The sequence below is a fragment of the Sparus aurata genome, chromosome 10 (assembly GCF_900880675.1).
Source record: "Sparus aurata chromosome 10, fSpaAur1.1, whole genome shotgun sequence".
Lineage (NCBI taxonomy): Eukaryota > Metazoa > Chordata > Actinopteri > Spariformes > Sparidae > Sparus > Sparus aurata.
This window is the reverse complement of record NC_044196.1, coordinates 15,014,737-15,147,754: the sequence shown is the minus strand read 5'-3', so window position 1 is coordinate 15,147,754 and position 133,018 is coordinate 15,014,737. Positions and strand designations below refer to the sequence as shown.

The 133,018-nt window shown below is 40.6% G+C and overlaps 4 protein-coding genes across 4 annotated transcripts; all 4 read left to right on the top strand.

The window, feature by feature from the left end:
- Nucleotides 1-18,758: 18,758 nt before the first annotated feature.
- Nucleotides 18,759-65,997, top strand: pea15 (proliferation and apoptosis adaptor protein 15). The gene is made up of 4 exons (XM_030430586.1): nt 18,759-19,211; nt 64,109-64,283; nt 64,402-64,557; nt 65,793-65,997. The coding sequence occupies exons 2-4, from the start codon at nt 64,112-64,114 to the stop codon at nt 65,855-65,857; spliced, it is 393 nt and encodes a 130-aa protein (XP_030286446.1). The 5' UTR covers nt 18,759-19,211; nt 64,109-64,111; the 3' UTR covers nt 65,858-65,997.
- Nucleotides 65,998-75,829: 9,832 nt separating this feature from the next.
- LOC115589528 (sterile alpha motif domain-containing protein 9-like) lies at nt 75,830-82,279 on the top strand. The gene is made up of 8 exons (XM_030430467.1): nt 75,830-75,836; nt 76,647-79,362; nt 79,470-79,513; nt 79,626-79,690; nt 80,057-80,265; nt 80,388-80,690; nt 80,979-81,003; nt 81,166-82,279. The coding sequence occupies exons 2-7, from the start codon at nt 76,662-76,664 to the stop codon at nt 80,990-80,992; spliced, it is 3,336 nt and encodes a 1,111-aa protein (XP_030286327.1). The 5' UTR covers nt 75,830-75,836; nt 76,647-76,661; the 3' UTR covers nt 80,993-81,003; nt 81,166-82,279.
- A 6,538-nt stretch (nt 82,280-88,817) lies between these two features.
- LOC115589524 (sterile alpha motif domain-containing protein 9-like) lies at nt 88,818-97,775 on the top strand. Its single transcript, XM_030430453.1, has 10 exons — nt 88,818-88,896; nt 89,576-92,300; nt 93,048-93,101; nt 93,189-93,232; nt 93,382-93,437; nt 94,043-94,257; nt 94,358-94,620; nt 95,536-95,658; nt 95,832-95,955; nt 97,023-97,775. The coding sequence occupies exons 2-10, from the start codon at nt 89,591-89,593 to the stop codon at nt 97,040-97,042; spliced, it is 3,609 nt and encodes a 1,202-aa protein (XP_030286313.1). The 5' UTR covers nt 88,818-88,896; nt 89,576-89,590; the 3' UTR covers nt 97,043-97,775.
- Nucleotides 97,776-115,046: 17,271 nt separating this feature from the next.
- Nucleotides 115,047-124,008, top strand: LOC115589381 (sterile alpha motif domain-containing protein 9-like). The gene is made up of 10 exons (XM_030430224.1): nt 115,047-117,723; nt 118,217-118,267; nt 118,355-118,398; nt 118,563-118,618; nt 119,257-119,471; nt 119,572-119,834; nt 120,730-120,852; nt 121,026-121,149; nt 122,218-122,253; nt 122,387-124,008. The coding sequence occupies exons 1-10, from the start codon at nt 115,047-115,049 to the stop codon at nt 122,464-122,466; spliced, it is 3,669 nt and encodes a 1,222-aa protein (XP_030286084.1). The 3' UTR covers nt 122,467-124,008.
- The last annotated feature ends 9,010 nt before the right edge of the window (nt 124,009-133,018 follow it).

The window sequence follows — 133,018 nt, the reverse complement described above, 5'->3', positions numbered from 1 at the left end:
CAAGCAGGATGAGTAATAACAAGCATCTGTGCCGAGTCACTAAACTCTGTGTGTGCGTGTGTGCGTTGTTGCTACGGCGACTGGGAGGTTGACTCAAACAGCCTGTTTTATCAGATGAGAGAGCACAGAGCGTCCTGCTGCAAATATGTCTCAAGCACTTGATGAACTGAAATTGCAAAAAATGTGCGAATGAAGTCCATCATCAGTCTGAATAAATACAAAATAGTTTTTTGCTATACTTTTTTTTATGGAATTTCTCTTTCAGGCATAAAGAACAAGTTATCAATCAGAAAATAAAAAATACAAACTGAGTTGTGTTACAAAGTACATTTTGGACAAACACGAAATATTTTAAAGATTTTATTCTATCAGCAAAGAGGCTAATGATGAGTTTTATCATAATCATGATAATAATAATAATAATAATAATAATAATAATAATAGAAATAAGACAATCTTCATACAGCTTCTTTTTAAAAAAAGTTTTACTGGACAAAATTTTGTTTGTTTTTTTTCATGAGTAAGAAAAAAAATCCTAATTCTCTCACAACATTTTTTTCACTTGGTTTCACATTTGGCGGAAAATAAAACAACTTTTTTTTTTCTCCTTGCAAAAGAAAAATTAAACATTTCATTTCACAGATGAAAAAATAATTTGGGAACTTCAAAACAAAAAAAATTGGCAAAACCTTTTATCACCATTCATAATCACAGCAGAGAAAATTGGTTACGGAAAAAAACATCCCTCACTTGCTCCTCACAGCTTCCATAACAAACTGTATCATGGCGTAAATCAAACTCTCACTGAAGCCGTTCGGGAGAAGAGAGAGAACGACTTTCCTGTCTTCTCCATCTGCACCTTTTCGTCTTTTTTCTTCATCACATCACTGGCATCAGGTCAGGCAATGCAAGTTATTGTGTGCTTCTTAACCTAGTCTGCAAAACTATATTATATTGGTGGAACATCTTTGTTTCATTCTGATGCAAATCAGCAGATGGATTTAATAACCCCAAACCCCTCAACAAAATAAAGAAGAAAGAACGATGAGCCACAAACCCTGTGAAGCACACTTGTATATATTTTTACGAGGGATTTAAAGAATAATAAGATAAGTAAGACTCTGGTCTGATCTCCTCAGGGAACTTGTTCCAGACAGTAGAAGGGTTCTTTAGGTTCTTTATTGCTTTGTCCCTTTACAGTAATGATCGAATTGGTTCAGGTTGGAGACCAGTGACCTGTAGCGCGTCTCCGCAGGCCAATGAAAGGCGTCCATGTTAAACGCCAACCTCCTCCGCCATGGCAGAAGGGTGAGAATGTGACATGTCTGTGTCGGGGCGCTAATGAGATCTAAAGGCTGCATCGCGGGGAGAGGGAGTCAGCGAGAGCGGGAAAGGTGTGATGGGAAAAGAGAAAATTAGGCGATAGAGCAAAGGATGGAGAAGTGAGGGTAGGGAAGAAGAAATGAGGGTACAACGGCACACAATGGAGATGGGGAGAGAAATTAACAAGAGGTGTGGGAGAGGGGAAAATGTGCCAGCATGTGTGACTAATAACTAGGCAGTAATTAATGTGTGTAATAAGTGAAGGGTAATCACTCTCACTGGAGATGATAGGGCCAAGCCGTAAGTACACGAACATCTGACATACACTTGCAAAAAACTGATGAAAGTACTGTATTTCATTTGCAATATCTCAAATCTGCTCTCATTTTAAAGATGACTGTAATTTAAAAAAGCTGCAGATCAGCAGCATGGCCAGCAATATCAATTTAAGTGGGCCTGTGGGATTAAAGTGAAAAGTGATATTAGGTTCAACCCCAACAGTTTTTTCACTTTTTATTTTTAGATCTCATTAAAACATTATGCCTACTGATAGCAGGGTGCTGGATTTGTTTACGGTTGCTTGGCAACATGTGACAGTTGCGAGAAATAAGGTAGCGGAGATGAGCTGAGATTTTATTTCTTCAGTCATTGCTGCAATACATTCCCAAATAACAATTTAGAGTTGTAGCAACAGCAATGATTTACCCATTTAACATCTGCAAGTCCGTCTATTGCTGGAAAATCCTAACAATAACAGGTAGAACGACATCGAATCCAGGGTCTGAATTGGTTGGTTTTGCTTTATAGGCACTAGAGGAGGATAAAGGCACGTCCCGGATGTTGGTTTTCCCCCCAGATGGCTCTTTCTTATGTTCCTCTTTCATGATGTATGGCCTTGCATTTTTAAGTAATGTCCTCTGGAGAATTTACTCCATCCTGTCAAGTTTATGGCTTCAACTCTTCAATTTGCTGCTCTAACGTGCCATGATATTTTCTGCAGTGACATTACTACACACATGGACATGTTTAAAATGACAGCAGCCTCTGTAATCATTAGAGTGTGTACCCTTTGTGAACCCACCTATGTAGGTGCATGTTTTACTATGTACACACAAACAATCTCGGTTCATGCAGTGACACAGGAGTGAAGCAGCTGTCCTCCTGACAAATTCTGAGCTCCATCAGAGCTGTCTAAAAATATCTAATTCAGAAGCTAAAAGTTTAATTCTGTTTCTTCTGGAGTGTTTACTCTGTCCTGTTGAAGTTTATAGTTATTTTTTTCAGTTTTGCTGCTATAGTAAAGTTTGGAGTGAAGCCATCCTGACAAATCCTGAGCTCCATCAGAGCTGTCTAAAAAATATTCAAATTAGACTTTCCTCTGGCCTGTCTGAATAATAAATCCAATGCACCACTGACTTTAGACCATGATTAAGGGTCAGTCACTTTTGCCATGAATGCACTGAACCACATCTAATTTTAAGACCAAACACGTCCATAGGCGAAAGTTCATTAGCCTCCTACCACTGATGGGCAGTAACGCGTTAGAAGTAACGCGTTACTGTAATCTGATTACTTTTTCAAGTAACGAGTAAAGTAAGGGATTACAATTGCAAAAACAGTAATTAGATTACTGTTACTTTCCCGCAAGCAGGCTGCGTTACTGCATTACTTAACCGTGATTTTTTTGTGAGACTCTCGTGAGTGACAATGATGTATGCAGGGCTGATTGCATTCCGTCGCCGGGTTTGCCCACAGTTCTCCGGATCTAACAGAGGCGCAACTTTCACTCAATCACACTAACGATAGGTCTACTAGCCAATCAGAAATACGGTGGGGGCGGGCCTTGGCCAAACAGATTGATCCAGAAAGCAGTCGCTGTTGAATCTGGATTTTCCATACTGGCAACACAGTATGGAAAACCAGTATCGATTCAGAAAATCCTTTGAATAGATTCAGGCAAGCAGCGGCCCCCAACCACCGTGGTCCCTCGCCGGACGCCTCTTGGTCCTCGCCTCCAGCAGCTGGAAGCGTCGCCCGCGACCTGGCTCGAGGGTCGGAGGGTGATGCGCCGCGGAAACACCGTTGGAGCTGCGGAGGTGGGTAGCCGATGTCTGACGCACCGTTCTTTTGGAGACTGTAAACTCCCAGCGCAGCCGGCCCTGGCCGCCACACCCGGGTAGCACTCTCCTCCGGGGCGAGAGGGGGGGTCAGTGTCAATGTTTTACCCCCTTGCGTCTAGCCGGAGGGTGGAGGGACCGCGGTTATTTCTCTTTATGTCAGACAAAAGTGTATCATGCAGTCCCAGAAACAATTGCACTTTGTCAGCTTAACTATGGTTGCACTTTTTTATAACTTAACACATCGTGTGCCTTTGTTTACATTTCAACTAGAGCTTCCTAGAGGAAAGATTTATAATTTAAGATTACTTTTTTGAATTTGAAAATTATCAACAGGTACTCTAATGAATTAGGCCTATTTGTTTATTACTGCTTATTACTGAATCGATATCGAAGCATTTAAATCAATATTGAATCGAAGCGATATTGAATCGAATTGCGACCTGAAGAATCAAAATCGAATCGTGTTCTTAACAATACCCAGCCCTGCTAGAAGAGGTGGGTAGTGATACAAAGCCCTTTGGGAGCTGGTGCTACTGTAATATTGGCTCACACTGGGTTTGTTTATCTCATGTGTGACTGTTGTCCATTTATTTTCCACAGCCACAAAAGGTCTTTTGCTTTATAGCGTATTCAGGTTGTGCATCATGTTTTTGAAAAGTAACTTAGTAAAGTAACTAGTAAAGTAACTAATTACTTTTGAAAATAAGTAATCAGTAATCAGTAAATAATTACTATTTCCAAGTAACTTGACCAACACTGCCCCCTACAGAACATGCAGTAGGTGCTTCCCGTAAAATGACGACTACATTTGCACCAGACGATAGAGCTCAAAGACTTGTGATTTGAAAACTAATGACTCAAATGACTTGTCTGTGTTCAGTTAATGTTTTCAGTTTAGTACCTTGACTTGACATGCCCAAGAAAAAATGACTTGGGACTTGGACCAGATTACATGAGTCACAGCCTGGCAGTGGGCGTATAAAATCCAACTGTTGCAGTCGTGTTGTTGTCTCTCTTCTGAATCACATCAACACACTGCGGCTGACCAGATTTATAATGTTTAATAAAAGATATGCTTGACTATTAATTCATCAGATATGAGTAATCTCCCAAATCAGACCCAAGTCACAACCCTACACACATACACACACTCATACACACACACACACACACACACAAACACACACACCACCACCACCACCTCCCACTAGGACCGGTCTGGCCCTGATGCCCGCTCCCTCTTTGTCCCACACCCACGGTCCGTATGCTGGCATAAATGTTGCTAAGCGTCTCCACATGCTACCAACACTCTCTCCTGCTATGACACACACACACACACACACTAAGGTATCTGAAAGTTTATAAGAATCACAGATTCAGATGCATGTAACGAGTCAGACTCAGACTGTACAGAAGTAGCTGATATTAAGATGCACAGATTACCGTGAAAATATACTTCAAGAGTGCATTCGTATGTCTCTCTTTTGGTAAAGTGGTGGGTTGGCACTCAGCGTGAAAACACAGGCCAGGCTTTCAGAACTGGTGTCCAAGCAACCAGAGAGGGCAGAAAAGAGTGTACGCTCCCTCACACACACACACACTCAACTGCACACAGAACAGCAGGAACAGATATAAATGGAGATTCGTTGACATGCAGTTTTATATTATTAGCATTTAAGGCCTTGACATTTCCAGAAGAATGGGGGAAATGGGTGTGTGCAGCGGCTGTGAGTGAGCCAAATTTCTTACAGTTCAGAAGTCCCAGTCTTTCAGGTGAGGCACTCACTCTGGATGGCTGTCAGACTTCAGCTGTCTTCCAGGATGGCACTCAGCTGTGAATGAAAGGGCAGCGCAGTTTGACTTTATGCAAGATTCAGTACTTCACTGTTGTGTCGAGTAGGACGCCAAGCTTGAATTTGCCTCAGTGCAGTTCAAAAACAGACGTAGGAGACTGCTACAGAGTGAGAGGTAACTTTAAAGCAACTTTATGGAGGTTTATAGCGAATTGAATCTCGTTATGCAGTTGTCCGAGCTACAGCTTTACTGTTTTAGTCCAGGTTCAGAGTTGTTCTCTCTAAAACACAGTGTATACCACCTGCTCAGCACAGAATAGCAGCTAAAGAGCCAGATATTTTACCAGAGACCAAAACCAGAGTGAGTTAAAACAGAGTGATTACTTGACTGCAAATGGTTGAAAATGTTGCGTGTTACCTACTCAGTATGTAAATAAGCTAGCCTGCTGTTTGTTCCAAAGTTCATAATGTTAACTGAGAAGTGATGATATCTCAGTATTGTGTTTAATATCAGCTGTTATTTATGACGTATATTATTCATCATCATACAAAAGTTTAATTGACCTTTTTTGCTTTTTAAGAATACTATGTTTTTGCATTATAACCTGAAACATTGACCTGCAAGCGTACATTGATGCAGATGAAATGTTGCCATAATCAACTAGCTAGTTTAGGAGCAAAATAGCATAGCTAGTGTAATCAAATTACAAGATTAGCCAAATTCTAGCTGGCTAGGCTACTTTACTTCTCAGCGAAGTAACTTTAGCTTGCCAGCTAATGTTTTGAGGTTAAACTGTTGCCACACTGAACTAGCTAGTGTAGCAACTTAATGGGTACCATTAGTGTGCCAGCAAACGTAGGCCTAGCTGTGGATGCCATAAGTGTTGCCATAATGAATTAGCTAGCTTAGTAGCTAAGTAGCATAACTTATCTGTGAACACGTCAAAGACAAATTTCCACTGCTTTTTGCAGGGGACAATAAAGTATTTCTGATTCTGATTCTGATTCTGATGGGCTTTCATACTTGAAACTTTGATCATCTGATTTAGTAAATGCCAAGTAAAACAACACAAAAAATGAACATATGCTTATAGAGAATTCAGCCAATTATTTACTGCAAAACTAAGAGGATTAGATTATATAACTGTTAAGGAACAAGATTTGTTTTATTTTCACCCCATTATGTTATGGAATTTGACTTTCAATTACATCAATTTTGGTTCCATTTCCTGTCTTTGTTTTCCTGTCATTTTTAATTAGTTTTTTTAGCGTTCACTCCTAAGTGAGTGTCCTTAAATAATCTGTGTTTGCACTTCGGATATTTCAGAATAGGTTTACACAATCAATTAAAGCCAGTCAACAAAACGTTAGCAAGACATGGCAGACACCTTTTTCCCAAGAATTATACTTAACTAGGGTAATAACCTTCTTTTTCTTTTCGCATTTTGTGCTTGATCGCTGCTTTATTAAAAATAAATAAAAATATATTAAGAAAAAAATAAGAAACTGCTGAGATATTTGGCCGCAAGATATCATGTTTATTGTTGGCTTGTATTTTGTTGACGCAGTGGTTTTAGCACACTACTGCTGGTTGTGTTCTGCCAACACTTCCAACTGCTTCAGGCTGCGCACTTGGTTTTTTCCTACCACTTTATTTTTTCTCACCCAGGATGCACTGGAGAGAAACCCCAGTCACACATCACCCACGTTGGCCCACGAGGGACAACTTCTTTGCATCCAGGATGAATATTTGGCAAGTCGGTGAAATGAAGAATAAAATGGGAACATAGAGAAATGCCAAGCCAGCGCATACCTAATCCAGAAGCCTTTGAGGCCTTTGCTGCTCATTTCTCTGAACGTTTTTGGGCATCGGCGCCTGGAGCAGAAGTTAATTTCTGTCTCCGACGTCTACGCTCATGCCAGTACTGTGAGACCATTTAGTCCCTGTCAAGAAATGTCAAAACAAAGAGACTCTTTGACAGTTGGCTGATGACAGGAGGACGAGACGTTGCTTAGTAACTGAAAACATGACAGACTGTCTGATCGAGCCTCAGACCGAACAGTTGGCGTGTGTAGGATGAGTGTATGTGCTGTAGTAAGAGTGTGTGTGTGTGTGTGTATGTGTGTGTGAGAGCTGTGTAAATCTGTGACAATCTGAGACAGCGAGGGAAAACGATGTTTTAAGAAGGGTCAAAGGGTTTAACCTGTTTACAAACCGGGTGCTTGCAATCGTGAGACTGGTGCAGATGGTTATCCAATCACAAGCAGCCTTTCACCTTCATTGAGAATCGATGTGTGTGAGTCACCAGTGACATCAGCACATGACAAGATCGAAATAATGGTATGTAAAAATCTAGGAAACATATACAGCAGCCATAAATTGATATTGTCTGAATAAATAATGAATAAGCAAAAACAAACATCGTCTTCGAGCAAAATGTTGGCTGCAATCGTTCAATATCAACATTTTGTCCGCTTCATGTAAACTAAATCGGTATATGAAGCAACACCCACCAACACAACGGTTTACAGCTACCATTCTTTGGTCCAAACAAACACACAAATTAGCAACCTGCCTCAGCTGCTTTCCCACGTTCCACCAATGGCATGCTGGGAAGAGCTCCAGCCTGAGGAATACGCACCAAGCTGTTGCGACAGAGTGGCTGCGATCCCAAAACTGTTACGTTCCACAAGTGCTCCAAATAAAAACATGTTAGAGATCACAGCCGAAAAATAAACCCATCTTGATGTGACAATGGGATGGTTAGGGGTTTGGTTAGGTTTAAGGAACCATTAGGTGTTGAGGATAGGGGACATTCATCGTCATGGTTACATGGTTAATAATAAGTATGGTTGGAAAAAAAGGGGAAAAAAACAGCTACAACATAATCTTTATTGTCATAATCCCAGAAAAAACACGATTCACTTTCATTGTAAGGTGGCGAACTCTGGTGGCCATAGCAGTTGCAATTAGCAAAAGGAGCAAAGGAGGAAGTCAGATGATGTGGCTTCAAGAGGGGCATGAGGTTTGGGGTGGATGAATTGCCCAACAGTGCTGAATGTGGGCAGTGCATGAAGGTTTGTAGTCAGTTTCTGGGCCTTGACCATACACACCTCTTCGCTATAGGTTGTAGCTGCGGCTTTGCCAGTCAACGGCCATCGAGGTTGAGCGCCACATGAACATTTGCATCTGGTCGCGAGGCCAAGATGCAGATTTGTTTCCTGCCACCGGATGCAAATGTTTTTTCCTGGCCCCTTCGCATAGAATGGAAATTAATTCTGTTTATATGCTGGCTCCTTTTTGTATGAGTATGAAAGCATGTATGGAGAATGCGTCATGGCGCTGGGTTTGTCCAAACTTTGCCTGCACACTTGTGCACTTCATATCGAAAAATGCATCCAGTTTTTTTTCGAGCTACTGAAGAACAGGCTCATTTTTCTAATCCCGAGCCATCTCCCACGCTCAACTACACAATGCAGCGGCCATTTTGGGTCATGATTAATGAGCTGTAATCAATCGCTCGGCAGGTTTCTGAGCAACACCTAATGTGACAACCCTTTTAGGCTGTCGTTGCAAACTGTAATTGTGCCCCGGCTAACAGGCCTTGTGGGGATGGTGTAATTAGGAGACTGCTGGTAATGAAGACCAGTTATCGTTGTATGGATGTCTACCCCAGACCCGACCTAATGCAGCTGCATCTGACAGCAGAGTAACAAATCATAAAGACTATAATGATTCAACAAGAAGAGAGAGCGTTTGGAGAAATGACGTGAATGCACATGTCAGAAGAATTCGTCATTGAGTCTGACGTCCATTGTCTCTATTTTTGACTTTTTTGTACATGTTTTAGGCTCTTTTATGACGTGTTTGACAATATCGAACAGCCAGAGTGCGAAACACAAAGACATAGGGTGAGTAAAGGTCCCAGGAGCTTCCTTCCATCTGGAGGATGATTCGGCCAAAATCTGCCTGAATTGTTATTTTCATGTTAACAAAATGTGTCATACATTAAAATATAAAAACCCTTGAAAAGAAACCTTCTGTTAGTTTGATCATTACTCATCACAGCACTAGTCAACGTCACAGGGGTTGCAATTAACAGACCACGCTGAGGAGTCACGACCGTATGACACATTTAGACGAGGCTGGAGTATTTCAGGAGAGGGCAGAAAACAGCCCTGAGTGACTCAAGTCAGCCTGAGGGGTTCTGGATCTTGATTAGTTTTATCTCAAAATTAAATAAGGCTTCATCAGATCAAAGATACCACTTACGTGTGTTATATTAAACTGTATATTGAAGGTATAAATTAGAGAATTCCCTTTTTTTTCCAACAAGCTGTCAACACAGCTGAGAAAATGTGGTGAAATATCCTTTAGGGCCCCTGCCCCTCAAACATTAGTCTGCCATCAATTGTTGATACTTCAAAATTGGGAATTGGACAAGTATGATAGATACATACCTTTATTGTAAAGGAAGGGACAGTTTTCTCTAAGTTTTTGGCAACAACATTTTGTTTTCTATGTTTTTGTAATTCTTGTATTTTAAGGAGACCTGGGCAGTGACATAAGCACAGCATTGTGGGAAAAAAAAGAGAAATACAAAATTTAACCTAAATAAACAGTTTTCACCAAAAAGGGACATCCTTCTTTGTGGTTTTCCAGAAACATACTTAGCTAACGTTTATTCTGGCTTTGGGTTTGTTCTGGATACGCTTCTATTTAAAGCTCTTGCGGTTAAAATTTGTTGCCGACACTGATGGTGTGGAAAGCACGAGCAATCAAACCGAGCTAATGGTTTACCCACATTACCTGAAAAGCTTTATTTGGATGTTAAACCAAATGAGGGCCCAGGAATGCTGTGCCAACAACTACAGAACTGCTTCGACATTTCAAAGGTAAACCACGGAAATGGTTTGTAAACTGTCACTCAATGTAATACTTGAGTATAATGTCATTAAGTGCCTCGATTGATGCCTAACAACTTGAAACAACGACAAATCTAAAGAACAGGCATGAGTGAACATCAATTATCCCTTAATTGAAGGCCACATTTCAGGGCTCAGATCACACCTGTTGATTGTCAGCAGCAATTGCGACAATTTGAAGGCCCTAATAACCACTATTATTTTTTACATTGTTCACAGAGTGCTTTTAGTTTTAATATTTAATCACAGAAGCAAGCACAGCCGAAAAGCATCAAACGGTGTCATGGTTTAACGCAGCAGGGCAGGCTTGGCTCCGTGTTACCGAGTGGCTGCTGCGCGTGGTTTGTCATTACCGCTCTGAGCCTACTGTTTTTATAATGGGGTCTGATGCCCTGAGCTGCTGGCCTGCACTTAGCGCTGTCGGTGATTAGAGCTCGGCCTTTAATTTCTGCAGCGGAGTCGGTGTCATCGTGTGGAAGGGCGAGGAGAGGGGGAAGTGAGAGGGGGCTGGGGGGGTGGGGATGAGACCAGGAAAGATGCTGAACAGAGATGAGATAAATTACACCGTCCTTCAAAGTTTGAGTGTGTGATGGAAAAAATGTCCATAAGGGAGGATTTCAAAAAAAAAAGAAAAAGGCAGAGGCAGGCAGCGAGTGATGACTGCAGGCAGGTGAGCCGACAGAATGATGGATGACAAAAGATGAGGGGGATGAAAGATGCACTCTGTACTCTGTGACAGAATGACTCCCAAACTGACGGCATTGCATGTTTTATCCCAGAAACAAACCATGTTTCATTTCATTCACTCTTCTATGTTTTCTTAAAGGTGAATTACACCAATTTCACACATGAGAGTCTGTTTATTCTCTACCTGCACAATGCGATGTGACTGAATTACACATCTGTTTACTTCCTGTCAACACCATTCTTCCTGGGCTAGCACAGTTAGTTTTGTACATATATATTTGTTGTTTTTAAATGTGGTCTAGAATTAACTTGATACAATATTTTGAACAGTAATTATCATGTGTTTTGAATTTTTATGTTTAGCATTTTTTATCAATTTTGATAATCACCCGACGTTAGCTGGTCAGCTAGCCTAACTGGCTACTAAAATAAAGAACACCACCATCAAGTTTATGAGCAATGAGGTTAGGGCTTAACTGCTAAACCTCACAGAACAGTGTGCATCAGTTCATTTAGTTTCTGGCAGCTCTTCCGAGCACTGAGCGCACAAAAGAGTCATAGCTACATAACGTTGGCTAAGCTATGAAAATCAGGCTAATGTTGGTGCTAAACCGAGTTACTAGCTGAGGATTGTTTATGGTTGTATAAGACACTGAGGCTTGTATCAACATTTAAAAAAAACACTCCTATGAAAACAAAGAGAAAATTTCTAATGAGTTCAGGCTAATCAGGCTAAGTTGTTGCTACATCGAGCGAGTTTGCTAGCGGTTATCTATGATATTTTGGATATTATCAAAATTTGCAAAAACATTCATGAAAACGAACCGTGAATACTAATGATTTCAACGTAATCAGGCTAATGCTGGTGCAACACTGATTAACTATAGCTGACAACTGCAAATGGCTAGCCTATCTAAGACACTGACGTAATTAAGAAAATGATCAAAAACACTTATATGAAAACGAAGAGTAAATACTACTCATGTGTTCAGGCTATTTAGGCTGCTGTTGGCGCAACAACAAGCGAGTTTGCTAACAGTTATCTAATACATGAGGATATCAACATTATCAAAAACACGCTAATGTTGGTGCTGTACTGAGTGACTTAAGCTGTTGATTGCTAATGGTTAGCCTATCTAAGACACTGAGGTTTTTATCAAAATAAGAAAAAAACAAAAACTCATATGAAACCACAACAACAACCTTTGTATGAAAAACGAAGAGTTAATACCACTAATGTATTCAGGCTAATCAGGCCAACGTCGGTGCTACATCGAGCAATTTGCTAACGGTTGTCTAAGAAATTTTGGTTATTATGAAAATAATCCAAAACACTCATGAAACGAAAAGCAAATACTACTAAGAATATGCACAAAGCTAATGTAAAAAGCAAAGTAACTCACTAAGGTTGGAGGGGAGGTTAACGTTGCTATGGGGTTGACAGGAAGTAAACCGATGCAGTTTGTAACATGGACATTGAGGCTAGCCTACATTAGCCGCTATTAGCATGGAGATGTCATCTCCAAGTGAACTGTCTGAAGTTGAGTTGCATTGTGGGTAATACATAGCAGCAGAAGAATAGAATACAACAAGTGCTACCTCTCAGACTGATTTTGATCCTTTCTTTTTGAACTGTCCATTGGAGTGCAACAATGCTACGGGAGAAATATTAATATTTGATTTAGTCCGACATATCCACCTGAGCCAGATCAGGAAGCAGGAAGATTTTAACTCCTGGCAACTTTTAAGTAATCAACAGAGTCCTATCAAAAATGTGACAATATAAAATCCACATGGCAAACCTGAAAAGCTGAAATGTGAATGAAGCCTTTATCCAAACCGAGGTAGGGAGAGTAAGAGCAGCGGAGATGTGAATGAAAGGGGCGCAGTGACTCTGCATTTTCATTGTTTCTCTTTCCACTGACTCATCCCTTTCAATAAGCACATTCACATACAGTGACACAACACTCCCTCTCTCTCTCTCTCTCTCTCTTTCTCTCACTCTGCCGATCTTTCTTTCCATCATCCCTCCATCCTTTCAGTTCTTTCCCCCCCTCATTGTCTCTGTTTCTCATTTGTATCTTCCTGTCTCCTTCGTCCTTCCTTCCTTCCGTCCCTCCTTGCTTCCTCTCTCTCTCTCCAGCTGAAGCCTCGCACTTGTTTTGTTTGGGAGAACTTCCTCTCTGTGGCTCTTTCTTCTCCCCCATTTTTAATGAACGAGCCGGGTCTTGTGATGGGAAACAAGAACTTCCCTATTTTAGTCCGCCCCGGGGAAAGCACACACACACACACACACAATTGACATGTTCACATTCAGCCTGTTTTTACTCTACAGAGACATAAACATGTGCTTTCCATATTGAAATGTGGTTCAACCCAAACTCAGATTTACACGTATGTATATGTGTGTGTGAGTGAGGGGAGGGCGAGGCGGATAGTGCTCGGCTTTGTATTCGTTTCTGGTTCCCGTCCGGCCACTTCCACATCCCCACAGGATGCAAACACACTCACACACTCTCTCTCTCACGCACACACACACACACACATACACATAATCTCTGTCAAAATGTGTGACAGCGCAGAACATAGGCAAATAGTTTCACGGTAGTGGCTTTAGAATTGTGAGATTTTTTTGGTGTCTCTTCTTTTCTGTTGTCCTGCGTCCTTGTCGCAGCTGGTTGGAAAACTGGAAAAGAAGACATTTGCGGATGAATGCAAGACCTTAAAGCCAATTTCAGCTCTAACATGGACGTTTTTTATTGTTAGAGTATCGTCAAACTGGCACATAACGTAACACAAATAACATAAAAGCTCAGATGGTTACGCGACGCAAAGACGATGATTAAAATGTGTCCAAAATGTTGCATTTTGACTGTTTATTGGAAAATTCTTTGTAATAACGGCCAAATTTAAGATTATGAAAATCAAAGAAACATGTCTCCTAGAATTATCAGCAAAATATGGCGTTATCTCAAAGTGTGCATGTGCGATGCCTTCATGTCTCATTGAAAAGAACACTTATGACTGATGATAGTGTGGAGACCTAATTTACCTGTAAAAGTCAAAGACAGCTTGAGTTTAGCCAGAACTAGCAGATAGCGCAACACAAACAAGACTTTTTTATTCGGTCCTTTGTGTAATTCTTTGTGTGAGCCACTAATGGATTAATGCTCCATACTGTGTTTTTGTTTTGTTTTTTTACAATAACTAAATCAGACCACCGTTGATGTTGAAGATATTCAGTACCGTGTTCCATCACGTCTCTCTGTGGCAGAGGCGAAGTTGGTGAGCCCTTGTCTGTCAGTACCGTTGAGAGCATTTCCATAAATCCCAGCATGCTAATCAACATATGGCCCCCCAGGCGACCGAAGATCATCAACTGACTCATACATCACCCGCCGGGCGCTGTTTGAATATCCGACAAGTGAAGTTAGAAAAACAGATTGTTGTTTTCTTTGCATCATTTTTAGTTTGGTAAGTAACAATGCAATCTGCCAAATTTTACAAATTTCTTTATAAAAGAAATAAGACCACATAACCTTAAAGATGTAAAGAATTGTACTTAAACAAGAGTACTTGGGTAAGTTTAGTGTATCTGTGTCATTCAAAGAACGTTTTCTGTTGCTCCAATGCAAATGACCGTGTGCTTATTTGCATACATTAACAACAATATGCCTATTGTTTCAGTGAAACCAGCCGGTGAAGGGACTCCAGTTCATCGAGCTGCTCACAGGTGGAGAAAGATTTAGGCTGTGTGAGGACCTTGTTTGAACAGCTGCATCGATCATTGTGTTTAGCAACGGTCACAATGTTGAATTTAACAAGTGTATTAGCTTTCTCTTCTAAATGTCCACAAATGTCTCATGTTTTCTTGTTTTTTCAGGTACGTCATGATTTTGCTTCTATCCATACACCAACTTTTGCAACTCAGATAATAGTTTTTGGGCTTTTCCACTGTGATTTTTTTGAAGCAAATTTTCAAAGTGGTAGATGGAAATACACTTAAAATGCGTTAAAGATCATTAAGACAGTAGTCTTCTCTTCTGTAATGAGACAAGGAGACAATGACTGTGAAATGTATTTGCCTTCGGATGTAGTTCTCTTTGATTTCTTGAGTATTTCATTTTCTGATTGTTATTATGGTATATGAAGAGGCTCTCTCTTTTATTTATTTATTTGGACTTTTATCCAGTTGCCGAGTTGGACCCCTAGAGTGGGTCAACGGGTGACTTTTTCAGCGACAAGTATTGTAATGGTTGGCTCAATCATTCATGCTCATTGATGCGATATGTAAAGATGATTCTGTCTAGTTTCAGTCTGTTTTTTTTTTTTATGCATTTATTTATTTATTTCTAATTTCCCCATTTTGTGTATCTTTGTGTGAGACTTCTGACAGTTGGCTCCAGCTTCTATCATATATATATATCATATAACATATATTGCTGCTGGCATCATGTGGTATCTGTGTTGCGTCAGGTAGTTGCCAGTTTGTGCAATATAAAAAGTAAAAATCCAACCAGCATACTAACGTTAGCTAGCGTTAGCAACATTACCATTAGCTAGGTAGCATAAGCGATGTTAACACTGGGTAGTTTTTTAGAAACATTAAGGTTAACCAGCAACGTTAGTGTTTGCTACCTATCGTTAACAATGTGAACGTTTGCCAACTAGTGTTAGCAACATCAACATTAGCCAGCTACCATAAGCGATGTTAATGCTGGCTAGGTGTAGAAACGTTCAGGTAAACCAGCTAGAGGTTGCGACGTTAGAGCTCTTTAACAACGTGAATGTTTGCTAGCTAGTGCTAGTAATGTTAGCAATGTAGCAAATTTAACAAATGTTATCAAAAAGACCTTTTAAAACACAATGCAGCAGATCTTAAGTGTGGTGGTGGGGCTGTCAACGACTGAAATCTATTGCGTTGTAGTTACCTACGTGTTCATCGGCTGTACGATCAAGTATTTACAGGATCTTCAAACTGAATGGACTGAAAGGGTTGGATACTCCCCCAGAGCATGTTGTTGATGCTGGAGGAAGCCATGTGTTACTGTTTGTGCATTTGTCTCAAAAAGGGGAATTCATCTGTACCTCGTGGTCACAAACCTCACAACAAAAGTCTAATTCATGCTTAAAGATTTTTTAGCGTTGGCCTTATCATGAGTTACAGACCAGAATTACAACATCTTTTTCCAGTCAACAAAAATAGTTTCTCAGAGTGACTTATTTCTAAACCGTGCGCTGCTGCACATCCAAACTGAAAGGGAAAAAATATTAGAAGAGGTCAAAAAGAATTCAGCATTGCTGTTTTTAAGAATCATCTGACCTCAGCGGCAGTTTATACACTCTACTTACAAATGGATGAAAACCACACACGCTGACACACACCTGAAGCATGTGAAACCATTAGAAGCCATTAGCCCCCATTAGCCCCTGTGTAGCTGGGAGCAGGATCATTTTCTCTCAGTGGCTTCATGTGTGGCTGTGGCCTCTTTGGTCTCCAACACCTGTGAACGCTCTGGGTTTCAGTTACACTCAAAGAGCCTAACCAGCTACACCCACGTATCAGCGTTTTTGAGAATTTTCGTGGATAACATCAAAGAAGAAATTAGCCTTTCCAGGAAAATCTGCTAAAGAACAAATCAAGATAATTCCAGGATCTTCACTGCATTCAGCTACGGGGCTGACTTTATGAATACTTTACATTCAAAGACGGTTTGTCTGCCAAAATCTCGCCTCATATTGATACAGTAACTAATGCTGCAACTGGCAACACATTTTTGCAAACTGAAACATGGTTGGTTAGGTTTAGGTACCTAAACCACTCGGTGAGGTTTAGGATACATTTTAAGTTACATCATGTTATGTTATGTTACGTTACATCGCCTTATACTATGCTGTTACATCATGTCACCTTACGTAATGGCGCCTTACTTGACATAACATCATGGCACGCAACGTTACCTTACGTTAAGTTACCTTATGTTTGGCCCCCTTATGTTACATCGTGTCACATTACATGATGTTGCCTTACGTTACATCTTTTCACGTTATGTCACCTTACATTGTGTCACCTTACGTTATGTTACATAATGTCACATTACGTTACATCCCCTTATATCATCTTACGTCATGGCCCCTAACCTTACGTCACGTCATGCCGCGTTACATTAAGTCGCCTTATGTTACGTTGCCTCACGTTACATTACGTCTCATCACCTTAAGTTATGTCGCTTCATGCAACATCACCTCACGTTACATCACTTGATGTTATGTCACCTTATATTCACGTGTTACGTTACATTGCAAAAAGTTACGTGCATGTGTTACATAGGTAAAATACTCAAAGTTGACTTTTAGTTTAAAACAGCAGCCTCCTGGGTGGGACTGTCATGTTTGTTTCACCTCTAACTTACCTTCTCCCCGAGCTCTTTATACTACCTTACCTGACTTCCTCCCTTGCCCCTGTCATGATTACTACATCCACTGGAGGTCGCTGCCAATTTATGGAAATTTGGGTCGCACTAAGCTTCTTGAACATCAGCACAGAAAGGCTGAAGACAATCTTTTGACTGAAGTTCCTCTTGAAATCTGAGGCAGTCATATAGAAGATTTTAAACTCCATTTCTAAATGAGCATGGTCCTGTTTTGCAACTTGTGTGCATTTTAATTGTACTATGGGCCAGTTTGTTTTATGGAGGACAGAGAAGAGAAAACCGGTGAATGACGTAACTTAATTTGTGGGACCAACACCCAGCGGCACAGCTCCTGTTGGCCCGCTGTCACTTTTTAAAAGAATGGAGCTGGGGTTGGAGGGAGGAGAGGGTGGCGGTGGTGTTTTGGATCATGTTGTGATGGAGAGAAAGAAACAGGAGGAGGGATTTGCGGACCGGATAGCACGGTGACATCAGCTTTGAAAAATGTGTGTGTGTGCTGGAGTCTGAGTGTGTATCAGTGTCTGAGAAAAAAAAAGTGGAATCAGAAGGGAGGAGGATGGACAGAGCTCTCACTCCACTCTGTTTTTGAGGACCAAAGTTCAATTCATATAAAACACGTTTTTAGGTCAGTTGGTAACAGTGGAGCACATTTTGCTGTTTGTTTCTTTATTAATCCCTTATTTTAATAGCACACATAGTAATTCAAACAGGAAATTGACTTGAATTACGATACTCCAAACAGCTTAACTGCTTAATTATGTGATTTTTAATCACTTTGGCTTCTTCATTAAGCTTTATTCGTGTCTGTGTGTTGTCCCGTGTTTTCTCACTGGACCAATTGGTTCCTGATAACTGAAACCTAGGCTACCTCACTATCATGTTATGTTATGTTATGTTGTGATATTTTATGTTACATCTTGTTACGTGACGTCACATTACATTGCATTACTTTGCCTTATGTTACATTGCGTAACGTTACGCTGCGTAACGTTACCTTAAGCTAAGTTACCTTAAGCTAAGTTACCGTATGTTTGGTCCCCTTGTGTCATGTTACATCATGTCACGTTACATTATGTTGCCTTATGTTACTTTTTCTCGCGTTACTTTTCTTTGTCATCATATCTTGACTTTAACAAACTCCACCGCCAGACAGTCGGAGCAAAAAGGAACAACTAGAATGTTACGAGAATACTTTTCAGGATATTTACAAGCGAGAATTGTATCCTTTAAATCAACATATTATTTGTCCCTCTCCATGTACATAGTTTTTTTTTTTTTTCCTGAAATAAGGTCCAGTGGGTGGTGGGTGTTTTTTTTTTTTCAAAATCGGCCTAATTTCCATGCATCTGTTCATCCATTCCTTCATTCATTGAGTGGTTTATTGTTATTGGTAGAGAGTGAGTCGTTGTATCCAATAGACGATCTCTGGATGAATCAGACAGCGTGCTTAACCGTGACCGAGAGAGAGAGAGAGGGGGGAGAGAGAGAGAGGGAGGAAAAGGCGTTTCCACGTTGAGCAGCCGGTGACAGAGCAGCGGACAGCCGAGCGGACGGACCGAGAGCGGAACCATCCTCCAGAACAGAACCGTTTCTCTGTCGTTAACCTCCGAACTGTTACTGACAGCTCGTCCCGCACCGTGTGTCCCCTTCACGGCCGCGTCCTCCTACACAACACGCCGGTGAACCGGACTCTCATCCATCACTGAACGACTCGGAAGCCGCCAAAAAAAAAAAAAAAAAGTGAAACCGAACCTTTTTTCCGAGACCGACGGAGGAGCGGACCCGCAGTTTTTCCTCCCGTCACACACACAAGAGCTGCTGCTTTGTTTTTTTACTGTGACAACCCAGAGGAGATTTTATCTTCCCCGCACACTCCCGCATCTCTCACCCCGTCTGTAGCTGACTCATCCCTGCTGCTGCTGCTCGGGGTGAGTACGTCTCCGGGTCGGACTGTGTCTTTTCAGGCCGAACCTCTTCAAGGGTGTGTAGTTCTGTTTTGTTTGGACCATTCGTGGATATGTCTCTTCTCACATACCGTTACGTGACTACTGTGTGTGTGTGTGTGTGTGTGTGTCGTCTACTTCACAGTCTGCCTGGAAAATTAAGTTTTCCGGCTTGTTTGGGGCATCAAACGGGACGGTGGCACAGAAATGGGGCGTTCACGGTCCTGGAGTTTTGTTTTGTTTTTTTACCTATAAATATACATTTACTCTGACTGTAAGAGTGGACGCATATTTTGGGGATTTTTCTGTCAAATGTGCCAAAAAAAAAAAAGACCCAAATAGTCAAAATGACAACGTTAAATGTGCATTTCATTGTTGAGTCAGTCATGAACTTGACTGTTAAAGTGGCAGGTTCGCAGATTTTCCCATTCCCAGGAGGGCATTTAACACACCATTGATTAAACTAATTGGATTGGGTTTAGTGTCGCTGTTGGCCTTCACCTATCCCATCATGTCCTGTTCTCTCAGCCAGATAACCTCCAAAGAGACCTGATCCACCGATATATTATTAAGTTTCCTCCTATTAAATCGTTTTAATTTCCCAAATGAATTGTCGTGATGGTTTAATGTGTGTGTCTGTGAGGACTGGAGCGGATTATCTACCTCTGAACCCACACAAAGTTCAGTCAGGAGCCACAGTAAACAACCTTGAACCACCTGTGACCGTCCAGGATGAATGAGTGTGTGTGTGAGCGGATGGGGAAAGGGTGGGTCTTTTATGAATGAGTGTGCGTTTGTGTGTGTGTGTGTGTGTGTGTGTGTGTGTGTGTGTGTGTGTTGGAGGGGTGGGGATGACTTGTACTCCTCTGGTTGGCCAGTAGCTGGTTTATATCACCAAATATCTGCTTTTAATGGCCTGATTACTTCACAAAAGCATTGTCATAATATTTTTGATGGTCCTTTTTGGTCGGACTCGAGGTGGAATCTGTTAAAGAAGAATACCGGCCACTTTTTTAAGGTTAAAACACTCTCTTTACAGGTAAAAATAAGTCAAATAACTGTGTTAAGTGTCAATAACTCCTTTTGGGACACTAAACAGTAAATTTAAAGCAGTAAAAGCCACTGTGATTGTGATTATTTTCATATATTTTCCTTTATTTTGCAATGGAGGACCTCTATTTGTCTCTGTTTTTCTCTTATTTTGAAGGGGCACCATGTAGTTTTGGGGACGAACTTTCAATCGGAACAATAAATGAACTTTATTTGTTTTCATGACTGTACAAACAAACTGAGCTTAAAGGGCAGCGCAGTTTCATCCAGTTTCACTTTGTTTGTGTGTGGCGGACCCTGCCACCTCTCTAGCTTCAGACCTTATTTTCCTCTGAGAACATTTTGTTAATTCAGTTTTTGTTAGAGAGAAATAGTTCTGTGGTTGTATTCTTACCTCATTAATATTGTAAATATTAAAGGTAGAGTTTGAATTTCCTGTCCAAAAACTACGTAAAGCCTCTTTAAGTCAGGCTTCTTTTAGTATTTATTGATAGAGAAAATGATAACACCAGAGCCGATATTGACGACAATCTTGATATTACATAATAACATAAGATCATCCTTTATTTAGTCCCACAATGGGTAAATTTCCAATATTACTGCAGGAAAAGGAAAGCACAAATAGAGAAGCATCAATTAAAAAAGATAATGAATTAGTATGAAAATAAGTTTAAAAACACCAAGATATGTACCAGAGAAAAGATAAAGTAGTATAAACAATATAAATAAGAAAAAAACTCAACAGATAGTCACAATAGGTGGCAATAATGTGCCACAACGGGAAGAAAGAAGACGACAATGGCAACGCAACTAGCTAGCTTCTGCCACACAAGCACATAGTGGCCAAACTGTGTAATTACATTGTGAAGTGACACACAGTGGCCCAAAAAAGACTTTTTCCCATAAGCTTACATTGTGAAAGAAGCGTCTTTTATTTATTTTTTTGCGCCACAACCGCCACAAAACAAACTCCTTTCACCATCATAATTTGAGGTATTCGGTTTGATAACATCTGGAAAGTCTAGAAGAGCCGCAAGATGTAATCATTGTATCTCTACTCGAGTCAGTCAGGCATTAAAGGGGAAGTTAGCTGAGGTCCCGCGATGCGGAAGATCCGGAGATATGGGGCTTTTTGGCGTCACGCGCTATTGAGCAGAGTATGTAACTTCTACTGTCGCACATAATCAAATCATAGGAGGTGGCAGACAAGAGCGAGACACTCTACCTGAAGTAGTTGTCAGTGGCAGTCGTTTAGTAGTGAAAACCAGAGCACAAGGTCTCGTCAAGAAATTGTTTCCTTTTAGGGGTTGTTTTAGCTTTGTGACATTTGGTGTCGGGGGAGGAAGGACAGGAAAGAAAAATAAGAACTTTATTTGACAAGTAGTACTTGGATGAACGAGAGTACTGTGCTTGTGTAGTGAGGTTTAAATGATCAATATCAAGTATTGTAAATGTATCTAAAGGCGGATGATTCGCTGTCGTACTCAACTAGAACTCCAGTATAGGAAAGAGAATGCTTGACAAAGAAAATCACAACTAAAATGTTTAAAAAGGGCACTTTTTTCATGTTTTTGCTTAAAAACTGCCCCAAAATAAGGATTATCTTTTTGTTCATCCAGCCGCTGTTTCCATTCAGACTTTAAATGTTTCACATGCCGCACACGTGTGATCAACGCCCTTCTCTTGCGCATCCCGACCCTGTGTGACACACATATACAGTACATACTGTACGTCCACGTCCTCTACACAAACCTCTTCGTAGTGTGCGACACTCGCGTACAGCAAGACAGCTGTCAGTCCACTTCCTGTGTGGCCGCATTCCAGTCATGTCATCCGCTCCACAGTGTGCAACTTTCACGAGCTTCTAAACAATCCCAGAACAACAGAATAGACTAATCCACTTCATGATACTGAAGCCTTCGACCGAGACGTTCATGAAGTGCCTGCAATGTGAAGCGTCCCCGTAATGCATGTATGTGTGATTTCGTGCAGGTTTATAAGGACCTATTTTAAAAGTGGGGACATTTTGACTTCCTCAAAAGATTAGGATGTGGTTTTAGGAACGAGATTAGATTTAGTTTTAGGTTAAAATTGGGGGATGGATTTTTATTGTGTGTACAAGAGTGTGTGTGTGTGTGTGTGTGTGTGTGTGTGTGTGTGTGTGTGTCCCTTGACTCAGCTTTTTGGGAGCCGGCCTCCTCTCCTCTCTGATACATATCGATCTGTCTTCTCGGACGGAGGATAAAAAAGAAAACTGGGCAGCGCAGCAGAAATGTGCTTCCTCTCTTGGGTTCACTTCCTCTGTGTGTGTGTGTGTGTGTGTGTCGGTGGTGTCGGTTGTCTTCCCCGACGCCGCCAGGGGAATGTTTGTGGTTGAGTGTTTGCAGGCGCTGAGTCAAACACAGTTTTTTTTCTGGGAAGATCAGTGATAAACTGGTGGAACTTGGAACCATCAAAACAAACGACGGAACATGCCAGTTCTTTTGTTTTTGCCTCGACTTTCACGGCTGTGTTGTCAGCAAGCTGTTCGCTGTCACACATTCCAAACAACAGACAACAGGATAGAATAAGCTTCATCACTTCGCCACAACTACTGTTTTCAGCCTGAAAAAAAAAAACAAATCTGGGATAAAGGATGTGTCAGTTTTTTGTATGCACCGCAAACTGGAAGTCATACATTCACTCAAGTTTGCCCAAAAAGAAAGTCCGCTGTTGAGTACAGTCACTCCTGCAACCACAGGAAAAAATGAGGAATTGAGACTTTTGGTCAGGCGAAGCTGGACTCGCCTACATCTGATTTATTTCCTCTCGCCTTCCTCTCAGTTACATTTAATACAATATATAGAAACGGGCAAAATCAGGCACCGAAATTAATGTGAGAGGAGTTATTTTGTTTGCTCCTTCCGTAACAAAAGGCTTCCAACGACAGTCAGCAAACTTTTAAAACTTTTGTGTTCGCTTTTGCTTTTGTGTGCTTTTTCAACTTCTTGGCATAAATGCAGCCGCCTCACTAACTATTCACTGTTTGTTTCAAAATATATTTTTATCATTGTTACTGTTTCTCATCATGAGACCCAGGCGGGCCTCCATTGCATCAGTTTCCGCAGACAGAGCAACGTTTGATAAAGCCCAGTATTAGCCTGAACTAAGAAACACACGCCAATGACGCAGACTGGGCAATTAAATCACTTCACTCTGAAAAACCAACACAAATGCGTGTGGTCTCAGCGTGGAGACTTGAATGTCATGAGAACAAGCCGCGTTTTACTCAGCGGAGCTGCCTCGCCGCCGCACAGAGCGGATCGTTTCCTGCAGCCGCGGATCCTCTGACAGGCAGAGAGAACAGATATGTCACTGTCAGAGCGTCCCTGCCTTTTGTTTCCCATCTCTCCCCCTGCTGCGCGTTTGTTTACTTTCACCATGTGTGCGCCGGGCTCTCAGGAAGCTATGAGTTACAGCGGGGCTGCTGCCATTGGAGCCGAGTTCCATCACTGCCTGTAATCTGCGCTACGGGCTTCTCGATTATATCGTCCTCTGCTGCTGCTGCTGCCCACTTCTCTCAGCTTTGTTCTCGGTGTCCGTTTACAGATTAACCTGCTGGAATGAGATGCTGCTTCCTAACTCAACAAGAAAACGTTTGTTAAACACCCAAGTTGAGGCCGTGCAGCGAGGATAACAACGTCAGGTTTTCCAACTAAATCTGCATTGTAATCCTGCAGCCATGAACGGATGCAGTGATTCAGAGATCGATAACGTTATGGAATGTTCCTCTGACTACAAATATTCAGGCCTGTAGTATATCGGGCAGTAAAAGCATCAGTCCAAAACTGTATACTATTCAGTTATTTCCTGTATTTTCATCGAATCTGTTTGCAAGGTTTGCTGTAAAGAGATACAAGTAGTCAAATTCATTCATCTAGTCTGATAAATGTACTGAATGTTTCTACAAAAGTGGTTCCCATTGACTGTTACTCCATCTGAAAAGGCTGCCACAGAATCTAAAACCAATTAATGGAAATGGTGAAGGGTAATTAAAAGACAATGCAGAGCAGTGCCAATTGTTTCTGTTAGTTAAATCACTTATCAGTTAAATAACTTTTGAACGAGATGTTGGTACAAGCCAGGGTTTCCATTATCCAGCAATTACTGTTTTGTTTTTACCGGTAGAATTTGTTGAAATACAACATATTTAAATCCCTCTAAGCACAATATGAATTGTATTAAAAAGAGGGGGGGCCTATCACCAGAGTAACTGCTAACTGCTGCTAACTGTAGCTGCCGTTAGCTTGTTAGCCCAGTTAGCAGTGCAGTTAGTAGTTAAGAATTTGAAGTCAGTGCCCTATGAGAGTCAATTTTGAATGTTTTCAACCAAAATTAATTTTGTTAAAGCTCCGGGCGGTTATGAAGTTGTTTTTTGTTTTTTTTCGTCCTACTTCCAACTTCTCAAATACTGGCGCTTTTAGATTGCTAGCTGTGTCGGTTGCCATCAGAAAGTGTCTTTGACAAGTTGGGAATGAGACTAAAAAGTCAAATATAGGAGCTTTAAGTTTTATAGTAGACCCTAGAACTAAAACTAGAATTTTTCCTATTTGTTTGGCGATTGTCCCAGAGAAGGACGCCATCCACATTGATGCTTTACAGAGTGACTCTCTCTGCTAGTCCCTCCTGTAAACACAACAACTGTACTGCCACCTCTCCTACGTGCCATTGTTTTGTACCATCTTGCATTTGGTTGTTGCGATGTCATTCGTTGCAAGGTGGTTTCGATCCCCACCCTGCGTCCATTTCCGCCCAAAACAAGTCCCCGACCGGCGCTATTTCGCAGGGGCGCTGTCGCTACATCCTGGGCTTTGCGCCACCCAAGACAGTGGTGATTTATTTATGGAAATGCAAATAAGCTAGCACATGTTTTTTTTTCCCCGGATAGCAGAATCATAATATCTCCAGCGCTGACACACACAGTGCTGCAGAGATATGTCTGTCCATGAGAGACTAGGTACTTCCCGAACACTCACAACTGCATATCAGGTGCAAAGGCAGGAAACTCTGAGTCATTGGGGTCACAGAAAGTGATACTGAGAACAGGACAGAGTTGGACTGGACCGAGAGTGAAACCAGCACCCGGAGCAAAGTTTACCAGCCCCACTGCTTTTCGAAAAAGTCTTGAACAAACAGTGTTGATGCTCTGCTCTTTGGCAAACAGGAAGTGATGCCTTACAGGGGAAGGGTGCATTTCAAGTTATATATTGTACCTTTGGAGGTATATACATTACAGATGGTCCTCCACCCACTAACCAGCAGTATATGAATATGTAACAGGTCAATGTATCGAGTGAGATGATGATGATGTCGTGGCTTACTTGGAACTTAGCATCCAAAACCTTGTATAGATTTCTTGGAGGAGGAAATGAGCAGCCAGTCGCCATTTATTAACCTGAAGGAGAGCTTTGCCTTGATTTTTTTGTATTTTTGAAGCATGTGCAATGATTTATAACAAATTCCCAAATGCCACAAAGGTTAAGCTTTTCACTCTCAGGCTGCAGTCACACACACACACACACACACACACACACACACACACACAAAACACAGATTTAATCCCTCCAGCAACTGCTTGGTTGCGTGGACGGTCAGTTGCTGCGCTACAAGTGACGCCTACACCGGCAGAAAGCTACTTTATAATGCTGTAATGTCTTCCCTGTGAAATACAGCATTCTGCAGAGTGTTCAGATTTCCTCTTTTCCGGTCGGAGCAGCAAACGCATCGGCAGGATCGTGAGGATGTTAAAAAAAAAAAAGCTAAGACTCGAGCGTTCTGTGGGTTCTCCGGGCGGAGGTGAAACAGAGGGGTGTCGCCTGCCTTAACACAGCTGTGGAAGTGTTTCATAAGCCCGATCTGTGCGACCGGCAGCGTCTCACAGCAGCCAGAATAACAGATGAAACGGATGAAGTGCACCTAAGCCTACACAGACGGGCAGAGCCACATAAACGGCGACAGTGCAGATGGGCTGAAGTGCACACATGCACAAACACGTGGACACACACACACACACACGCTTGCTTGCTTGACGTGCACTCACACACACACACACACTGATTTGATCCATTCCCCTTTCATCCGCGCGCATAATCTACTCCGCCGCTCGACTCCAAATGAAACGCCTCAGTGGGTCTGATTGGATTTGATACGAGTTGATTCGATTGAAGCAGGAGGGGAGGTGAATACACTTCTGCTATGTGTGTGTGTGTGTGTGTGTGTGTTACAATTTGCAGGATTTTCCACATCAAACCTTTTTTTTTTACATTAGCTGATCACTCCAAACTCTCGTGCCACTTCCGGACCGCCGTCGCACTGATTCATCAAAGTTGCAGCTGACTAGGAAGCATCACGACGCCGGGTGTAGCGCTGTCAGCTGCTCGGCGGATCCCCTCGAGCCCATCTCAGTGCTGACGAGCTGATGCATCTCACATGTTCTTCTCATCACACTCATGTTCACACACACACAGAAGTCGTGATTGCTTTACCATTTAGGTCAGTTTTTCCTTACAGTAAGCTCGACGCAGCTGTTCACTTCCAGTATTTTCGCCGAGCAGAGAACCGATGTGGTGCATTCAGGGGCTTGCGGGAAAGTCCACTATCTGAGTTTAAAAGGATTTGTCCAACAAAATCCCAAAACATGCAGTATTTTAACATGCAGAGCCGCCTACTTTGACATGCAGCTGACGTGGCTGCTGACCATTTTTACACAAAATACATAAATATGCAGAATCAACTGCATTACTCCTCCAGTTTCAGCTTGACTTTAAAGGAATAATTTGGGAATAACTGGCTTGCTTTGATGAGAACATTGATACCACTGTCGGAATACGAAGGATTATCTAGGAGGTGATTAGCTTAGTTTAGCATAAAGACTGGTCACAGGCAGTAGCAGCTAACGTGGGTCAAGCTGCATTTATTGTTTTGTATTTGGATGAAACATGTGAACTAGTTTACAAGAATTGTAAAGGCGGATTCTGTGACGGTTAGAGAAAAAGCAAGTGATGCTGTTTTCCAACTTTTGAGCTAAGCTAAGCTAATCACACATGTGAGTGGTCTTCCCATCCAGCTCGTAGTAAGAAAAGTGTTTCCCAAAATGTACACTATATTTCAAATGTATAACTGACAAAAGACTAGAAATACCTCAGATAACTCCTGAGCTGGATCGACCCCGGTGTGTTCATGTGACTCAGTTAACTTTTTGGCCAGTTTTTGTGTTCGCCATGCGACAGACGAGGACTCAGCCTGCGGCGCTGTGAAGAAGCTGGCTCCTGCCTGTCGGGTGGTCTGGCGTGTTTACGCGTCTTCATCTGCTCTTTGAATGATGAAGGATATTTGTGTGCGATCAAGACTCCGGTGGCGTGGGCGGAAAGCACGGCTCTATCACAGTTGCTTTGACGAGCCGTGAGCCGCTTGACGAGACACTTTGCATTGCTGAGGTGATTCAGATCAGCCGTTTCATTTTAACGATGACTTTAATTAGACCAAATTTTGTTTTTATCTACTTCACGAGGATTGTTTGAGCATGATCGATAGGAGATTTTTGGGAGAACAAACTAGTGGAATGCATGTTTTACCATTAAATGTTTCTGTTAGAGGTGACTCTCTGGCATTTCCTGATGTTTGTGCACACACGTCTTCTGCCGCGAAGAGGAAGTTTGCTTCCTGACCTCATCAGCCAAAACCCAGAACGTGTCTTTGCTTCCCTTAATGTTATTACCTCCATCCCTTCCTGTAGTCTGGCTTGTATGTATGTTCACGGTACTGTATGTGTGGTTAAAGAAAGCCTCGGGAATCAGGTTAACCTCCTCGCCACAGAGATGAAAAATTCACAAAGTACACACACACACACACACACACACACACACACACACACACACACACACACACACGTGTACCTTCAAACTGATAAAAAGTGATGCAGGCGTCAAACTTGCTTGTGTGTGTTTGTTTATGTAACCCTCCGGGGACATGTGTACCCACCTAGTGCCTCGAGGTGTTGCACTAATGCATTGTATCACAGCACAAAGGCCCGACCACAAGCTTTCATGTAATACCTTTTTGCAGGGTTTTTTTTTTTTTTGGAGAAGCTAAGCCCACCGTGAACAGCGAGCAGCCCACAAGCCACATCCGCCCTTGTCATTGTTTCAATTCCCATAGTCGTAGCACTTAGTACTCAACATTTAGAACATCTCCTCGGTAATGAGTTGAATTACATTGGGTTAATTCATGTTGAAATTGGCCCCAAAAAACAGCTTCACCATGACGTAATCTCTGCCAATATTGAATAGGTGAATACTCTTCAGCTTGTTAGTCCTTTGTCATGAAAACAGAGAAGTGCTTGTCTTTGTGTGGGTTTAAAATAACGCACACTAATTTGTATCTACCTTTTAACATCAACCTTTTACATGTGATTACATGTACAAACTTGTATTAACATCTTTCTACGCGCTCATCTAGTAAATAAGTGAGGATCTTCTCTTTCTGTCATCTGTAGTTGAAGTTTGATGTTCAGATTTATGAAAAGGTCACCACCATAGAGCTTGACTGTTTGCCCTATTTCCAATGACTTACCTGAAATGTTAAGTCAAACACAAAGTTTAAGGACATAAATACTATATTTATGCACATATCTGGTGGCATTTTGGCACGACCATTGGAAAAAATGTGCAGTTATGTAATATATTGGACAACATGTATGCAATAGCAAATATATCTGCAACAGGCCTTTATCAGCCAGCATAACACATCTTTCTTTAACCATCTGACTTCAGAACAGTTTGTTGTTGTTATGTGGCCTTTCCAATATTACCTAATTTTGCTGAGTGTGTACTCCATGTTTCCCCAAAATGGCACACAATCAGTCACAGAGTATGGACAGAAGGGAAACTATTGAGCAGGAAGCCAATTTTACCTCATGTTGCCTTTGTTAAAGACCTCACACAGCATCTAGTCTCGCATTATGAGGACAACAAGGGTGTTTGATGGAGCAAATGGATCTTTAACGGCAGTGTTACATAAGCAGTAATTGGATCCGAGCAATCTCGGTGATGAAAGTTACATTTCAGCCGTACTAATAATTGTTGCACGAAAGACGGGCCTGTGAGCTTGTAATCGCCGAGCCAATTAGCAATTTTTCACAATGATATCCCTCCGCTGCGACATCTCGTCATAACACCGAGTCAGTTCACATGTGGTGCTTATGACACGGTGCAAGAGCAGTAATATCCTTGAGGTTGTTCTCCTCTAATTGCGGGTTGTGATGGCTGCATAGCCGCTCTTTATGGAACATTACAAGGCCTGTGCGCCATGTACATATCTGAGGGATGTTTTCTTTAACAATGATGTATGTAATTATCACTCGTGGTGCCCAGAGAGGATTATTCCCCATGACTTTAGTGATCCACTGACTTTTCCTGTAATGCCACCAGCAGGCTAATCTTTTTGTTTTTAGGTGGAATTTCAGCAGCTTTTACAGGCATTGATAGACATTCATGTTTTCCAGCTTATGTTTCCCACTGATTTCTCCTGGTACAGGGTGACAGTAGTGTAGCTGCAGTTATGATTGAGATGTCTCAACAACAGCTGGATAGAATTGTATGTTCCTTTCAATAGGGCGATGGACCGTCTAGCTACATTTTAAGGTCCACATTTTAAAGTACCTGGAAACTAACTCCCATCCGTCACAGTTGTCCTCTGTGTTCAGTGCTCATTAGCATTAACATGTTTGCATGCTAACAGGAGCACTGAAAACATACCAAAATATGCATGCGATACCATCACGCTTGAGGCTGAGACCATAAACGCATCAAGAAAAGTGTTTACTGAGGTAATAAATCAATTGAGAAGTAGGGTCATTTCCTCATAAGTTTACATATAATCAGACATCTTTTTGAAACCAGTGGAGTTGCCCCCTGCTGGCCGTTAGAAACAATGCAGATTTAAGGCACATGAGCGTCTTTTATAGGCTGCACAATACATTCATCGCACCAGACAAATCTGATTGAATCTATCTTTTCTCAGGATGGAGGCTGCTAGTGATGCGCAGGTTGACAGCCTACAGCCATGTAAGCATCACCATTCAGCTCACACACTGGCGTCTGAACTCACCAAGCCACGTGTATGGCTGCATATTCTTTATCTTGTTCAACAGAACGAGGTGCAACTTTTGCTGTTTGCAGTCAACAGGTTCAGAGCGCAACATGGCCATAAATATCCCCTGAAAGTCTGGCTCTGGCAACAGGGACGCTCACTTAACCGTGAGTTATTACCTCAATAATGTGGAGGAGAAATAGCAGGACCGCACATCGAGCCCTGCAGTGAATTCATCTACCGTTGTGTTATTATAGAAATCCATAATGGAGCTGTAATGTGAAGAGGCGATGAAGGCCGGCAGGTAAAGTGCGCCGGTTAGATGTCTAACATTCCCCTCGATGCTCTGTGATCGACCGAGTTTCATTTCCTCTGAATTACACCCATCTTCCTCCCTGGTAGAGGCGTGCTTAATCCCCTAGTGGAACAATAGAGAAGACTGAGCGATGGAAAGAGAGACATAGGGAAAGCAATGGAGAAGGAGCCGAAGTGAAAGAGGGGAGAGGCGGGGAGGAGGCAGACGAGCCGGCACAGTTGATCTGAAATTTTGAGTCACGCCCGGAGTCTGAAACTGACAGAACAACTTGTTTAATCTCTAATGGACTGTTTGGTGGTGTGTGTGTGTGTGTGTGTGTGTGTGAGGGGTCAATGGCTCTAATATAGACAGCCATTCCCAACAGTCCCTGACCATTTGACTCCATGTCCCCGTTAGTGAAAGAGAAGGGGAGGCTGCCATTAAAGATTGCCTCTCTCCTGTGTGTGTGTGTGTGTGTGCATCTTGTCTCTTCTCCCCCCTTCGGCTCAGATGATGGCTGTAACTGACGATGACTCAGACTGCACCCCGTCCCTCCTTCCCCTTCCTTTTTCCTCATCCTCCTCTCCGTCCTCTCTTTCCTCTCACCTCCTTCCTTCCCTCACCCCTCACGTTTCCTCCCTCCTCTTGTGTTTCTGGCGGCACTTACCGTAGATTAAGGCTCAGGGCGTAGATGTTCTCCCCGCTTTCGTCCTTTCATCTTTTTCTAAAAATGCTGATGATTCAAGCTCAGGAGGAGTAATTACTCATTCTCTAATTGAAACATGTTTTACAGGCTGATGCAAGACTTTCTTAATCAGCAAAATAAACATTTTTCATTTCATGTAAAGACATTTAAAGATTATTTTTGTGCCAACATTGTAACACTTTTGCTCATTTAGCCACTTGTTAGCAATCGCCATTTTTGAGACATGTAAACACTATAATTCAACGTAAAGAGGATTTACTCTGAAATCTATTAAATGTTGTGTTATCCACAGACTTTGTCCAAAAACCCATCTAAAAAAACCCCAAACATTTCCCTTCAAGACGAGGGAACCGGAAGTGCTACAACACTATCCCATCTTTACGTTTTGCAGTATTAATTGGTTGTACTCTTCACTTCAGACGCTAATAACTTGTCATACATTTAAACTTACAATTATTTGAGTCAAGCTTTCCCAGCTGTCTTTCTGGTAGCAACTTTACCGCTAATAACGCTGTTGTTTAGCTCCACGCCACTCATTTCCGTGATCTATCTTAGCCTAGCTGCTACCGCTTCTTGCTTCTCTTTCTCCATCTCCTGCTTTCTCTTGCTCAGTGCGTCAGACGTATAGCTACTCCGCGGCTGCTTTTAGCAATAAAGGTCACTTATTTGTTGTGTAAAAGTTGATATAATTTTACAGCTTTCGAGTTTAATAGCAATGAAAAGATGATGCGCAGCAAAATTAAAATACGTGTTTCAGTTGCCATGATCGTGGATGGGGATGGCCCAACTTCCCATGAAAAAAGTCCTGTTTTGGTCGCCACAAAAACAGCCGGAAATTTCTGCGAGTTTTCTCAGAGACTTTCAAGTTTTAGGAGCCTCGTTGGCTGTTATAACCTCACCTCTAACTCTTGATGTGAATGGTAATGTGTATGTGATGTACCGCATGAAAAATGTCAGCCTTGGACTGTGACTCTGTGATTTCCAGAAATGTTAACTGCTAACGTACGACTGTGCTGTGTCAGTTTGCTTTAGTTCCAGACCTGCGGACTAAAGAGGACAAAGACGAGAGATAAAATGATTGTGTATAAGTATTAGAATAATAGTATTCATACTGAAATTCAGCTCAGCCTCACAGTATCAGGAGGTATGTTGACTATGTGGCAGTGCAATATCCTGTTAAATAAGGAGCTGGTTACAGCAAATAAAGGCAGAATGCAAGTTCCACTGTCTAAAAATACAAGTTATCCCTGTGCCTGGTACTGTTGAGTCCTGCAGAAAATGAGACAAAGGGGCACAGAGTTGTTATTATGTAACCCAAGGTCTCAGATGTGGGCTTGTGTGTTAATGCCTTTTTAGTGTTCCTGCAAGGTGTGTTTATGAGTCGACACTAAAACCCATCAGAGGAGTACAAGAATGAGCAGCAGAGGATTACAACGCGTCAAAACATTATGCAGCGGTTTAGTAAAGATCCTGTTCGGAGTAACATTATGTGGCTCTGTGGAGGCAGAGCATGCACACACTACCACTTGGCTTTTATTGTTAAATTTGATTTTCCGTAAATTAATTAGTACCGGTCCTTCTCAAGAGCCCAACTTAATTGTTTAATTGTTGTGTAATAACAAAAAATGTTTTTCCTCGGGATCTCGAGTTCAGAGAACTAATGTGATGCTCTCGTAATGAGTGCAGCTGCTATTATTACCTCTGTTATTAAAAAAATCATGATTTAGTGCTTTAATTATTTAAAACTTAATCCAAAGGTCTGTATGTATGCGTGTGTCTGTCAGTTACTTTGACCATTTTACTTCACTAGGGTGTGATCATCATCACATGATTCATCATGTAATTGCGTGGCAAAGTTTATTAAGTGAGAAAATCAAGATATTATATAATAATAGTTAAGACAATAAGAAACTGAGACCAGTCCTGTGTAGCCGGTTGCCGCAGTGTTTGTTGAATAATTTCTGGGTTCAAGATGCCGGCAGCGAGGACTACTGTGGAAAGAAATTTACAAGGCTAACTCCTTAAAAGCAAACTATTATGTGTTAGCTAGATTGTTGCTTACATTAGCTATCTTAACATCAGAGGCCGCAGTGTGAATATGGTCTTTCGATGTGAATACAATGTTAACCATCTCAATTTAGGTTGTAATATGCTAACATTAGCTAACTAGCCCTGAAAATAATGTACAACCAATGGATTAAAAATTATTGTCAACAGAATGTGACATTTTTGAAAATTTGGCATTATGATGTGTGTTGCAGATATAATTAATGAAGTTAGCATGTTAACCCAGCCTGTCTTGGTGCAAAGCTCCTGTGCTAGCAGTATAAGCACCAACACCATGTCCGTGAAGGCCCCCACACACCGCCCAGACGTCCAACTGCCTTATCCGACCACTCTCCGACCACTCTGTTGCCTCTCGTCTGACCCGTTCGGCACAAAAGTTGCATTGAACACACCGCTTCGACGTGCTGCCTACTCCACAGTAGCGTGTACATTCTGCTCTTGCGCGAGATGCAATAAGCCGGTGGCTCTCGTGTTAAAGACGCTGGACTAGAGGTTTATGCATGCAACTCTCTTTACTTTCGATCAAAACGATACTTAACTATTTCAGACAAAAACAGCTGCATACTAAACATGCAGTAAAGAATTACGCAACGAACACAGATTAATTCGTCCTAAACAGACATAATAACAGCTAGTCTCATGCAAGTATTCCAAAACATGAAAACAAGAAATTATGGAACGGAGTGCGTAGAAAACCAATGCGCACACATTATTCCGCCCCTCCCACACACCGCCCTGATTCGCTAGCACACCGCCAATCAGAGAATCCAATGGCTCAGACGTCCGACGGCCCTCCTCCTCAGACTTCACATGCTCAGTCGGATCCGACAACGTCCGCGCTGCACCGAAAGCTTCCGACGCACCTGAACACACCAAACATATTTGTTCCCGACCTCATCCAAGTCTCTCCAAACGCTTCAGACATCCAACGGTTGGGCCGGTGTGTGGGGGCCTTTAGCTCCCAGTCCAGCTGGCTGCACAGCTAATTGAGCTAACTAGTTGAGGGCAGCTACAGTCAGCAGCAGTTAGCGGATACTCTGATGATATGCTGCCCTCTACATATTGCACCTTTTTAAGGGGTCACCAAAAGTAATAAAATCCATCCTTGGGTATGAGCACTGAATATCATACTTTAAACCACAAACGCCAAACTCATGGTGCTGCAAGCGGAAGAGTCGGGGGATCACCAAAGTCGTAATGATGTATTATCTGAAAAGGAAGAATATCTGCAGCAGATTTCACGGGAATTCATCCAAGGTTGTTGAAACTTGCTGGTGAGTACCCACAACTCAGATCACTATAAAGCCGTACTGCTAGCGTGGCTAATGCCATTTTCTCTTGCATCACAGAAACAGCTGAAGGAATGATCTGAGTAACAACACTGTAATTTGAAAAAGTATCTAATTACCAATAAGAACATTTGAAACGCCAACACTTCTCATGCTGTCTGCATCTTGTTTGCGACCTCTATTTCCCCCCCTGCTGTGCTTCTGAGGGAGTAAACTAGCTCTGCTGCAGAACTGCAAAGAAGAGGCTTTTCGGCTTCCTCGTCTAAACAGGTCAGAACGGGGCGGAATAACATTATTACTTTTCAGCGACAAATCCTCTCACACATCGCGGCTCCTCTCTGCCTTTCTTGTCGCACAGAGCCTGAAAATACAACAAAAGGCAGTTTCTCCTCCTCCCACTCCTCCGCCACTTCCAACCACCACCACTACCACCTTTACTTTCTGGAGCTGCATGATTACAGCCAGCACTCTTTCTGAGGTGTAGCGTTTGTAAGGCCGTGTGTAAATTTGCAAGTCAGTGTGTTTTTTTTCTTATGACGAATGTCGAAGCCACTTTGCATGAAACTGAACACGAGCACGCCCATGTCGATGTTTCAGGAAAACATGCACAGCAGATATGTCGAGTGCGTCTGCTTTTCTGGAGATGCAAGCATTCATGTGGGCTGTTGCAGGCGTGGGTGCTCTGGCCTGTTTATCCTTGTGTGTGTGTGTGTGTTTGTGAGTGTGTGTGTCTGCAGCTGTGGCTCTTGTCCACTGTGTGAGGCGAGGTTATGGCATCCTGTTCCTTTTCCTCGCTGCCTCTCCATCTGGAGCAGAGCCAGCCTCAGTGAACTGTGCATTACAGTGGGATACAGCCCCATTATCACTGTGGAGAATGCCGGCATCCGGACTAAGGCCTGCTTTGCAACTGTGTGTGTGTGTGTGTGTGTGTGTGTGTGTGTGTGTGTGTTCATGTTTTGTGTGCAAGTTCTTAACTCTGAATGATCCTTTGTTTACTTAAAATATTCTCAAAAGAAATTAGGTTTTCCAAAATACCCAAAACATGTCTATGTGCATGTTGCTATGAGAGGTTGTGGACAGTGGTGACTAGAGTTGAAGTAACCAATTAATGGTTTCAGCAATCGAGAAAAAATACAACATATTTTCTTCTCTGTTGTGAAAATTTGTTTCGTTTCTTATTAATATGATAATACGCTGCATATCTTATTGAATCGGTTAGGCTTACTGATGGTCATCTGACTGCAGTCAGTGAGATTGTAATGGGCATTTTTGACTATTTTCTGACATTTTACAGACAAAATGATGAATTTAAGTGGTGCCCAAAAATGTCTGTATGTATTGTTGAAATAGCAACATGGCCAAGTGCAATATCCAAATTGCAGAAGCTGCAATTTTTGGATAAAAGTCAAATGCTGCTGTTCTGTGTGTGGCAATGCTGTCCTTTTATAATGTTGCTTTCCTTTATGGTGTTGCTGTCCTTTGAAACATTGCTGTCTTTTGAGCAGTGACACCCCCAAAGAGGGGAAACTTAACTGTCCGTCCCATCGCGAGTGCCGCCTCCTGCCCATTCGCAAGCCATCCTGAGATTTTCAGTTCCCCCCCTGTAAAATGTATATGATGGTGAAGCTGCCATACAGACTTACGTACATATCTCTAAAAAGTCGAGCTCTGTTATGATATATTTAACAGATAATCCAAGAGGGTTTTTAAGTAGGTGAATCTTCTCAACACATACAGCAATTCCAATCAAACTAAAATTGCAATCTGAAAAGGAAGAAAGTCGTTGAGTACAGGTAGAAAGTTGCATAAAATGGAAATACTCAAGTAAAAGTACCTCCGGTTTGTACTTCAGTAAATGTTACATTCCACTGCTGCCTTTTTTCCATCTCCTCCCTGACAGGCCCTACAGCAGCTGCTGTAATGACACAGGCAGGCTGAACAAAACCAGGCTAACACTCCCGCATATGCTTCACACTCTTAAATACCAACAGGCCAACAATAGGGGAGAAAAACATGTTGTCGAAGGCTCAATGTTCACACATTGAAAACAGCTAGGAAAAAGTGAGAATGTGGGTTTGTGCAGGTGTCTGTCGAATTGAAAACACACAAATACACCTACATGCAGGGGATGAAGAGAAGGAGGCAGCTGGAGAAAACCTGCATGTCTGTATCTTATTGAGAATACCGTGCTGTTTTTGTTGTGTCCCAATCACAAGAGAAAAACCTCCAGCAATGCATCAGCTCACTGGCATGAGCTGCAAACACGTGAGCAAAGAGTTTTTCCTTTCCCGTCTTGTCCAAATGCTCCAGCAGCATTTTTCCACCAAGCCACTTCTCCATCTGGGATCAGGCAGGAGCCAAAACAGGAAGTCGTTTTTTGTTTTTTTGTGTGATCTTTTTGTTTGGGTTCAGTCATCCGCTTGAAGTTATTCATGCAAAGGTGCAAAGAAAAGTGAGTGGGAAACGAATCCTGCACCATCAAAGTCAGAGTGTGCCTTTTATCAGCATCACTTTGCATGTCTGCGTAAGTGATTCTGACTTGGTGTGTGTGTGTGTGTGTTTGTGTGTGTCAGTTGGCCTCTGTGCTTGTTTCTTTGTTTGCATATTGCTGAGAGAGACAAAGAGAAAGAGAGAGGGAGTCTACTGTATGTGTGGTGGAGGTGGTGGTGGTGTTGTTTTCATGGTCGAAAAAGCAACGTCACGACCCAGACTGTCCTTTACTTTATTATCCGCGCCGGTCTTCTGTTTTTTTTTTACCATTTTGTTGTTTAAATGAATCTATCTAATTTCTCAGCAGATATAAGTGGACATTTCTGGCACAACCAGCTTCATAGGACAGGACAGTTGATATTTAACTGCCACATAATTGACTAACAATGACAAATAATTGAATTTGAATGGTCACTGCTCCCAGACAAAAAATAGTTCCACTCATTACCCCCACAATAAACTACAACCTGTTGTTTATACACTTTGACGTTTTACAGATCAAGTAAACTAAGCTTTAACTAGTTCATATGTTACCAGTTGACGGACCCAGACCAGCTGTTTCCCCTTAATTTTCACTCTTCATGCTAAGCTAAACGAACTGGCCGACTGCCTAATGCCGTATTTACGGTACAGACATAGTGGTATTGAAAACCTAACTTCCTGCAAGAAAACCAAAAAAAAATCATCAATCCCAAAATGTGTAACTTATTCCTTTTAAAGTTTGTAAATATAGCAATTACAGTCATTGAAATCTAAGCTTTGTTGGGTATGAACAATAAAAAATAGCTTAGCTTAGCATAAAGAGTGGAAACTAAAGCTCACAAACTAACAGGCCATTGTATTATGTTAAAGATAAAATATGTAACATTTTGGTACGTAAATGTCAACGAAATTGAGTAGACCTTTGTTGAGCTGAGCTGCAGCGATTAGTCAGTCGAAAGAAGATTAATTGCTAGCTTTTTTGATTCATTGTCAACCTGAATTATATATTTCCAACATTGTTCAAACCTTGAGAAATCTGTAATTTAATTCAACGGTGTTTTTCGATAACACAGAGTATTCAGGCTGTAGCTCAGTGGGTAGAGCTGAGGACTAGTGACTGGAAGGTCGCTGGTTCGAATCCCTGGCTCCCCAGGGCGGGACTGAGTTACAAGCCGAAGCATCCTTGAGCAAGATACTGAACCCCAAATTGCTCCTGATGTGCAGTTGGCACCTTCATGAGTAAGGCGATGAGCTGGCGACTCATCCAGGGAGTACCCTGGCCTTCGCCCATAGAGTCACTGGATTTGGCCCCAGTACCTCGCTCCACCTTGAAAAAAGTTGGTATAAAAGCGGTAACATCACCCGCGACCTGCATGGATAAAGCGGAAGAAAACGAAACGAAACGAAAAAAAAAACAGAGTAACACCAGAGATACATCAGAAAGAGCAGAAGTTAGAGAATGGGACAAAACTTAACATGAATTAAACATCATCTTGTCCATTATTAATGGTTGTTTGACAATGAAGACAATCGACTCCCATCATCGAACTACATTGTTGGTTGTCATTGTAAGCCGCAGAAACTACATATACGCAAGTACATATGTTGGAAGTTTACTGGTTTCTTACTCTCATCAAGAAAGCAAATTTCCCAAAATGTTGGACTGTGTCTATGTATACAGTAAAGATTAGGGCAAAGTTGTAAAAGTCTGCCGATCCCAGTGATGGAGTGTGGGAAGAAATGTTTCCGGAGAGGTTCAAGTTTGGTAGCAAAGTCCCCAGTGATTGTTGGCACGGAACAGGAAGTCGGTCTGTTCTGTACAAACACAACAAATGAGTGGCCAAAGCATCTTTTCATGGCTGGAAACATACAAAAGGAAACATAGATGCCCAAATTTTGAAAATTAGCTAATGCTTTCTGCTCACATCTGGGGGAGCAGGGGAGAATAATTCTTTAGCTGAAGCATATAAGAAATATGATTGTGAGGGTTGAAAACATCCAGGTTGCTCCCACATCTGGACCAAAATAGCAGTGAGATCCTTTCAAAGAGTTTTTTTTTTTTTTTTTTGCTTGATTGACATGATTTTGTTTTCCAGAGTGTGACGTGTGTCAGAGAGAGATTAAAACAAAGATAACAAGATCAACAGGGCAGAAGAGCTGCTTCGCACACAACAGATTGTAGGATGTTTGAAGAGCCTCTGAAAGAGAAACAGGGAAAAAAATAGAAAGTGTGAGATTATGTGAGCAGCACGACGGGGAGAAAGAGAAATGTGATAATGGGAGCGAACGAGAGGTGGTGGAAGAAGAGATGTTCTGGAGGAAGAAAAGCGGGAAGATAAAGAAAAGAATAGGTGTTAGGGAGTGTGAGGATGATGAGTATAGAAAATGAGACATGTGTCTGACGTCAGCTGAAGTGCTACAGGTCTGTCCTCAGTGACAGAAAGAAACAGACGGCTGAAAGACCTTCACGCTTTTAATGGTCTTGTGTGAAAGTCGACTTTGTTGCTGAGGAGTTCGACGGAAAGATTTATATCACTCTCATGTCTGTACGTTAAATGTGAAGCCACAACCGGCAGCTGGTTAGCTTAGCGTAAAGACTGGAAACAGGTGGAGACAGCTAGCCTGGCTCTGCACACAGGAAACACGATTCGCCAACTAGCATCTAGTTGCTTTTATGGAGAGTTAAGGGTTGGACTATTTCAGACGCAATCGGTCAAACTTCCTGGATTTGTGTCTTCTCCACAAGTGGTGAGGCAGGCTATCGTGTTGCTAGCATGTTTGGCTGTGTCCACCATCTTGGACAGCTAAGAGCAACAACACCACACACAGAATAGCAGAAATTTAAACAGGAATAGGTTTAAAATTAGATTAGATTAGTATTTTTCAACATTTTCGGAGAGTTGGAATACTCACAAACAATAGCACACATGTTGGAAGTGCCGAAAATGTACATCCGATGTAGGTCTAGGTCATGAGTTTGGCAGAACGGCTCAACAGTACCCTCTATAAAATGTAAACAAAGTATAGCATCGTGGTACATTTCACCTTAATCTATGAAATTTGGACGCCACATGCATCATTCAAGACTTTATTGAAAAGTCTCTTTGTGCCATGACCTTATCCCAACAGGAAGTCAGCCAACAAAATCCTCAGAGGAAGTTATTCCAGTCCAACACAAACTTGGTCAGTTTATATAGAAAAAGAAAAAGAAGGAGCTTTACAAGTTAACAAAACAGGTGCCACCTGCTGCCTGATGTCATCATAATTTTAACTAAACTTAACAAAATTCCGTTTTTACAGTAGTTCTGTGTGTGATTTGTCCAAGCATCAGCTTAGATTGTGGAGTGACAACTGTTTCCCGCAGCCTTTATGCTAAAGTGATCTAAGGTAAGCCAACTAGCTCATGTCAAGAAATCAAACAAGAGAATGTGAACAAAATCACGCACTTTAGTTTGTAAGTTAGCTCACATATCGTTCATCAAACCCTCTGTGTGTAAGCAGCAGTCGTGCTGCCTTCATGCGCGCCTCGTAAATGCGTCTTTACAGCCTCAGAGGTTGTAATTAGGCTTGCTTTGGCATCATTCAGCCGGAAGCAAGCAAGATGGAGATGTTTAGTTGCTGTTGAACTTTGAGAACGGTTGGGGAAAGAGCCACTGCATCATCACATTAAACATTATTGAATACATGTTTTAACCTCAAGAAGAAGCAGATGGTTCACTGCCGGTAATGAAAGGCACAGGATTTAGCTGATTTTCCGTCCTTTCGCATGACATCATCATTAATTTGGTGTATTAATTTGGAGATTATAAATTCAGCGTAGCTACTTTTCTTCACCTTGTCTGCTCCTGCTTCATTTAGGCTGCTCTACTAAATTTAGGATTGAGGCAGCTTTAAACCTCATAATCAGTCTTAGGTGAAAATGAATGTCCCTGCGCTGCTTCCTGTCCGCCGAGTGTCCCTTCTATTTCACCTCTTTCCTCTTCAAATGATGAATTTGCTCTGTGAACTTCGACGCCCTTTGAGGAAACGAGTTGCCATTAGAGTGACTGCTCTGCCATCTGGCTCTCATCTTCACATCAGGAGACGGGTTGTAAAAGCATCTCAAACACGCGTAACGTACAACAGGCTGAGCGTCTCAGCGCCGCCTCACCCCTCCTTCACACCCTCCTCCTCGTCCCTCTCTTTCTTCCTCCTCTCCCTAGGGCCTTTTTCTCTGCTTGTCTTTTTAATTCTGCGCTCATACGAACGGTGACACGCACGACCAGGCACGTCATCAGCCGTTCGTCAGAAACCAGCCAAGACTCCTGTCTGATTTTCTTGATTATTGGACAGCCGATCAAAACATCTGACAGCGTCTCCCCCGCAGGCCGACCGTCTCTTAACGCTTTCTGGCTCTTTAATTTGTTTCCCCTCTCGGCTACCTGGACACCTGTCTGTCTAAAACAAAGACAAGTCTTGATTCCTTCCTGCGTTGATTATGTTTTGCAGTCTTGGGCTGCCTGAGCCGGGTTTAATGTCCCCGAGGTGAGGTCTTGGTGGTTGTATCCGTACATTGCCGGTTCCTCTGCACAGCCCACGTCTGAAACAGTCCAGCACCTCCGCGCCCTTTTGCTCGCTTCGTTTTCGAGCTCCCGGCTCAACTGCCAATTTCAGACTCGACAGCTAGTTGTTAAGAACCTGTCGCTACACCATCATTTCCGAGCAGGTCATGGCGGAAAACAAATGGATGTAAAATGAGTGCAATTTACTGTAATGGTGCTCAATTTAGTCGTTCGCTCAGTGTAAGGACGGGTCAGGGAGGTGCGACGGCCGCGTGGTCTGCCGCTATTTGTAGTGAAACGCCTGAAACGCAGAGACGAGATATGAAATGTATGTCGGAATGTAAATGTTTTGGAAGACGCTCTCCCACAGTTTTGAGTTCTCAACGCACGTTTTCACGCGCCGCCAAACACATGCTAACGAAAGCCCGCAGTGTGGTTTTCTAATGAAGGAGGAAGCGAGGGAAGAGCTGCAGAGATGAGGAGGGGAGGTATTTTTGACTCCGCAGCAGGACGTCTGGAGAGGCTGACGTCGGCTCGCGCATCGCACCTTTTTGTCACATTTCGCCGAGGAAGTTTTTTCTTTTTTTTTTTCGCAGTCGTGCTCGTGCACGGAAAAATCCATCCAGGGAGGGGAGAAGAAGAAAAAAAACTCTCGCATCCTGTTTTTTTTTCGTCTGCACACACACCCCTCCCCTCCTCATCCTCTCTCTCTCTCTCTTTCTCCTCCCAGAGGCACAAAGATATTTTTATCCTCCATAAAGCTCGAACGCTAATGAAGCATCGACGACACAAATACATTTCCATGATTTTTTTTTTTCCTTTTTTTCCCTCTTTCAAATCTGGCTCCTACCGCCGCTGCCGTGACACACTTCAGCGTCTCCGTCTGCTGCTGTGAACACAAACTGTCAGAGTACATGAGAGTCAAGATTACGCCGAGCGTTTCAGTGAATGTTACACATTTAAAAATCGTGTAAACCTCATTAAGGTGAGGGAGGCGGCGAGGGGAGACGATTCCCACTTATTTCCAGTCCATTTACTTGTTTCAGGCAGCGGCATAAAACGAGAGCCACAGCTCGTCGGCCACGTTATGACACATTTATTCAAGGGAAATTACTCCAAAATTGATTTATTTGCATTGGAAATGAGCAGAAGTCGTTTACAAAAATGCCCGATTTTAACCAAACAAGACATTAAAATTAAAGCTAAATCATGCGAGTGGATGAGGGGGTTTATTTATTTACTGTGTGAGCGAGATCTCAATCTTTACCTGTACGCAATCAGGAGATTCAGAGTGAGACGTACAAACGTGGACTCACCCAAACTCAGAGATCATGTCATGCTATCGAGGGATGTGCTTTCAGTCTGAGTGATGCAACAGACTGTCATCGAGCCCGACGTTTAAATCTCCAGCAGCCCGTTGGCCAAAACCGCGCCGGGCCACAGACAAACATGATATCACTCCTCTTCGGCGCTATCGGATCACTGCTGAGGTGATGTGATATACCGGCTCTCTGGTTATTCATCATCCGGATTTATGTCCGTTTTAATCCTCCTGCAAACACATACAAGTGTGTGTGACGCGGCGCCTCACGGCGATTAAATCGAGTTGTTGTGCAGGCGCCGGATCCGTCGGTACAGTCACTCTGATCGGCCGACGACTCCTCAAGGGATCCGCCTCCCTCCTTCTCGTGCACACCTAGACACGTGCAGCTCTGTCGCGAGAAACTTTGAACACGACTGTAAGAGACGAATGAAGGTTCGCCATCTTTATTCCCATTGTGTTTCGACCGACGACATCACAGAATGTGACATTGTCGTCGGATTTTAAAGGAAAGGATTGTGACAGATAAAATGCCACATTATTGTTATATTTAAAGGTCCGGTGTGCAAGATTTAGCAGGATTAAAGGTCATATTGATGATGTCTACATGATCCACTGAATAGCTGTATAAAAATTAAAGGCTGCATGTGCTTCTGCGTGAGCAAGAGCTGCCTTCTGCTTCATCTAAATTCTAACGCTTTCATCGTGGCTGCAGGAAAAGACCAGATGGTTGTGACTAAAACCAGACAGAGAGTGAGAGAGACGGCCCAGATGTGGCGTGTAGAGACGCAGGAAGAGGTACCGGCTGCATGAAAGCAAGAGGAGTAAAGAAAGAGTGAGCAGGAGATGAGTTGGAGCGTGTGCAGGAATACCAGGAGTGAGTTATTGAACACACAGATGCACAGTCTTTTGTGCTTCCTCTAATCAAAGCAAAGCCCGGTTTATTATGGGACCGACCTCGTGACCCCGCAATGACAGCGGTCAGGCCCGACGAGGCGACGACAGCCACGCAACCGCACTCCCCCGACGCCGAACCACCATGGAGGTTTAAATTCTCTAATCCATTAAAATCCTGCTTCAGTGCGGCTGAGCTACCGTGAGCAAGTCAAAAAACCTCCCGCACCTGATAAGAAGGCGCAGTCAACAGGCTTTACAAGCCGTTTAAGGTAGTTGTAAGCTGCCGGTGTTAACATAAGTGGTGCCATTTCCTTTTGTTTTGACGATGCAGGTGTTGTTGATCAAAGCTGGTAGAGACATTTTACTCAGCTTAGCTCCTGTGCCTCTGAGCTGTAATGAGTTCTGTAGAAAAACCTTTTGTTTTAGGAGTTTGAACGGAAAAAAATGGTTCTGGCTTCCCAAATGTGGAGATTTGAAGCTTGATTTCTATGTTAGAAGGCTGAATAATGGAAAAAAAAAAAACATGCGTAAAATGGCTCCATCCAGCTCATCCAACATTATCCAAGTCTCCTGGAGCCCTGACATCCCATATTGATTTGAAAATGTGTTACTTACTCTCTTATTTAGTTTTAAAAGCTGCTTTGCTTCAAAGCATTTCTGTAGACTTGTAGTGATGAACCTGCAGAGAATTACCACCTGACTCGGCAGTTTCCTCTCAGCTCTCCGGAGCCTTTCAGCATTTCTCAGCATTTTATTTTGGTTCCTTGTCTCCACTCACATCAACCTTGTTTCTAGCATCATGAATCTACTGTATGCTACCTGCCTAGCACCAAACAGTTGATGAACTAAGTTAGCAACTAGCTAGCCAATGGAGCATGTAGGCTAAGGGCTAAAACACAAAAAAATACATATTTCCCTCTGGTGGAGACCAAAACAGATCTAAAAAAATGTATCGGAAAAAGATCCAAATAAATGCTAATGTTGCTCGATGTCTGTCAAGAGTGCTGAATGCTAACGTGTTAAAATGGTAATAAAGCATGTACGCAAACAGCTAAAAAACAAAGAGAAACATATTTCCCTCTGGCGGAGACCACAACAGAGCTAAAATGGACTAAGATGTTTTGAAAATGGATCCAAATTGATGCTAATTTTGCTCGGTAACTGTTGAATGTGTACAGAATGCCAACATGTTTGTGTTTACAGCTTGTTGAAGTCACAGTAAGAGCTGGAATACAAAAAAATGTCATCAATACTTCTTACATAACCTTAGTTTATGTCATCAGTGAGTCCTCTAATCGGATTAATTATGCTAATACGTTGTGTTGTCAACAAAGCTGCTAAATATCTTGCTGCGGATGTGTTTGGAGCATCTTCTGTGCATGTTTTTGGAGAAAATGGTTTGAGAAATAAGAGCCAGTGTCTGCAAAATGTGTCTCCATAAAGCCCCGAGGGGGAAAGAGTTAGCGAGAAGAGGAAGAGGGTCGTGTTGAACAATGCAGAAGGGATTAGCTCCAGTTTTAATTCCGAGTCCAGCTGCTGTTTTTTTTTTTTTTTTTCCTCCCCTCTCCTCTTTCTCCCTCCATCCTCTCTAGCTCTCCCTTTCTCTCCCTTGGCGGCTGCTGTTTTTTCCGCTGCCTTAAACCCGGAGCCAGGAAGTGTGTCCATGGTGACGGCAGGAAGTAAAGCCTCGGCTGGTCAGTTGCAGCCAGGTCTCCGCGGCACGCAGCACGCTGTCTGCAGCTCCTTGATATATCTTGTTTTTCTCTTTCATCCCAGCCCTCAGGTCTCAGATGTTGCATCTCTTAGAGTTTTAATGTTTTTTTTTGTGTTAATTTCGGTTCCGAAGCCGCAACAAAATCAAAGTCGTTTTTCGTGTAATAGGTGAAGATGCACTCAGGCTTTCTTTTAATGGGAGTTTGGAAAAGACAGCACCTGGGTCCACTAATGAATTCGTCCCCGCCTTTACAAGATGGCACATTTTGCTCCGTCTCCTCCGGTACCGAACAACAAACCCAGGACCCTTTTTTTCATTCTCGAACGTGCGTTCACTCCCAGCATTTTAATGATTTGTGCATCCTCGTGCTCACTCGGCGAAACCTTTTGATTTAGCTGCCGAAAGTCTCCTGTGGTGTTTTTCTCCCTCTCTCTCGGTGACCTTTCCCCTCTGGCTTTACGCTAGCTTGTGCCAAAAACAAAAAAAAAAAAAGAAAAAAAAAGGGGGGTATCTGTATGCAGGACACATCCACACAGTGCCCACAGTGTGTGTTTGTGTGTGTTGTTTTGCTGGGTTTGTGTGTCACTTGGGAGGATTGATTGTTGGCTCTGCCTACACAAACTCCTCACTGTTGTTCTTCTATAGCTCAGAGAAAAATGAGAGGGAGGAAAATACTAACATACATGTGGATGCATAAATACACACAAGTGGTTGTAATTACCTTCCGTGAATACATTATGTAAAAGAGAGATTGTTAAGATTGTGAATAAAAACAATATGTGCAGCCGGAAGTATAATTCTCCATTCACCCAAGAATGATTTTTTTTTTTTTCATCATCATTTTAACGAGACTTATTTCACATTAATCTGGATCGTCTCAGTTAATTTGCGTTTTACACGGCTTGTTCATTAATAGGCACAGACGGAAATGCCTTTAGATGCAATTGGATCAACTCGGGCACTACATCGATATTTCAGGGCATATTGGTATATCTTCCTAGATTCTGGGTGTCTTTATAACGGCTTAAGTGTTGCCTTTTCCTTCTTTCCTTTTAAAGGCTGAAGTACAGTAATGGGGAAAATGATTATGAATAGAGATGTTTTAGTTACCTTTTGGGAAACAGATCTCAAAGATGAATATCTTGAAACCTTTGCCAATAAAGCTAAAACCATCATTAAATACCACTAGATTTAATGTCCAATTCGAAGAGAATGGATCTTTGAGTCTCAATCCCATTTTCTCAAATATAGATAGTTTGGGTCGGTAGGTCAGGCCGTCCAAGGAGACGTCTGTCCACATTTCTGCATGTTTTCTGACAGCGTATGGTTGTGGAAGAAATGGAGCATCACCACCGCAAATCGTGGGTGTCAGTGTAGCATATAGTTCAAGCGAGATGACGAAGAAGTTTGAACAGTGGTGCACATCTGACGTTCAGCGTCAATTTCTCTCATGTGTGTAGAGACAGAATTCTCTGTTCACATCATCTCTGTCTTAACAGGTGCATTATCAAAACCTCCTCCACCGTCGCCATGTTTGTTGTTAGTAGAAGCTCTTGACTCCGAGCTGCCCTCTAGTAGATGTGTTGCCAAAGGTTTATCCTAACGTGAAGGAAGCATGAAAGTATGTGGGCAGTTACATTTGCATTGTTTGAGATGGATGTGTTTGTTTTCATACGTAAAGGAGCATAAACGAGCCTTTAGATCTGCAGTAAGCTCCATCAAAAGTAAATCAGATATATTTCCTTAGTTCTGCTACTTACTGTAAAATGTGAACTGAACCCTAGAACCTTTTATGTAAAAGGGTGTAAAATGAGCCATCATCATGTTCATTCAGGCTGAATAGGGGATCGTATGAAGGTTTGATTGACTAAATCGACGTGATGAAAGGAGTGAAATGAAATGTATTCTGTAGCTCTTGAATAAACTCCATGTTGACTTTCACTCAGTATAAAATACAGCTGACTGAAAGTCGAGGCCAGTTGCATAGTAACGGTATCTGCCGAGGATTTAAAGGCTGGCGTTATTCCACATTTTTGACAAAAACAATCCAACCGCGAGGGCCGCTGAGTACTTATCAATCGTATAACAGGATCTTCCACAGCAGATGGAGATACCCAGTTGTCATGGAGATATCCAAGTTTTAATATTTTTTCCTGAGCAAGTTGAGATGTGTTTTCAACAAATTCCATCAAAACACCAAAACCTTGCATGGTAAAATGATCCTGTCGTTTCATTGCTAAGGAAGATTAAACCTTTGGAAGTGGTCACAGGCATGAAGGCCTAGTTTATTTTTTAAGGGCTAATATCCTGAAACAGCAGGGGGCTGTAGTTTGTGAGCAAAAATCCCTCAAACGGGGGTAAAATGTGCATTTGTCTGAGATTATTTTAAGCAATGGATTAATACACATCTGGTGCTTTTGGACAACAATTGACATCCAGCTGTATCAGGCTGTGGCCACATAGACATAACTCATTAGCATGTTTGTTGTTTTTAGTAATTTAGAAAATGTATAGAATATCGTCAGCTTCAACGTTGGCAATGTGAGCATCTCAGTTGGTTCATACTAGCACCACCAGGCCACAATTTCACTGTCTCCAATACTTGGGTTCGTTAGTAAATGCTTTTGAAACAAAGGGCATTCCCTTCAGCCTTAGCTTCACTTTCAGATTAATACTAATTAGCAAGGCGTTAGCATGCTAACACACTACACTGAGATGGTGAATGGGGTAAAAAATTTACATTATCACATTAACATAACATTATCTGCCTCACAGCTTCACTGTATAAAGCTGCAGCCTCACAAATCCTCTCCGTGTCTGTAACCTTGATTTCTCTGTTGCTAAAGTTCCATTTTCTTCCTTTTTGTCTTTGGTCTCTTTGTGTTGGCAGCTGTTACCACTCATGCTAACTCCTCAATTTTCAGCAAACAAACCAGCATGTGTGCGGTGCATCATCACATTTTTCCAGGTAAAGATCAGCCACAAAGTCGCATGCAGGAAAAGAGGAGTCACACTAGAAGACAGACTTATTTATTTGAAAATACCACAGTGAAAGCTGAAATCAATGCACTGGGTTTGGGGAAAAAGGTAGTTTCAAAAAAATTAGAAACAATCTGATAGATTGTTAAAAAAGGATGAAGATATTTGAATCAACGGGACTATTTTTACACACAGCAAATCTTCTTTTCTCCTCAATGAAAAATGGGCCAGTGGCCTATATTCTCCGGCGCTTCACTGCCTCTCCCCAGATTAGCGCTTCCTCCTCTCCTCCATATCTCTCCCTCCCTCCCTCCCTCCTCCCTCCTGCTCTCCCTCGCTCTGGGCTTTTGAACTGATAAGTGCTGGCAGTGCTCGCCGCCTCATTGGACACCAGGCCGCCTGTAAGGAAACGAGCCGAGCTTCCTTCTCTCTCTCTCTCTCTCTCTCTCTCCCCGCTCCCGTCATCGAGCCTCCTCTTTTTTTCCCTCCCTCATCCCATAATCCCGTTCACAATATCGCTCCCTCTGCTCTCCCTCTTCACTTCTGCACCCTTTCTTTTCGCCGCCCGTGCCTGTTGTGTGAACGGGAAGGGTAGCGGTGATGCAAGTTGACCGACCGGGCGAGGGGTTAATCCGGTGGGTTGTGGGCAGGGAAGTCTCTTCCAAAGCGTTCAAAAAACAAAACTGGGCGTCCAGAAGAGAATCAGCAGGATTAAGAGGACGAGGGTGTTTTAGTTGGTGATTGTACATAGGCGATGAGGGCTCAAAGTCAGATTAATGGTCAGAAATCAATTCTAATTGACGGCAAAGGTAAACGAGCTGGTTGAAAATTATGTGGATGAGTAGAGGGGGGCGGATGGCACAACCCTTAGAGAGTTGTGTTTGACCTTTTCATGGCAGGATCGTGTTTCAGTTTTGGATGTCGGCGCGTGAATGCACGTACCAGATGGCAGCGCTACGCCCAGCCGTGAAAAAAAAACCCGACATACTGTACAAGCGCCGTAAATGTCATCTACGTTTAAAATCCAGCTCCCTCAAACTCGCATTTTGCGAAATACAGAACATCTGCTATAAAGAGCCAGAAGTCCTCCTGAGTGATTCACCGTCAGTGGACCAACTTAAGTGTTGGCTCATTGCTGTTATGAATAAATCATAATATGTCCATTACATTACAGATTATTATAAATCGTGTCAGCAGATTTAGTATATTTACTGGCCATGCGGTACCAGAGATGTAGACCCAATCACCTCAGATTTGTACTTGAGTATTTCCATTTCATGCCGCTTTATGCTCCTAGTCCGCCATATTATTCAACAGTTGATGTTGCGTATGCAGTATGCGAGGTCTTTGCAGCCTTCTTTTACAGAAATGTGTTTTTAAATTAAACTACCTGAATACAGAAAAATGACTCTAGCTGGCTTCCACTTATGGGTCTTGATCAGCCTGTCAGCATTTACAACTGCCGGATGTTGCATTGTAACTTAATCTAGCTGACTGCAGCCTGGAGATGTTAATGTACCCACAAACTTAGATAAAATTTGAAGTTTCACAGTGAAAAATTTAACACACTATCCGAAAGATTAAAAGCACTGCACGCCTAGCCAGTAAAATAATATTTTCTGCAAGACGTAAACTTTGCAGATGATGTACATATGTTCATGTTCAATGAAACCTTGGCATCAGGGATCCATCGGAGTTGTATACCTCCACAACCCAATCACCAGAATAAAAGTTAGCTAAGTACGTTTCTGCACAACCACACATGGGTTAAAACTGGACTTTTCTTTATGTTGCAACTTCACTAAAATGGTCTATTTCTTGTCTCTCTTGCTTTGACTTAAAATCTTGTTTTGGTTGCACATTCAGGGATGGAGATGATCTGACTTCCTGTGGAAAAATAGCTTGTTTTGCTCGCCACAGGAATAAAAAGAATCGACATTTCACCTGGCTTAGATTGACCCACCTATCTTTCACTGGCCTTCGCTGCCTGACTTGTCTTATAGGTCGGTTTACCCTCGAGATTGAGGTCACCGAAAGACCACAGATACAGTTGGTTAAAGCTTTTTGCCAGGGCTCGTAGAAACAAACCGAGGAGCTGAGATATCCGGAGGGAGCTCGGAGTACACTGCTGCTGCTTCTTATTGGAAGGGGCCAGTTGAGGTCAGCTCGTTGCACCTGGGTACATCTCTGTACCCTTCAAGACGAGCTGGAGTATCTGAAGGGAAGGGTGTCTGGGTTTCTTTTTTTGGCTTGCTGCCACGTCGACTTTGACTCAGATTAGCAACTAAAACGGACTGATGGGATCTTATCATGTGAATCTTTTTCCTTCAAGCTGTGGTTTTTCCGATCCATTTCAATCACTAACAATAAAGATAGATTCCAACTGAAAAGGTTCAGTAGTAGGTCTCTGATAAACACTTAAAAGCTGTCAGAGTCACACCTGCAGCCTCATGAATCAAATAACACTTTGCGCTATGTAGCAAGTAGCACACCACAAGGACGAATGGTCGAGCATCAGGTGGTACTCTTCACTTGAACCCTGGCAAGAATGTCATCTTCCTGCAGTTGTGACTGTCGAGAAAATATTAGAATGGCGTATAGAATTTCAGGAATCCAGACCCAAAAAACATTTACAGAAGTTTGTCTTTGTGTGTGCTTTTATTGTGGTATTTCAAACATTTCCTCATTGTTTGTGGGATTGTCTACACTGCCAGAAAACCGAACAGAAACCATAAAAATAAGCACAGGCAGAGAATGAAAAAAACTCAAACTGCCCCCCAACCACCTCCAGTAGAAATGAAAACGGAGACACAGCTGGCCGCTAACAGCATGGTGTCATTCTGTGGCCCAGCAGGACACCGCCGCTACACGGCGGTGGATAAAGCTATTACGTGGCGATGTGCGACGAGGGGCTTGTTGAACCCCGCAGTGACCGGACAGGGATTCCTCCTCCTCGGTCGCCATCTGCAGGGGGCGTCTGTTTGTTGTTTGCTATCGGAAAAGGAACCCGCGGAGAGGCAGGTTGGATCGCTTCGGCGCCTGTGGCATGGAGCGCCGATCAATGTGTGGCCGCTGCGTGAGAGCCGGTCAAACCCTGCAGTGGTTCACACACATGTGTACAAACAAGATGCAGGAAATGAGAAAAAGTCGATGTCTGTTTTTCAAAGTTTAAGGTGATGTCTCTAAATGTCTTGTTTACTGCATTTACTCAAGTACTGTACCTCAGCAAAGTTTTGAGGTACTTGTTCTTTACCTGGACTTCACTTCACTACGTTATTGAGGCAAATATTGTACTTTTATCATCACATTTATTAGATAATTTCAGTTTCATGTTACTTAGCAGATTACATCCTGCATGTAACACATTTTTACAATAATTAATTGTAAGCAATCACTTTTGAAAAAACGAAACAGATAATCAGTCGACCCAAAGTACACAGAATGAAAGTACATGTATTTATCGTATTGTAATTTTGATATTTAAGTAAATTTATTATCAGATAGTGTAAGACTTTTGACGCTGTCCGTTTATCACAAACATTCAGCATAAGAACTTACTTGTTCAGTTTTCTATCAGCTGTCTCCTCTGATGTAATGTAACTAAGTTCATTTACTCGAGTCCTGTACCAAAGTACAACTTTAAGGTGGTTTTACTTTAAGTTTTCTGCTACTTCATACTTCTACTCCACTACAATCCAGATTACATACTGTATCTGATTCGAATTAGATAATGTGCTTTTACTTGTTGTTTTGCTATCTTGATTACAATTGATTTTCACTCGACTTTCACTTTTACCAAAGTAATGTTTTAACGCAGTATCTTTACTTTTACTCGAGTACATTGAGTACTTTTACAACACTGTATAATACAGAGGCAGGAATTCGTCATATTTGAGAGGCTGAAAACAGCATTCTTTAGCAAATGTTTTCATAAAAATTGATTTTATAGAGTAACGGCGGTGTAGCCAGGTCATGATTTCTGGAAAGAGACGTTTGCTGTTGAGTTCAAATGTGTTTTTTATTTCTTTTTTGCTTTTTGAAGAAGTCTGAGGCACTTAAGGGGGCGATGAGTTAAAAAGCCTTTAATATCTCATGGCTATTGAATCATAACAACAGTTAAAGCATGCCTACGCGTTTCAGCCACCGAGGCCTTCATCAGGGCAAGTACAAAATTGTATTTTTATTTTGTATTTTTTTTCAGCTTGTTTTTATCACTACCAGCTGAGTCCCTTTATATTGTAGAGAAAGCAGGCGTCTCTCAATATCTCAAAACTCGGCAGCTCGCACCAAAGCACTCTCGATGAATAAACGGCACCACAAGAGAAGAATAGAAAGTGTGAAACTTTCAGAACAAGAGCGTCTTCCACCTGTTTTATGCTTACAATGAATCAAACAACTCTCCCTCTTAAACTTAAAGTGGCATCAGACCATAAACAGCACAAATAAACGAGGTAAAGCCGATTAAATACCCCACAACTTCTCTACCTCCTTATTCTTTCTGCCCTGTCGCTTCATGTTTTACTCTTGGAGGTAGCGTCAGTCTCTATCTCCTTCATTAAATCTCTCATTAAATAAACCCTGACACTTCAGAACCTCCTATCTTCTGTTTCTCTCCCTCTGTATATTTTTCTCTTTCACTCACACGGACCGAGAGGCAGGAGTGTAGGAGTCCCGCCCACTCTCCCATCTTTAAAATCTCCCATGAAACTCACCTCGACTTCACGAACAAAAAAAAAAATCTGTCCGGCTCTCAAACGAACAGCACAGGCTCTTGTCCCAAAAAGAAAATGCAACAAAATATTATGTAATTACCTCATGCGGCTCTGGCAAATAACCGCAGTTTTAAGGAACGTTTGCATCTATAAACCGTCTCCTTCTCTCTCAGAATATATCCTCAGTTTTGCAGGAGGTGAGGGATTAGAGAGTGGGAGGCAGAAGAGCTCGCAGTTGCAGGTCAGAGCAAATGTCCGCCTCCGAAAATCTACCTCTCAGGTCAGAAGTCTCTCCCACCCATCCACCAATATAATTTTCACATCTCTGAGCGTGCAGCTAATTGCTTTTTCTTTTGAGCGTTTGACCGCAACCCACATGCTCCTCTTTGCTCAATGGGTATGAAAAAGGGGCGCTATGTAGTTTTGTAGACGAAATTCAAACTCAGATGTTTTTATATTTACATAATGAAGTAATGATAAAAACATATATATTTATTTTGTCCATAATTGAATACACAAGCTGTTGTCAGAGGAAAACAAACCATTAATCAATGCAGATCAATGTCTTTTCCAAAACTACGTATTACACCTTTAAGACAATTCTGAATCTTCAAAGAGACTCAGAAGCTCTTTCGGGTGACAAGTTTAGCTTAGATTTATGCCTGTCCTCATTTTTCCATTGCTGTTGGAGTTTATTTATGAGGTGACTTTTTTCACAAGGAGATAACCTTGAAAGAAAATATACTGGAATCTGCAGGCGCTATTAATAAGTGTATCAAACCTTGTGTGCTGTGAGAGACATTTTCTTTTAAAATTTTAATCAAGCTGCGACCTCCCTGGCAGAGAATTGAAGCTGACGCAGAAATATAAAAAAACTGCAGTAACTCTCAACGTTTGAAATAAAGTTATGCATAATTAAGGGCATGGCTGTTCTAAGGTAGTCACTTCACCTCAGATGATTCTAGTTACTTAACTTGATGTCTTGGTCGTGTCGTGATCTTTCTATGTGGCTAATTGGACAAACAGACGGGAGGGGAGAGACAGACGCATGTATTTTTTATCAACAAACCACCCTTTTAGCCGCCGGAGCCGGTTGGCAGAGCCTGGCGCGTCTTGGAGGAGTAAACACCCAGAGTAGTTTGTTTTTGTTTTTTCAAACTTTTTGGATTAAAAACTTTAGTTTGACGGAACACAAACACACTTTCTTGTGACTAATGTACAGGAAGGTATTCTGGCTCTTTGCGATCAAACCGATTGTCTTGTTAGCTAGCTTGGTGGCCTTGTTTAACTAACTAGCTTTGCTTCATCTCCACCCACACTCCACCTCTTTGCCCATATTTCATTAGCCAGGAGTTAGGCGGAGTCAGGACCAAGATCCAAAGATGGCGGCGGTCAGTACCACCCACTCTGAGCTTCATTTTGGCTCTTTAGAAACATAAGGGTGACGTTATACAGCCACTGATTTTAATACAAGCATTTACAGCAGCACACATTACACAATGTTTTATCTACAGTAAATAACACCTGACTGCTGGCTTGTATCTTTTGTGCTTCCAATTTGATCAATACCTCTTATGTAGTTTTGCTTTTGAACTTAATGAGTTATAAACCAAAAAAAACTAGAAAGAGCTGGCAGAAACAAACGAGCGACACAAAGAAGTCTGGATATATTTATTGAAAACAGTACAACAGTCTACTTCTCTTCCCAGAATCTCTGTCGCAGAGATGTTTGAGCTGCTATCCCGGTGGTTTGGTTGCCATGGTAAAATCTAAAGGCTTGTCTCCATGCTGAAGTCCAGCACAGTTGGCAAGGGCGCTGTGTGTGTGTGTGTGTGTGTGTGCGTGTGTGTGTGTGTAGGCTTTGATAAAGAAAAGAGTGAGAGGAGTCGTGGTTGCAGGGCGAGCGAGCATGTGTATTAATCATATGACTGTCACGATGTCAAGAGATCAGCTCCCTCATGTTGTGTTTCTGTGCTCACTCATTTATGTTTGCAGTGTTTTCTGACACATTGTTGTGTGTTGCATTACCGTGTTAGCCACTGTGAACCAAAACTGTTGTTTGTTAATAATGAAATGTCAGATTTCAGTTTTGCAAATAGACTCAAATGCTACAATAATTAACGGAGACACTACAGAGGGAAAAACATGAAACTCTTCCCGTTGATTATGTGCATTGAGGCGATCATTTTATCTGAGATTGTATGTTTGATTTTGTAAATAAGTTCATTATCTCATCAGTATGTATTTAAATCTGTGATGATTTACATACATTTCCACTCCACAAATCAAAATTCTTATTAGTTTTCTTGCTACTTAAATACTGTCAACAACTATTGGAAAAAAAAACTACTTTTAGCTTTTTCAAGGGTCATTTTTGCCTCTTTTTTTGTCGTTCTTGTGGGTTTTTTGGCTTTTTTGTGTTCTATTTTATGCTTTCAGGCTTTTTTTCTTTTTTTTCTTTTTTTATTTCCATGTTTTCTTGGCTTTTCTTGCTTTTGGGGGGTCTTTTTTTGGTGCATGAAGAAATGTAAACACCTGACTTTACTCAAGCTGCGTACCTTTCCAATGTGTACATCAGTGATCCCTTATGGGAAAGCGCTTTTATTCTGAAAGGGTCAGGGAGGGTGCGAGGTGAAGTGAGGAAGGAAGGGGAGTATGGTCTCTGCCCTGTCGCTAGGTAACAGCCTGCAGGCCTAAAGGCAAAGCCAGGCCTGGTCTCCATGGCAACGTCATTGGTGTGGAGGGTGAATGGAGTTTAGGTACATATGTATGTATGTCTGTAAATGTGTGTGTGTGTGTGTGTGTGTGTGTGTGTGTGTGTGTGTGTGTGTGAGATCTCCCGCCCTCAGCACTCAGCAGGTTGAGTATTGGAGCACTTGACAATGTAAAGAGAATAGAGACAGTGTTGTGAAATATGAGGCAGATAATGGAAAAGAAAAATAATAGATTTTATCTGTAACTGCAAAAGAACTCGGCATCGATGCGTCAACTCGGACGCATCGATCGCCTGCTGCTGTGCTTACTGACATGTGTGCCTTCACGTCGGTGCTTGCATGCTGTTGCGCATTTGTGAAACCCCCATTGTGATCAGACATGGAGATAAAGGCGCGAGAGAGAGGATGGAAGAGGAAGAGAGACGCGAGGGAAAAATAACGTGGACGTAGACGAGCTGGAGAGTGTGAACAGTGGGTCTCGTCTGGATGGACAATGGCCTGATTGCACAATGTAAAGCAGACTATAGTGGAAGTTGCGGTGGGGGGGTGAAGAGTTTAGTCACGGAGAAGATAAAGACTGCTTGGAATCCATTTACACCATGAGAGCTGTGGAAGTCCATTAATGATGAAACTGAATGAGCACTTAAATAATTCAACCCTTGATTCACATTGAAAACTAAAAAACAACATTAACACTTACTAACACACTAATCATCAGAAGTTCATCGGAAATGTATAACAGAGTTAAATAAACTTGTACTAATTCTAATTATGAAGTGTGTCCAAAACTACACGTCTCAGCTTGTTTAAAAATTAACCATATCCTTATGTTTCCCTAAGTGTTTATTACATTACATATTAAAACAAAATAAACTTTAGTGATTGGTTGAATGCTCTGCTTCACACTATGCTCAATTTTAAAGAACGGACGTTGTTAACGAAATGAAATGTTTTAGTTTTAAGCAAGTAGACTAAAATTCAATGATAATTCATTCTAAGAGAAGAAAATCTCATGACTTTTTAGGAAACTGCACACCTTAAATTTCTGTGTTCAGAATCATCATGTTAATCATCCTTATTAGGTCTTTTATTCTGAAAGGGTGCACACTGCGCTGCCTTCAGCATGCAGGTTAGGTTTATTCATCCAAATCCTAATACTCTCATTTTGGTACAGAAGATGCTAAACTAGATCTAGGACACGATTAGCTAAGCTTAGTTTAATTTAGCTTAGCTTAACTTAGCATAAAAACTGGAAACAGGAAAATGAGTGCAATGACTTCCTGGAATCCAAGTGAGATTTAAATGCAGAGGTTGGAGGAGTCACGCTAGCCAATTCCCCCTTGTTTACAGTTTTTATGCTAAGCTAAGCTAGCCATACTTTCACCCACTCAGAGGGACTTCATGGTGCATTCAGGTGCCCGTCTTAAACTCTTAAATCTAAAGAGCTTCCTATGACAACGGTGCGCCAACAGGGAGGTTGCGGTGCGTTCAAGCCACCTCATAAACTCAGAGATTGAGACCCAAATGGCCACGAAGGTTGTTTAAAGTGGGTAAGTTCTTATGTTCCTTAGTGTAAAAATCACATTAGTAATACATTTGTTAGAATTTTGATCTGTTAAAGATAACAGTACTACACTGTTGACACCTGTGTGCCAAAAACTTGACAGTACACTCCGTCAAATTCTTTAAAACTGTTGGAGAAAACCGTGAGAAACTTTGAGATTTGAAACTGAGTATGAACCACAAGCGTAAATCCTTTGTTATTCATTTGATTGATTTTTAAAAAAGCGGCAGAAACACAACAAGAAAAGAAAAACAGACAATCGTGCAGGAGAGATCTTTTTAAAAAAGAGGCTTGTAGAATGAATCTCAACTCAATATGAATACAGAAGTTATGTAATTCACAAAATTAAGCAAACAAGCAATGGCAGGATCAAAAAGGTGGCATAAAGGCTTTAATTAATTTCCCAACACACACAGCATTAATGGTCAGAGTCTCCCGTTATAGCTGAATTTTGCAACGTTAATTTCATGATCACTCTTACTCACCATCTCTTACGAATTTAAAGACACTCACACACACACACACACACATAAATGTCAATATTGCTAACAGGGCACTACATTTCTCCACTATCTAAGAAGGGACCTGGATAGTAGAGTATAATATAAAATAGAAAGGCATCTTTCACCATAATATTGCTCGAAATATGCTCTTTTAATGCCAAGATGGGACTTGCAACCTTCAGCTTTGTCTACCTATCAAAGAGGGGACACACAAATGCGTGCACACACACACACACACATACATGTCAACATAGCTAATAGGACCCTACATTTCTCCACTTCTAAGAGGGGACGTCTTTCTGGTCATTTTGAAATAAAAACAAAAATAAAACAGAAAAACCTTTTAAGGTCTTTCACCATAATATTGCTTCAAATGTGTTCTTTTAATATTCTTTTATGAAATTGCCAACAGGGGACTTGCATCCTTCAGCAACATCTACCTATCAAAGAGGGGACACACAAATAAAAATGCACACACACACACACACACACACACACACACACACACACAGGCAGCATCAGAGACAGAGGAACGAGCAGACAAAAGCATGTTTGTGTTCATGAGAATGTGAAGCACAGTGGCTCTCTATGTATGGAGGCAGTGTCAGGCTCGTCCCAGAGAGACTGCGGGGGGGCGAGGGGTGTTAGTTAGAGTAGAGGGGGATTTCACAAACTCTTACTCAGAGTGTGACTACAATATGACACAGGAATATAAAGATGAATATCTAGCTTTCAGTTTCAGCCTCAAAAGGAGCTTAACTAACTTTCTGTGATCGTTTATGGTCAGTTTTTTCTGTCTTTTGTCGTCAGGCAACTTGTAAATCATAGATATGCTGATTTGGGGTCTATTACAATTGCCAAGGAATTGCTGTTACACTTGGTTGAGAGGCAGTGATGATGACCCATGAACACTGAGACGTTTAGGAGCAGCATAAATGTGTTTTTAAAGCGGCACTACGTAGTTTTGGAGAAAAAATCCAACCTCAGAATTTCAATATTTATCGATTCAATGGAGATTCTAGCTTGTTTATTCACTTGTTTATTTCCAAGTGAATAAACAATCTGTCCTCAGAGGAACATACACTGTTTGAGGCTAAAAGGTGGCAGGGTCTGCCACATATAAACACAGTTAAACAGCATGAAACGGTCTTGTCCTTTAAGATGCAACTCCAAATTGCAAAATTGCAAAACATGTCTACAGAAAGCAAGTACTTGGGCAAGGTTTCATGAGTTTGATGTTAAAGCCCTGTAAAAATGTCTTTTAATTTAGGGAAAGAAAGAAAAAGACAGACAGACAAAAAAAGACAACTTAAATTGTGTAATGTGTTCCAATCTGTGCAAAGTTTAATGACTTTTTGAGCACATTTAGACCCTCACAGACATGATTTACTTCAGGGGATAGAATGAGAGAGAAAGACAGAAATGAAAGAAAAAGAAAATACTTCAGACAAAACTTCAATTTTATAACACATTTAAATTTCACAACTGTTTGAGCATGTTTAGAAAATAAATTACATGTTTTAATTTAGGAAAAGAAATAGCTTCTGTGCATTTCAAGAGAAAGAATAATAATTCCTGATTTGATGAAATTTAAAAAGCATGAATAGCGTTTTTGAAGCACGGCTTGTGTTGACTATTTCAATAGAAACATCTTTTAATTTGTGGTGCAGAAAGAGTTAAAAGGCGGCGTGGAGATGGAGCGGCGTGATGGAGGTGGTGGGAGACGAACACTAAATGTAGCCACTCCATCCATTGTTGTTCTGTTTTTTTTTTTTTTCTTTTCTCCTCTAAAAGTACACAAAAGCAGCGCCAGTCCATTGTGGTGCAAAACAGAGAGCAGGCCGGGCGACCTGGGTCGAGAGTGGAGGCGACACACACATACACACACACACACACACACACATTCATTCTTTCAGTCTGTCTCCCCTCCGTCTCTCTCTCTCACACACACACACAATTCACAAGCTCGTGAGTCCTTTAAAAACACATTCATACACACACACACACACACACACTCTTCACGAACTTGCATTTCAAGGCAGCACACACACACACACACACTCTTCACGAACTTGCATTTCAAGGCAGCACACACACACACACACACACACACACACACACACATTCATTCTTTCAGTCTGTCTCCCCTCCGTCTCTCTCTCACACACACACACACACAATTCACAAGCTCGTGAGTCGTTTAAAAACACATTCACACACACACACACACACTCTCTTCACGAACTTGCATTTCAAGGCAGCACACACACACACACACACACACACACACACACAGAAACACAGTAAGCATTCAGACTCTGGTTGTATTCACTGGGAGTTAAGGTGCATATCCCTGCTCTCTCCCACGCAGCGCTTTGTGTTGATTGAGCAAGTTGCTCTGGTTAGAGGGGAGATGAATGTGACATTTAAGACTGAAGAAACACACACACACACACACACACACACACACACACACGATGCACAGTAAAAAGCGCTCTGTCATCATTGCGCTCTCGCCCCGAGGCTGAGCTCGTGGATCAGACGGACCAAAACCAAATGCCACCATTAGCCATTAGAGAGCGGACAAACAAATCTGACCTTAAATCAGCCCGATGGGACGGGTCGCAGTCGGCGTCACCCTGCTGCAACATTTTCACCATTTGTCAGTGCAGCATGTAGACCTGTTTAATGCAGATTTGTGATTTCTGGTGGATTTAAAATGAAAGTCTACCTGTATTTTTGAATGAAACTGTGGCCTTGAATTATCGTTTATTTTGTCTTATGTCAGAATTAAGTCAAGCTTCGGTTCTGCTGCTCGGCTATAAACCATCAGCTCCTTTTCACATGTCCGTCTGAGCACGCCAGAGACGATTAAGTAAGGCATTGTTCCGCCATAAGATTCTCAAACAACCAAAGCGGCTGCTACAGTATCTAAAGGGCGCCCTCTGCTGGCGGCCGCCACTAACAGCAGCCCTCTTATATAGGTCACACCACTCATCACGCAGCTCTTCTGGGCTTTCTGTACGCCATGCTTATCTGCGATGAGACTGAGGGGATCAGAGGCAGACAGAGCTACGTGCCAGTGCCCCATGATGCACTGCACCGAGCCAGATGCATGGATGCCAATGACTTGGGGAGGGGGGGAAGGGTTGGGGCTGCTGATGTGTGTGACACCGACAGAGGTGTATGATACATGTTTATGTTGGGGATGGATGGATGGATGGATGGGAGGGAAATAGTCCTGCTGCGACTGGTGTCGCTTCACAAAGTTGCCAAAGTGTCCCTGAGCAAGACACTCGATACCGTTCAGCTCAACCACAGCTGCTTTCAGGTGACCTTAATCATTTCCACACAGCTCAACTGGAGGCAGGGGGAACATCTCGACTAAAAACTGGGATATCAAGTCCTTTTGGAAATCCTGAGGCAGCTGTTTGATTGGATGTGAGCAGGGGCGAATACGCTGTAGCAGCCTTTTCTAGAAAGCTTCACATATGGATCTTTTTTTAACACCTCTGACCAAAAATAAGGAATCTAAACGTGAAATGGCCCAGAAGCTAATCTTAGTTAGATAAAGAAGACATTTGCCCTTTTGATTATGATTTACTGTTTTGTTTAAGCATGTGGCATATGATGTCATGACAGTCCTTGTATCACAGATAATTCCGTTTTGACGCATATTTTTTTTCTGTTGATCAACTCAACAGAAAAATGCAAATATTCACCAGATGTTGAAGCAAAAACAGTGAAATATTCTCTGATTCCAGCTCATCTAATGAGACAATTTGCAGCACCTCTATTCACCCTCTGTCTGAATGCTCCTGTCTCTTTAAGGCCTGATTACTCCAAAGACCACTCCGCTCTGATTGGTCAGCTCTCACAGACCTGAGCAGGCATGGTGACTGTTTCACTGCTGGTGTTTTTGCAGCCTCGGCCATGGCGGGGGGGCGGAGTCTGAACAGTTGTGACCTCACAACGTTACAGAAGTCCCGACGGCTTGTTTGAAGGCACAGTTCCTGAATCGGGGATGTACGCACTTCTCCATGGATTGAGCATTTTGATACGTAAACAGTATTTACAAAGCATCCCCTGCTTGATAAACAAAAAGAAAAATAAATCTAACTTTCTATAATATGGCACCTTTTAAATTATTGAGTAGTTATCAGTATCAAATGAGCATTTTACGTAAGAACTCCAGATGTTTATATTCTTCAGATTGTGCTAATGACCGTGATAACAACACCTCTACGCAGGAACGTTTGCGTTCGTCTGAACATGAAGACGCTACATGAATAGCTTGACCCAAATATGCAAATAACCGAGATCTGCAGCCTGAGACTCAACGCTTTCCTCTTGATCCATTTGTCCTTCGCTTCTCCTGAACCAGACGCAGCTGAGCGGAGCAGACGGCCTCACAACATGTCTGAATCACTGTCTGTTTTTCTGTTTTTCTTTCTCTTGCCGGCTGCCCGCTTTCTGAACGACTCACATGCCAACACACACACTCCTACACACACACACACAGGCAGCCAATCTTCCCATATCTTTTTGTGAGGATAACCTAAACCCTGCGATCTTGACAGCACTCATTCCTTAACACCGGGCTGAACCGTAACCACTGCATGCCTTCGTGCTGAATCCTTTTACCCACTGTTCCCGTTTGAGGTTTGGATGTAAAAACAAGCCAGCGGAAATCAATTAAAACCGTTTCATGTGGCAGACCGTGATCCTGAAACTATAGCTTGTGTGAGAAATGCTCCCAAATTGTATGAGTCAGAAACTCTGAGGGAAGAGAGCAACGTTTAAGAGCAAAGTGTTGGGAAATGAGGACCACCCTTACCATCTTGCATGCAAACTGAGGTAGCAGGAACGTAGGGAAGCACCTGTCTGACTGTTTTACTTTCGATACTTAAATTTAGGGCACCTGCACAGACAGAATACGAATCCTGTACATCATCTTTTTCTCAAATGTAAAAGTCTGCATATGTCCAGACTTGAAATACTTTTAATGTGAGGTAATACAGACAAAATGTAATGTAACACAGAAGAAGCCAATTTGATTTGGTTCTGTTGCTCTACAGGAACATATGCATGTTTTCCATGGGTCAGTCCACCAGAGGGAGGCAGAGAGCCACAGAAATCTTCTTTAGAGTTGACTTGATGTGAAAAAAGCAAACAAATAACTCCCGTCACCGTCTTGGCACATGATATGTGTGGGTAAAAGTACATTTTTAGGGAACTTGTTAATAGTTTAAGGGTTGCAGAGTGTAAAAGAAACTACAGATGTTAGTCTATAGTTTCCATTTTTACAGTTTTACAGTAGTTTTAGTTTTTTGACTCCAGGGCTGTTTTTTCTTGACTCGAATCTTTTCTGAACGCCTTTCGGTGAAAAAAACAACGTAAATTACCAAAAAATGACGGCGTTATCAGTTCGTCGTTGTTTTTTGTCGGCACCAGACTGATCCGTTCATCGGATAGATCAGTTTGAGTCGTGTCAGTTTAAGTGGATAACCTCGCGATGGAAAACAAAAAAAGCTGAACACTGACTCACGTCCTTCACTGAGGGCTTAGATTCCCACCTTTGGAACTCTTTTTAATTTCAGTGCAAGACTTTTGTTTCGGTCTTTTCAGTCGATCTCCTCTTTCAGCTGCTCGCAAACGATCTCACAAAGAGAGACGATCAACCCGTTTGATGTGTTCTGTTCTGTCCTTTTTCCAACCCACTCTGACAGTATGTTATTGTCATTAGCTAACGCGTCAGAACTGTTTTCCACTCGGCAAGTCTGGGAAGTAGGTGGGCTGTGAGCAGTTTAACAACATTATTATGTTTTTTCAGCCGCCGTTCTTTGTGTCTTTCTCCCTCTTCAGTTTCTGTCGCCTCGCTCTTCTATCCAGTGTATGTAACCGTCTCTCCTCTGTCCTCCCTCCTCCAGACCATGGCGGAGTACAGCTCTCTGCTCAGCGACCTGTCTGAAAACATCACCAACGAAGACTTGGAGCAGCTCAAGTCGGCCTGCAAGGAGGACATCCCCGAGGACCAGAGCAACAACATCACCTCCTCCAAGGAGTGGTTCAGCTACCTGGAGAAGAACGACAAGCTGGCCCAAGGTGAGGCATCAGATCGCCAAGTCAGTCCGCCTGTCGCAGTCTAACCTGAGTCTTTAGCATGACACGTCTGATGTAAAACTCCCTGTGAACAACGCCGCTAACGACACCTCTCGCGCAGATAACCTGTCGTACATCGAGCACATCTTCGAGATCTCGCGGCGACCGGACCTGCTGACGAGGGTGATCGAGTACCGCACCACTGTGCTGAAGATCTCCGAGGACGACGAGATCGACACCAAGCTCACGCGCATCCCCTCAGCCAAGAAATACAAAGGTAACAACACTCAGCAGAACATGTAGACAAAGTGTTTAATGAATGTGTCAGTTTCCTAGAAGATCAAGTTAATTTTACCCTGGTTCTGATTGGCTTCCTGGTCTGACAAAACCGGTCAAGTGCTGCCATCTAGTGGCCGAACAGAAAACTGCGTTAACATCCTGTTATTCTGTAGGAGTTTAAGGGTGATTGCGGTGGAGGAGAGACTTTTCTTTTGTGAGTTACTGGATGATTTAACTTGTGTGACAAAAATAACAACCTTCGAGGGTTAAAACAGGTCACAGACGTTGAAAAGAAAACAAGTGTAAAAATGAAAACAGTATTTTGGCCGATTGCATTCATCCTTTGTTCCTCTGTTCTCATTCTGCCTCTGTCCTTTCTCATGACGTGTGTTTTTAAAACCTGAATCTTCACTTAATCTCACATTTAGTCTGGTTAAATGATGTATTTGATATCATTTTAAAAGCGAAATAATCAGAATGTCATGAGGCAGGTGTCATGTTGCAGTGAATAGCTCTTCTTCCCTCTTCTTCTCTCCGGCTGTTTGCTGCCGTTATTAACCTCATTTCTTTTTTGGAGCTCGGCTCAGTTCACAGGGGAAATTCAGCTCGCAGCTAGGTCGAGTCAAAACAACATTAAAACACGGGTGCAGTGGCCAATAAAAAAAAAAAACATGAATTCCTCTACTATTAAAAATGATTAAATGTTTGTTTGGCTCCATTCTGTTCGGGAGGCATCATCTTTATGACTTTTCATTTTCATGCTTTGTTGTCTCTTGCTTTATTTATCTCCTGCTACCGTTTTACCTTTTGTTTTATCATCTTAAATTGATTCTTAATCCAAAGGTCAAAAATTGAAAGCACACCACATCAGAAGATTCTGACTTCTAGTCATTTTATTGTCAATGATATGCTCACAGCCTTAATATTTGAAATTTTGGTTTAAAATGAATGTACAGTAGATTTTTCACGCAGAAAGAATGTTATTTATCAAATTTCATCCATACAAATAGTCTCAAAGTCTGAAAATGCTTTAAACATTTCAGTTCAAATAAAACGTGATAATTAATAGAAATAATGATGATGATATTGCAGTGTCTGTATTATTACCTCATTAATATTGTAAATACCAGAATTCTGAGTTTGAGCCAAAGATGCTAAAGTTGGTGTGATGCCATTCTCCTTACGTTTTCTCTCTGTCTTTCTCTTTTTCCAACCCCTCCCCCCTTCTACAAGACATCATCCGCCAGCCCTCTGAAGATGAGATCATCAAGTTGGCCCCTCCCCCTAAAAAAGTGTGAGGTCACGACCCCGGGCCCTGATATTTGCATCTTGATTTCTCCACTCCCGGCACTCCAATCAACCGACCAACCTTTTCCGACCGACCCCATCACTCGCCCACCTCCCCCCATCCCCACCCACCGTACACACACACACAACCAGCCACGCCACCCTCCGTGACACAGCGCCGCGCCAGGCCGGCCACCTTTACAGAGCAACCAATCAGATCGTAGCGATGCAGAGATGGGGGGAATTAAACAAAAAAGACATTAGAAGAAGAAATCTGGAGGCGGACGGGCGGAGTCAGAGAGCCAAAGTCTACCCTCCATTCAAACGCTGAGTGGGTCAGTTCAGAACAAGTATAATCTGTAAACACTGTTCAATCTGTGATGCTGTGTTTATGCAACCGTGTGTGTGTCTGTGCGTGTGTCAGTTCAATTTATTACAGTTAAATCATCAACACCCAGTGAGACAACGACGAACCCAAGCCTTCAGAAGTCAACAACACAGTGAAATAGCAAAGTTTGTGAGAAGTTAAATGTCAGAGAGCCGATAGTAAACCAGAGAAACAATGAAGCTGTGTACATATCGTATGTACAGTGATACATAACTTTAGCTAACATGATTCAAAAGTTTAAATATGCAAAATGTCAAAATTGATCGACTTAAGGCTTCAATCTTGAACTAAAAACATGTCAATACAAAAGTTAACGGGATCAAAAATAAAGATTTTAAAAAGAAACCCGCAGTTTAACATGATGCTTAGACGCTAAAAACTTCAGATTCTGTGGTTCAGATGTGTTCAGTCGTACTTCACCATTTTGGAAACGACACACCTTTTGCCGTGATGTAAAGATCAATACCACATTCATGTCTGTCTTTGACCTGTGAGGCCACTGGGAAGTTAGCTTAGCTTAGCATGAAGTCCAGAAGCATGGAGAAGCAGCTAGCTTAGCTTATTAATTTTGTTACATTAGGACAGAGCCAGGCCAGCAGTTTCACCAAATTTCCAGTCTTTGTCCTAAGCTAAGCTAAGCTAACCACTTCATATTTACCATACAAACATGAGATTGGTGTCGATCTTCTCACCTAATTTTCAGCAAAAAGGCTAATTGAAGTATCTCCAAAATTGTCAGACTGTTTCTGTACAGTTCATTTAACAACAAACACAGTTATAATGTTAGCATCCCTTTGCCTCTTTTGGCTACATTGTCACAGGGTTGCTGTATTTTAAAAGGAAACTTGAAGTCAAACTTGAAGGATTAGACAGCTTGAGGTTCTGTATGCATTCCCTTTACTCCTACGCCGGAAATCGTGTCACGTTTTATGAGCAGGAAAGAATAACAAGTCGAATATTTTAGAAGATATTTAAAGTTGATTTTCATAGGAAAAGCCAGTATTTGCCTTTAGCTAAAGAGTCATAGCAAGAGTTATTTAGAAAAAATATCTTGATGGGAAAGTTAAAGCAATTATTTCTATTTCTATACAATCGATGTTCCCTGTCCGTGCGTTCTCTTTTCATCAGGGGAACCAGTTAGCATGAAAGTCTGTCGTGTCAGCTGGCTAGAGATGTAAATATACAAATAATATATTCCAAGAAGATATAGCAGAAATAATATATTGACCCACAGTGTGTAGTCCTCAGAGGAGGACGCTGTGGCTCTAGCAGCAAAAAATGTCCACCCAAAACGTTCAGTTTCACCACGTCTGGTTTTGTGACTTTCACCTTAATTTTACCAAATCGGAAACGTTACGTGTCTTAATGAGCACTGAAAGTACATCTGCCTTGGAGTCGAAACATATCGGATATTGTATTTACTGTGAGGCAAACGCTAAATTTTCTTTCACCCCTCGTTGTTGCCATATTATTTGTCGCACCCATAATAAACTGACCAGCTTGTGATTTGTCTGAAAGAGGACACACTAAGGCCTCTGGAAATACAAAAAATACATGTAGAGATGGAAGTGAAAGAAAGGAAACTTAAGGAAAGAAATACATGGCATGTGATAATGAAACATGTCCTTTTAATACACTGTACATAAAGTCGATTGTTACAAAGATCTCTAATGAACACGACGGCTCATAACCCGCTGACTATGCCATTCCCGCCATGCACACACATAATAGCTAGCAAGACTGTTGAAACTAAACTATAATAACTGCTCTTTCGAACACTGTGTCTCTTTTTCTCCCCGCGTTGAAGCCTTAGCGGACTCTTTGTGTTCACCCCCAAAGTGTTTTTTTCAGAACTGTGAGGGATTGTGTGTTAATCAAACAAACGGCTCTCGCTTTTTCAAGAGAGCAACGCTACTTTTATTCTGAAAATTTGCTAAGGACTTCAGCCGTTGGTGTATACAGAATGTCTGTGGGTCTATTCCTGCCCCCTCCCCCTCCATCTTTGTTGTTTTTTTACAGCTGTAGGATAACAAAAACAAAAAAAAGACGAACCAACGTCATAAAAAATCTATCAGTGTATGACTAGTCTTTTCTCCCTCCCTCACCGCCTCACCCCAAACCCTGTGCCAACGACCAAGACTTTTATTTTTCGATCACAGTTCCTGTGATCCTGTGATAGATCTTTTTTTTTTTCTTTTTTATTGCTCGCCGTATATTATAGTGTTGGACTGATTTGTATCCTATGCATTAATGTCTGTAGGAAAACTCTGCACTGTAACATATCCTCCCAACACACCACTCGATCTAAACAACTGAACTCTTTAATCGCAACATGTCGAGGCTGTTTGATAAGATCCCCGAGAGGAATTACAAAAGCGTGCATTGTCGGGAAAGAAAAAACAAATGCTTGTTATTCAATATTTATTGTTAGACCAACTATACTGTTTAATTCTCAGTCTACTACTTTGCAGGAAACGTCTTAAAGTAACATTCAATAGTCCTTTAATGCCTCTGTTTGTATAGCGAGGTTTGATACTTTACAGACACTGGACATGTGTCTTTGCATTCAACATCCAGTTAATCTGGGCCAGATATAGTATTGTGTAAGGAATAATCCACCTGTAAACACTTTGACACTGATACATGCTTTATTTTGATTTGAACCTTTTGGCAGTTTACCACTGGGAATGTTAATGTCGGTTAATTCGGTACACTCAGGATGAAATATAATCAAGTTGTTGCTTCCCCCTACATTTCATCTGATAGTTCAAAACGTTACATTTTTTAAGAACAAAGAGGCCTCCCTGCAATGCCTATGACAGCCTCAACAACTGTTAGCATGCTAACACACTAAACATGGTAAAAATAACGCGATGATTCTAGACATTAGCATTTTATCATAGTCATTGTGAGAATTTTAGCATGCTGACGTTAGCTAACAAGCTAAGATAAGAGGATGAACATGCCAAACAATACACTATGACACATGTGCATTTTAGCATTGTCACTGTGAGAATGTTAGCATGCTGACATTTGCTAATATTTTAATCTAAGAGGATGAACATGCTAAACAATTCACCATGATTCCAAACATCAGCATGCTAGCATTGTCAGAGAGAACGTTAGCATGCTGACGCTAGCATTTAGCTCAAAGCAGAGATAAGTAATATTTTTGTTTTTTTTCTTGCACAAGATCAATCGTCAAGTTTTTTGCTTAGGGACTGATAATATTTAATAGTGTCAGAGTCCAGACTAGCCCTCACTAGGCCTGACCCCAAGTGAAGCGGTAGCTGCCCTCCTTTAGCTTGAGTCTGGTGAACACAGAGTGGGACCACTGTATTTGTCACAGAGCTGAATTGATAGCCTTTTGTCAGGCAGAGGAAGGCAGTTGTACTTACTGCTATGACCTGTGGGAAACGGTCTCTCCTAGTGTTAAAATGGATGTGATTATTGGCTGTAAATGTTTGATTGCCTTGCAGCATTTTCAGTGAAGAGCTCTTGTGATTTTTCAAACCAAAAGGACGTTTTTTTTCTTTCCAGATCTAAGCATGTGTTTCCATTATTGTACAAAACTATCAAGCAAGGGAGGTTTCGGGCCAATGTGTTTTATTTTAAATTTTTCTTATCATTTTATTTGAAGTGCTTTTGGAATAGCAACTTGTGAATTTAGATGTGACCAAGTGACTTTTTTTTTTCTCTTGCTCTCAGAATTTCAGTAGGCAATGGATTTATGTTAGCAACTGTGTGGTAGTTTGTCAGTAGTTTGTCCATGCAATATCCGTAAACATCAAAAAAGAAAAAAATCCAATGATGTGATGCTATAGATGCTCCCGCAGCAGTTTCCTGTTGAAGTTCAGTCACTGGAGCGTTAAAATCTCTGTCAGTGTCAAAATGTGGCTGTGCCGCAACATTCCCTATTTTTCTATTATTTTTTTCACACCCACTTCCTGTTTCCTACTCATCAAAAGTCAAGCCCCATTCATGACATAATGGTTAGCGTGGCACAGCCCTCCTGAGTTCATCACCAGGCAGATTATATGTTCGGCATTGCTTAGCTTTCTCCATCGGTAGCCAATCGGCACATAATATATCAACATATCAGTCACAGATGATGTCAGATTTGGTTTTTCCATGTACCAAGTACATATCAACATAAAGTAAATGCTGCAAAAGTATAAACCTACTAAAGTATATTTGTATTTATAACCAATACATGAGTATAAATGAAGTAGGAGAAAAAAGAGGCTGATATTGTGTGAAGGTATTCAGCATGTATTGCTAATAGTCAATTAAAAATCAAACAAGAGTATCATTTTCCCTTAAGGATAAGACTGTATTTTGTTGTTTTTTTTCTTCTTGTTTTTGCATTTTATTAGGTTGTAAATATGTATTTTGAATGTGTATCACTGTGTTTGTTTTGAAATTGATTAATTTATTTAATGCCTATATATTGTTGTTTTTAAGTATCTGGGTTTTTGTTTTACTAACTGGAAACAAATCAAGGGGATGAAAAACGTGTTGCGTATCTAATGTTAAGCAGACCATGCATCAAAACTTTTCTAATTCATGTTATTCTCTTCATTTACGTTTTGCTGTTTCAGCTTTGGGTGATGATTTTACGGGGGGGGGGGGAAGTGATATTCATTTCATTGTATTTACTGATATGTAACATATTATGTTTTACTGTGTTGTATTTGATCAGATGTGTCGTGGTCACTGCTTGTAAACTGATTTTCATTCAGAGAGTTTCCAAATCATGACAAAAGACAAAAGCAGTCACAAAGTCATAATCTGCCATTTTGTTCGTATGAGACATGTTGTCATTTGCGCATTGCACCAAGGGCAGGAAACTTTAAAAAGTATGGCATCTTAAATTGTTGTGCTAGGCGCATGTAGAAAGTTCAAGAAATGTTGACGACTGATTTGTAGATTGTAGTTTAATTACAATAATTGAAAAAAATATAGGATTTAGTTTCTCATTTCATTTTTTCTTTAGTACCACCAGTGTTTTCAAGAAAATTATTTTAAAAAGATAATCCATTAGTTGCTAATAAAACCCGCATTTGACAACCGTCATCTGAACAATGAGCAGTCACTCTAGTTTTGTATGGTTTTGTAATGGTGTTCAATATTAAATAAATAAGTAATTATGAATTAGTTACATTAATAAATTGTGTAAAATATTTGATTACACAACTAGCTAACTGGCTAAATGTGGTAGCAGTTGTTTGGCTTGCTAGTTTAAGAAATAGAAATTAACTCAATGATCATATCAAAATAAAACTGAAGAAATTACATGCAATAATCATGAAGTTGTGTGAAGAAAAAAAATCACTCAAATAATTATTGTTAAGGAAACAAGCTCAGCTACTGCTACCAAATTTAGTTAACACATTAACACTGTAAATAACCTTTTATTTAGCTTAACAAGGCTGCAAATGCTTCCTACCTTACCAGGTGGCGAGCTAGAAGAGTGGGTACTCTAGCCAGCAGGTGGTAGCTAATAATGCTTAACAACACAGCATAGTTAGTTAGCCAGCTAGCTAGGTAGCCTGTGTTGCCCTGTTTAGCTAACTAAAAGAAGAGGCTAGTTACTGTGTCTGCACTGTGTTTATCAACAGCAATGGCATCTAGTTAGTTGAATCAGGATTACCGCAGCAATGCTTTTGTTTAAGCTAACATGAGCTACCTGGCTTAATGTGGTACCAGTTGTTGAGCCTGTGTGGTACCCTAACCCTAACCCTGTAAGAAAGTAGAAATAGCTTGTTAATGTGACGAAAAGATTGATGAAATAAGATTTAATCATGAATTTGTGGAAAATAATCAGTTGCCTTACAACAACTGAACAATTGTTGTTAAGCAAACAAGCCTGCACTGCAAGAGTGGTCAGTCTAGCCAGTAGGCGCTAGGTAATACTGCTAAGTGACTTAGCATAGTTAGTTAGCCAACTAGCTAGATAGACTGTGTGGCCTTGTAAAGCTAACTAACAGAGGGTTTGTTACTGTTTACTTTGTTTATTTACAGCTACACCTTTTAGCTTTTTGTGTTGCTTTTTGTTCTAGCTAACATGAGCTACTTGACTAAATGTGGCAGCAGCTGTCGAGCTTGCTAGCTGAGGAGGCATGTGATCATGAAAGAGAAATGGACTTAAAGAAGAAAAGAAGCTAATATTTATATAATAACAATGAGGTTGAATTTTGAATTAATTCGTAACAATTTATTGGTTAATTTATATTTTACACAACGTAGGCCTATTCTTGACCAGGCTATATTTAATAATGTAGGCCTACGGTTTATCTATTCAATACTGAACACTTGAGGCTCCATAGTTATGCTAGTTTCATATTTAAAGTAAGGTATTGGCGAATGGTTAAAGGGCGCATGAATGAAGTGATATCAGTGCTGGATAGACTAGTGTAAGTAGTAAGGAATAGTTTTGGGGGTTGTAGCTGTTAATGATGAGATGTAGAGGTGTGAGCCGAGAGAGATGAGTCGGGAAAACATCTCTGACATGTCTGGAAAAGACGTCACACCTCTGCATTGAGTTTGTGTCCTTTTGAATGTGGCAGGTATTGCACAAGAATGCTGTACAATGGTGTGATGTAGTTAATGGTGATTAAGGTGACTATGTGAGGAATGCTGAATGTCTGGTCAGTGACGTCGGATGAAGTTGTGCAGCAGTGTTTTTATTGTTTCCTTTGCACCTTTTTCAACCGTCACAAGAGGAGTGTGTCACATTAAGTTCCTGAATAAATGTGCACAAGCTTTTTAACCACACCTACTGACAAACATACAAAAGTTTGTGTCTTTTTTTCTTTTGATGAATAAAGTTTACATTTGATGCACACAAAAATTTGCATGGTAGGTAAAAAAGACAAAAAAGAAGTGCCAACTTGATTCGGTTGAAAGCTGCTGGGCTTGACGTTTACGACGATTCTTGATGTTAGTGAACAATCTTTCATTTTTAAATGGTCACATTAATGTTTGTGGCTTGATCAGATATTTTCTGAAGCTGTGCGTTGTGCAGTAGAGGACAATAGAGGACATTTTGAGGCATTGTGTTTTCAATACTAATCCGATCATTATAACTGGAGGTTTAACTATAGGGTGAAAACATTCCTGAGGTGTGGTTTAGGTCTTAATTATCTAACAATGTGACTCATCGTGAAGGAGTTGTAGGGTTAGAGGAGGTTAGCAGCTGCAAACCTGACTTATGACAGTTATGTTCCATGAGTGCAGATGGGCAGCATTCAGAACCAACTTGCAGAATATCAGCAAACGCAAACATTTAACTATGAGTTTGAATATTTTTATTTCAGCAACATTGCCAAGTTTGATTCGTAAGCACTGAGAGTTACCTTGTGTGTCACTGCCTCGAGAGCGAGACAGTGGGATGTGATTTTGTAATGTGCTGTATTATGGTGTCGCAAGTGACAGGTGTGTTTGTTGTCATGGAGTCAATCCAGTCTCTCATATTAGTCAAGACTTATCGCTCTTAAAAATGTGATTATTAGTTGATGTGCACACAGTTGAATTTGGTCCAGAATAATGAAATGATCCAGCTCTCTCCCAGCGACAGTAAAACTGACACGGTTTTGGAGGGTGTGACACTGTGCTTAACAATGCAGAGAAGAGTGTCATCAATCCATCTTCACATTATCACGAACCGCTCTTAACACAACCCTGTTGGATCCAATAGGCTCAATGCTGTTAGAAACCTTTGCTAAGGTTTTTTCCGCTCATGGGGCAAGAAGTACTTCAGGATTTATTTTGCAATTACTGCAACAAAATATGATATGAGGTATTATTCAAACAAATATGAAGGTGTGGCTCTTTGTCATGATTTAAATGAGACTGAACTGAAATTATGCCATTTTGTCATTGTGCTAAAATGAATATAAATATTATATATTAAAATATATTTGCTAACCTAGACTGTGTTTCCTGGTTTTGCTTTTTTTCAGAGATGCATGAGAGATTACAAAAACCATAGATGACATATGCTGTTCATTAGAACATGTGAATCGTACCTGAGTGACTTGTCGTCCTGTATTGTACTGACAAATTTGAGATACTTGTACTTCACCTTCAGTTTTTAAAGCCATAAACTTTTTTAAATTATGCAATTTTATATAATTTAATGTGTTTTGCTTTTTGGATAAGCTGTTGTTGTGAGATGTTAGTCAGACTCTACCTCTCTTTCAGACAAGGGAGGAGGCCGAATAAAGTCATCTGCATACCTATGGTAGGATAAAAGCTGTATGAGTGCATAACAGAGCCAAGTGGCTTTGTGTAAAGAGAAAAGAGGATGGGACCAAGAATACGACCCTGAGGGACCCCTCAGCATACAGATTCTCTCTAAATGTCCCTATAAGTGTGGCATTTTGGGGTTCATTCTAATTAATTTGAGAGTCTTAGGAAACTTTTTCAAAGAGTTATTGATGAAAGAAAAGAGGTCAAGTGCAATGGACAGAAACGGGTGAGAGGGGATAGGGTCAAGAGGTCAGATGGTAGGGTGATGGGAGGTCAAAAGTGTGAGTACCTCATTGGGAGAGAGGGGTGAAAAGAATGTTAGCATCTGAGATAAAGAGTTGGGTAAAGGACAGGTTGTGTCAGCAGGCTTGCAGGGACATGAGGTGAGCATGTCATCTATCTTTTTCACAGCAGTGGTAAAAGTCGTGTGGCAGGAGGGAGGAGGGAGTTAGCGGTGGGGCATCAAGGAATGTAGAGAAGGTAGAAAAGAGGGTAAGAGGTCTCAGGGCTCTTTTTTACTGCACATTTCATCCATTACACTTAGATACATTTATTAAGAGAGGTTTTCAATGCAAGACTTTACTTGAAATGGAAGTGTTTTTGCAATGAGGGTCTAAATATTTACTTTGTCAAACTGTCACTCAAGTATCCACACGATGTCCTGCATCACAACAGAGATTTAATCCAACTCCGGTGAAACCTGATGAGCAGGTTTCAAGTAACCATGCAAATCAACTCATAGCCCATTGTGTTTACTCGGAAAGGATTAAGGAAGAACGATATGTTTATGGTTTGATGCGGAAACTGGTTTGTTTTATGACATCATGAGGCATATTTGGTGTTTCTCTCTGCCATTTGAAGGATGTCTTTGAAAGTATTTGCAGTGAATTTCTACTGTTCCAAGAAAATAACACAACAATACAAAAAGCCCATTTTACCATTCTCAAGTTTGCAACATTTTTCTCTCTATACTGAGTCAATCTAATCACATCAGTCAAGCCTGACTAGATCATTTGGATTTATGGCTGAGATAATGAACTGACATGTCTTTGGAGGGTGTAACACTGTTCTGTGCAGCGGGGAGGAATGAGGAGGACGTGTCTCCTTAGGTTTTGTCTTGAGGATAAACGAAACTGAAAATGCACTCAACCCCTCTGCATATCCAGTAAAACAAAACTACTGCAACATCGAATCATAACCTCATTTGGCAATCACAGTATCTTCCTGTGAAAACACCCACATACCTTGGGTGCGGAACGAAGGTATATTAACTCCTGTGCTTCTCAGGTTAAAGCACACACTGAATTCACACATCACAAGACTTCAGGGACTTCATCATATGGAAAAAGGTAAGAGAAATGTAATATCCTTGAATGGCTCTGCAAGTGGGCAAGTTTTAGTAAGACTAATAAAACTGAAAATATACATTCTATTGTAATTAATTGTAATTATATGCCTTGTGTCAGGATATATATGTACATAAATTATTTATTAGCAGCAGTGTTTTATATCAGTGTTTTACATAGGTGGAAAGAGTAGCTAAAAACTGGACTCCAGCAAAAATACTATTACTTTTCAAAAGCAACAACTCAAGTTTAAGTAAAATTTGTATATTTATGTTTATATTTATTATATTTATATTTTATATTTATTAGTAATACATATTTGAGCTAGAATACAAAAGTATACACTGAAAAAGTTTCTTGAGGAGTAAGTAACTTAACTTACTGCCTTTTCTGAGCTGGATCTGACTCTAATTGTTTCAACCACAGATGGTCTTCCTTCAGTTAATTAAAGATGTGAATATACACTCGATTTATTCATGATGAAATGACAAGTCGTCATCTCTTGATAAGATGATCTCCCCACACACACTAATCATTTTGAGATGCATCAAATGCTTGTTGTCTTCTACATTATATGAAGATTTGTCAAATAAATCTTAAAATCAGATGTGGTCAGGCACAAGAGCAGAAAGGGTTTTTCCTGCTTTCCAAATGGGGCAAAATATAGATTTGTGATTGACAAAGCAATAAGCTGGTTAGCTTTGTATGCAAAATCATAATCTGCATACATTCTGGTTTTAAATCTATGTTTACTATTGTTTCGTACAGAGGAAAGAATTCTCTTTGTTGATTGTATTTTTTATTAAGTTACAGAAAACTGAAAGTGTGATGGCAAGTGGATTACCACTGTCCACTGCTCAAAGTGGGGATCATGAAGTCAGATATTCGCTCTCTCTGTTGGATGTTCTCAATCCAAATCAGTTCGAAGGAAAGTCTTTAGATGCAAGTCTTTGTCAGCAGACAGAAGAAAACTTCTACAGAGGGGCCCCACCCCAATGGTTAAACTTTTACATAAGTGAACAGTTGGAGTCAGATGGCATAGGAACTCCTTTTATCCAACGGGATGGATACCGTAAACTTGTGGAAGATATTAGCCAGAGACAAAAACACCCTCTGATATCCACGGTTAAACTGTACCACCAGACAGGATGTGGGGGAACCACACTGGCTATGCAGGTGTTGTGGGACATGAGGAAAACCTTCAGGTGTGCCGTTTTAACAGGGTCATCCTCAGACATCACAAATATAGCGAAGGAGGTGGTGCACCTTTTCACAGATGGTGGTCAAGGCCACCAGAACACTGTGCTGCTGTTACTGAATGATGATCAGATTTTGGAAAACCTGCAACACAGCATTATGATGGAGATTACTGAACAAGGCATAGACACCTTAATGCCTGTGGTGATTTTCTTCAGCTGCATTAGAAAGGAAGCAGTTCTACAGGGCGACCATGTCATCCTAAAACCAGCACTTTCTGACAAAGAGAAGCCAAAATTCAATGAGAAGAAGGAGGAGCTCCACAGAAGGTTCGGTAGTAAATGCAAACAATTCCACGGCTTCAACATATTGCAAACTAATTTCTCTCAAGATTACGTCAAACAAGCGTGCAAAGTAATCTGTCCTGTCCCAAGAGCAAAAAGACCAAAGAGGATCCAGCTTGTTGGCTTCTTATCCCTGCTGATTGCCTATGTACCAGGCTCATATCTCCTGGAGAATCAGTGCCTGGACCTGTTCAAACATAAAGACTACAGATTTGGGGAACTTCCACTGGAGGACAGAATGAAGCCCTTTAGTCATCTCATCATCACCTTCCAGCAAGATACAAGATCAGAAATTAGAGTCCGCATGGCCCACCCAATGATAGCACAGTGTTGTACTGAACTGATGGCTGAGGCAGGTGTGACCAGAAGTGACACAGCAAGAAACTTCTTGACCCATTTGTGCAGAGATGAAGTTCCTCCATTTTTGCTTGGTTTTATCAAAGACATGCTGACCAAAAGAGAAATGACCATAAAGGAAAATAAAAATACCACAGAAGAGCATCACTGGGGACCAAAGAGAACAGAAGAGGAACAAGAGAAGTTTTCTAGACTGATTCTAGATATTCAAAAGAAGGAGGGCAAAAATGAGAGTGCATCAGTATTAAAGCTGGCCTCAAATACATTTGATCAAAATCCATTTTTTCCACAAGCACTTGCACGTTTTTACTGCATGGAACTAAAAGACTACAATCAAGCAGAATTGTGGGCAAGCAGAGCAAAGAAAAGAGATCCCCAAAATTCATTCATTGCTGATACACTGGGCCAAGTCCATAAGAGCCACTTGAAATACACAGAGTCTCATGTCGATCCAAAAAAAATTTTGCAACTGGCCACAAAGGCCATCAACGCTTTCAAAGATGAAGAACAACTTGCTGAAAATGAACAGGGGACAGACATGAAAGAAGATGGCAAGACCAAAGTCACTCGTAATTTTAACACCAGTGGACAGTTTGGTTACCTGCAGGTTTGCAACCTCGTGTATGACCTACTTGTCAGTCAGAACGAAACCTGGAGAAAAGTTCTCACAAAGGCTGTTCCTATTAACTCTGTCCTGGAATTACTCGGAGACAAGAAACTCTTAAGATTTAATGATCTGATAAACAGCCTCAGAGATGAGGTTGCAAAGAAGTGTGACTTTTTGGATAAATATCTGAGTTACTCAAAGCGGGACATGAATAAAGATGATCCATCATACCGTTACGAAGACCTAGCAGAATGCTACAGGAAGTATGTCAGAAAAGAAAAAGGGGCTGATGTCATCCGGAAGCTTGAACAAAACGTGGTTGACACCTCTTCTGGACGACTCGCTTGTATTGACAGAGAATACAGCGAATCAGCGCTTAAAGAAATTATCACACAGTGGGAAGAAATCTGTCTTCGCAAAGATTCGGTAACAGCTCTGGTCAACTACATCTTTGCTCATGTCATGTTAATGAACAGAAGGGCAGTACTTCCCCATGAATGCAAGTCTTTAATGGCATTTAAAAAGAAAATGCCCCTGAGCGCTGACGATTCACCCGAGTGCCACATGTTAGCCCTCCTCTTGTACTGGCCTACAAACGATGAGGGCAACTATGCTTCAGTTAGTCAACTAATTGAGTGTATGCGCCTCTCTTATGAACAAGCATACAAGAAACACCTTCGATCAAGACACCTCTGCCCTCTGTTTTTCATTGGAAAAGCTCAAGGTCTGAACAGAATTGTCCACAGAAAGATCCTCGAGGGATTGTTTGAAAGAAATAACGACACAATTCAAGATTGGAGTAGGGAGAACATTTTCAAAGATCCCATGGTCCAAGATCGCCTTCTTAAAGTTGATGGGGTGGTGCGAAACTACAGACTTTATGCAACTGTTGGTGACACAGTGATTCAGGTGGATGCGAACAGGCGAAACAGCCTGTGGAAACATCGGCAAGTTTCCTTTTACCTGGGATTCACCATCAGAGGTCCTGTGGCTTTTGGCATCCAGACAAAAACTGCAGAAAAAGGTAACATACTATAACACACCTAAGGGTAAGTACAGTAAGAATGAAAATATGTTTTACACAATGTGGGTGTACCAGGCATTTAAATTTTACCAATGTGCTTTATCGAGGCCCGTCTGGTAGTTTGAAGCTTGGAGCATGCAGTCTGGAAATGGTAAGTATTTGTTGGTTGGCTTGTTTTGTTATGTTTTGGAGTTTTGTTTCTATAGTTTGCTTGTATTTTATACGGATTTTTGCTTGTTGATGGATGTTGTCTTCTGTGTCAGGACTCCAGTGATTGGACAAAACTTGAACCTAAAGTCAACACAGTGGATGAGGTTCATATCTACAGGTAAAGGTTACTTCTAAAGTAAATAGAAGCCAAGGCCCAACAGTCCCCTTTTGTTCTTAGTCAAAGATACCAGCCACCCAAATATGTCTGATTTTTTTCATTAAGATCCATGTATTGTCTTCTGATAGTTTAACAAAAGAAAAACATAATAATTCTGGATTCATCCCATTATCTGGATCCACATGTTAATTTATTCTGGGCTAAGACCCATCCTCCACCCAAGTTTTGTGTGAGTGCATTCTGTGGTGTGTTGTGTGTCGTCGTGATGCAGATTGTTCCAATTCAAAACAAGACATTCTGTGTTAGTTCAGAATTTACTGTAAATCTTTCTAATGTAGTCATTTGTTTCCACTTTCACAAAATAAGCCTCCAGTCTGAAGCAGGTCACTTTGAGTGCAGCGTCTCTTCCCTGCGCTGGGTTTGTAAGAAGAAGGTCAGCTTCAAATACCACTTCAGCTCATGGGATGAACACAGGGAGAAGCCTTCATGTGTGGATTACATGCCAGCAGGACCACTACTGGACATCACAGTCACAAGTGGAAAGATGGAGGAAGTGCATCTGCCACACTGGATAGGTAAGTGGACATACAAGTATGATGAATATTGTTTCTATGAATGAATAAAGAAATCAATAAAATATTTTTTTCTCACTAAACACTGTAAGATTAATTTTGTTTTTGTTCTGTCTTTTCTTCAGATCACAACTCCACAATATCGGACATGTTTGCAGTCCTACATGTGGATACTTCTGGAGATTTTGTGAAAAAAGCGCCTCAAGTGACATCATCCCACGTCAAGTTATGCCAGCCGACTTTCTTTCCAGCAGGGGTCATGATCCGGGTGAAACTGGGCTTCCCAGTCAAGGTTCACTATGAGGCGTTGATACATTACTTTGAGGTGTTCCTCAGAAATGCAGACGGTGACTATAACCTGAGACTTGACAGTGAGGGAAAGAAAAAAAGCAGAAGGGACACAGTCTGGACCTGCACTATAAGAAAAGGTGAGTGTTTTCACAGCAGTTTTCAATTAATTCATGTGCACACACCTTTTGTTTTTTGTAAAAACTACTGTTACTTCATATATTTTTATTACATTTAGTTTATTTTTATAATGAAAATAAAGATTATAAGAAAATAAAAAATCTTCCAAATTGCACATTTACGCTAAATGGTTACTATTTAACAAAGCAGAGACGTTCCACATAGAGAATTTAATGCAAAAAATCTATAAGCTGTATCCATTAACTAATCAGCATTGTGACCTGTGTTTTATTTCATGGGACTACAAGAATCAACGCTCTGATCATGAACAAGGTAAGAAAAGAGATTTATTATGCAAAAATAAATAATAGGATTGACACTTACTTCATTTTTTAAAATTCTGGCTATGTCCTACACAATGCTCAGTGTAACATACAGTATGATAACTTCCTACAGTTTACTGTGTGTTTGCTCTATTTTCATCTGTCACAACAGCCTCAGGTCAGCATTTCACCGATCGTCGTCGGACAGAACTGATTGACAGTGAGCCACACAGGAGCCAGGAAGCGAGCCAGGCAAAGATGCTCTCTATGAAATCCTTCAAAGGATGAGGAGTGTGAGGCCTCTAATCTCTGAGCTTGAGGAATCTGGATAACGGAGCAAATCATTATAGTAAAAAACTGTTGATTTGAACACATCATGAACATTTGACGCAGAGATGAGAGGACAGCAGGAAGCTGACTGTATATTCTGACATTTTATTTGATCTGTAACTCTATAGAGGCTCCATCGAACATCTAATTTTGAACCTAGTAAAAAGGTTTGGATTCGCATGAATGTACTGTACTGGATTTTCAGTTTGACTTCTTTTGAATATATTTTTTACTACTTTTATGCTTTATTTTTTACTGTCTTATCATTCAGAGTTGGAGGTGGAGCAGAAGATGCTGGATGGAGTAAATGTCCAGCATCTTGAATGTACTGCTCCATCAGCAGAGCACTTTTAGTAATGAACTCGCTGCTGTCAGCTGATCCGACATCAGCCGCCTCAAATGAAAACAGTGATATCTGGAAGGAAATGAAGCTCCTAAAACTTTTGTCTTTCCCATCATTTATATTTTCAGGATTTTGTTTATGGATGTTTGAAGTGTTGACAGTTCAACAGCTCCTTAACCTACTAAAGCAGTGTATTCAGAGGAGAATTATTACAGTTTTTCTTTTTGTTTTCTTTCATGTAAATATTCATAGGTTTATATTAAGAGAGATGTGTCAAGCAAACACAATGAAATCATAAAGGACACACTTGGATACATTTTTTTATTTTTTGTTTTGTTTTTTAAATTCATGAACACATGACCTTGGATGTTTTATACTCGATTCAAAGCCTTGATATGTAAGTTAGGGAGGTCACTTTTGAGCTAGTTACCCTGTTAAAAATAATATTTGACTATCTACTTACTTGTAACTTTTTACATTTGATACACACATATTGTGTTTTCATATTATTACTATTTTTAGGTTTAACTTTTTTTTAACACTCTACAGATCTGTATGATGAACATGGTTTTGAAATAAATTGGGTGCATTTTGATCCAGCGCCACTTGTTTACATGAGGAATATTTCTTCAATCTGATCGACATCATTCCGATTGGAGGTTTGTATGAGACGAGATTATCAGGGTCTGGTGTTAATATGCAACAATGAATTTGACCAGAACCTTTGTCTTTGCGGGAATGGATTTGGATACCAGTTCCAGGTAACCATTTATTATCTGCACAAATAATATTTAAATAATTAACTTGCATATCAAGGAAGAAAAATCTGAAACAACTCACAAACTCGCCTTACACACCAATTCCCTCCCAGGTGCCAGGTCTACAAAATCTGCTGTAAAAAGCAGATAAGGCCCCACCTTGGCCCACAGGATCTCCCCCATGCACCTCCATATATGTCTGAGTGCTAGAAATGAAAAAGAATACAGTAATTTCAAAGCATATCTAGCGTTATTATACTATGTGACATTACTGAACAGGATGTGCCATTGTGGATTGGTCAGCTCTCTGGTAACCTGGCTGCTTAAGGGGTCACAGGTCACTTTGATGATTGTAAAGCTGCAAATGCTTCAATAAAGAGCAGCCTTTCACCACATTTAGCAACAAACCCCATTAAAAAAACAGATGTAATTTTTTTATGCTTCTTCGGACCAGATTTACAGCAATAATTGTGAACTTTGTGATATTTACTTCTTTTGTAAAAAAAATACAATGTCAAAGTTAAATCTAAATCAAAAATCAAAATGTTAAATCTAAATGTGAAACTTAAATATAAAAGTTAAATCTAAATCTAAATGTAAAATATAAATATAAATGTTAAATATGAATACAAATGTTAAACTTAAATCGAAATGCTAATTGTGAAATCAAATGTCACGGGTGAAGCTAAATATTTATCTAATATGCAAATGTACACTGCCTGTCACCGGAAATACCTAAATTAAAGCTCATCGATGCGAACAAGCACTATCTGCAGTCTTCCTTGGGTACGGAGTGATTGCGCTGCACTCACGTCTCCTCACCGTGCGCTCATGTTGCCTGCCTCTATGTCCAGCGACTTAGCTGGAAACATTGGTAGGGCCATTTTTGCGGCAATACAGAGGTTTAGCAATGCGTCTGTAACGACAGCGACAGTAGCCCTTTTGACTGAGGCCACATTATTGCCGCAGCAGCAGTTCGCCAATTCTCCACCGTTGTTTCTTCACACAGAGACAAGCAGCTTGATGTTTGATGGGTCAGGAACCCAATCCTGACACATTATAACAGCATCCATATGATTATAAACTGTCAGCAGGTTCATGTTTAGATTAACAGGAGGACACCTGGGGAAACACCTTGAAAAACACACATCATCATCATCGTCAACATCATGACGTGTACCGTCATGCCTCTTTAGGATCCGCAGGGCTGGCTTTCTGTGTGAACACAGCAGTTCGTCTTTACAGCGGAGCTGCTTGGCTCTGTGTTAACAAACAATGCTGCGGTGATAATGCGGCAACTCTGAAAAGGGCTAGCAGCAGCTACAGCATCCACCACAGTGGAGCCACCACAGCACTCGGCAGCTTTTGTTTTGGTTCTTCCGGTGACAGGCAGCGTGAATTTGCATATTACCTAAATTTTTAGTGTTACCTGTGACATTTAGATGTAACATTTAGATTTATATTTAACATTTGGCATTTATATTTAAATTTAACATTTATATTTATATCTAACATTTATATTTATATTTAACTTACATATTTAACATTTAGATTTATATTCAATATAGAAGATCACTACCAAGAAAGCCCACACATAAGGAGGCCGAGCTCAAGATGACTCAAAAAAACTAGAAGTGTTTAAGAAAGGAAGAGGATATAAAATAATGATTTGTAAAACAAGTATAAAAATGATCAGTTCCTTAAAACATACAATCTATGACCAGATATATGAACACAAAATATTTCCTCCATATGTGATTGCTTACAAAACCCATCAAAAAGACAATGGGGCGCCAACTGAAGTTGAACAAACGCCATTAAAAAAAAAAAACAGATTTTTTTTTTTTTATATGTTACTTTTGACCAGATCTACAGCAATATTTGTGAATTTTGTGATATTTACTTCTCTTGAAAAATATGATGTCAATGTTGAATCTAAATAAAAAATCAAAATCTAAAGGCAGGAACACACCGGCCCAACCGTTGGCGACTGAAGCGTTTGGAGAGACTCGGACGAGGTCGGGAACATATGTGTTTGGTGTGTTTAGCTGCGTCGGAAGCTTTCGGAGTCGCGCGGATGTTGTCGGATCTGACTGAGCATGCAAAGTCTGAGGAGGAGGGCCGTTGGACGTCTGAGCCATTGGATTCTCTGATTGGTTGTGTACCAGCTGAAAGGTCGTTCTGATTGGCAGTGTGCTAGCGAATCAGTGCGGTGTGTGGGAGGGACGGAATACTCTGTGCGCTTTGTTTTTCTATGCACTCCGTTCCGTCATTCCCCGTTTTCATGTTTTGCAGTGCTGGCACCAGACTAGTTGTTATGCCCGTTCAGGACAAATTAATTTGTGTTAGTTTGGTAATTCTTTACTGCATGTTTAGTATGCAGCTGTTTTTATCGGAAATAGTTAAGTTTCGTTTTGATCGAAAGTAAAGAGAGTTGCGTGCACAAGCCTCTCGTTTACAACTCACAACACAAGCGCCACCCGCTTACTGCATCTCGCGCAAGCGCAGAACATACACGCTACTGTGGAGTAGGCATCACGTCGAAGCGGTGTGTTTCAATGCAACTTTTCTGCCGAACGGGTCAGACAAGAGGCAACGGAGTGGTCGGAGAGTGGTCGGATAAGGCAGTTGGACGTCTGGGCGGTGTGTAGGGGGCTTAAATGTTTAACGTTAAATCTAAATCTAAATGTTAAATCTAAATTTTAAATACTAATCTAAATGTTAAATCTAAATCTAAATGTTAAATGTTAAAGACAAAAAAATGCTTGAATGTTGGAAAATAACTGGGGCTATTTTCATTGATTTTGGTATTGTCCAATTGCTGCATCCTTTGGGCAGCATGATTTATTTTGCAGTTACCACTCCTAGATTATAACCAACCCTGTCCTTTGTACCTGTTTAAATATCTTTGAATCGTCACATTAATGTTTGTGGCTTGATCAGAGATTTTCTGAAGCGTGTGCGTTGTGCAGTTGAGGACAATAGAGGATATTTTGAGGCGTTGTGTTTTCAATACTAATCTGATGATTATAACTGAAGGTTTAACTACAGGCTGTAAACGTTCCTGAGGTTTATGTTTTATAGGCAATTATCTAACAATATGACTCATCGTGAAGGAGTTGTAGGGTTAGAGGAGATTAGCAGCTGCAAACCTGACTTATTACAGTGTATGCTCCATTAGTGCAGATGGGCAGCATTCAGAACAAGATTGCAGAAGATCAGCTAACGTAAACATTTAACTATGACTTTAAAAATTTTTATTTAAGCAACATTGCCTCGAGAGAGAGACAGTGGCATATGATTTTGTAATGTGCTGTATTATGGTGTCGCAAGTGACAGGTGTGTTTGTTGTCACAGAGTCAATCCAGTCTCTCATAGTAGTCAAGACTTATTGCTCTTAAAAAATGTGATTATTAGTTAATGTGCTCACAGTTGAATTTGGTCCAGGATAATGAAATGATCCAGCTCTCTACCAGCGACAGTAAAACTGACCTGGTAAGTAAGTAAGTAAGCTTTATTTGTACAGCGCCTTTCACAGACCAGGGTCAAAAAGCACTTTAACAACAAAAACAATACACAGTTAAAAAAGTACATACACATTTAAAACTTAAAAAGCCAAGACAACTCAGTGGCAATCATAGCAGCCCCAAGACAATTAAGCAAAAGCCTGCACAAATAAATAAGTCTTAAGTTGCCTTTTGAAGGAGTCAGCACACTCCATCGAACGCAGACAGAGCGGAAGATCGTTCCAAAGCCTGGGAGCAACAGCCTGGAAGGATCGGTCTCCTCTGGTCCGGAAACGAGTGCGAGGAACCATCAGCAGATTCTGATCCACAGACCTCAGAGCTTTAAGAATAGGGGATATGTGTGTCCTCTTATTAGAGCAGGTCAGAATTCTTGCTGCACAGTTTTGCAATAACTGCAGGCGAGAGAGCTCCTTCTTGTTCAGACATGAAAACAAACTTACAACTATTACAATAGTCTAAACGCGAAGACACAAATGCATGAACGATCAGCTCTAAATCATTTTGTGACACCATTTTCCTTAGTTTAGAGATTTTCCTCAGTTGGAAAAAACAGTTTTGAGTCAGTTGCTTGCAGTGTTGCACTAATGACATGTCTTTGTCCAATACAACACCCAGGTTTCTTAGGCTCGGTTTAACAGACTGGCCTAAGTCACCCAAGTACTGGCTCAACCCTGGAATTGAGTCATCAGGGGCAATAACCAGAGTTTCTGTTTTGTCCACATTTAGCTGCAAGGTGTTATCACTTAGCCATTGTTTAATCTCCATCAAGCAATGAACTGAGGAATTTAGGTTTTGGAGGGTGTGATACTGTGCTTAACAATGCAGAGAAGAGTGTCATCAATCCATCTTCACATTATCGCGTACAGCTCTTAACACAGCCCTGTTGGATCCAATGGGCTCAATGCTGTTAGAAACTTTTGCTAAGGTTTTTTGCAATGGCTGCAACAAAATATGATATGAGGTATATGAGGTATTATTCTTTCAAATATGAAGGTGTGACTTTTTGTCATGATTTAAATTAGACTGAACTGAAATTATGCCATTTGTCATTGTGCTAAAATACTATATATTAAAATATATTTGCTAACCTAGACTGTGTTTCCTGGTGTTGCTTTTTTCAGAGATGCATGAGAGGTTACAAAAACCCCAAATGACATATGCTGGTAATTTGGACACATGAATTGTACCTGTGTGACTTGTCGTCCTGTAATTTACTGACAAGTTTGAGATACTTGTACTTAACCTGATAATTTTCTTTTGCAGTGGAAAACATTATACTCAATACTACAATACAGTTTCTTATTACATTAGTCCAACACTTACTTGAGAGATGCTTTGGTCCAATAAGTGCCTGAACATTTTCTGAATCGCCGGGAGATTCTAAGATAGCATATTTCTTAAATGACAGCTCATTTGAGCAGATAGAAGCTGCTATGCCCACCCTAGAGCCCACACCAGCCAATGAGTGAATGTGTATAGAAAAGTGACCCATTCTCTCTTCTTTCTCTGGAGCAACTTAAATACCAGCATCTGGACTATTGATGCATCATACAGCCAATAAGAAAATTTAAATCCATCAATATTTTTATCAGTTTTTAAAGCCTTAAAGTTTTTTGAATTATGCAATTTTATATCATTTAATGTGTTTTGCTTTTTGCTGTCATTGAGAGATGTTAGTCAGATTGAGCCTCTCTTTCAGACAAGGGAGGAGGCCGAATAAAGTCATCTGCATACTTGTGGTAGGACAAAAGCTGTATGAGTGCATAACAGAGCCAAGGGACTGTATGTAAAGAGAAAAGAGGACGGGACAGAGAACACAACCCTGAGGGACCCCTCAGGATACAGAAGTTGTGAAAAGAAAGTTAGAATCTGAGATAGAGTTGGGTAAACGACAGGTGGTGTCAGCAGGTGTGTAGCAACATGAGGTAAGCATGTCATCTATCTTTTCACATTAGTGGTTAAAGTCGTGTTGTAGAAGGGAGGAGTAGGTAGCGGTGGGCCATCAAGGAACATAGAGAAGGTAAAAAAAACAGGGTAAGAGGTCTCAGAGGTCCTTTTTACAGCGCTTTCCTCTATTACACTTGGGTACATTTATTAATAGAGGTTTTCAACGCAAGACTTTTACTTGAAATGCGAGTATTTTCAAAATAAGTATCTAAATATATCCTTTGTCAGACTGTTGACACAATACATCACATGTCCATTTGTTCAACTGTCACTCAAGTATCTAAGAAAAGTTCTGAATCGACCACAGAGATTTAATCCAACTCTGGTGAAACCTGATGAACAGGTTTTAAATAACCATACTCTTCCACTCAAAGCCCTTTATGTTTCCTCGGGAAGGGATTAAGGAAGAACAATATGTTCATGTTTTGTTGTGGAAACGGGTTTGTTTGTTGACATATTATGAGTCATATTTGGCATTTCACTATGCCATTTAAAGGATGTCTTTGAAAGTATTTGCAGTGAAATTCTACTCTTGCAAGAAAATAACACAACAATACCAAAAGCCCATTTTACCATTGTCAAGTCTGCAAAATTTTTCTCTTTATATCTTTTATTCACTGAGTCAGTGTAATCCATCACATCGGCCAAGGCTGACTTGATCATTTAGATTTATGGCTGAGATAATTAACTGAGTTTTTTTTTTGTGGGTGTGACACTGTTCTGTGCCGCAGGGAAGAATGAGGAGGAAATGTATCCTTAGGTTTCGTCGTGAGGATAAAACGAAACTGAAAATGCACTCACCCCCCCTGCATTTCCAGTGAAACAAAACTACTGCAACATCAAATCATAACCTCATTTGGCAATCACAGTATCTCCCTCTGATAATACCCACATACCATGGGTGGGGAATGAAGGTATATTAACTCCTGTGCTTCTCGGGTTAAAGCACACACTGAATTCACCCATCACAAGACTTCAGGGACTTCATATGGAAAAAGGTAAGAAAATGTAATATCCCTGAATGGATCTGCAATTGTGGGGAAGTTTTAGCAAGACTAATAAGACTAAAATATACATTTTATTGTAATGAATTGTAATTATATGCCTTGTGCCGAGATATATATTTACATTAATTATGTCATGTTGAAGTAGAGCTAGTATACTTATTTTTATTATATTTATATTTTATATTTATTGGTAATACAAATTTGAGTCAGAAAAAGTTACTTGAGGAGTAAGTGACTTAACTTACTGCCTTTTCTGAACTGGAATTATTGCAACAGCAGATGGTCTTCCTTCGGTTAAGTTAAAGAAGTGAACATACACCTGTATTTATTCATGATGTAATGACAAGTCATCATCTCCTGATTAGATGATCTGCCCACATACACATTAATCATTTTCAATTGCATCAAATCCTTGTTGTCTTCTGCATTATGTTACGATTTGTCAAATAAGTCTTAAAATCAGATGTGGTCAGGCACAAGAGCAGAAAGGGTTTTTCCTGCTTTCCAAATGGGGCAAAATATAGATTTTTAATTGACAAAGCAATAAGATGGTCGGTTTTGTATGCAAAATCATAATCTGCAAACATTCTGATTTTAAATCTATGTTTACTATTGTTTCACACTGACCAAAGAATTCTCATTGTAAATTATATTTTTCATTGAGTTACAGAAAACTGAAAGTGTGATGGCAAGTGGATTACCACTGTCCACTGCTCAAAGTGGGGATCATGAAGTCAGACATTTGCTCTCTCTGTTGGATGTTCTCAATCCAAATCAGTTCGAAGGAAAGTCTTTAGATGCAAATCTTTGTCAGCAGACAGAAGAAAACTTTTACAGAGGAGCCCCACCCCAATGGTTAAACTTTTACATAAGTGAACAGTTGGAGTCAGATGGCATAGGAACTCCTTTTATCAAACGGGATGGATACAGTGAACTTGTGGAACAAATTCGCCAATGGAGGAAACACCCTGGAATATCCACGGTTAAACTGTACCACCAGACAGGATGTGGGGGAACCACACTGGCTATGCAGGTGTTGTGGGACATGAGGAAAACCTTCAGGTGTGCCGTTTTAACAGGGTCATCCTCAGACATCACAAATATAGCAAAAGAGGTGGTGCACCTTTTCACAGCCGGTGGCCAAGGCCTCCAGAAGACGGTGCTGCTGTTACTGAATGATGATCAGATTTTGGAAAACCTGCAAGACAGCATTATGATGGAGATTGCTGAACAGGGTATAGACACCTTTAAGCCTGTGGTGATTTTCTTCAGCTGCGTTAGAAAGAATGCAGTTCTACAGAGTGACCATGTCGTCCTCGAGGCAGCACTTTCTGAAAGAGAGAAGCAAAACTTCAATGAAAAGAAAGAGGAGCTCCGTAGAAGGTTTGGAAGCAAACAATGCGAACAGTTCCATGGCTTCAACGTATTACAAACTAATTTCTCTCAAGATTATGTCAAACAGGCATGCAAAGTAATCTGTTCTGTCCCAAGAGCAAAAAGAAGAAAGACGATCCAGCTTGTTGGCTTCCTATCCCTGCTGAATGCCTATGTACCAGGCTCATATCTCATGGAGAATCAGTGCCTGGACTTATTCAAACATAAAGAATACAAATTTGGAGACCTTACTTTGGAGGACAGAATGAAGCCCTTTAGTCATCTCATCATCACCTTCGAACAAGATACAGGAAAAAGAGTCCGCATGGCTCACCCAATGATAGCACAGTGTTGTACTGAACTGATGGCTGAGGCAGATGTGACCAGAAGTGACACAGCAAGAAACTTCTTGACCCATTTGTGCAGAGATGAGGTTCCTCCATTTTTGCTTGGTTTTGTCAAAGACATGCTGACCAAAAGAGAAATGAAAATAAGAGAGAACCCATTCAACAGTACAGAGATCACAGAAGAACCAGAAAGATTTTCTAGACTGATTCTAGATATGCAAAAGAAGGAGGGTGAAACTGAGAGTGCATCAGTATTAAAGCTGGCGTCAAATACTTTTGACAAAAATCCATATTTTCCACAAGCACTTGCACGATTTTACTACATAGAACTAAAAGACTACAATCAAGCAGAATTGTGGGCAAACAGAGCAAAGCAAAGAGATCCGCAAAATTCATTCATTGCTGATACACTGGGCCAAGTCCATAAGAACCACTTGAAGAACAAAAAGTCTGATGCCAAACCAAGAGAAATTTTGCAACTGGCCACAAAGGCCATCGATGCTTTCAAAGATGAAGAACGACTTGCTGAAAACGAACAGGGGACAGACATGAAAGAAGATGGCAAGACCAAAGTCTCTCGTATTTTTAACAGCAGAGGGCAGTTTGGTTACCTGCAGGTTTGCAACCTCGTGTATGACCAACTAGTCAGTCAGAACGAAACCTGGAGAGGAGTTCTCACAAAGGCTGTGCCCATGGGCTCTGTCCTGGGCTTACTCGGAGACTACCAACTTTTTGGATTTAATGATCTGATAAACAGCCTCAGAGATGAGGTTGAAAAAAAGTGTGCATTTTTTGATAAATATCTGAGTTACTCAAAGCGAGACATGAAGAAAGATGATCCATCTTACCTTTACGAAGACATAGCAGAATGCTACAGGAAGTATGTCATAAACTCTCCACCAGAACATGTCAAAGAAAACGGGGCTGATTTCATCCGTAAGCTTGAGCAAAACGTGGTTGACACCTCTTCTGGACGACTCTCTTGTCTTGACAGAGAATACAGCGAATCAGAGCTTAAAGAAATTATCACACGATGGGAAGAAATCTGTCTTTGCAAAGATTCGGTAACAGCTCTGGTCAATTACATCTTTGCTCATGTCATGTTAATGAACAGGGGGGAGGTACTACCCCATGAATGCAAGTCTTTAATGGCATTTAGAAAGAAAATGCCCCTGAGCGCTGACGAATCACCCGAGAGCCACATGTTAGCCCTCCTCTTGGACTGGCCTACAAACGATGAGGGCAAATGTTCTGCCGTTAGTCAACTAATCGAGTGTATGCGCCTCTCTTATAAACAAGCATACGAGAAATACCTTCGATCAAGACACCTCTGCCCTCTGTTTTTCATTGGAAAAGCTCAAGGTCTGAACAGAATTGTCCACAGAAAGATCCTCGAGGGATTGTTTGAGCGAAATAACAACACAATTCAAGATTGGAGCAACAACTGGAGTAGTGAGAAGATTTTCAAAGATCGTATGGTCCAAGAACGCCTTCCAAAAGTAGATGGGATAGTGAGAAACTACAGACTTTTTGCAACTGTTGGTGGCACAGTGATTCCGGTGGATGCGAACATGCGAAACAGCCTGTGGAGACCACGGCAAGTTTCCTTTTACCTTGGATTCACCATCAGAGGTCCTGTGGCTTTTGGCATCCAGACAAAACCTGCAGAAAGGGGTAAGAAGGGTAGCATAGTATAAGTTAAGCATAATTAAATATGTATGTGGAAGATGATCTGAAAATAGTTCCAAACAAAGGTACAGTTTGGATTCTGGAGAAAGACAGCTGATTGTTGAGTAGGGCTTGAGGGTGGTGTAAGATTGGTTGTTAGAGCTCACATTGAACACCAACAACCAATCATTGAGTCTCATTTCAAGGGCCATATATGAGTCACAGAGGCTCAGGGGTTAACCGTTAAAGTTTCTGGTAGGTGGCTCAATAACATTGCAGCCTTGAGAACGCATTCTCACTCCCAACTCATCAAATTTGGCAGCAGGGTCAGTGCCCTTGAACTTCAAACTCTGGTGCTCTACCTACTTCTCTAGCATCAGTTTTAGACAAAGAGGACTCCACAGTCAATGTAGCAATAACAGGTAATATATGTTAGACTTTCAAAATAAAGCCTGCTCTCAAACAGTTCACATGGTATGTCATTTGAGCAACTTTTGGAGTGTTATGATGGGAGCAACCATTATTTAGGTGTAGGTTACTGCTAACTAACTGCCAGAAGGGGGAGACAAACGTCCCATACTCCATCCTTAAACACTGTAAAGGAAAATGAAAGGCTGTTATCAGGAAAGGTTTGGTGGTGGAACCAGTTTACCTGAGGCATTGTTTTAGGAGAGTCACATTTCTGTTTATAAATGTTATTTCTTATTGTGTGCACCACTAATGGAATCCAATCCCATTGGTACTGTGTGGCAGCAGAGGACTCAGAGACAGAATCAGAACTGTCTACATGCGAAGACACCACTACAGGTAAGTACAGTAAAAATCAAAATATGTTTTATGTTATTTTGGCATACCAGCCCTTTTAAACTTGTGTTTTGAATGTGTTTCTAAAAGAACCTGCTGGGAGGATGAAGTTTGGAGCAAGCTGCAGTAAAATGGTATGTTTTTTTTTGTTTGTTTTTTCTCTCTTTATTTTATTTTATGTTAATTTAGAAAAACAACTGCTCATGAAATATATATATATATATATATATATATATATATATATATGTATATATATATATATATATATTGTCTTCTGAAACAGGACTCCATCGATTTGACCAAGCTTCAACCTGAAGTCGATGACGTTCATACCTATAGGTAAAGAATTATTATTATTAATGCAGAGACATTAATTGAAAAGCAGTGTTCTAAAAGTAAAGTTTATGACATATCAACACATTACATGTTTTAATAGCTTAAAGTTGGCAATCTTGAAGATTTAACTTGAGTTACTGTAGGCAATGGCAAACTAACTTACTGCAAATCCCAGAATTATGGGTTCTGCAACCATGATTAATTAACTGTTATGCTGCATGTGGCACAATATTGCAAGAAGCACACAGTTGAAGGAGTTGTTTACCTCACTGACAAGTTGAAGGTGTGCAGGCTGTCACCTGCAGCTCTTCATCTAACAGCCTGCTCCTTTTTCCATCCCCTTCGCAGACTGTATAAAACTGCTCCCTGAAATGTTTTAAGCTGATGAGCTGTAGACAAATTTAATTTTAATAAACACACATTGCATTTCCTATCACTACTTCATAATATGAGTTAAAGGAACAGTTCACCTAAAAATGAAAATTAAGACATCATCTCTCATCCGCATGCTGATGGAGAGTTGGGTGAAGTTTCGTAGTCCACAAAACAATACTGGAGATATCTGCCCCTCTAATGCAGTCATTTGTTTCCCTTTTCATAAAAATTAGCTTCCAGTCTGAAGCAGGTCAGTATGAATGCAGTGTGTCTGCCCTGCGCTGGGTTTGTAAGGAAAAGGTCAGCTTCACATACCAGTTTTGCTCGTGGGAGGAACATATGAAGAGGCCACTGTGCAAGGATTACATGCAGGCTGGACCTCTACTGGACATCAGTGTCACATCTGGAAACATAGAGGAGCTGCATCTGCCACACTGGATCAGCATAGGTGAGTAGTCATGTAATTATACCTATGAATAGAAAACAGGAACACACATTCATTTTCATTTTCTTGTCATTAAAATTGTACATGTTTTGAACTTTAACAGATCGAAACATCACCATGTCAGACATGTTTGCAGTTCTACATGTGGACGCCAGTGGCAATGCTGTTGGCAATGTTGTGGAACCAGTGCCTGTAGTGACAACATCCCACATCATGTTCTCCCAGCCCACTTTGTCGCCGAAAGGGGTCATGATCAAAAAGAAACCGGGCATTCCGATTTACTGCGATGTGTTGATATACAAGAGAAGCAAAGAATTCCTCACATTGGATGTTTACCTGGTGCCACGTGATCCCGCTCTAAAACAGGTGTCTATTTAATTTGCAATTGTAGTTTATTCAAATTATTAACAGATAACAGCAACAACGACAGAAAACAGTATATCTTATTACCAAGGGAAAGCACCACAACCATAGCAATGTAAAGGCCATCTCCTTCTGGTGGAGCACCATGGGACCAAATTTCAGAAAAAAAACTATGTATACTATTTTGATCCTTTCTCACCACTTTAAAAGCAAATTTTTCAATTTGAGAAAGTTGCATTGTGGTAAAAACCTGTTGATTTGCAAGACTGTTAAAATAACTTAAGTTAGCATGCTAACCAGCTAGCTCCTGTGCTAGCATTGGAGATCACTCATACTCAAGTAAGCTAACAAGACCACTATTGCATGCTGACTGAGCTAACTCGGTAGCAGCACCTACAGTGAGCAGCAGTGAGCAGTTACTGTGGTGCTTTACGGCCCCCTGTCTGTTTGGAGTAAGAACTTAGGTGGTTCTTACATATTTCACCGTTTAACAAGCAGCAAAACCCACAACAAAAACCTTGCAGAGCCGGTCCTGTACATTAACTAGCACATAACATTGACTAACACACCTTTCGCCTAACTGAAGCTCTCAGTATGGCCAGACTTGTTGAAATTTTCTCCTTGTTTAATAGATTTTCCATGCTGAGGTGACGGCCATGTTGGTGACATTGGTGTTAGAGATGATACAGTTGACTGATCTTTTAAATTAACAAACAGCCCCAATTCAAACAAGATCAAAAACGCATTTGTCACTCACCATTAAGCACTATATATATTTTTTTCCGAAATATCTAGTAGTAATATCTAGTATCTAGTGAGGGAAACCAGTAGGGCAGTGACTTCGCCCCTCTATGGTGGCAGTACTTCTGAAAATGTGAGTTTGAGGAGGCTTCACTTTTTTATTCTTTTTTTTCACAGGAAGTGGAACAAAACTCTTGTGGATCAGTAATAATCCCAAAACCAGGCCCAGACAAGTCTCTTCAAATGGGAGATAATTTCCTCCTCACAACAGACCAGGCGGATGTGAACATTCAACCGAGCGTATGTTTTAACAGTTTTAACTTTGCTAACACATTTTCATTTAATTATTAAAAACAGAATCATTGGGAAAGTATCCATTTAAAGATCCTTGCTCATAATGACTGGGAAAAAATTAATTAATTAAACATTAAAAAATTTAAATTTAAAAAATGTATTTATTATGTTTTCCGCAGACACGAGACCTCAGATATGATAGTAGAAATGTCTTTGAGGTGTTCATCAGAAATGCAGACAGCGACTTCATCCTCAAGCTTGAAAGTGAGCAGGAAACTGTCTGGACATGTACTATTCATAAAGGTCAGTGGTTTTAAAATAATTTCAACAAATTCGTTTGCATCTCCTGAACCACATTAGGCTAAATGTGCAACAGCTCGATAAACAAATGACGTGTATATTGAAAATGTTTCAGTAGAAAGCAAAAAAACATTTAATCAGTTTCCAGTAACAAATGAAGCTCTGAGGGACAAAAGAAGAATTTTGTTTTCTTCTGGTGATCCATTCTCAGTGTCTGGTTTAACTTGTTTATAAATAGATTATATATATATATATATATATACATATATTTTCATTTGTGAAACCAACTGGGGAAAAGTTTTCGCACAGGTATAACAACTTCCCCTGAAAGTAAAATGTCACTTATTTTCACACACAAGTGAAGAGTGTTTTTCTGGTGATCCATTTTCCATTTTTCTTTTTCATGTGTGAAACCAAGTGAAAAGGAAAAAAAAATCATGATATTTTAAGTTCCTTAATCTGTGATAACATTTTGGGGGAAAAAAAACTTTTTTCTTGTGTGAAACCATTTTGTCTCTTCAGAAAAATAATTATCTTTTTCATGAGTGAGTTTTTCAGGAGAGTTTGACTTTTTTTTGCATTTGTGAAACCGAGTTGAAAAAAGAGTTTACACATATGAAAAGAAAAATTCTCCTTCAATAAAATTTCCCTCCGTTTGACTGGTGTAAAGATAAGTTTTTTTTTTTCTTTTTATTTCTATCAGTGATATAGTCTTCAGGACAATTTTTACACACAAAGTTTACACACAAAAAAAATCACTTTGAAACTTTCTTTTTCCACATTTTAATTTTTTTTATTATTTTGACAGGAATTATTCTTTTTTTCATAAGTGAAACTGAGTGAAGAAAAAAAACTTGCATAAAAAAAATAATATTTCCCCTGAAATAAAGAAATTAACTTGCTTTCACACATGAAAATAAATTGTCACAAAATTAAGGAACTTAAAACCATTATCCTGGCAAAACTTTATATTCCATCAGTCATAAACGCAGGAGAGAAAATAAGAAAAAGGATGACCCGAGGGCTTCTGTAGGTAACTAATCAGCACTGTTCATGTGTTCTTGTTCCAGGAGACTATCAACACATTTGATATACAAAAATCAAAATTGGGATCAAGCGTGGCTTCAAACACCATTCATCCCCTCTGCTTAACTTCTGGTAGTCGCTGTTTGTTCACTGCTCTTATCTTCTGTGACACCTCAGGTCAGCATTCCGGTCAGGCAGCTGCAATTACCAGCGCAAATGATACAGGAGCTCAAGGAGAGAAGACTCATCTCAAATGAGAACTGTGAACTGTGAGCTTTAAAATCCTAAGATCAAGTTTGTGATGAAAGCTGGCACAAGAGGCAGAGACGCTCTCTATGAATCCTTCAAAAAAATCCTTCCTCATACCTCATCTCTGAGCTTGAGGGATCTGGATAACAGTGAATCATAAATGTAAAAAACTGTTGATTTGAACACAACATGAACATTTGGCACTGAGATGAGAGGACAGCAGGAAGCCCTCTGTATGTTCTAACATTTTATTTGATCTGTAACTCTAAAGAAGCTCCATTCAATATAAACAAATGTAGTCTAATCACCACAGAACGATAAGCAGTACACTGAGGGGAGTGGAGGGTAAACATTCCTTCATCCACCTGGATTTGCATGAATGTACTTTTTCTTCAGGATCTTTTGTTTGACTTCTTTTTAAGATATTTTTTTGCATCTTTTATACTTTATTTTTTATTACCTCATCATTAGGAGTTGGAGGTGGAGCAGAAGATGCTGGACCCAGTAGATGTCCAGCGTCCTGAATGTACTGCTGCTTTTAGTAATGAACTCACTTCTGTCAGCTGACCCGACATCAGCCACCTCAAGTGAGAAGAGAGATATGTTCAAGTAAAAACTTTTGTCTTTTGCATCATATGTATTTCAGTATTGTATTACTTTTGAACTACTACCATGCAAGTGTGACACCCACTAATGTGTGGTCTAGTTATTTCTTTATGTATGCTTTTTATGTGTTTATTTTGGGGAAAATTAGCCTTATTGTGGTAATTTGATGAATAATTAAGTTGGTAGCTGTTTCCTCTGTCATGTCACAAGAGAGCATCGCCTCCTCAGGGAGACCGGCTCGGTGCAGCATTGACAGAAGCGAGAGAAGGAAACACTTCACCTGTTGCCTGTCTCATCATTTATCTCTCCTTTACAGGTCAAGAATTTAGCAAAAAATACACACATGGACGCTAAAATGTGTATTTATGTTGTTAATACTAGCAATATAATGTGCTTTGTTCGTCAGGACATCTGAGAGTTTTAAAAGAAGTAGTAAGCAGAGCTAGCTTAAATGCTATGTATGCTCTGTATGTTGGACTAAATGTTATTAGGTTTCATTTTTAAGGCTCATAGCTGCAGTTGGTTAGGCTTTAAATACTATACTATACTAACTGGTTTCTAAAGGACAATTTCATGTGTTTATTTCATGTTTCTTGATTTAAAAATGCTCGTTGGCTCTGTCACTTTCTCATGGTATTTGCCATTGTATTTTGCTAGCAGGATGCTAAGTATTAAACAAGCTGCCAGTCGGTCTAACTGGATATTTATTGGTATATGTGAATACATTTATTGAAGCTAAAAGCTTGAGGCAAAAAGGCATATGGAGAAACTTTATGTGTTTTTAATTTCATTTATATATAAAACATAACGAAAAACATGGACTGTAAGAAATATGTTTATTGCGGAGAAAAAGTTTGTTAGGTTGAAGTGTGGAAATTGTGACCTGGGATTAGGTTTAGGGGAAAAATGTGTGAAATGGATATATGTTAAAAATTAAAGAACTACATAAGCGGAGGGAGGAAACGCATCACCTGTTGCCTGTCTCATAATTTCTCAACATTATAATCTGCTTATTGTTGTCAGAGAAAAGGTATTCATTTTTTTTCCCATACATTCTTGAAAAATTATTCCTTGGATGTAAATATCATGTAAATATTCAGTCTTTAACATTAAGCAAGATGGGTTTGGCAAACCCAATGAAATTATAATGGACGCCCCACATTAAAATCCATGTTTAAAGACACATACAGTACATCTTCTTTGCACAGTTGTTGTAATTGTATTTGGTAAGTAAATTTTCCTTATATTCCTTCCTGGAATAAGAATAGAGCTCCAGCTAGGGTATTAAAAATGTAATTTAAGGAAGAACACATGACCTTTGATGATTTGCTGTCACTGAAGGCTTTGAAAATGTTTTGTGAAAAGAGATTTGAGTTTTGTCCTGTTTTATTTGTACAATCAAAACCCTAGGGGTCCACTCACCGAGTCAAGAATAATGTCACATGGAATAATCCAAGCATATCAAGAGTTTCGAAAGAGATGTATTATCATAATCCTGTGTCATTGATTTTCTTTCCTATTTTATCTACTTTTCATTTTTTGTGTATGTCTTTACTATTTTCTCATGAGCTAAAAGAGGAAAAAACATCTTAAAATTGCAGGTTTAAAAAAAAGCTTTATTTCTGTTATGATAAATCCACTCCTTCACCAAGGAGACTGGGGTCAACGTCCTGTGTAAAACCTAGCGTCAACTATCTTTTTCTTAAACTTAACAAAACAATCTCTCCCTAATCCAATTAGTTATTGTTCCTAAACTTAATCAAATTGGCCTTTCTGACAGGAAGGTGTTGCATGCAGCACACAGACACTGAAGGGAACCTTGTTTTTCTGTATAAGATAATAGTGTCCGACCGATAGGGATTTTTTGGCCCGATAACGATAGCCGATATTAGAGGGGGTGCAATCATCGATAGCCGATATGCAACCGATATAGTGAGTTTTTGAGCTGGAAAGAAAACAGGCCTTGTATTGTGCATAGATTTTGCATCGATATGATTATGCAATAGTACAGTCACAGTGACAGTAGTACAGACGGATGCTTTCTTAAACCAATGTCTTTATTCAAGACTTTTAACATTTAACAGACTTTTTTAAATGACATTTAACATTTGAACTTGTTCAGTCAAGCTGAGAAAAAGTGCAGATTGGCACACAAACAAAAATGAAATAAATAATGTAGCCGAACTTTCAATAAATAAATAAAAATAAATAAACAACATGCTGTCAGTCAGTGTCTACTGATACTTCTAGACAGTGAGTGGCAGGTTGTAATACAGGAAGCATAGCTTCTCTGCATTTGCACCCAACAGGTTGCTTCTCTTGTCCTCATATATGTTGCCTATTGTGCTAAAAACCCTCTCACTGGGGAAAGATGTGGGAGGAGGAGTAAGGAACCGCCGGGCCAATGGAGACAGCTGCAAAAAGCCTGTGTGGCGCTGGCAGCGGCCACAAATAAGAGACACCAGCGTTGATGAGGAAGTGATGCGGCACACTCTTAGCTTTGATGTTAAATATGCCTGACGTTACTTAGTTTATTGTGTTATCGAACATACATAGCCAACGTTTCGACCTGGAGGTCTTCATCAGGGCAAAAGAACAAAGCAAAGTGACAGAGTTTAAATAGATGCGGGTGTCGAGTCAATGCGGTGGTTGTGTCTACACACCCGGGTTGGTTTAGGTGACTAAAGGGGACATTTCAGCGTAGGAGGGAGCGGAGCGTGGATGCGATCTCTTTCAACCACGCACGGAAAAGGGGAATGATGGGAAAGGTTTTTCGAATTTATTGAGAAACAATGCCCAGGTCAGCAATGCATGCCAAAGAACATGTCGTTCATTCGTCCCCTCCATAAACCAACCCAGCTGTGGACACACACAATCAAACCAAGCCAAAATGACGACGATAAAATAAAAGTGATCCCGCGTTGTGTCGGGGAGACTAGTGCTTTCTTGGTTCAATCCTTTTAGCTTTTTTGCTAACTTTTAATAATGTATTCAATCAATCAAAAGTTACTATAGCAAGCGTGTAGTGGGGAGCGTTCCGCATTGTCTCACAAACATGGGGAAATGAACACAGGACAATCCAGTCCACAATTATACAGCAATGGCATGTCATGTGTTGGGCTGTTTTTACTGTTTTGCTGCTCAAACATGTACTGTGCCCTTCATTATGCTAACGTCACTCATGTAGGCTAATGCTACTACTGAACATCTGCAATGATATGGGAAAGTTGCCTCGCAGTTATTAATTACACGGGAGATCTTGGCCGGGGACACTTTTGAAAGGGGCAATGAAATGTGGCCTACAATTGTTGTTCCATGATGTTTTCATGTTTACAGTTACTTATTTCATGAACTAACTTACCGTGGCTTGTGGAAAAGGGGGAAAAGTCCGCTGGTTGATCGGCTGACTGGTCAGGTGGTCGGGAGGTTTCGTGGTGTAGAGTGGGGGAGGGACTTCACTGAAATGTGAGCTGAGCCAAAGTCTCTGGCTGATGTCAGCGCGCCCCACTGGACAAAATAAATCAGTACACCAGCGCATGCTTTTGTCATTGTCACACTTTTTTTTTCTATCGGCGCAACATTTCACCGATACGATAGAACCCCCGATAGAAATTGGGCAGTTCTATCGGGCCCCGATATATCGGTGGCCGATAATCGGTCGGTCACTATAGTACAATAACAATGTCTAGAAAATTTTACAAGAAAGACAAATGCCCCAAAAAACTCATTAACTCCTAAAATAAGTGACCCTGTGCTTTTCTTTATTATCTTGGGGTTTTGTAGTTGATCAAAACAAGACATTTAAAGACACATTTAATTGAACTGACCTGAATTCAAACCATTTTAAGATATTCACTGTAGCATCTGAGCTAAAAGTGTTAGTATGCACCCCGCCGAAAATGGATGCATGAGTTAAGGGTGTAGCCTTCATTGTCTTCCCCAAAAATGTGGGATTTCAGATCTTCCAAAGACTTGGATTACGCTCAAGGCCCCCTTAACCTAATGTTAGGCCCCGGGGCTGAGAGGTTTTGTAGGCCCTCCATCCCCTCGATTTATAGAGTCTCATTTTAAAAAAGTGTAATATCTAGGTAATCTACATCACAAAATGCATTAGTTTCTTTCGAGACATACAACAGTGAGTTTTCCCTCTTTGAGCCAGAAAACACCATTATATTGTTATTAACATATCACTGAGCCCACTTGAGCATAAACACAATACAATTTATTTAAAGGGATAGTTCAACATTTGTGAATATTGGCCCATTGCCATGATCCCTCTAGTCATAGCAGCAGGTTCGTTACCTTTAATTGTCGGTCCAAGCTGCTTTTAGATCGGCAGAGCCGAGTACCGAGCAGCGCAGCTACGCTACGGAGGCTAATGGAATTTCTTGGTTTCCCTCATCAAACTCAGCAAATACACAACCAAAAAACTTCAAAACGCTGTGGTGGAAGAGTTGTGACCTGCACATTCACCACGCTATGAGATAATAACGGAACGTTATGAAGCGTGAAGCAAATACTCGGAACTACTTTCTTCAGTAAACCACTGGTCGGAGTGACACAGTGTGCGCACCTCAGGCAGTGCCGTAGTTACCTGGGCTCGACTGGATTATCATCGCGGGACGTATTAGAAACTTTTGAAAATTCTTCAGAATGTTGTGCATCATCCAATCATGGTTTACACATGTATTGTAAAATGTTGTATGTAATGTATGTAAAAAATGGAGCAGCGTGAAGTTTCACCACATACCAACCACAGATGAGGACAGGGTGAAACAATGGCTGTCAGTGCTGGACATCGATCCCAACACTCCAGTAGAAGTGGTCGGGAAAATATTTGTGTGCTCCGACAACTTTTTACCAGAGGACTACGGGAAGCCACCCAGAGGAATGCCTGGAGTGCACTTGAGCAATACTTCCATACCATCCGTCAACATTACAGAGAAAGTAGACGTGGTAAGTGACTACTGTGTTTTTCACTTCTTCACAAGTTTTGTTGACGGAAGTATCTGCAGTAAACATGCGCTTTTGAAATCACTCTGCCGAGCAGCCATGTCTGAAGTGTAAAGTCCGACTTTACCTCTAAAACAACTCCGTCTCGTAACGTTCCGTTATTATCTCATAGCGTGGTGAATGTGCAGGTCACAACTTGTCCACCACAGCGTTTTGGAGTTTTTTGGTTGTGTATTTGCTGAGTTTGATGAGGGAAACCAAGAACTTCCATTAGCCTCCGTAGCGTAGCTGCGCCGCTTGGTACTCGGCTCCGCCGATCTAAAAGCAGCTTGGACCGACAATTAAAGGTAACGAACCTACTGCTATGACTAGAGGGATCATGGCAATGGGCCAATTTTCAAAAATGTTGAACTATCCCTTTAACAACCACACACAGCAACTTATGGTGAATATAAAACCAAAATGTGTGAAAGTATAATTTCAAACGATATTATGAAAAACATCACCTGTCTGCACAAACATTGATGATAACTTATAACAGCATAAGCAAAGAACAGCAACAGATCAAAGTAGAAGCCGTTTGTCTGGCCTCAGCGGGCCCTGTGAACCAATCACATGCACCTGCACCTGCACAGACACACAAACACACTCCATTCAGCACCATGGATAGCCACTCTCTGGGCACACACTCTCCGTTACTGAGTTTGCATTTGAAATGCATTTTGGAGAAAAATCTTCTCTGCTGTTTATATTGGTGTCCTGATGTCCACGGGCCATAGGCTATGGGGCCACGTGGGTCACTCCTAATTTGGATCAATCAGCAGCCATGTAACGTGCGATTAGAGTGATTGACAGAAAACCTGACAAGTTACAAAACAATATGATCTTTCAGCTCATCATGAACCTGAACTTGGGAGACCCCTGGGCTTCAGCCCAGATAAGCCCCTGGGTGCTGAGTGGCTTTCCGGCAGTTTAGCACGGAAAAAGTTTGAGAAGATGAGTAATCCACTTATGCAGAACGGGTAAACTGAGGGATACGGACATTTTTGGCTAGTAACCAGGGGTTGGCCAAACTTCAACGCACACTGTGGGGATGGACTACACCTCTCACTCTGGTGAGTAGCTGCGCGCCGGTTTGATTTTAACTCGGCATGGGGTACTTTTCATGTCTCTCAAAATGTGTCCACTTTTTCCCTCACTTGCCTCCTTTCTTTGCGTCTTGCGCCCCGCGTCCCACCACTGACTCGTGGAGAGATGCAAGGAAACCACAGGAGGAGAGAAGACCGACGAAATCTGTTTCAGGACAAATAAGAGGTCCTCTCCTCTGCAGTATCACGTGAAGCGACTGTCAGTCGGCTTCAACAGCTGTAGGGACGTCAGATGAATTTATGCCAAAAAATGCCATTATGTATATGTACATTTTAATGATTTTATTTATTTTGCAGTTACCACACATTATTTCAGCTGCAGTCTGTGTCCCTACGTTATGACCAACCTCCTCTGTGATTTGCGGCCTGTTACCTATTTAACAAACAAACAGCTGCGCATTAAAAACAAGCTGTAGTCTGTATTTATACTGTGTACTGTGTATTTGTAGTGCTCTCTGCAACATAAATAGAGAATTTTGGGTTAAATTTGGCTGTCAGTAATAAGTTATGATTATCAGGGATAATTATTATTAATTAGTCATTGATTCATTATTAATATTCTGATTGTGAAAACATCACTTAGTAACCTAAAATGAGATTATGGTGTCTTTTGAGCACAGGAAGCTGTCTGTAGGCTAAATGTTTCAGGGAAAACTGAAATGATGTAACATGTGAAACCTGATGCTCAAGAATGAATCAGCCTCAAACTTTTAAAACAGACCATGATAAGAAAAATGTTTTGAATAAATGTCTCAGTAAACAAACAATATATACAAGTTTACGGTGACGCACTTGGGTTTAATCCATTATCTGTCTTCACTCTGGTATGACGCTCCAGTCATGTTGTGATGTATCAGATCAGTCTGATACGCTGCAGTGTCTAATCAATAACTAAGGAGGTGTGTCGGCAGGTAAAAGACTTCACTGAAGGCAGTTCACTTGTGTCCTTCCTTGCTCCTCAGAGATCGATCCTCCTTAAAAAAAGAGACATTTTTACTTATGAGGACATTTTGCCTGGTCCTTACAAAGAAAATGCTAGGATGAGCTGTGTGTGTGTGTGTGTGTCTGTCTGTCTGTCTGTCTGCCGCTACAATATATCCTCATACTAAAAGTGAAGTTAATTCGATATTCAGTCTGGCTTTCATGGCTGAATCACTAATTTTGCTACTTTTCTCTAGTTAACAAGTTGTGAGTATCATTTTAAGGCTCATTTGACATCATCTGTAAGGTCTAATATCAAAACCAATTATCAACAAAACTCATCATTGTCCAGATACCATTGAAAGACCTCTTGCTGAAATGTGTTTATCAAATGAGATGAAGACAGAACAAGTATTAACTCATCTTGGGCGTGATGTATCATCGCCTGGAGGGCACTGTTGTTTTTCCAGAGAACAAAGAATGTGACAGACCTGCTGTGTTGCCATCATCAGGCATCATTATATAAAAGACAGTTGCTTGCACATCCATGACCAAGTCAGGCCCGGACTGGCCATAGGGAGAATTGGGAGCAGAGGCGCCGATTTATGTTTTTGCCCGTGGGTGCGCAACTTTTTTTTTTTTTTTTTTGGTGCTCAAATTAAATGAATCCCACCAAGGTAATGATTGTCACTGACTTTTATTTAGAGCTGTCCCAAACGATTATTTTTCAACCGATTAATCTAGGGTTTATTTTTTCGATTCGTCGACTAATCTAACGATTAATTTAACGTTACATGACCAAACAAAAGTAACATAGCAACTGTAACTGTCGTTGGTAACTTAGGCTATATGAGGAAAAAAATACCGCAGTTGTAGGCGGAGCAGCGTCCGTCCTCCAGCCTGTCCTACCAACTCTTCTTCACATTTCTGCCCGAAAAACAACGTCTGTCACCGGCAAAAACCTTTCGCTCACTCAGGTGGTTGTGTTGATAGAAATCACCGCGATGGTCAGCCCTCCCGACAGAGACCTCAGTGAACTTTCCCCCAGAAAACAGCCTCCGTCCCCGCAAGTGACAGAGTCACGCAGCGACCTGTTTACTGATGGCGATTATGTAATAATGTAATTTAGCACGAAAAACGTAACTCTTTCACCTTCCAGGATGTTTAGGGGGCCGGGTTCTCAATCACTACACATAATAAACGGTCCGCGGGTTTAGAGTGACAGGGGGGACACCTGGGAAACACCCCGACGTCATCATAATGACGTGTACCGTCACGTCTCTTTAGGAGCGGCAGCGCAGCTTTCTGTGTGAATTACATGGCGGTTCGTCTTTATTCCAGCGGTGCTTCGCACTGTGTGAATGACCAACGGCGGAGAATTGACGAACCGCCGCTGCGGCGTTAATGCAGCGTTAATGAGAGGGGCTATTCTCAGCCTCTGCAGGTAGGCTACTCTTTTTTTTTTTTTTTGATCGGCCATCCCGATTGGCCAGTGGGTCCTCAACGTTGTCAGTGGGTGTTCGAGCACCGGAGCACCCACGGGATCGGCGCCTATGATCGGGAATATTCCCGAAGCGCCGGCCTATGATTGGCCTGCTGGCCTTATGCTAGTTTCATGTTTAAAGTAGGTATCGGCGAATGGTTAAAGGGCGCATGAATGAAGTGATATCAGTGCTGGATAGACTAGTGTAAGTAGTAAGGAATAGTTTGGGGGGTTGTAGCTGTTAAAGATGAGAAGTAGAGGTGTGAGCCGAGAGAGAAGAGTCGGGAGAACATCTCCGGAAAAGACGTCACACCTCTGCATAGAGTTTGTGTCCTTTTGAATGTGGCAGGTATTGCACAAGAATGCTGTACAATGGTGTGATGTAGTTAATGGTGATTAAGGTGACTGTGAGGAATGCTGAATGTCTGGTCAGTGACGTCGGATGAAGTTGTGCAGCAGTGTTTTTATTGTTTCCTCTGCACCTTTTTCAGCCGTCGCAAGAGGAGTGTGTCGCATTAAGTTCCTGAATAAATGTGCACAAGCTTTTTAACCACACCTACTGACAAACATAAAAAAGTTTGTGTTTTTTTTTTCTTTTGATGAATAAAGTTTACATTTGATGCACACAAAAATTTGCATGGTGGGTAAAAAAGACAAAAAAGAAGTGCCAACTTGATTCGGTTGAAAGCTGCTGGGCTTGACGTTTACGACGATTCTTGATGTTAGTGAACAATCTTTCATTTTTAAATGGTCACATTAATGACCTGAAGCGTGTGCGTTGTGCAGTAGAGGACAATAGAAGACATTTTGAGGCATTGTGTTTTCAATACTAATCCGATCATTATAACTGGAGGTTTAACTATAGGGTGAAAACATTCCTGAGGTGTGGTTTAGGTCTTAATTATCTAACAATGTGACTCATCGTGAGGGAGTTGTAGGGTTAGAGTAGGTTAGCAGCTGCAAACCTGACTTATGACAGTTATGTTCCATGAGTGCAGAAGGACAGCATTCAGAACCAACTTGCAGAATATCAACAAATGTCAACCTTTAACTATGAGTTTAAATATTTTTATTTCAGCAACATTGCCAAGTTTAATTCGCAAGCACTGAGAGTTACCTTGTGTGTCACTGCCTCGAGAGCGAGACAGTGGGATGTGATTTTGTAATGTGCTGTATTAAGGTGTCGCAAGTGACAGGTGTGTTTGTTGTCATGGAGTCAATCCAGTCACTCATATTAGTCAAGACTTATCGCTCTTAAAAATGTGATTATTTGTTAATGTGCACACAGTTGAATTTGGTCCAGAATAATGAATTAATAATAATAATGCATTTTATTTGAAGGCACCTTTCAAAGCACTCAAGGACACCGCACATAAGAACAACAGTACAACAAAAGACAGTATAAGTACAGGACAATTTAGTACAAATAAATAGATAAGTAAGAGGATGCAATTACATGGTGCCGTCACAGAATTTAGACTCTGTAGTCTAGCAGGAAGTCAACCGGGCCGGGTTATGCAGGGCTGAGCTTCCGGGGTGTGAATAGTGATGAAATGAAATGATCCAGCTCTCTCCCAGCGACAATAAAACTGACACGGTTTTGGAGGGTGTGACACTGTGCTTAACAATGCAAAGAAGAGTGTCATCAATCCATCTTCACATTATCGCGTACAGCTCTTAACACAACCCTGTTGGATCCAATGGGCTCAATGCTGTTAGAAACTTTTGCTAAGGTTTTTGCCTCTCATGGGGCAAGAAGTACTTCAGGATTTATTTTGCAATGACTGCAACAAAATATGATATGAGGTATTATTCAAACAAATATGAAGGTGTGGCTTTTTGTCATGATTTAAATGAGACTGAACTGAAATTATGCCATTTTGTCATCGTGCTAAAATGAATATAAATATTATATATTAAAATATATTTGCTAACCTAGACTGTGTTTCCTGGTGTTGTTTTCTAACAGAGATGCATGAGAGGTTTCAAAAACCATAGATGAGATATGCTGTTCATTTGGACACATCAATTGTACCTAAGTGCCTTTACTCAAGTACTGTAGTAACAAGTTTGAGATACTTGTACTTCACCTGATCATTTTCTTTTGCAGAGGGAAACATTTCATTCAATACTACACTACAGTTTCTTATCATATTATTACGACATTTACTTGACAGATGCTTTGGTCCCATAAGCGCCTGAACATTTTCCGAATCACCAGGAGATTCTGAGATAGCAGATTTTTTTAATGATAGCTCATTTGAGCAGATAGGAGCTTCTATGCCCACCCTAGAGCCTACAACAGCCAATGAGTGATTGTCTAGAAAAGTGACCCATTCTGTCTTCTTTCTCTTGAGCAACTTAAATACCAGCGTCTGGATGATTGATGCATCATACAGCAAATTACATTTTAAATTCAGCAATATTTGTATCAGTTTTGTAAAGCCATAAACTTTTTAAAATTATGCAATTTTATATTGTTTAATGTGTTCATCGTCGCCGAATTGTTTTGCTCTTTGAATAAGCTGTTGTTGAGGGATGTTATTCAGACTCTTCCTCTGTTTCAGACAAGGAAGGAGGCCAAATAAAGTCATCTGCATACCTATGGTAGGACAAAAGCTGCATGAGTGCATAACAGAAGCCAAGTGACTTTGTGTAAAGAGAAAAGAGGATGGGACCGAGAGCATGACCCTGAGGGACCCCTCAGGATACAGATTCTCTCTAAATGTTCTTATAAGTGTGGCGTTTTGGGGTTCATTCTAATTAATTTGAGAGTGTTAGGAAACGTTTTCAAAGAGGTATTGTTGAAAGAAAAAGAGGTCAAGTGCAAAAGACAGAAAGAGGTGAGAGGGGATAGGGTCAAGAGGTCAGATGGTTGGGTGGTGGGAGGTCAAAAGGGTGAATATCTATGGGAGAGAGGGGTGAAAAGAACGTTAGAATCGGGGATAAAGGGTTGGGTAAAAGAAAAGGTGGTGTCAGCAGGTGTGCGGGAACATGAGGTGAGCATGTCATCTATCTTTTTCACAGTAGTGGTTAAAGACGTGTAGTAGAAAGGAGGAGGGATGTAGCGGTGGGGCATCAAGGAAAGTAGAGAAGGTAGAAAAGAGGGTAAGAGGTCTCAGGGGTCTTTTTTACTGCACATCTCCTCCATTACATGTAGGTACATTTATTAAGAAAGGTTTTCAATGCAAGACTTTTACTTGAAATGGGAGTGTTCTCGCAATGAGGATCTAAATATTTCCTTTGTCAAACTGTCACTCAAGTATCCACACAAAGTCTTGCATCAACCACAGAGATTTAATCCAACTCTGGTGAAACCTGATGAACAGGTTTTAAATAACTATTCTATTCAACTCATAGCCCTTTATGTTTCCTCAGAGGGGATTAAGGAAGAACAATATGTTAATCGTTTGTTGCTGGACCGGGTTATGGAAGCGAATTTGTACCATAATTCAAATTAAAATGCATTTACAGAAATGCTTTTTCATTTTAAGAATGTAGCTGCATTTTTTGACTCATAAATAAAATTAGTAATAAATCATCCAAATTGCATTTTCATTTTCTTCTTCAAGACTGCTCATTTTGTAACTTAATTCAAATGATAAAGAAAAGGACATTTAAGATTTAATATTCAAAAGATGGCCCAGCAAATAGGTACCAAAATTCAATTTGAAATGTCAAATTTGAAAATTAAAATGCATTAGCAGAAATGCTTTTTCATTTCAAAGTCAGAGCTGCATTTTTTGACTCATAAATAAAATTAGTAATAAATCATCCAAATTGCATTTTCATTTTCTTCTTCAAGACTGCTTATTATGTAACTTAATTCAAATGATAAGGAAAAGGACATTTAAGATACAATTTTCAAAAGATGACCCAGCAAATAGGTACCAAAATTCAATTTGAAATGTCAAATTTGAAAATTAAAATGCATTAGCCGAAATGCTTTCTCATTTCAAAGTCAGAGCTGCATTTTTGACTCATAAATAAAATTAGTAATAAATCATCCAGATTGCATTTTCATTTTCTTCTTCAAAACTGCTCATTTTGTTACACAAAGACAAAGAAAACTGCTTTTTCGTTTTGAAGCCCTCCCCCCGCAAAAAAAGGTCCAAAATTCAATTTGAATTCGCAATCCCAAGCGGCGCAGGAGAGTGACGTCAGCGGCCTCTCTTCTTCTTCAGCCCCCAGTCTGACCGACCGTGCTACGCATCTACGTTAGGGGGCGGCGGTGTGCTTATTCGACACTGGAGCAAGAGAAGGGACAAGAGCAGAGTGTGAAGGCTGTGTTGGTAGCATAGACTGTGGTACATGTTTTCAGAAACAGCGGGGAAATCACCACCATGTCCAGTTCTGTACTGCGGTCAAGCCAGCCATGGTTCGCGTTTGCTTGGTTAAATCAGCCGCACATTTTTTTTCCAGTGCGAAATTCTCTAACATTTACGGTGATCATAATGAAGCCGCTCTGAAGAGCTGCTGGCAGTGACGGTGGGTCAGACTGCAGACTCACAGTCAGACCCATGAAACACACACGGTACTTTACAGTCAGTATTCCCGGTAATAAACTGAAGGTATCAGCTGGACCGTACGTCGACGTCGCCCCCATATTGGATGTGGCAGCTCAGCCCCGTGAACTAATACAAGTCAATGGAGTGAACTTTATAAAGCTCCCTCTACAAAGTGCTATAATGTCTCTCTCTCTCCCACACCCACGCACCTGCAGCGGGTCACAAAATCACCGGCCGCTTTATAGCCTGGAGCCCCGCCTTTCCGAAACCCGCTGTTCCGAACATAGACTTCAATTCATCGTAATGGCGGGGTTTCCCTTTTTTTCAAAGACCCCGCTATTCCGAAAAGTCTATTGGGGAAACCCCTCCATTCCGAAAACCCCCCATTCCGAACGGACACAATCAGAAAGGAAACGGAGGCTGCACATTTATCCTTTTTTATTTTGTGGGTTAAAACGGATCATGTGGCTGATTAACCGCAAAACAAGCCTACTTCATCTTATTGACATAACGCTCATTATGCTTCAGCTGGACAAATGGCTGTGTTGAATTGAAATTATTTTATCATGCTAAATATCCGAAATTGTATGGAAATTGCTCCAATGCGTTATACCGATCTACGGACATATTCAGACACAGCCTGATATGGGTTCTGAGCAAAGGAATGTCTATTTTCTCCCCCGGTCTGTTGTCAGCAGCAGCGGGGGCTGCAGGCTCGCGCCTGGGTGAAGTGGGCTCAAGCCAGAGTTCAGCCAAGAGAGAAAAATTGTGTATTTCTTTTGCTCTGTGGGAGATCTCCCACAACAGAGTGGATGAGAAACCAAGGGGGACAGATCTGCCCAGCAAACATCAGAACGCAGAGTGCAGCCTTTGTCTGTCACCTGGTTCAGCACCCTGGACAGCTGCCTGCGTAACTGGATGTGGGAATTTGATGCATTTGAAGCCGCGACATTTGGTCAGAAACGTCATATATAATAACATTGTTTCGAGTCGTAAACAGTTCTGTAAGTGGAAGAAATAAGAATCAATTAGGCTATTAGTGTTAGTCCTTCTTCATATAAAGTTGTGTTACAGTCGCACAGCTGGAGACCGCTAACAAAGTTAGAGACAAGAGAGACAATGTATGACATCCCGCGAAATGATGTGCGGTCAATATGACCGCTTATGGCTGAAATAGGTAAAACAAATCACATTTTCTTTTCCTTTTGTGTAATTTATATAAAAAACTGTTCTCAATTAAAACAGACACTTTTAGAAAATGGTTAGAAGTCTGTAATGTTTGCATTTTCTTCACATCGCAGATTGATAACTTAATTGTGATAATGTTCAAAGTTATTATTATTATTATTATTATTATTATTATTATTATTATTATTTCACATAAACACACACACAGCAAGTATAATGGTACTGTGCTAGGTATTTTCGTGGTTCTTGGTGCTTGGAGCAATGTTGTTGTTGTGGCATTCATGCCAATAAAGCGAATTTGAAATGAATTGAATTAATAAACCTTTAGATTCTTGCCTATAGACTGATAAGTGTTATGTTTACAAATGAGCAATACATCCAGATTTCTTGAGATTTGTATTGTCAATGGGAATTAAAATTTAAATGTCAGGCGATGTTTTCTTCATGGAAATTATTTTTCGGGCAAACAATTATAAGAGAGAGGGAGCGCGGACGGGGGATCCGTTGTGTGACAGCGGAGCGGAGGGTCAGCAGCTGGATTTTGCACGCACAGTTTGCGTGTGTAGGCCCGTGGTCATGATAATCCGTCTATGGCTATAAGAGATGTCTTCTCCTCTGCTTTTTTTTTTTTTTTTTCCAAAGACAAACTGAGCAGCACTGCTCAATCCACTCAATCCGCTCCAGCTCCACCCACCCGGCGCTCCTCCGAGTGCCGACAGGACTGCCAGCTCTGCGGCGCCCCGGAGCGTGGCTTCCCCGTGCACACCCCCTCCTACTCTGACTTTGTCCGTGTTACAATAAACACTCCATGCATCCAGCTACAGCCTCCTGTCCGCTTCTGGGTCTCACCTTTGCTAAAGACACCTAACATTAACAGATCAAAACAGAGTAAACGGCAGCTATCTGACATCAGATCCACGCTCCTGCCTGCCCCAGCCAGCCCCCACACACCGGCCTGTCGCCTGCGCAGCCGCGCGGGAGGGGACAGGAGAGACCCCGGCGCTGCTGCAGAGGAGCCGTGGACTGCGATGACTCTGAGCAGCATGTGAATTACAATATGATCTATTTCTCGCCTTTCCCCCGATGATCTGAATAAGTCGCTAAATTTGTCGCTAGTCGCTTTTTCGAAATAATGTCGTTTAGAGGGTCTGAAAAGTCGCTAGGTCTAGCGAGACAGTCGCCATGTTGGCAACACTGATGAAGCGAGGCCGCTGACGTCACTCTCCTGCGCCGCTTGGGATTGCGAATTCAAATTGAATTTTGGACCTTTTTTTGCGGGGGGAGGGCTTCAAAACGAAAAAGCAGTTTTCTTTGTCTTTGTGTAACAAAATGAGCAGTCTTGAGGAAGAAAATGAAAATGCAATCTGGATGATTTATTACTAATTTTATTTATGAGTCAAAAAATGCAGCTTTGACTTTGAAATGAAAAAGCATTTCTGCTAATGCATTTTAATTTTCAAATTTGACATTTCAAATTGAATTTTGGTACCTATTTGCTGGGCCATCTTTTGAATATTAAATCTTAAATGTCCTTTTCTTTATCATTTGAATTAAGTTACAAAATGAGCAGTCTTGAAGAAGAAAATGAAAATGCAATTTGGATGATTTATTAATAATTTTATTTATGAGTCAAAAATTGCAGCTACATTCTTAAAATGAAAAAGCATTTCTGTAAATGCATTTTAATTTGAATTATGGTACAAATTCGCTTCCATACTGGGTTTGTTTGTTGACATATTATGAGTCATATTTGGAGTTTCACTCTGCCATTTAAAGGATGTCTTTGAAAGTATTGGCCCATTTTACCATTCTCAAGTCTGCAACATGTTTTCTTTTATATCTTTCATTCACTGAGTCAGTGTAATCCATCACATCGGCCAAGGCTGACTTGATCATTTAGATGTATGGCTGAGATAATGAACTGACGTGACTTTAGAGGGTGTGACGCTGTTCTGAACAATGCAACAGGGAGGAAATGTATCCTGAGGTTTCGTCTTGAGGATAAAACGAAACTGAAAATGCACTCACCCCTTTTGCATTTACAGTAAAACAAAACTAGTGCAACATCGAATCATAACCTTGTTTGGCAATCACAGTATCTTCCTGTGATACACCCACATACCTTGGGTGCGGAACGAAGGTATATTAACTCCTGTGCTTCTCGGGTTAAAGCACGCACTGAATTACCCATCGCAAGACTTCAGAGACTTCATCATATGGAAAAAGGTAAGAAAATGTAATATCCTTGAAAAGTTTTAGTAAGATTAATAAGACTAAAAATATTCATTCTGTTGTATTGAATTGTAATAATATGCCTTGTGCCAAGATATATATTTACATGAATTATTAATTAGCAGCAGTGTTCTATATCAGTGTTTTACATAGGTGGAAATAGTAGCTAAAAACTGAACTCCAGCAAAAGTACTATTACTTTTCAAAATCAACGACTCAAGTTGAAGTAAAATTAGTATATTTATATTTATTATATTTATATTTTATATTTATTAGTAATACATATTTGAGTAAGAATACAAAAGTATTTATTGTAAAAGTTACTTGAGGAGTGAGTAACTTAACTAACTGCCTTTTCTGAACTCGATCTGACTGAAATTATTTCAACAAAAGATGGTCTTCCTTCGGTAAAGTTGAAGAAGTGAACATACACCTGTATTTATTCATGATGAAATGTCAAGTCGTCATCTCCTGATTAGATGATCTGCCCCCACACACATGTCAAATGCTTGTTGTTTTGTACATTATGTCAAGATTTGTCAAATAAATCTTAAAATCGGATGTGGTCAGGCACAAGAGCTGAAAGGGTTTTTCCTGCTTTCCAAAGGGGGCAAAATATAGATTTTTAATTGGCAAAGCATAAACTGGTCGGTTTGTATGCAAAATCATAATCTGCAAACATTCTGATTTTAAATCTATGTTTACTATTGTTTTGTACAGACCAAAGAATTCTCATTGTTAATTGTATTTTTCATTAAGTTACAGAAAACTTAAAGTGTGATGGCAAGTGGATTACCTCTGTCCACTGCTCAAAGTGGGGGTCATGAAGTCAGACATTCGCTCTCTCTGTTGGATGTTCTCAACCCAAATCAGTTAGAAGGAAAGTCTTTAGATGCATGTCTTCGTCAGCAGACGGAAGAAAACTTTTACAGAGGGGCCCCACCCCAATGGTTAAACTTTTACATAAGTGAACAGTTGGAGTCAGATGGCATAGGAACTCCTTTTATCCAACGGGATGGATACAGTGAACTTGTGGAACAAATTCGCCAATGGAGGAAACACCCTGGAATATCCACGGTTAAACTGTACCACCAGACAGGATGTGGGGGAACCACACTGGCTATGCAGGTGTTGTGGGACATGAGGAAAACCTTCAGGTGTGCCGTTTTAACAGGGTCATCCTCAGACATCACAAATGTAGCAAAAGAGGTGGTGAACCTTTTCGCAGATGGTGGTCAAGGCTTCCAGAACACTGTGCTGCTGTTAGTGAATGATGATCATATTTTGGAAAACCTGCAAGACAGCATTATGATGGAGATTGCTGAACAGAGAATAGTCACCCGTATGCCTGTGGTGATTTTCTTCAGCTGCGTAAGAAAGAATGCAGTTCTACAGAGTGACCATGTCATCATAGAAGCAGCACTTTCTGACACAGAGGAGAAAAAATTCAATGAGAAGAAGGAGGAGCTCCGCAGAAGGTTCGGTAGTAAATGCGAACAGTTCCATGGCTTCAACATATTGCAAACTAATTTCTCTCAAGATTACGTCAAACAAGTGTGCAAAGTAATCCGTCCTGTCCCAAGAGCAAAAAGACCAAAGAGGATCCAGCTTGTTGGCTTCCTATCCCTGCTGAATGCCTATGTACCAGGCTCATATCTCCTGGAGAATCAGTGCCTGGACTTATTCAAACATAAAGACTACAGAATGAAGCCCTTTAGTCATCTCATCATCACCTTCCAACAAGGTACAGAAAAAAGAGTCTGTATGGCTCACTCAATGATAGCGCAGTGTTGTACTGAACTGATGGCTGAGGCTGGTGTGACCAGAAGTGACACAGCAAGAAACTTCTTGACCCATTTGTGCAGAGATGAGGTTCCTCCATTTTTGCTTGGTTTTGTCAAAGACATGCTGACCAAAAGAGAAATGAAAATAAAAGAGAACCCAATCAACAGTACAGAGATCACAGAAGAACCAGAAAGATTTTCTAGACTGATTCTAGATATTCAAAAGAAGGAGGGCGAAACTGTGAGTGCATCAGTATTAAAGGTGGCCTCAAAGAAATTTGATAAAAATCCATATTTTCCACAAGCACTTGCACGATTTTACTACATAGAACTAAAAGACTACAAACCAGCAGAATTGTGGGCAAAGAGAGCAAAGCAAAGAGATCCCCAAAATTCATTCATTGCTGATACACTGGGCCAAGTCCACAAAAACCACTTGAAGAACAAAAAGTCTGATGTCAAACCAAGAGAAATATTGCAACTGGCCACAAAGGCCATCGATGCTTTCAAAGATGAAGAAGGACTTGCTGAAAACGAACAGGGGACAGACATGAAAGAAGATGGCGAGACCAATGTCTCTCGTATTTTTAACAGCAGAGGGCAGTTTGGTTACCTGCAGGTTTGCAACCTCGTGCATGACCAACTAGTCAGTCAGAACGAAACCTGGAAAAGGGTTCTCACAAAGGCTGTGCCCATGGGCTCTGTCCTGGAATTACTCGGAGACAACCAACTTTTCGAATTTAAAGATCTGATAAACAGCCTCAGAGATGAGGTCGCAAAGAAGTGTGACTTTTTTGATAAATATCTGAGTTACTCAAAGCCAGACATGAAGAAAGATGATCCATCTTACCTTTACGAAGACATAGCAGAATGCTACAGGAAGTATGTCAGAAACTCTCCACCAGAACATGTCAAAGAAAAAGGGGCTGATTTCATCCAGAAGCTTGAACAAAACGTGGTTGACACCTCTGCTGGACCACTCTCATGTCTTGATGGAGAATACAGCGAATCAGAGCTTAAAGAAATAACCACACAGTGGGAAGAAATCTCTCTTCACAAAGATTCGGTAACAGCTCTGGTCAACTACATCTTTGCTCATGTCATGTTAATGAACAGAAGGGCAGTACTTCCCCATGAATGCAAGTCTTTAACGGCATTTAGAAAGAAAATGCCCCTGAGCACTGACGAATCACCCGAGAGCCACATGTTAGCCCTCCTCTTGGACTGGCCTACAAACGATGAGGGCAAATGTTCCGCCGTTAGTCAACTAATCAAGTGTATGCGCCTCTCTTATAAACAATCATACGAGAAAGACCTTCGATCAAGACACCTCTGCCCTCTGTTTTTCATTGGAAAAGCTCAAGGTCTGAACAGAATTGTCCACAGAAAGACCCTCGAGGGATTGTTTGAGCGAAATAACACAATTCAAGATTGGAGCAACAACTGGAGTAGTGAGAAGATTTTCAAAGATCGCATGGTCCAAGATCACCTTCTAAAACTAGATGGGATGGTGCGAAACTACAGACTTCTTGCAACTGTTGGTGGCACAGTGATTCAGGTGGATGCGAACATGCGAAACAGCCTGTGGAAACATCGGCAAGTTTCCTTTTACCTTGGATTCACCATCAGAGGTCCTGTGGCTTTTGGCATCCATACAAAAACTGCAGAAAGGGGTAAGAAGGGTAGCATAGTATTAGTTAAGCATAATTAAATATGTACGTGGAAGATGATCTGAAAATAGTTCCAAACAAAGTTGCAATCGGGGATGCTGGATTCTGGATTCCTAGCATCATTTTTAGATTAAGAGGACTCCACAGTCAAGGTAGCAATATCAGGTAATACATGTTTTTTAAAAATAAAATGTGCTGACAAACAGTTCACATGGTATGTCATTTAAGCAACTTTTTCAGTGTTATGATGGGAGCAACCATTATTTAGGTGTAGGTTACTGCCAACTAACTGCCACAAGGGGGAGACAAACATCCCATACTCCAGCTTTAAATGCTGTAAAGGAAAATGAAAGGTGGTTATCAGGAAAGGTTTGGTGGTGTAAGCACTGTACCTGAGGCATTATTTTAGGAGAGTCACATTTCTGTTTATAAATGTTATTTCTTATTGTGTGCACCACTAATGGAATCCCATCCCATTGGTACTGTGTGGCGGCAGAGATCTCAGAGACAGAATCAGAACTGTCTCCATGCGAAGACACCACTACAGGTAAGTACAGTAAAAATCAAAATATGTTTTATGTCATTTTGGCATACCAGCCCTTTTAAACTTGTGTTTTGAATGTGTTTCTAAAAGAACCTGCTGTGAGGATGAAGTTTGGAGCAAGCTGCAGTAAAATGGTATGTTTTTTTTTTGTTTGTTTGTTTTTTCTCTCTTTATTGTATTTTATGTTAATTTAGAAAAACAACTGCTCATGAAATATATATATATATATATATATATATATATATATATATATATATATATATATATATATATATATATATATTGTCTTCTGAAACAGGACTCCAGTGATTTGACCAAGCTTCAACCTGAAGTCGATGACATTCATACCTATAGGTAAAGACTTATTATTATTATTAATGCAGAGACATGAATTGAAAAGCAGTGTTCTAAAAGTAAAGTTTATGACATATCAACACATTACATGTTTTAATAGCTTAAAATTGGCAATCTTGAAGATTTGACTTGTGTTTCATTTGGTGACATCTGAGTTACTGTAGGCAATGGCAAACTAACTAACTGCAAATCCCTGAATTATGGGTTCTCCAACCATTATCAACTGCTATGCTGCATGTGGCACAATACTGCAAAAAGCACACAGTTGAAGGAGTTGTTTACCTCACTGACAAGTTGAAGGTGTGCAGGCTGTCACCTGCAGCTCTTCATCTAACAGCCTGCTCCTTTTTCCATCCCCTTCGCAGACTGTATAAAACTGCTCCCTGAAATGTTTTAAGCTAATGAGCTGTAGACACATTTAATTTTAATAAACACACATTGCATTTCCTATCACTACTTCATAATATAAGTTAAAGGAACAGTTCACCTAAAAATGAAAATTAAGACATCATCTCTCATCCGCATGCTGATGGAGACTTGGGTGAAGTTTCGCAGTCCACAAAAGATTTCTGGAATTTCACAGCAAAACAGTATTGTCCCTCTGATGCAGTAATTTGTTTCCCCTTTCACAAAATTAGCCTCCAGTCTGAAGCAGGTCAGTATGAATGCAGTGTGTCTGCCCTGCGCTGGGTTTGTAAGGAAAAGGTCAGCTTCACATACCAGTTTCGCTCGTGGGAGGAACATATGAAGAGGCCGCTGTGCAAGGATTACATGCAGGCTGGGCCTCTACTGGACATCAGTGTCACATCTGGAAACATAGAGGAGCTGCATCTGCCACACTGGATCTGCATAGGTGAGTAGTCATGTAATTATACCTATGAATAGAAAACAGGAACACACATTCATTTTCATTTTCTTGTCATTAAAATTGTACATGTTTTGAACTTTAACAGATCGAAACATCACCATGTCAGACATGTTTGCAGTTCTACATCTGGACGCCAGTGGCAATGCTGTTGGCAATGTCGTGGAGCGAGTGCCTGTAGTGACAACATCCCACATCATGTTCTCCCAGCCCACTTTGTCGCCGAAAGGGGTCATGATCAAAAAGAAACCAGGCATTCCGATTTACTGCGATGTGTTGATATACAAGAGAAGCAAAGAATTCCTCACATTGGATGTTTACCTGGTGCCACGTGATCCCGCTCTAAAACAGGTGTCTATTTAATTTGCAACTGTAGTTTATTCAAATTATTAACAGATAACAGCAACAATGACAGAAAACAGTATATTTTATTACCAAGGGAAAGCACCACAATCATAGCAATGTAAAGGCCATCTCCTTCTGGTGGAGCACCATGGGACCAAATTTCAGAAAAACAAACTATGTATGGTAGTGAATGACAAATACATTTTTGATCCTTTTTCATCACTTTAAAAGCAAATTTTTCAATTTGAGAAAGTTGCATTGTGGTAAAAAGCTGTTGATTTGTTAGCATGCTAACCAGCTAGCTCCTGTGCTAGCATTGGAGATCACTCATACTCAAGTAAGCTAACAAGACCACTATTACATGCTGACTGAGCTAACTTGGTAGCAGCACCTACAGTGAGCAGCAGTGAGCAGTTACTGTGGTGCTTTACGGCCCCCTGTCTGTTTGGAGTAAGAACTTAGGTGGCCGATTCTTACATATTTCACCGTTTAATAAGCAGCAAAACCCACACCAGAAACCTTGCAGAGCCGGTGCTGAACATTAACTAGCACATAGCACTAACTCACCTTTTGCCTAACTGAAGCTCTCTGTATGGCCAGACTTGTTGAAATTTTGTCCTTGTTTAATAGATTTTCCATGCTGAGGTGACGGCCATGTTGGTGGTGTTGGTGTTAGAGATGATGCAGTTGACTGATCTTTTAAATTGACAAACAGCCCCAATTCAAACAAGATCAAAAACGCATTTGTCACTCACCATTAAGCACTATATATATATTTTTTTCCGAAATAAGGTCTAGTGAGGGAAACCAGTAGGGCAGTGACTTCGCCCCTCTATGGTGGCAGTACTTCTGAAAATGTGAGTTTGAGGAGGCTTCACTTTTTTATTCTTTTTTTTCACAGGAAGTGGAACAAAACTCTTGTGGATCAGTAATAATCCCAAAACCAGGCCCAGACAAGTCTCTTCAAATGGGAGATAATTTCCTCCTCACAACAGACCAGGCGGATGTGAACATTCAACCGAGCGTATGTTTTAACAGTTTTAACTTTGCTAACACATTTTCATTTAATTATTAAAAACAGAATCATTGGGAAAGTATCCATTTAAAGATCCTTGCTCATAATGCCTGGGAAAAAATTAATTAATTAAACATTAAAAAATGTAAATTTAAAAAATGTATTTATTATGTTTTCCGCAGACACGAGACCTCAGATATGATAGTAGAAATGTCTTTGAGGTGTTCATCAGAAATGCAGACAGCGACTTCATCCTCAAGCTTGAAAGTGAGCAGGAAACTGTCTGGACATGTACTATTCATAAAGGTCAGTGGTTTTAAAATAATTTCAACAAATTCGTTTGCATCTCCTGAACCACATTAGGCTAAATGTGCAACAGCTCGATAAACAAATGACGTGTATATTGAAAATGTTTCAGTAGAAAGCAAAAAACATTTAATCAGTTTCCAGTAACAAAGGAAGCTCTGAGGGACAAAAGAAGAATTTTGTTTTCTTCTGGTGATCCATTCTCTGTGTCTGGTTTAACTTGTTTATAAATAGATTATATATATATATATATATATATATATATATTTGCATTTGTGAAACCAACTGGGGAAAAGTTTTCGCACAGGTATAACAACTTCCCCTGAAAGTAAAATGTCACTTATTTTCACACACAAGTGAAGAGTGTTTTTCTGGTGATCCATTTTCCATTTTTCTTTTTCATGTGTGAAACCAAGTGAAAAGGAAAAAAAAATCATGATATTTTAAGTTCCTTAATCTGTGATAACATGTGGGGGGAAAAAAAACTTTTTTCTTGTGTGAAACCATTTTGTCTCTTCAGAAAAATAATTATCTTTTTCATGAGTGAGTTTTTCAGGAGAGTTTGACTTTTTTTTGCATTTGTGAAACCGAGTTGAAAAAAGAGTTTACACATATGAAAAGAAAAATTCTCCTTCAATAAAATTTCCCTCCGTTTGACTGGTGTAAAGATAAGTTAAATGTTTTTCTTTGTATTTCTATCAGTGATATAGTCTTCAGGACAATTTTTACAAACAAAGTTTACACACAAAAAAAATCACTTTGAAACTTTCTTTTTCCACATTTTAATTTTTTTTATTATTTTGACAGGAATTATTCTTTTTTTCATAAGTGAAACTGAGTGAAGAAAAAAAACTTGCATAAAAAAATAATATTTCCCCTGAAATAAAGAAATTAACTTGCTTTCACACATGAAAATAAATTGTCACAAAATTAAGGAACTTAAAACCATTATCCTGGCAAAACTTTATATTCCATCAGTCATAAACGCAGGAGAGAAAATAAGAAAAAGGATGACCCGAGGGCTTCTGTCGGTAACTAATCAGCACTGTTCATGTGTTCTTGTTCCAGGAGACTATCAAAATCAAAGCACTGATCGTGTACAAGGTAAGAAAAAACACATTTGATATGCAAAAATCAAAATTGGGATCAAGCGTGGCTTCAAACACCATTCATATCCTCTGCTTAATTTCTAGTAGTCGCTGTTTGTTCACTGCTCTTATCTTCTGTGACACCTCAGGTCAGCATTCTGGTCAGGCAGCTGCAATTACCAGCGCAAATGATACAGGAGCTCAAGGAGAGAAGACTCATCTCAAATGAGAACTGTGAACTGTGAGCTTTAAAATCCTAAGATCAAGTTTGTGATGAAAGCTGGCACAAGAGGCAGAGACGCTCTCTATGAATCCTTCAAAAAAATCCTTCCTCATACCTCATCTCTGAGCTTGAGGGATCTGGATAACAGTGAATCATAAATGTAAAAAACTGTTGATTTGAACACAACATGAACATTTGGCACTGAGATGAGAGGACAGCAGGAAGCCCTCTGTATGTTCTAACATTTTATTTGATCTGTAACTCTAAAGAAGCTCCATTCAATATAAACAAATGTAGTCTAATCACCACAGAACGATAAGCAGTACACTGAGGGGAGTGGAGGGTAAACATTCCTTCATCCACCTGGATTTGCATGAATGTACTTTTTCTTCAGGATCTTTTGTTTGACTTCTTTTTAAGATATTTTTTTGCATCTTTTATACTTTATTTTTTTATTACCTCATCATTAGGAGTTGGAGGTGGAGCAGAAGATGCTGGGCCCAGTAGATGTCCAGCGTCCTGAATGTACTGCTGCTTTTAGTAATGAACTCACTTCTGTCAGCTGACCCGACATCAGCCACCTCAAGTGAGAAGAGAGACTTCTTGAGGAAAAACTGTCGTCTTTTGCATCATATGTATTTCAGTATTGTATTACTTTTGAACTACTACTATGCAAGTGTGACACCCACTAATGTGTGGTCTCATTAGTTATTTCTTTACGTATGCTTTTTATGTGTTTATTTTTGGGGAAACTAGCCTTATTGTGGTAATTTGATGAATATTTAAGTTGGTAGCTGTTTCCCCCGTCATGTCACAAGAGAGCATCGCCTCCTCAGGGAGACCGGCTCGGTGCAGCATAGACAGAAGCGAGAGAAGGAAACACTTCACCTGTTGCCTGTCTCATCATTTATCTGTCCTTTACAGGTCAGTAATTTAGCAAAAAATACACACATGGACGCTAAAATGTGTATTTATGTTGTTAATACTAGCAATATAATGTGCTTTGCTCGTCAGGACATCTGAGAGTTTTAAAAGAAGTAGTAAGCAGAGCTAGCTTAAATGCTATATATGCTCTGTATGTTGGACTAAATGTAATCAGGTTTCATTTTTAAGGCTCATAGCTGCAGTTGGTTAGGCTTTAAATACTATACTATACTAACTGGTTTCTAAAGGACAATTTCATGTGTTTATTTCATGTTTCTTGATTTAATGCTTGTTGGCTCTGTCACTTTCTCATGGTATTTGCCATTGTATTTTGCTAGCAGGATGCTAAGTGTTAAACAAGCTGCCGGTCTAACTGGATATTTATTGGTATATGTGAATACATTTATTGAAGCTAAAAGCTTGAGGCCAAAAAGACATATGTAGAAACTGTATTTGTTTAGTTTATTTCATTTGTATATGAAACATAACGGAAAACAGAAATGTGTTTATTGCAGTTTGTTTGGTTGAATTGTTGAAATTGTGAACTCGTATTAGATTTAGGGGAAAATGTGTGAAATCGATGTTAAAAATTAAAGCACAACAGAAGAGAACGGAGGAAACGCATCACCTGTTGCCCGTCTCATAATTTCTCTGTCCTTTACAGGACAACATTATAATCTGCCAGAGCTTGGATTACTCTGTATGGGCTGTATGGAGCCATTTTTTACATTGTTATTTAACATTTTAAAACAATTCCCATCCCCATCTTGTTTGGGAGCGTGCTACTGTCTTACTGTGAAGCTCCAGACATGTTTTGAGGACTGTAAAACTTTCATCGGTATGAGCAGTGACCAAATTTTCAGTTTGAGGTGATCTATTAATTTAGGGTTAACACAGGGTAATGACAGGCTCTGGTCGGTAACAACCTGCAGAAATTGAGAGTACTCAGCTAATGGCGACTCTCAAATGTAAGTTAGCTGCTAACCATGTAGAACGCTCCGCCAGAGATCTGAAGCCTTGACACTGTTTCCAATCGTGTGTCCCGATAATTGTATAAGATTTCCTACAATTTATCACCACAACCGCTTAAACAGATTGTAACAACATGAAGAGCAGGCCCAAGAATTACATTTTAACTTAGAAGACGGCAAATAGAGCTAGCACTAGTGCTGAATGTCTCTGGGGATAATTTATAACATGAATGAACTGAAGAGTTTTACTGTTGTTTTAATGGCAGTTGTTGAGAAGGCTGACAGTGTGTTACCTACTGGGAAGGAATTATTATTATATGTATTAATATTATCATTAATATTATTATAATATTATATCATTATCATTATGCAATTTTTGTATCTGTAGAGTTGGATCCATGACCATAGCCAGCTATGAAGTAATTATTTCCTACATACTGAAATTAAAGAGTCTGCGCTATACAACTGTATAATCAGGAGCTGAAATGTCTGGTCTGTCCTTAACGTGTCTGTATGGCATCTCTACTATGATCAGTCAATCTTTTATAATCAGGTCATTTACAAATTAATGCATAGTACATTGGTAACCTGGTCTCAGGTCTGTTGCTGAAGCAGGAGGATGGTTTAATGGTCTAATATTTACAGATGAGTTATTAGTGCATAGTGCAGTGGGCTGCAGCTGTGAAGTCAACAGAGCAACAGAGAGCAGTAAGTGTGTCTGTTATGTTGAAACTTTAAGTTTAATGTCTACACAATGTACATGCTGCAAATCTACCAATACTCCTGTTTTCTGCCGTAATGTAGTGAAATGTTCAAGCTCAATGTGCATTCAATTAGTCACGTTCATTGATGAAGCCTGATGTGAGAAGCAGAGACCAAATTATGCACACACAAAAAACACAAACAGCTGATGTAATGATTCAACCACAAAGGCTCTAATGAGGTAAAAGTGAAGACATGAATCAGACGAGTCATCTGATATGAGACATTTTCAGAAAGATAACAGACTGATGTAGCCCACATCTCATCATATTGTTTTCATGTGATCGGATAGTCTACATCTGGACTGGATTCATCAAAGTTTAAGGACACTGAATGCGTTAATATATTGATTCATTATTTTCTTCTGTATTCAGTGATATTGTCATTGTGAAATCATCATTTAATAACCTAGAATGTGATCATGGTGTCTTTTGAACAGAAATGATGTAACATTTGAAACCTGACGTTCAAGAATGATCAGCCTCAAACCTTTAAAACAGACCATGAAAAGAAAGACATTATAGATAGATAGATAGAATTACTTTAATGATCCCAGACTGGGAAATTATTTAAATTTAAATTCATTTTATCAGTCAATGAAGAACTTTGTTTGAGATCCTTTTGTTCTCCTTCAGACAGGCTGACACATTTTAACTCAAAAAAAAAAAAAAAAAGATATGCATGTTTACGATGACACACTTGAGTTTAATCTGTTATCTGTCTTCACTCTGGTGAATGAAACTCCGGTCATGTTGTGATGTGACAGATCAGCCTGATCCGCTGCAGTGTCCAAACAATAACTAAGAAGGCATATCAGCTGGCAAAAGACTTCCGTGAAAGCAGTTCACCTGTTGTTTCCTTGGCCATTGCTCCTCAGAGATCGATCCTCAATCCTCGGAGCACAAAAAGAGACTTGGGAAGACCTGCAAGATGGTGGACAGGAACGATTTCTGGTTCTACCAAGGAAACGACAAATGAGAGACATGTGAGGTACCCATAGTTACTTCCTGAGCTGACTTGACGTGTGTGTGTGTGAGAGAGAGAGTGAGAGACGCAGGGATGCCCTTAAAGGCGCCAATCGCTACAATATGTCCCTATGCTAAATGAAAGTAATTAAATATTCAGTATGGCTTTAACGGCTGAATCACTATGTTTGCTACTTTTTTCTCGCTGGCAAGTTATAATTGTATCGCTTGAAGGGCACTGGGGTTTTTTCAGAGAACAAAGAATGTGACTGACCTGCTGTGTTGCCATCATCAGGCGTCATTATATAACAGGCAGTTGTTTGCACATTCATGAGCTAGTTATCGCAAATCTACCCACCCAAGTTGGGTGTGGTGGTTGGCAGAAAATGTCACCATTCAGGTTGCTTAGACACAGATGACTTGCATTGTACAAGAAAAAGGTAAGAAAAAGAACTTTCAAATACATTATTAAGTGAAGTTCTAATTCATTAATCAGTGCTGTTATCAAAGTTTAAGTTTTTGAGAGTAAAATAATCTGCAACAGGTTTTGTTAATGTTGAAAATTAAACTCAATTGTCAATGACCACTGTCTTTTAACTAATCTAAATGTGGAATCAGGATTGACTTGACTGACTTGGTTTATAGAAGGAAATCGAGAGACACCAAGTAACTTGAGATTAAAACTTTAGGCATTCTTGTAATTGAATTTATCAAGCAGTATAATAAGCTAAAACAAGGAGCGCAATACAGAAAATTTCTCGGGGTGCACAAGATTGAGCCATAAGGAAAGACAATACTACTGTTTTTAAACCTTGAGCCCTGGTGAGACTCTTCTTAAAAAAAGAATTAAAAAGTGGTGGCGGCAAGCTTTCCAGCAGCAGTGTGTTGCAGCTTTTGAGTAGGAGTGGTTATGAGTGAGGAAGGAGCCACATTTAAATGGACAGCCTTGTGGGAGAATAGCTGTGATTGGTGTGAGAGTGACTGGTAACAGTAGCCCTATTTCACACAGAGACACCACATTATCTCCACAGCGGAGGTTCGCCAATTCTCTGCATTTGTTTGTTCACACAGAATCAAGCAGCTCCAGCGTAAAGGGGCACTGAAGGTGAGGTTTGCCCAAGGCGTCATGCAAGCTACGACCACCACTGTCGCCATCAGTGAAGAGGATGCTCTCTGACTGTCTTACTCGCAGGGAGGGATGCTGTTTTCTGGGGGATAATCACTGAAGTCTCCATCAGACAGTAACTACAACAACACAATAGTGGAAGGAGACAAACACTTGGTGAGTTAAAGTTTTTTGCCGGAGACAGACGCTCTTGAGAGTCAGTGGGACAGACAGGATGACTTCTTCACATATAACTGTAATAGTTTTTTCCTTGTATAAGTTGCCAAAGACACTACCAGTCGCTACATTACTGTTGTTTGGTCCTGTAAAGTTGCTTTGTGGGACATTTCTCTTTATTAAGGACCTGTTTAGTTACCACACTGTAAACACCATCAGCCCACCGCATCTGAAACTACAGACTGGCACAAGTGTATTTAGGGCATGTACTACTTCCTTTTACTTGTTAGATGGCGGATAATCTGGACCCAGAGGGGTTGTACTTAGGTTACGGGAAAGTTATGCCGGCTGGTCCCTTTGGCTTTTCTGTTTCACAATCATCTGTCCCTTTAACAACCCTGTTTGACTATCAATCAGTGAAATGCAGCTCAGGCCTCCTCTCGACAATGGCCGTGCCACTGGCCTAGCTCCTGCTAGCTAGCTTAGCCGAACTTGCTTCGTGTCCAATAAAACACAAACACTTCAACTGCGATGGAGAGTCCAACTCACACACTCACAACACGTCGTCCGCCAACAGTTCACAGTCCGTTAGTGAGAAAACACGACACTGACGAGACGACACACACAGTCCACTGTCAGCTGCTTGACGCCATTAACTCTCCGCTCCTTCTTACTCGTCACTCACGCTCCGGTCAACAGGGAAGTGAATAAACTCTTAAAGGTCATGAACTATGACCACTACACGTAAAAGGAATTACTTTTCAACTTCTTTTAAAACATTTAGAACCCATGAAATTAGACTTTAAAGTCACACATTTTAAACAGAAATTATTTAGACATTTTAATATTTGTCTCAAATTATTTCATTCAAATTTTAACTTCTTAACACCTGGTGTTTTATCTTTAACTTGTTCACAGGAGAGAAAAAGTAAAATAAATAATTTTGTGTATCCTTTAAACACAACATTGGCCATTGCTAATGACATACACAGTAATTAATCTAGCATACTTTCATTAGATGAATCAATTCAAGCTTAAATTTAGTCTATAATTAGGCTATACTGAGCCTGATCTATTTAAACCAGAGATTTTCAAAAAATGAAGTTAACACCTTTTAGAAAAAGGTCACCTGGGGTAAAACTCCCCCTGCTACCCTGATCTGCATTTGTATAGCTCACAGCATTTTCATTTACATGTTAAAGCCTCCCCTAGAATCAGGGGGAGGGGGGTCATGGGGGGACAACTGCCAAGCAAGGCCCACGTCAATTTCCGACAGTTCGTGGCAGTTTTCGATGTTGCCTGCAAATTGTCGCGTGCAGTCGCAAACCTGAACTTCCGCGACAATCTACAGTGCCGCATACTGACGAAAATCCCACTTTTCATGCAGTGGCACTGATCTTTAGCATAAAAGGAGGAGGAGCGCTGCTGCGCATGCCTGCATGTTTATTTGTGATAAACAGTAGCAAATGGGATGCTCATGGGTGAATTAATCAAATAATTGAATGATTGTGTGTGTTAGTAATTATGTTGGTTAATGGTGATTTAAAACTTGGTCCATGTAGAGCATCTACACCTTATTATTATTATTATTTACACGATAAACAGTCCCAAAACTTCTTAAAATGCTCATCACAATATCCCAGAGCCCATAGTGATGTGTAAAAATGCTTCCTTTGTCCAACCAATGATCCAAAACCCCTATTAACTGTCATAAATGACAAAGAAAAACAGCAAATCCCCTATTTTAAGAAGCTGAAACCATGAATGACAATTTTCAAAATTAAAAAAAAAATGAAAATTTGAATGAGTAATTGATTGTCAAAATAGTTGGGAATTGATTTTCTTTGATCAGCTAATTGATTAATCGACTCATTGTTGCAGCTAGTTCTATGTGCCCCTGCCCTTTGAAAGGTTTCTGAACAACCTATCTCAAATATATTTATATCAAAAGCTAAAAGTTTAATTCTGTTCTTTCTGAAGAATTTCCTCTGTCCTGTCAAGTTTACAACAACAGCTATCAGTTTTGCTGCTTAAATGTTTAACGGTATTTGTTACGGTGACAGACTGTTATCCAGTAATATCACAACCTTTCCAAATGAAAAGTTAAAATAGAAAGCAGCCTTTCTAATCATTAAAGCAGTGTTTTGTTGATCTACAGTGCAATTGCTTGTTGCCGAAAGATAGCAACCCATCGTCATGTGGGCACAAGCAAATTCACTAATTCACACAATGGGGATGATGGGCGTGAGAATGGCAACTGCCTGATTGAAGTGCTGTGTTCTTTATTGAGCAGATTCCGTATCTGTGATAAAATATCCGTCTCTCAGGGAAAGTTTGATGTTTTTGATCTTCTGATAGTGTTATCACTTTGGGTCCCCCTGAACCTGATCCTGAGTCTGACAATCCAGTTTTTAGAGTTACATGGTTTGTATTTAATTTATTTATGTAAATAGTAGTATAGAATACATGAATATCGTATTGTTATCAGGGTCTCTGCAGGTTTGAACAAGTCAAATTTAAGACTTTTTAAGACCTTTTTAAGACCATTTTGAACTAAATTTAAGACCTACACGAAGTACAAAAAAGTAAGGAAAAATGCGGTCCCAGAATTGCTTTAAATAAATAACCACATTTATTGCCATTCACAGAGCAGCTCAAACAATGAAGAACGGAGTGAATGAGTGTGTGTCAGGGTTATTATAGTTTAAACAATTTTATTAGTTTTTATTTTAATTTAGTTTTTCAGTTGGTTTTTTCATTTTAGTTTAGTTTCAATTAGTTTAACAAGTGATCTAAGTAGTTTAAGTATAGTTTTTATCAAGGAATTTAATTTGAGTTAACTATAATAACCCTGGTGGGTGCGCACACACACTTACACTGACACACACACAGTGTTCAAAATCGAAAGCACCTCCGCTTTCAACGTCGGATGTCGCTTCACTGTTAGGTGGCAGAGGCAGTGCAGAGTTCGGGTCGAGCAGAACTGGATGAAATTGGACCGGGAACTGGTGACAAAGGCGTACATAAGTGTGTGATTACGTGACTTCGCTGGAGACTTTTAGAAGCTAACTGGTGTTTTTTCAGCGCTTTCACGTCGAATGTGCCCAATTTGAGGGTCGAAGTAGTAGCGGAACTGGCGAAGTGTGCGGCGATAAATTCCGACCGCGCTGTCGGCAAAATACCACTTACGTTCCTGGATACTTCATACAGAAGAACACACGGAGATGACTGTGAACCTCACCAACACATTTCCTCCAAACCCAAAAAAAAAAAAAAAAAAAAAGGCGATGACGGAAGCGGTTAATGAACGTACATATTTAAGACCCGACTAAATGTAATTTAAGACCTATATGCAAAATATGAACGTATTTAAGACTTTTTAAGGCCTAAAATTGAGATTGTCAAATTTAAGACTTTTTAAGACTCCGCGGATACCCTGTGTTATATATTGACTTTTTGGTGAATAGCCATTTTAGGAGCACAAAGGAAGAGTTACTAGAATTGCATTTCTAACTGAGTGCATTTCTGGCTGCAAAGATGAGCGCGAAGACATTAATACTGTAGTGTTCGTTTTAATGTGTTGCCACCAACTACCCATCCAACCAGTAAGATAACCAATGTTTCATTCTCACTTTTTACATTTAGGGGTTCATGACACTGAAAGTCTGAAATGGCCTGGAGACCAGCCCTGTACACTGCCACAGGTGGAAAAATTTATATCGGAAGTGAAATCAGAGATAACCTTTCTCTTTTGGATGTTGTCTATGCAAATCAGTTTGAAGGAGAGATCATAGACACAAAAGTTGCTGAGCAGACGGAGGAAAACTTTACAGAGGGGCCCCACCCACATGGTTGAACTTCCACATTAGACAACAGGCAAAATCAGATGGCACTGGAACTTCTTTCATTAAAAGAGATGGATATGATACACTTGTGCAACAAATTCGCGAAAGGGTAAAAGGCTCTGGAACATCGACAATTAAATTATTCCACCAACAAGGATGTGGGGGAACCACATTGGCGATGCAGGTGTTGTGGGACTTGCGGAAAAAAAATCAGGTGTGCCGTTTTAACAGGGCCATCGTCAGACAGCAGAAATGTTGTAAAGGAGGTGGTGCGCCTCTTCAGAGCAGGCAGTCGAGACTGCCACAACACAGTGTTACTGTTACTGAATGATAAGTTAAATTTGGAAAACCTGCAAGACAGCAAAATGGAAGAGATCACCGAACAGGAGATAGATACTGATAAGCCTGTGGTCATTTTACTCAACTGCTTGAGAGCAAGTGACAACCTCATCCTTAAAAAGGAGCATTCTTACAGAGTGAAACAAAACTTTAAGAGGAAAAATGTCAGCCTCAAAAAAGAACTCTCAGACACAGAGAAACAAAGATTTGTCGAAAAAAGAGGGGGAGCTTAGCAAGAGATACAGTGATCAATGTAGACAATTTTACAGCTTTAACATAATGCAAAGTAATTTCTCTCAGGCTTACATTAGGAAGACATGTGCTGCATTCAAAATAGTCAAAAGAGCAAAAAGACCAAAGAAGATCCAGCTTGTTGGCTTCTTATCCCTGCTAAATGCCTATGTACCAGGCTCATATCTCCTGGAGAATTAGTGCCTGGACTTATTCAAACATAAAGACTACAGATTTGGAGAGTTTTCTCTGGAGGACAGAATGAAGCCCTTCAGTCATCTCATCATCACCTTCCAACAAGATACAGGGAGAAAAAAGAGTCTGCATGGCTCACCCAATGATACCACAGTGTTGTACTGAACTGATGGCTGAGGCTGGTGTGACCAGAAGTGACACAGCAAGAAACTTCTTGACCCATTTGTGCAGAGATGAGGTCCCCCCAATTAAGCTTGGTTTTGTCAAAGACATGCTGACCAAAAGAGAAATGAAAATAAAAGAGAACCCAATCAACAGTACAGAGATCACAGAAGAACCAGAAAGATTTTCTAGACTGATTCTAGATATTCAAAGACGGAGGGCGAAACTGAGAGTGCATCAGTATTAAAGCTGGCATCAAAGAAATTTGATAAAAATCCATATTTTCCACAAGCACTTGCACGATTTTACTACATAGAACTAACAGACTACAATCAAGCAGAATTGTGGGCAAACAGAGCAAAGCAAAGAGATCCCCAAAATTCATTCATTGCTGATACACTGGGCCAAGTCCATAAGAACCACTTGAAGAACAAAAAGTCTGATGTCAAACCAAGAGAAATTTTGCAACTGGCCACAAAGGCCATCAACGCTTTCAAAGATGAAGAACGACTTGCTGAAAACGAACAGGGGACAGACATTAAAGAAGATGGCAAGACCAAAGTCTCTCGTATTTTTAACAGCAGAGGGCAGTTTGGTTACCTGCAAGTCTTCAACCTCGTGTATGACCAACTAGTCAGTCAGAACAAAACCTGGAGAGGAGTTCTCACAAAGGCTGTGCCCATGGGCTCTGTCCTGTTATTACTCAGAGACAACAAACTTTTCGGATTTAAAGATCGGATAAACAGCCTCAGAGATGAGGTCGCAAAGAAGTGTGATAAGTGAAGATTACCTTCTCAAAGTAGATGGGGTGGTGCGAAACTACAGACTTTTTGCAACTGTTGGTGGCACAGTGATTCCGGTGGATGCGAACATGCGCAACAG

Bases quoted from the DNA above. Each gene is read 5' to 3' on its own strand.
- LOC115589381 (XM_030430224.1), top strand. From the start codon at position 115,047: ATGGCAAGTGGATTACCTCTGTCCACTGCTCAAAGTGGGGGTCATGAA. The intron at 118,619-119,256 runs GTAAAGACTTAT...TCACAAAATTAG, and splicing joins GATGACATTCATACCTATAG to CCTCCAGTCTGAAGCAGGTC. The intron at 122,254-122,386 runs GTAAGAAAAAAC...GTGACACCTCAG, and splicing joins AAGCACTGATCGTGTACAAG to GTCAGCATTCTGGTCAGGCA.
- LOC115589524 (XM_030430453.1), top strand. From the start codon at position 89,591: ATGGCAAGTGGATTACCACTGTCCACTGCTCAAAGTGGGGATCATGAA. The intron at 92,301-93,047 runs GTAAGAAGGGTA...ACTGTGTGGCAG, and splicing joins GACAAAACCTGCAGAAAGGG to CAGAGGACTCAGAGACAGAA. The intron at 95,659-95,831 runs GTATGTTTTAAC...TGTTTTCCGCAG, and splicing joins ATGTGAACATTCAACCGAGC to ACACGAGACCTCAGATATGA.
- LOC115589528 (XM_030430467.1), top strand. From the start codon at position 76,662: ATGGCAAGTGGATTACCACTGTCCACTGCTCAAAGTGGGGATCATGAA. The intron at 79,363-79,469 runs GTAACATACTAT...TGCTTTATCGAG, and splicing joins GACAAAAACTGCAGAAAAAG to GCCCGTCTGGTAGTTTGAAG. The intron at 79,514-79,625 runs GTAAGTATTTGT...CTTCTGTGTCAG, and splicing joins GAGCATGCAGTCTGGAAATG to GACTCCAGTGATTGGACAAA.
- pea15 (XM_030430586.1), top strand. From the start codon at position 64,112: ATGGCGGAGTACAGCTCTCTGCTCAGCGACCTGTCTGAAAACATCACC. The intron at 64,284-64,401 runs GTGAGGCATCAG...CCTCTCGCGCAG, and splicing joins GAACGACAAGCTGGCCCAAG to ATAACCTGTCGTACATCGAG. The intron at 64,558-65,792 runs GTAACAACACTC...CCCTTCTACAAG, and splicing joins CTCAGCCAAGAAATACAAAG to ACATCATCCGCCAGCCCTCT.